General features: G+C 53.1%; 6 protein-coding genes, 1 long non-coding RNA gene and 2 pseudogenes across 16 annotated transcripts; 3 read left to right on the top strand and 6 right to left on the bottom strand.

The window, feature by feature from the left end:
• Window positions 1–747: 747 nt before the first annotated feature.
• CHRNB4 (cholinergic receptor nicotinic beta 4 subunit) lies at window positions 748–15,865 on the bottom strand. 5 transcript variants are annotated; one of them, XR_005368946.1, is made up of 8 exons: window positions 15,706–15,865; window positions 11,289–11,437; window positions 6,482–6,526; window positions 6,274–6,383; window positions 4,540–5,503; window positions 2,534–2,599; window positions 1,852–2,118; window positions 748–1,205 (listed from the first exon to the last, which is right to left on the bottom strand). XR_005368946.1 is itself a non-coding variant. In XM_038555923.1 (7 exons), the coding sequence occupies exons 1-7, from the start codon at window positions 15,758–15,760 to the stop codon at window positions 1,939–1,941; spliced, it is 1,569 nt and encodes a 522-aa protein (XP_038411851.1). In that variant the 5' UTR covers window positions 15,761–15,865; the 3' UTR covers window positions 1,822–1,938. The 5 variants fall into 5 exon arrangements, 3 of the variants coding, with proteins under 3 accessions (XP_038411851.1, XP_038411852.1, XP_038411853.1); XR_005368948.1 differs by having other exon boundaries at window positions 2,583–2,599; XM_038555923.1 differs by lacking the exon at window positions 748–1,205 and having other exon boundaries at window positions 1,822–2,118.
• Window positions 15,866–54,263: 38,398 nt separating this feature from the next.
• On the bottom strand, window positions 54,264–57,916 carry LOC111098595 (TBC1 domain family member 3B-like). 4 transcript variants are annotated; one of them, XM_038555112.1, is made up of 3 exons: window positions 57,734–57,916; window positions 57,310–57,464; window positions 54,272–57,017 (listed from the first exon to the last, which is right to left on the bottom strand). In XM_038555112.1, exons 1-3 carry the CDS (start codon window positions 57,762–57,764, stop codon window positions 56,751–56,753), a joined length of 453 nt encoding a protein of 150 aa, XP_038411040.1. In that variant the 5' UTR covers window positions 57,765–57,916; the 3' UTR covers window positions 54,272–56,750. The 4 variants fall into 4 exon arrangements, 2 of the variants coding, with proteins under 2 accessions (XP_038411040.1, XP_038411039.1); XM_038555111.1 differs by having other exon boundaries at window positions 54,273–56,069; XR_005368349.1 differs by having other exon boundaries at window positions 54,264–56,069; window positions 56,422–57,916.
• A 43-nt stretch (window positions 57,917–57,959) lies between these two features.
• Window positions 57,960–68,410, bottom strand: LOC111098594 (cuticle collagen 40-like). Of its 3 annotated transcripts, XM_038555921.1 has the most exons (7): window positions 68,269–68,410; window positions 66,985–67,876; window positions 66,581–66,721; window positions 63,596–63,663; window positions 62,201–62,281; window positions 59,117–59,165; window positions 57,960–58,401 (listed from the first exon to the last, which is right to left on the bottom strand). In XM_038555921.1, exons 2-7 carry the CDS (start codon window positions 67,034–67,036, stop codon window positions 58,241–58,243), a joined length of 552 nt encoding a protein of 183 aa, XP_038411849.1. In that variant the 5' UTR covers window positions 67,037–67,876; window positions 68,269–68,410; the 3' UTR covers window positions 57,960–58,240. The 3 variants fall into 3 exon arrangements, with proteins under 3 accessions (XP_038411849.1, XP_038411848.1, XP_038411850.1); XM_038555920.1 differs by lacking the exon at window positions 68,269–68,410 and having other exon boundaries at window positions 66,985–67,956; XM_038555922.1 differs by lacking the exons at window positions 62,201–62,281; window positions 63,596–63,663; window positions 66,581–66,721; window positions 66,985–67,876; window positions 68,269–68,410 and adding an exon at window positions 61,083–61,774.
• A 1,134-nt stretch (window positions 68,411–69,544) lies between these two features.
• Window positions 69,545–78,562, top strand: LOC102154884 (USP6 N-terminal-like protein). Its single transcript, XM_038555919.1, has 11 exons — window positions 69,545–69,613; window positions 69,814–69,860; window positions 70,433–70,513; window positions 70,724–70,896; window positions 72,218–72,285; window positions 73,433–73,472; window positions 73,723–73,803; window positions 74,849–74,958; window positions 76,861–76,909; window positions 77,666–77,786; window positions 78,463–78,562. The coding sequence occupies exons 4-10, from the start codon at window positions 70,771–70,773 to the stop codon at window positions 77,753–77,755; spliced, it is 564 nt and encodes a 187-aa protein (XP_038411847.1). The 5' UTR covers window positions 69,545–69,613; window positions 69,814–69,860; window positions 70,433–70,513; window positions 70,724–70,770; the 3' UTR covers window positions 77,756–77,786; window positions 78,463–78,562.
• Window positions 78,563–83,518: 4,956 nt separating this feature from the next.
• Window positions 83,519–86,752, bottom strand: LOC100686878 (annotated as a pseudogene).
• On the top strand, window positions 100,616–101,104 carry VN2R303P (vomeronasal 2 receptor 303 pseudogene; annotated as a pseudogene).
• Window positions 103,623–105,566, bottom strand: C13H8orf33 (chromosome 13 C8orf33 homolog). The gene is made up of 5 exons (XM_038555074.1): window positions 105,561–105,566; window positions 105,167–105,475; window positions 104,933–105,017; window positions 104,703–104,849; window positions 103,623–104,236 (listed from the first exon to the last, which is right to left on the bottom strand). Exons 1-5 carry the CDS (start codon window positions 105,564–105,566, stop codon window positions 104,097–104,099), a joined length of 687 nt encoding a protein of 228 aa, XP_038411002.1. The 3' UTR covers window positions 103,623–104,096.
• A 7,268-nt stretch (window positions 105,567–112,834) lies between these two features.
• On the bottom strand, window positions 112,835–123,057 carry LOC111098592. Its single transcript, XR_005368945.1, has 4 exons — window positions 122,958–123,057; window positions 113,830–114,011; window positions 113,423–113,555; window positions 112,835–113,299 (listed from the first exon to the last, which is right to left on the bottom strand). It is a non-coding gene; the product is annotated as an uncharacterized LOC111098592 (long non-coding RNA).
• Window positions 123,058–123,157: 100 nt separating this feature from the next.
• On the top strand, window positions 123,158–131,709 carry ZNF252 (zinc finger protein 252). Its single transcript, NM_001002954.1, has 5 exons — window positions 123,158–123,231; window positions 125,230–125,392; window positions 125,768–125,894; window positions 126,576–126,689; window positions 129,082–131,709. The coding sequence occupies exons 2-5, from the start codon at window positions 125,357–125,359 to the stop codon at window positions 131,424–131,426; spliced, it is 2,622 nt and encodes an 873-aa protein (NP_001002954.1). The 5' UTR covers window positions 123,158–123,231; window positions 125,230–125,356; the 3' UTR covers window positions 131,427–131,709.
• Window positions 131,710–136,120: the final 4,411 nt, after the last annotated feature.

Raw genomic sequence — 136,120 nt, 5'->3', positions numbered from 1 at the left:
GCGCGGAGGCTCGGCTGCTGCGCGCGGCGGCGGCGGAGGCGGGGCGTGCGGGGCTGCCCGGCCTCCCTCCCGCGGTGGAGCCCCCCCGCACCCCGAGCGCCGGCGGGGGGAGGGCCGCGGGGCGCAGGAGAGGCAGGGACACGCCCTCCAAGCGGGGCTCGGTCCGGCGCCTTAAGGACGCGCGAGGTCTCGCCGGCGGGTACTGCGATGCCTCGCGCGGTCCTGCTGCGGGGGCGCGGCTGGGGCCGGGGGACGCCCCCCGTGCGCAGCCGCTGGTACCGCTGGGGATGGAGGAGGGGCTGCGGGCCCCGGGCTGTTTGAAGGGCTCCTCGTTAAGGAGTGAAGAGAACGAAAGACCTGAGGCTGCGAGGTGCAGCCCGGGAGGCTCCTGGCTTCCGCGCCCCCCACCCGCGGCGGGGGCACCTGCGACTCAGGCCTCTCTGTTATTCCCAGGATGGGTTGCTTTAAACCCAAACCAAAGGAGACCTTTTGCAGGACTCAGTAAATGCCAGAATTGGGGCCCATCTCTCGGGCCCCTTGTAGCGCGTTCTCATTATCGAGGTAAAAACCCCTAGATTTGAAAAATATTGCAACTCAGGTATGCAACCAAGAACTTGTATCCAGAAGATATAAAGTACCCTGAAAACTCAGAAGTAAGAGTAGATAGATATGAGGGTTTTGTTGGGGGTGAGGCAAGTGTTCTGAAACTGGATTATGGTGATAAATTTACTAAAACTCCTTGAATTATATATTTTAAAAGGGCAGATTTTATACTATATATGTCACACCTTAATAAAGTCGTTTTTAAAATCTCAACAGTAAGAAAACTAAACCCAATTTTAAAAATGAGCAAAAGAGTTAAACACACAGTTTACGAAAGAGGGCATGTATGCACAGGCAAAAAAAGTAAAAAAAAAAAAAAAAAAAAAAAAAGTAGGAAAAAAAAGTCACGTGAAAAGATGTTCAGTAGCATTAGCCACCAGGGAAACGCCTGTTAAAAGCTGGCTGATACTCCACTTCACATCCACTGCGACAGCTCGAATCAGTCGACACCAACTGCAGACAGATGCCGAGGGCCGCTGCCTCTCACGCTGTGCGGGTGGGGATGCAGGATGCTGTGGCCTCCAGGGGCCCGGTGCCACGGTGGCTCAGAAGTTAAAGCACATTCCCCACAGAACCCAGCGATCACACTCCTGGGTGTTCATCTAGACGAATGAAAACTCTTGTTGACACAAAATCTCATACGTGTGGAGATTTTACAGCAGCTCTGTTCATAGTTTCTGAGAACTGGTAAGTACATAACTGTGGATCAGCGTTCACGGGACGTTGGGTTGGTACGTGCATGTGATGACACGGGGGCGTCTCAGAGGCCTGCGCTGAGGGACAAAAGCCACCCCCTCTCCAGCGGGGACACACTGTGTGATTCATTGGAATGCTGTTCTTGTAAAGGCCAAACCCTAGTGCTGGTTGGAGGGACCAGCAGGGATGGAGCCATCTGAGTGACCGCGCTCTCCTGTGTCCTGATGACACACATCAAGTTAATGTGGAGAGAGCACTACGTAAAAGTCAACTTTACTATGTAATTTAAAATATGCAATTCAGTGCTCCTGTATTGCACAAGTATTTTAACGACCCATCATGTGCCAGGTGCTGGGCGCCACGGGTGTATTGACCCATCAGACCATCTGTAGGGACACCGGGAACCCCACCTTGCTCCAAAGCAGCATGTGACCAGGGCTGGGGAGTGCACGGGAGAGGGTCATTCTCACAGGAGGGGCGCAGGACAGGACCTGAGCCTGAAGAAGGAACAGGAGTCGTTCATTCATTCATTCAGTCAGTCATTCAACAAACCTTTATTAAACACCTGCTGGGTGCTGAGCTCGGGCCTATGCCCTGGGGTGCCGCCAGCACGAAGGACAGTTCCTGCTGTCTCAGAGCTCACACTCTAGTGGGTGCAACGTGGAACGACACAGCAGCACTGAGAACTTGAGGTGCCCAGGAGGGCCGAGGAAGGCCTCTTGGGGAGGGGACGTGGGAGCAGACAATGGACCACAGCCAGGGCGCAGCTCCCGGGCAGACGGTCGGGGCAGCAGGTACAGCAAATGCACAGGCTTTGAGCTGGAAGAATCCAGAAGTGTGTTGGGGTCTGAGAGGAGTCCTGTGGGCTGGTGGGCGGGGGAGTGGAGATCGATGGGGTGACAGCTGGGCCGGGCTAGGGGCAGGATTCCTGGCACACAGGGGTGCGGCTGTGATGCCCGGCGTACTCCCTGCTGCAGGGAGGGGTTCTGCTGGGTTCCCCGGGGCTTTCAGAGACGACAGCTGGGGCTTCCATCCTGTCCCCTGACTGGTGGTTCGCGCGCGGTGATGTACTTAGGGCCTCCTCAGCCATCGCTCAGAAGGAAGCAGCAAACTGCCCAGTTGGCTGCTCACGCCACCTCCCCCCCGCCCCCCTGGGGGCCTAGGGCCCGTCCGAGGGGGTGTGGGTCTGGAAGAGGGGCGGCAGGAAGAGCCCCACAGTGCCCAGCACACATACGACCACAAACACCCAGAGGAACAGGCGGTCCACCACCATGGCCACGTACTTCCAGTCCTCCACGACCTGCGGGCAGACAGAGGGCCCATTACGGGTGCCGGGACCTCCCCGCTCCCCTTCCTTCCCGGAGGGGGACCCTCACTGTTGGGGCTGGGACCCCCCGGCCCTCACCTGGCCAGCACCCCAAGCCCTACAGCCCTGCAGGCCCCGGGGTGCTGGGCCGTCCAGGAAGGGTTATTAAGGCCGTGCTGTGACCTAGAGCCACTCGCTGGCCTGGGAATGCGAGGCCCCTTCCCTTATTTATTTTTTTACGATTGATTTATTTATGATAGACACAGAGAGAGAAAGACAGAGAGAGACCCAGGCAGAGGGAGAAGCAGGCTCCATGCAGGAGCCCGACACGGGACTCGATCCCAGAACCCCAGGGTCACGCCCTGGGCCAAGGGCAGGCGCCAAACCGCTGAGCCCCCGGGGATCCCCGGCCCCTTCCCTTATTTTCAGGCCCAGCCCCCTCCCTGGGCCGGCTCTACCCAAAGGAGGATCTGGGGCGCACCCCGCGCCTGGGGACAGGACGCCTGGAAGCCGCTGCTGAAACCGCTGCCCCGGTGCCTGGTCCCCAACCGGCTCCGCTCCTCCGGCCGCGGGGCAGCCTCCCGGTGCCGCGCCCCTCACCGGCCTGACCCCATCCCCGGGCCGCTGTGGGCTGTGCGCTGGGGACGGGCTGAGCCGGGGTCCCCGCGCCCATGGCCCCGCGGGAGTGGCCCGAGCAGGACTCACAGGACGCGGCGGCGGCGGCGGCGGCGGCTGGCCCGGGACTCTGGGCGGACCCGGTGACGTCAGCGGCCCCGTTGGTCTGGGCTCCCCGGAACCGCCCCGCCCCCGCCCCGCCCCCGCCGCGCCCCTCCCCGGCCCCTCCCCGGCCCTTCGCCCCCCGCCCCTCCCCCGTCCCTCCCCGCTCGCCCCGCCCTGCGCCCCCCGCCCCGCCCCGCCCCTTCTCCCTCCCTCCCCTCCTCCCCCCTTCCCCAGACCTCCCCCCTCCCCTCCCCCATGCCCCTCTCCCTCCATCCCCTCCCCCCCCCCCCCCCGCCCCCTTGCGGCCTCTCCCTGCTCCTGGGGTTTCGCTCCCACAGCCCTGATTTCCGACCACTGTTTGGGGCTGTGCGTGGGGCGCCCCGTATGCGGCTGCTGGCAGCGGGCGTGGAAGCGGGTCCCGGACCCTGCGGGGGTCGCCAGAGGGAGGCCAGCATCCCCTGCCCGGGCCGCAGATGTCCTTTGTCCTGGGGAGGTAAACTCGACCTGTCTTCAAGACTCTGGGGCAGCCCGGGGGGGGGGGGGGGGGGGGGGGGGGGGGGCGGGGGGGGCCCAAGGGCGTGACCCCAGGGTCACAGGATCGAGCCCCGCCTCTGGCTCCCTGCATGGAGCCTGCTTCTCTCTCTGCCCAGTCAGTGTCTCTCTCTCTGTCTCTCTGTGTCTCTCATGAATAAATAAACAAAAAATCTTCCAAAAAAATGTAATCGTCTTCCGTTCGGCATTATGACCCTGGACGCAGCGTCGTTGGGCCCGGTGGCTCTGACCCCCGTCGCCGGGGCCACCTGTGTGGCTGCCCCACGGGCAGGTGAGGGCGGGAGCAGATGCCCACCCTGGTCCCCCAGGCTGGGGCACCTTCCAGTCCCACGGCCCTGCTCTGCCCTCCTCTGCCCCCTGCTCCTCATGGGGTCTCCCAAGGACCCAGCCCCCAGAGCCCAGTACTCGGGGGCTGCCTGCCCTTCCCAGTCTCCCCCTGCCTCCTCCCTGGACTTCCTGAGGTCACCCACACTGAACCACCTTGGCCCAGGCCCTCACCTCAGGGGCTGCTTTTGGGGGACCCCAAAACAAACAGGGATCCTCGCTCCTTCCTTCCCCTTCCCCGACGCAGGAAGCCACACGCTCGGTCCAGCAGTGGGTCCCCTGCTGCAGCTGGGGTCCCCGGGCAGGGGCTGTGGGAAGTGGGGCTGGGCCGGACTTACGCTCTGGTCTCGGTCGTCACTCTGCATGTGCCGGGCGATGAAGCTGACGCCCTCTAAGGCCTCCTGCACGTCCCACCGGAACCTCCCGGAAGCCCTCAGCCGGAGGTCACAGGCCGTGGACCCCACGCCAGAGCCCGAGCCCGCTGGGGACTTGGGGGCCACAGGCGTGGGGTTCACAGGGTACACGGGGCTCCCATAGGGCTGGGGGGCGGCGGCCTCGGTCCTGCTGGGCTGCGGCTGGCCAGGCGGGGGGGCCCTCGAGGGGCTGCTGTCTGGGCGCTTCATGAAGAGGAAGGTGGGCAGCTTATGCAGGAAGCAGCGCCGGACCCAGGGCGCCATGGTGTGGGTGCTGGGCGAGCGGTGGTGCACGTTGAGCACACAGACGCTCGTGACGATGGAGAAGGTGACCAGCACCATGGTGAACATGAGGTACTTGCCGATGAGCGGCACGTCCAGGGACGTGGGCGGCACGATCTTGGAGATGAGCAGCAGGAAGACGGTGAGCGCCAGCAGCACGGAGATGCACAGCGTCATCTTCTCACCGCAGTCAGACGGCAGGTAGAAGACCAGGATGGCCAGCGAGGTGATGAGCAGGCAGGGGATGATGAGGTTGATGGTGTAGAAGAGCGGCTTGCGCCGCAGGATGAAGTCGTACGTCACGTCCACGTAGCTGGGGTCCTGCGGGTTCACCGTCCTGCGCCCAGGCAGCGCCACAATGTCCCACTCGCCGCTGGGGGTGAAGTCGTCCATGCTGGCCGTGGGTGACTTGAGCACCATGTCGATCTCCGTGTGGTCGTAGGTCCAGGAACGGAACTTGAGGGTGCAGTTCTGCTGGTCGAAGGGGAAGTGCTTGACCTCGATCTTGCAGGCGCTCTTGTAGATGGCGGGCGGCAGCCACAGGATGCTGCCGTTGGAGCGCACCACCACGTTGGTGTAGAGAGACACCTCGTAGGTCCCGTCAGCGCTGGGGTGCGAGAGGAGCGTGGTGAGCACGCCGGCCAGCCCGTAGGCCTGCCCCGCGGTCGCCGTTCCGGCCCCGCTGCCCTCACGGGACAGCAGAGGTCACGGCCCTGGGGTTTAGTAGCATCCCTGTCCGACAGGTGGGGATACTGAGAAGGTAAGTGACGTCTTCAGGGTCAGAAAATGAGGAAGAAGCACACCTAGAACCCGAACCCAGGCCTGGTGTGCACAGACCTCACGCTTGTTTCACATGCTGCTGGTGACACTGAGCCCACAAGGCTCTCCAGGCCCCTCGGCCGACCCGAGAGACTGTGCTGCCAATGCCCAGCATCGACACGGTGAGGGCCAGCCAGCCAGGAGGCGGGACGGAACGAGCCCTGAACGTAGCCAACATGCTGGCCCTGGTCCCAGCTGTGCCTGAGGAGCCAGGGCGACCCCCGCCCCCCGGCCTCCACTTCCCCACCCATGTGGCGGTTGCTGGCGCTGCCTTCTTCTAATTCCTCCTGCAGCCTCACCGCCCAGCGCGGCTCGGTGAGTGAGGCGCAGGTGAGGCCCAGGGCTGGTGTAGGGACCGAGGACCCCCCCGAGGCTGGGCCTACTGCCCCGGCACCCCCCACCTCTATCTGCTGCCCCAGCACCCCCTCACCTCCTCCACCTGCTGCCCTCCACCTCCTCCTGCTGCCCCGGCCCCCCCCACCTCCTCCGCCTGCTGCCCCGGCCCCCCACCTCCTCTACCTGCTGCCCCCCACCTTCTCCGCCAGCCCCGCCCCTCACTTGTTGTAAAGCACGATGTCAGGCAGCCAGATGCGCTTGGCGGGGATCCTCAGGATGTTGACGCCCTCGTAGCGGGAGCTGTTCCAGGCCAGGCGGTAGTCGGTCCACTCCTGCGCACACGGGCCGAGGCCCTGTCATTCCGAGGTCACCGCCACCAAGGGGCGGGCCAGAGGACATGCCCCCCGCTGCGGATCCTGCGTGCACTTACCTGTTTCAGCCAGACGTTGGTGGTCATGATCTGTTCGCGCTCATTCTGGGGAGGGAAACAGGGAGGTGAGGGGGGAGGAAGGAGAGGGCGCCGAGCTCCGCCAGGTGGCCAGCCGCTGCCCACCGATGCTGGGACGGCTCGGTCGGATCCCACCCCCAGCGTGTGGGCCACAGCTCGTGACCCCGCCGGACCAATGCTGCGCTGGCTCGGGCCCCGTGATGACTCCACAAGCCAGACGCCGGGGCCTCTGACCCGGAGTCCTGAAGACGCTGCCCGCCGCGCCGCAGCTTTGTCTGCTTCAGCCCGGCTGCCTGGGCGGCCAGCAGCATCTGCCCCGGCCCCCAGCACCCCCAAACCCAGACCATCTGCCTCCTCCCCCGCCCCACCCAGTCTTCCTCCTTGCTCCCCATCTTCCTTTTCCCACCCTGTCTTCCTCCTTGCCCCTCCATCTTCCTCCTTGTCCCGCAGTCTTCCTCCTCCCCCAGGCTGTCTCAGCAGCCAGGGTGAACTTCCCCAAAGGCTGTTCTCATCTTCTCAGACTATGCAGCTCTGCTGAAACCCCCTCCTTCCCCGTCCACCCAAAGTAAAAGCCAAAGTCCTGCTCACCACGGACATGGCCCTACACCGGCTGCCCCCTCCGCCCTCCCCATGGGCTCCAGACGGCACACACTCCAGCGCCCTCCCACGTGCGCTCCTTTCTTTGCTCCTCCCTTTCCACATGCTATTCCCTCCTTCTGGAAATCCAGGCAGCTGACATCCTCACATTGTCTTGTACTAATTATTTAGGCCATTTACATTTAATTTAGTTACTGGTTTTATTTGAGTTTAAACCTACAGTCTGTTTTCTACACCATCCCTTTCCTCTCCTTTCTTGCTATGTTTTAGTTATTTTGTCATTCCATTTTCTGTGCATAGCAACAGGACTCTTCTTTAGTTGCTACCCTGGTGACTATAATACGCATGTATCTGATGTGTTAGAGTCTAATATAAATGAGTAGCTGTATTGCTTCCAGAACAGGGCAAGGATGTCAAACATTTTAGCACCCTCTGTCCCCTCCTGAAGCAGGCTAGTGCTGTCATTATTTAATTCTACATGTGATTAAAACCTCATGAGTTACTATTGTTTTATACAGTCGATTTAACTTAAATTCACCCATACATTGACCCTTTCTGCTGTGCTTCACTCTTTCCTACGTTTCAATGTTTCCATCTGGGATTGTTTTCCTTATGATTAAAGAAGATCCTTTAGTATTTGCTCGTCTTGTGTTAAATTCTTTTTGGCCTAAAAACATCTTTATTTGACCTTTATTTTTGAAATATATTTTCACTGGTTGTCTACCTTCTAGGCTTGCAGTTTTGTCCTTGTGGGACTTTATTTTTTTTAATATTTTATTTATTTATTCATGAAGACACACAGAGAGAGAGAGGCAGAGACATAGGCAGAGGGAGAAGCAGGCTCCACGCAAGGGGCCTGATGGGGGACTCGATCCCGGGACGCCAAGATCACGCCCTGAGCCAGAGGCAGGCGCCAAACTGCTGAGCCACCCAGATCCCCTCTTGTGGGACTTTAAAGTGTCATTCAGCTCCTTGGCTTCCATGTTCAGCTGTCAGTATTATGGTCGCCCCTACCTCGCCCCCACCCTCCCACCATCACCACGGTTAAGATTGTCTCTTTGCCTTTCGTTGTAAGGAGTTGCCAAGGTGAGCCTGAGTATGATTTTGTGTTTATCCCTCAGAGGGTTCATAGAGACTCTTGAATCTGTATTTTCATGTCTTTGGTCAGGTTTGGAAAGTTCTGCCAGTATCACTCACACACTGCTTCTGTTTGATTGTTTCTCCTTCCCTGGAACTCCCAGGACCCAGGATAGAGATGACCTTTTCTTCATGTACTATATTATAGTCTTTTCTGCATCCTTTACCTGGTTATTTGTCTAGATATTTTCTATTGACCTCTCTTCCAGTGCATTAACCTTCTCTTCTGCTATGACCCATCTGCTATTAACCCCATCCAGTAAATTTTAAATTCTCCATCATTATAAATTCCTTGAATGTACAGATGGCTGTTATTTTCCTTTTAGGAAAATTTATTCAGAAAAATTTATTATTAATTGTCTTCATTATTTATTTTTAATAGTGGTAAAATGCACGTAACATAAAATTTGCCCCTATTATTGGGAATTGCTTTAAAATCTTTGTCGGGGGATCCCTGGGTGGTGCAGCGGTTTGGCACCTGCCTTTGGCCCAGGGCGCAATCCTGGAGACCCGGGATCGAATCCCACGTCGGGCTCCCGGTGCATGGAGCCTGCTTCTCCCTCTGCCTGTGTCTCTGCCTCTCTCTCTCTCTCTCTCTCTGTGTGTGTGTGTGTGACTATCATAAATAAATAAAAATTAAAAAAAAAATAAAATCTTTGTCGGATCAATCCAATATCTGAATCATCTGTGCATCTGTTTCCATTGTCTTCTTTTTTCTCTCGGTCTTTTCTCATTTCATCTTGCCTTATTGTGTGCCTAGTAAGCTTCATATGCCTCCAGGGAGTACTGACTTTGGCTTAATGGCAGACAGTTAGAGGAGAAGCAGATCCCCTTCATCTAGTCTGTATCTGAGCTGGTTCAAAGCATGCTTAGTTGTTTTGAGAGCTGGTCTATTTTTGATCCATTTTTACTTTTATAGGTGGTCTTTTCAGTGTCTCCGCATCTCGTGGGGCTGAAATGCTGGTATGTGCCCCCAGCCTTGGAGGAGCACCAGATATTCAGCTGGGCTTCCAGCCTCGTGGCCACCACGCTGTACTCAGCTTCTTAGCCCCTTGGGCTTTTACTGTGTACCTGTCATCACATGTGGGGAAAAGCACCACAGACCAAAGGGTCACATCCCGGAACCTGGTACCCTCAAGACCTGGCTGCATTCTCCAAGACTGTCAAACAGATTTGTGCAGGGAGAGGCATTTTTATACAGCTTTTCTAGTTGTTCTTATGGAAAAGTTAGTCTGCAGCAACCTACTCTGCCTTTACCAAATGCTGAATGCCTTTATCTTTCTTTAAAAACATTTCTTTAAGTTGCAGTAAAGTTTACATACAGTAAAATGCATAGGTCTTAAGTGAGCAATTGGGTCAGTTTGAGCAAACATATTACATGGCCACCTGCGTTCCAGATACATCACTTGTGATGTTCTCACCCACAGTGCCTGCTGAACGCACTGAGGACACCAGCTCAAAACCTGGCCGCCCCAGGGAGCACCGTGAGGGCCTGCTGCCACGCCCAGCACGCACTCCTTGCTTTCTCCCTAGAAGCTTCCATCTTTAAACTAGTCTTGCCCATAACCCTCCCTCCTTGAAAACCAGACCCTGGAATACAGAAGAAGCAGCTCCTAGAACTGAAGAACTGAACACCTAGTCTCCACTCTGCTTTCAGGGTGATCACAGCTCACAGTGCAGGGCTGGAGGTTGGGTGCCCTCCTCCTTCTGGTAACTTCTGTTGCCTCACAGGGCCCACAGAGGAGGCCTGGCAGGGGCAGCCTCCGCCTGCAAGTGTGCCCGGGGCCACCTGCCTATTTCCCCTCACCCGGGCGGCAGCTGCAGAGAGGCAGCTGGCTCACCCCATTAAGCACAAAGCCTCTGGCTGGACCGTAACATCCGCCATCAGCCTGGGCCTGGCTTGGCCTGAATTCCCTATTCTTTCCAGTGGGGCTCAGAGGGCATTCCTCCCTCCCCCATCCTCTGGCTGTGCTTCCTCTCAGGGGCCTTCCCCCCAGCCCTCTGCAGGGCAGTGGTTTGGGGGGGCGGGAGAGAAGCCAGCCACCTGCCCCAGGAGGCTCAGCCCCACTGTTTGCCTCCCTCCCCGTGACCCACACGATGCCTGCAACATGCCCCTCAGAGCCACTCCTGGGGCAGGTTCCAGCCCTGTAGATGGGATGGAAAGGGCCATGGCTCCTCTGGACATGTCGGCTCAGAGACAAGGAGGGGAGAAGGGGAGCTCCCGGGATCTCCGCACCCCTGTCCCCACCCCACGCCCCTGCTTGTGAACTCTGCAACCTGGGCCCCCTTTCCACACCCTCGCTCACTGGTCCCGTCCCCACATGGCTCGGGGAGGAGGCCTGTGGGCTGCCCCCCCCAGGGGTCATTCCCTTCACATCCTCTCTGTTAACAAAGCCACGACCCCCACGGACTTCTCGTCCCATCTCCAGCCTCCTTGCTGTGTCTCCCTACGTCACAGCTGCTGTGGCTAAGGTGGGGCCAGGACCCCAGGGCTCCCTACAGGGCAGCCCTCTGGGACGCTTGTCCTCCTAGTCGACATGGGACCCCGGGAAGGATTTGCCAGCTCCTGCCACAGACATTGTCGTGCGAGGATGTCACATTTGGAGCTGTGGCCACCATCCTACGACCGTGGTGGGAACCAGAATCACGTGCAGCCCCGTAGCACCCCAACACCACCGACCATCACGGACCCTGCTGGCCTGCTCTCGTGGCCTCGTTCTTACTGTTTTAGCCACTGGTGCTCAGATGTTCTCAGACTTGAAGTCAAAGCATTTTAATTGATACCGAGATCCCAGATTAGCAGGTGGCTCCAAACTGGGACCAGTGTGCCGGGGGCGGGCAGATGTGCAGTGCAAGGGGAGAGCCCGAGCGGAGCCTGTGCTCCCGGGAGGAAAGAGGCACCGCACAGGGGCCTCGGGCCTCACGACTTCGGCAGACTCCTTAGTTCCTGCACAAGGAAGAGGAGCGGCCGAGGATCTGGCCTCGCCTGAAGCATGGGCAAAGCCGCGGGCCCCAGCCGTGCACCACGACGCCGTGGGGGCCGGCCTGCACCTACCACGCTGATGAGCTGCGCCAGCGAGAGCTGCAGCTGGATGGAGATGAGCTGGGCCGAGCTGGTGGCCGGCCGGATCAGGTTGTTGTAGCGGGTTCTGTTTAGAAGGTCGTCGACCAGCTTCTCCTCTGCGTTGGCCACGCGGCAGTCCCCTGGGAAAACGGGCGCAGTCAGGCGGCGGGGCCCCATCGCGCCAGCACGGGCCGGGAAGAGACTGCAGGCCGCCGCGGGCGCCGAGGCAGAGCTTGGCTCTCTTCCCTGGTGCCGCCTCCTCTTCCCCCCTGCCCTCTGCGGGAGGGCAGCCCACACCCCGACGGTTGGTCCAGGACGGGGGCCGCAGGTGTGCTCCGTATCCCAAGTCCATCCATCCGGCCTCCCTCTCCCGCTCTTCCTGTAGCCCCCCTGCCACGTCCCAGCCCGACTCTGACGCTGCCACCACGTGCCACTCAGGGGGACAGGGGTCATGGAGCAGTCCCCCAGCCAGGGCTTTCCCGGCCTGCAGCCCCGATGCGCCAGCTCGGCATCCAAAGACCCTTGCCTCTGGCACCAGCCAGCCCTCACTGTCCCCCAACCCCTGCCCTAGCCTTGCCCTGCCACGGTTCGCTCTTACTTCCAAGTGAGGCCACTCTTTCCTCGGCCAGCACTGCCCCCAGGCCACCGACCGTCACGTGTCCGTCCTGTGCCAGGCACCATGGTATGTGCCAGAGACGAGAGCAGGCAAAGCACCAGAATGATCCTGCTGGGGGTTTGCGGTGCGTGTCAGCGAGCGGGGTGCATGCTGGTGCTTCCACATGAGAATGGGACTGACCATGGCAAAGGTTTTGGAGTTAAGACTTCCAGAGTGAAGGTGCCTTTGAGACCTGGGTGCCAGGGTCCCGCCGGCCATTGACTCTGGTCTGGGCGGACAGGAGAGGTGTGGCTCCTGCCTGAAGCCTGGTCTGCGCCCTCGGTGCCCACGGCCCTGGATCTCTTGCCCAGTGGTACGTGGCTCTTTGCCCCATGTGTCCTTCACTAGTCTGGGACTGAAGGTGAGCTCGGGCCTTGGTCCTGTTTACCCTGGTGCCAGCTAAGGGCAGAGCTGGGGGCGGTGCCTCAGAGGGAGACTCTGAGGAAGGTCAAGGGCACTAGAGCCCGGAGCCCAGCAACAGGGAAAAGGAGATGCGCAGAGGAAGTAGCCAGGGGCAGGAGAGCAGCTGCGGCCAGAGTGGGGACCAGGAGGGGGCAGGGTGCCCAGGGGACTGGGTCTCATCCCGTGGGAAGCTCACCACCAGCCGCCTTCCCTGAAGTGCCAGGGCCCTGCTTTTTGCCCAACCCTTTCCCTGGGTGGGGCCAGAGGGCCGGGCCGAGATTGCCAGCTCAGCCAGGCCGAGGTGGGCTCCTGGGTGGGTGCAGGGCTGGACATGCGGCTGCAGAGCCGCCACTCAGCCTCCGCCTGCACTTTCCAACTCGCTGCCTATCTGGAGCAGATGCAATATTTAGTGCCTTGTGAAAGATGCTCCCGGGTGCACCTGCTGCCCACTGTCCCTCCCCCAGGCTGCCTGGGGCTGTCCAGAGGGGTCTTCTGGATGCTTGGCCTAGATTCTGAGCTCTGCCTCTGCTCCACTGGACCCTCCCAGAGGCCAGCTGTTTGAATACCCCGAAGCCCGTCTGCAGCCCCAGGCTAAAGCTGGTCCCTCCCACAGCCTGTTCTGTGTGTGTATGTGGGCTGACCTGTCATTTCAGAAAGCATGTCCCTATCACTTGCCAGGCCCCTCTGGCCTTTCTGAGGTGTGTCTGGGTCAGAATCTGCAGCTCCTGGTCCTGTAGGACAGGGAGAGGCTGGGACCCACGTCTCTGTAGCCCCAGGAGGCTGGTCCACTGGGTTCCTGACAGGCCAGGGCTGCTCTGCAGGCTCCGCATGCTGATCTTTGGGGCTGCCCTGCTTCTTGGGCACTTGGCCGGCCTGAGGGTCCATTCCCCATCCTGGGGACGGGCTGTGAGCTCCAGAGTTGGCGGTTCTGAAAACCTCAGATTTTCTTGCCTGTTCCCCGTTTCTCATCCAGGGAAACTAAGACAAAGACCTGAGGAACCCCAGCCAGTGAGAGCCAAAGTGGTCTCAGAGCCACCCGCAGGGAGGGGCCCCCCAGACCCCGGTGCCTCTGTCCTTGTCCTGCCCTCAAAGGGAGACCATGTTGGTGACCCAGCCCAGCGTGTGTTCCTGCCTTCGCAGGTTTCACTTGTACGTGTGCCTGTGTAGGCGGGGGTGGAAGGGTGGACGACCAGCAGGCTGACCCACAGGAGCTGGGATGCACTCCCATCTCCACCAAAAAGGCAGCCGGAGCCCAGAACAACACTTATGTGTTGCTTTCTGCCTGCTGGGTTCAAAAGACAAGAGACGGGCCTCTCACCCCTGCACAAGTGTGGTGCAGAATGAGTGGAAGCCTCCTTCCTGGGTGCCTCTGGGGGTCACACCTCAGCACATGGGTCCACACGGCAACAGAGAGGCCACCACTAGGGGTCAGTCATGACTCAGTGGCTCTGGGGAGTTGTGTCTGTCCTTCCTAGGCCTTTTCTGAACAAACAGCCCCGCCCCCTGCCCCTGCAGAAAGGGATTAACAATCTGGGAGGAAGCCATAACCTGAATCCTCAACTGTGTTAAGTGTGTGTCAAAAAAGCATAATCTTAAAACCTAATATTAGAAAAATGAAAAAGCATCTATTGTTTTGGAATACAAACTACAGAAGCTAAAGATCAACAGAATCTCCTGGCAAGGCGGCATCCAGGAAGCAGAGTGATTTTCAGCTTGGGTGTGTCCTTAACTGAGAAAAGGATCGGGAGATTTGTATTTATTAAAAGGCAGCTCTGGATTTTAAAAAAAAACAAGGTTGGAGTTTTTACTTTTTACAAAAAGCTCACGACATATTATGAGTAGCATCTCCAGTCACGTGTAAGAATCACCTGGATGCAGGTTCCCAGGCTCTATTTCCAGAGCTCCCGATCCCGTGAGGCCAGAGTGGGGCCCAGGAACCTGTGCTGGGCCATCCTGGCCCGAGCTTAAGAAACACTGCACCAGACTCACATCTGAGTCCCAAGGATGTAGGCAGGGCATGTCCCTTCTACAGAACAGATGGGGATTCTGAGGCCCGGAGAGGCGACAAGAGTGGCACAGGGTCGCCCAGCAAGTGGTGACAGGCCCAGACACATTCATTGGGTGCAGACGCCACGTTGGTGACAGCTTCACTGCCCCGGAGGAACTTGTATGTCCTCTCACTCCGGCCTCCTGCACCCCTAGTGGGGTGTCCCGTCCAGGGAAGCTGTGTCCTGGTCTTCCTGGCCAGCCAGGGCTCAGAGGGCAAGCTCGGGGCAGACCGCAGGGGCTGAAAGAGTCCTTGGACTCTGGGGGATCCTGAAACCCAGTGAAGGCGACCTCGCCACGCCGGGACTCAGCCTGGGAAGGGCCATGGGGTCTCCCGTCCAGGTGTCAGAGGCCCGGCTCCACTGCGCCGGCCGGCCCTCGCCCGTCTGTCCAAGCCAGCGCAGCCCCAAGAGTGGGGGGCCCGAAGCAGCGGTGTCCGGAGAGTGTGTTTCTTGGGAGACCCGCCCCCAACTGCAAGCATTCTGGGTCGGCGATCTGGGCAAGCCCCTCCCGTCCCGGCTGGGTTTCTGGATTCCCCGGCAGCCTGGGGGCCCCTCTCCAAGGCGGGGCAGCGGGGTGAGCTCCCTGGCGTCTACACCGGGCCGCCGCGGAGCCTGTGGGCGCCTGGAGTCCGCGTCCCGCACCCCGATGCATCGCAGCCCGGGCTGAACTCACAGGTCCTCGCGGGGAGGCGGTGGGGCAGGTGCGCGGGGAGGCGGTCGGGGACAGGTGCGCGGGGAGGTGGTCGGGGCAGGTGCACGGGGAGGCGGTCCGGGCAGGTGCGCGGGGAGGCTGTCCGGGCAGGTGCGCCGGGAGGCGGTAGGGCAGGTGCGCGGGGAGGCGGTGGGGCAGGTGCGCGGGGAGGCGGTCGGGGACAGGTGCGTGGGGAGGTGGTCGGGGCAGGTGCACGGGGAGGCGGTCCGGGCAGGTGCGCGGGGAGGCTGTCCGGGCAGGTGCGCCGGGAGGCGGTAGGGCAGGTGCGCGGGGAGGCGGTGGGGCAGGTGCGCGGGGAGGCGGTCGGGCAGGTGCGCCGGGAGGTGGTCCGGCAAGTGCGCGGGGAGGCGGTGGGGCAGGTGCGCGGCGAGGCGGTCGGGCAAGTGCGCGGGGAGCACGGCCAGCCCCCACCCCACACCTCGGACCCCCCAGGCCCCGGCCGGGCTCGCCTCGCCCAAGACCCCGTCCGGCCGGGACAGACTCGGGCCCCTCCCCGGGCGGGCACCCGCCCCGCCCTCCCGCCTCCCACCTGTGGCGGCAGCTGCTGCGCGGGGGATCGGGCGCGCCCCTCGGCTCCCGAAGAGAACTCACCGCGCCGGCAAAAAGCCACCAGGGACAGAAGGACCAGGGGTTGCGCGCTCCTCATGGCGGGCGGGGCGGAGGGGCAGCTGCGGCTAGGCCGGCCGCCGGGTCACCCCGCGGGCCGCGACCGGCGAGAGGCAGCGCAGGTGCCCGCCCCGGAGTCCGGACCCGGCGCTAGGACCCGGCGGGCGGCGGCGGGCCCGGGAGGGCGGCAGCGGGGAGCCCCGCCCACTCGGAAGGGGCGCGGCGGGGCGGGGCGGGCTCCGGCACCCGTGGCCGCGGGCGGTGGCTCCAACCTGCTTCCCCCTGCTGCTCCCGCTACCCTCGTCGCCCCGGCTCCCCCGCCCGCCCCCCTGCTCCCCCTTACCCCGCTCCGGGCCCGCCCCGCTGCCTCGCTGCCTCATGGGAGCCCCGGGGACGCAGGCAGGGTCCCTGCCCTGTTCGGCACGCGCTTGTGCCCCACGGAGGGTCCTGCCCTGGGGTCCGCCCAGGAAATGGGGGTCGCCGGTGCAGGAGCGAGGGGCTTGGCTGCGGACAGGGGGCGAGGGGGTGCTTAGGGAAAGTGTGGGGCCTTGGGGAGGGCGAAGTAGCTCAGGGTCCGCGACCCGGCCTGGGGAACGGGAAACCCTCCTCTCCCCTTCCCGCCTTGGCCTCCCCACCTGGGCTGACCTGAGGCAGCTCAGGTGACTTAGGGAGCTCGCAGCCCCTCCTCCAGCCAGGTGGTCCTCGCCCGGTGTTGGGATCAGTGCCTTTTCCCTGAGGGTTGGGGACTTGCCCTGTGAGGCAGCAGCACCAGGGCAGCCCTACTGGGGACTTGGCCAGAGCTGGTGCCTCAGTCCAGGATCAAAGGGCCTCCTCCCACATGTCCTCCCCGGGGTGGCCCTCCCCCTGCTGGCCCAAACAGTAAATAGGTGAAATATATAGAGTAAATTAAAAAGTCAATGCCAGGCTGAAAAATAAGGTCTCTGTGAATCAAAATCAGAAAAGAAATAGTGAGTAATGGGAGTGCTGAAGCCTGGAGCCCACTGGGCTCGGGAAGTCAAAGGCAGCAGCAGGTTCTTTGGGATGGAGGAGGACTAAGACCAAGACTCTGGACAGGACGCTGGGCGTGTGCATGCTCCTCAGTCCCTGGAAGGAAGCTGGGAGGGGAAGCCTGCTGCTGATCTGTTGTCTGAAGTCCTGGTTTTATAGAATGTTTATAGGATGTGTGTTTTCCCTGATATACTACAGGATGGGAGCTTAAAACCTAGAAGCAGCTGCAAAGCTATAAATTGTGAGCAAAGATGAGAAGCCACAGGATGGCTCCAGTGTCCCTTGGAATGTCCCCATCACCTTCTGAGCATGTCCCTCACTTTCTGGCACAGGCATAGGCTATTCTGAAGGGATATCATAATCTCTTATGGCCAGGCTGGAGGCGAGGGGCAGCTCCGGGGAGGCACAGCTGCCTGGGAGTTTAGCCCTTCAGTGCTGCCCGCCTCAGTGGTCCCACTTGGATAGCTTCTGGGACGGGGCTCTGGGCCGAGGCCCTGCCGCGGAGCGCACCATCCACTCCCTGCACTGAATCCCTGCGCCTGTAGCTCGTGCCGGTCTGCTCTTCCCCAGCTGCCCCCGGACACTTGCTCCAGTCGGGCTGAGTGGGAGCACGGGGCCAGCCATTCCCTGCCCCTCTCTGCCCTTGACAGCTCCAAGCCTGGCTACGTCGGCCCTCTTAGTGGGACTGTCTGTTAGAAGGGAAGCCTGCCCCTTCCCGTCCGGAAGGGCCCCCAGGACCGGATAGTGTCGGCGACCCTCCTTTCTTAGGGCAGGTGCGGGGAAGCCACGATGTGCCAGACCTGTGGTCGGTTCTCCCCTTTTGTCCTCACAAGGATTGTTGCCCCATCCTACAGCCAGCTAAGGGGGGAGCTTGGGGAGGCTGGTGTTTGACCCCAGGATGACCAGGCCCGAGGCCCGGGCCCCTCCCCGCACTTGCCCACAGCTGGGCTGAGAGGTGGAGCCACGATCTCCAGCCCCGTCTGGCTTCTGTCGTCCCTGGGCCGGACTCTGGCCCTGCAGTGTCTGCGTCCTTCTTCCCGCACCTGCTCCTCTCCGGCGGGCACAGCTCAGCTCCCCGTGCTCATCAGCGTGTGGGCTCTGCAGCTGGGGCCGCGGGACACAGGCCAGGCCTGGGGACGCACGCTCAGACTCGACACCTTACATGTGCAGCCACCCGACCTGAGGGCTGTGAGACAGAGGACTGCCCCCCCCCCCCAACCCCACCCGGGCATTCCCAGGGCTCTCTCTCCACGTGGCCTGGTGCTCCAGCAGGGCCTGCTGCTCACATGACACCTGGCGCCCTGTCACGGTGCGGGTGGGGATGAGCTTTCTGTGTCATCCCTCCGGGCCCAAGACTGTGGGGTCCCCCTCCCGCCTGGCCACTCACTCCCTTTGCCCGCGTGGAGGGCTGTCCTGAGCACTGCGTGAGGGTGCGGGTGAAGCACAGCGACTGGCACTCCGTGGGTGCCGGGAAGATGCCCCGGGAGCAGCGAGGCGCCGGAAAGGTGCGGAACTTTTGGTCGGACTGGTTTGGTTGAGGTCCCGTATGGCCGCCTGGTCACTGTGGGGGGCCTCGCGGGGCTGGCCGGGGGCTCAGTGCCTTCTCCCTCGTCGTGTCTCCCGTAGGGTCTGCAGGCACGTGGTTGGTGATGGGTAGTGGGCCCTCCTTCCACGGGGCAGGGCGGTGCTGCCTTCTGCTTCTCCAGCCCCCGGGGGGGTCTCAGGAAGTTGGATTCTCCCAACCAGCCCACGATGTGGGCCGCGTTGTCCTGAAGGCCGGCTCCATCCTTCCAGTTCATCACAGGCGTCCAGGCAGGGAAAGATATCTTACTCTACACGTGCTTCGGGGAAGCCACCGCCTTTGGGCTGGCTTGGGGGGTCCCATCCCGTGCCCTGAAGGACGTGAGCGGCTTGGCTATCTGCGTGCCACCGTGGCCCCCCGCCCTGTGCCCCTCGGGGGCCTCGTGGAGACCGCAGCTGCAGCAGGGACGGGCCAGGGCAGGTCTGCTGCTGAGGACGCAGATGTCGTCATTCCCTGCAGTGGCTGCTGCCCTTCCAGTCCCGTGTCACCCGTGTGAGGTCCTGGAATGCAGAAGATGCGACACACGTGTGAGCGAACCCTGCATGGCCAGCAGCGACCCAGCTCCTCAGTCTACGTCCTGTTACCCTGTGTGTGTGGAGGGGGAGAAGCAGGCCTGGGGGCGTGATGGAGCCGCAGGTTACCCCACCGGACGCCCCCACCAGGCCAGGAAAGATGGGTGTGCTGAGTACAGATTCCATTTCCTTTTCTTCCCAACTAATGGTCCTTAAGTGCTTCCTGCCTGCCGAGCACTGGTCACTGGACGGACGAGGCGGGATGAAGCTCTTAATGTCCCCCTAAGAGCGGGCATGGTTGGCGTGGACGGGACTTCTCCAGGCGCTGGCCCCGGCCAGGTCTCAGTCATTTAGGGCAGCCGTCCAGGCACGCAGGTGCTCGGGGCCCTGCATCCAACTGGAGCCGGTGTCCGGGAAGCTGCGTTCAGGCCAGCGCGCTGGGCAGACGCGGAGAGCAGCCGGCAGGACTCCGGGGCCCAGCCTGCCCGGCGCTCCCTGACGGCAAGCACTCACCGAGCACTTGCGGCGTCTCCATTGCTGCTCTGAGGCTTCGGGGCCTAGTGAGCAACAGAATGACAGACATTCCTGTTCCTGTCTGTGCCGGGCTGCGGGTCGGGGAGCGCGGGAAGAAACGAGGACGGTCCCTGACTGTGGCCGGAGGTCTGAGGCTCGAGGAGTGACAAGAGGGGCCTCCTGCTACGGCGACACTCGACACTCGGATGACCCGGAGGAGATGCACCCCCTCTGTGGAGCTCTAGGGGACAGGCCTGCAGGCCACGGGGCTAGGATGCGCCCCCCTCCACGTACAGAGGTGTGGACAGGTCACCTGCGTCTGATGTGAACCGGGGGAGCAGGACGCGGGTCACTGAGGGCCTCGCCGTCCAGCAGGAGGGTTCACAGGGGGCAGGGACGTGGGGGTTCAGCGGCCTGCTTGGCTGCGGGGCCACCACGCACACAGAGGGCCGAGTGGCAGGGGGGCAGCCGGTAGGAGGCTCGTGGTAGCGGCCGCTGGGGTGGCAGCAGCTTGGGCCTGAGGGCAGACAAACGTCCAGCCGCTGCCAGAGGCATTGCTGGGGGTGGAGGCTGGACGTTTGGGGGGGCAGTGAGGGGCGGGGGGCCGGTGAGGCAGGGAGGGCCAGGGATGGCTACTGGGCGAGAGCTTGGGCCCCGGGGGACGGTGTCCCCCCACTGTCACACTCACCGACGGACTCGTCCTTTCACGGGGCCTCCTCTCTGGCCTGTGAAGGCTGCAGGTCACCATCAGGACCAGGGATCTCGCCCCCGCCACCCCACCCGGAGCGACCCGAAAACTCGCCGGCAGGTTCCAGCAGCACGAGGCCACCGTGGAGAGCCGGCCACAGAGTCCCTGGTGTCCCCCCAGAACCTCTGCCTCCCCGGGCGGTCACTGTAGGAAGCTCCCAGTTACAAATCCCCCCTCTCCCCCTGCGGACACGTGGACGGTCCACGCCCCAGAACCCCTTCCCCGCCCTGCATGCTGTGCTCCGGGAACGCAGACGTTCCAGAAACTACCTCCTTCCCCTCCGGGCCCCGTGGGCACCTCCAAGGGCACCATGATGTCCCTTCGCACAGGGAGGCACCGGTGAGCAAACCTGGTCTCTGCTGGAACCCTGTCTTGTCCCCCGGCCCCTGCGAAGGCCTAGCCGCCTCAGCAGGGGGCATCGGACTGGGCCCCCTCCCCCTTGCGTGGTCGGCACTGAAGAGTCTCTTCTTACCACCCTCACTGCCGCCCGCCTCGTGCTGGAACCACCTGGCACCTGCTCGGAGAGCGTGCTGACCCCGTGTGACCCAAGGCGTCCAGCGTGCTGCGTTCTGTCACGTTCCTGGGTGATGCGGATGCTGCTGACCAGCGGCCCCCGGGCAGCGGGGGCGGACGGGTGGGCAGAAAGGAGTGGCGGGGCCGAGGGCCACCGGCTGCCACTCTGTCTGGGAGTCACTGTCCCCGTGCAGGTTCTGCTGTCTCCTCTACTCGCGATGTTAGAGACCTTTCTCAGTCTGTCTCAGCCCCGCTCCAGCCATCGGTGTTCCTGTCCCGTCCAGGGAGCGCAGCCCCCAGTCAGGACCCCAGGGTCCTGGCAGGTAGGCTCCCACCCTCTCCCCGCAGCCTCACGGGCCAGGATGGGGCCAGGTGTGTCCAGCCTGCAGCTGCTCGTCGCTTGGGGCTGAGCAGATGGCATGTAGGGAGAGCTGAGGACAGGCCCTGCCCACGTTCTAGAACTCTGGCCTGGCCCCCAGGGCACCGGGGTTAGTGAAGACAGAGGGGCGGCCTCCTCCTAACGGGCCTTTCAAGGCCTGGGGCGCGGACCCCCTTTGACCTTTTAGCCAGGCTCTCACGTGAGGCCTCAGAGTCAGAGAGAGAGTGATGGCCGTGAGTGGGACGTTATCTTCGCGTTAATTTGTGAGTTCCAGTCAGCAGGCGCTCCACCACTGAGCCACCCAGAAGTCCCTAATCCTTTTGTTTTTAATTAAATTCCAATATAGTTGACATGCAGTATAATATTAGCTTCGGTGTAGAACTTAGTGATTCGGCACTTCCCTACATCACCCAGTGCTCGGCACAAGTGCCCTCCTTCACCCCTGTCACCTGTTCCCTCCCCCTCCCACCCTCTTTCCCTCTGATAACCCTCAGTTTCTTCTCTGTAGTTGAGTCTGTTTCTTGATTTTCCTCTCTACCCCACCCCCGTGTTCGTTTATTTCTTAAATTTCACATACGAATGAAATTATACGGTATTTGTCCTTTTTGGACTAATTTCAATTAGCATAATTCTCTCTAGCTCCATCCTTCTTGTTGCAAATGGCAAGATTTCATTATTTTTGATGGCTCAGTAATATTCCTTTGGCTATATATAGACCACTTCTTCTTTACCACTCGCCAGGTGTTGGGCACCTGGGCTGTTTCCATACATTGGCTGTTGCTGCTGCTGCTGCTGCTGTAAACACCAGAGTGCACGTGCCCCTTAGAATCGGTACTTTTGGACTCTCTGGGTGAATACCCAGTAGTGCAATTGCTGGCTCATAGGGTAGCTCTATTTTTAACTTTTAAAATATTTTTTAGGGACACCTAGGTGGCTCAGCAGTTGGGCGTCTGCCTTCGGCCCAGGGCGCGATCCTGGAGTCACGGGATCGAGTCCCGCATCGGGCTCCCTGTGTGGACCCTGCTTCTCCCTCTGCCTGTGTCTCTGCCTCTCTCTCTTTCTCTGTGTCTCTCATGAATAAATAAATAAAATATTTTAAAAATAAAATATTTATTATTATTATATATATTTTTATATTTTTAACTTTTTGAGGAACCTCCACACTGTTCCGGCTTCACCAGATTTATTCTCAACAGTGCGAGAGTGTTGTCCTTTCTCCCCATCTTCACCAACATCTGTTTAATGTTTTGTTAATTTTAACCATTCTGACAGGTGTGAGGTGATATCTTGTTGTGGTTTTGATTTGTATTTCCCTGATGATGGGTCATGTTGAGTATTTGTTCATGTGTCTGTTGGCCATCTGGATGTCTTCTTTGGAAAAATATCTCTTTGTGTCTTCTGCCCATTTCTTAACTGGATTATTTGGTTTTTGGGTGTTGAGTTTGATAAATCCTTTACATATTTTAGAGACTAACCCTTCATCAGATATGTCTTTTGCAAATATCTTCTCCTATTTCATAGGCTGTCTTTTAGTTTTATTGAATGTTTCTTTTGCTGTGCAGAAGATTTTTATTTTGATGAGGTCCCAATAGTTTATTTTGCTTTTGTTGCCCTTGCCTTGGGAGACATAACTAGGAGGAAGTTACTATGGTCAATGTCAAAGAGGTTGCTGCCTGTGTTCTCTTCTAGGATTTTAATGGTTTATTGTCTCACATTTAAGTCTTTCATCCATTTTGAGTTGATCTTTGTGCCTGATGTAAGAAAGCGCTCCAGTTTCGTTCTCCCACGTGCGGCTGTCCAGTTTTCCCAACACCATTTATCAAAGGGAGTTTTTTCCATTGGGTAGTCTTCCTGCTGTGTTGGAGATTAGTTGGCTGTAGAGTTGAGGCCCCATTTCTGGGCTCTCTGTTCTGTTCCATTGATCTGGGCTGTTTATGTGCCAGGACCACACTGTCTTGGTGATCAGATACCTAATGCAGCCAGCAGTCTGGAATCATGATGCCTCTAGCTTTGCTTTTGTTTTTCAGAATTTTTTTTGGTTATTCGGGGTCTTTTCTGGTTTCATACAAATTTTAGGTTGGTTTGTTCCAGCTCTGTGAAAAAGGCTAGTAGTATTTTTAGGGATTGCACTGACTGGATTGCTTTGGGTAGTATAGACATTTTAAAAGTATTTGTTCTTCCAATCCATGAGCATGGCATGTTTTCCCATTTCTTTGTGTCTTCTTCAGTTTCTTTCATCAGTGTTTTATAGTTTTCAGATTGCATAAAACTGTTTTGGTTATGTTGATTTCTAGGTATCTTATGGTTTTTGGTGCAATGGTAAATGGGATTCATTCTTTGATTTCTTTTTTTGCTGCTTCATTATGGGTACATAAAAATGCAACAGATTTCTGTACATTGATTTTGTATCCCAAGACCTTACTGAATTCCTGTATCAGTTATAACAGTTTTTTTGGTGGAGTCTTTCAGGTTTTCTATATAGAGTATCATGGGATCTGCAAAGAGTGAGAGTTCGACTTCTTCCTTGCTAATTTGGATTCCTTTTATTTCATTGTGTGTGTGGTCTGATTGCTGAGGCTAGGACTTCCAATACTATGTTGAATGACAATGGTGGGAGTGGACATCCTTGTCCCTGATCTTAGGGGAAAGCTCTCAGTTTTTCTCCTATTGAGGATGATACTTGCTGTGGGCTTTTCAGAAATGGCCTTTATGATGTTGAGGTATGTTCCTTTATCCCTACTTTGTTGAGGGTTTATATCATGAATGGATGCTGTATTTTGTCAAAAATTTTTTGCACCTATTGACAGGATCATATGGTTCTTATCCTTTCTTTTATTAATATGGTGTATCATGTTGATTGATTTGTGAATATTGAACCACCCCTGCGACACAGGAATAAATCCCATTTGATCATGGTGAGTATTTCTTTTAATGTACTGTTGGATTCGATTTGCTGGTATCCTGTTGAAAATTTTTGCTTTCATGTTCATCAGAGATACTGGCCTGCAATTATCTTTTTAGTGGAGTCTTTGGTTTTGGCCTCAGGGTAATGGTGGTCTCATAAAATGAATTTGGAAGTTTCCCTGCCATTTCTAGTCTTTGAAATAGTTTGAAAAAATTAGGTATTATCTCTTCTTTAAATGTGTGGAATTCCCTGGGAAGCCATCTGGCTTGGACTTTTGTTTGTTGGGAGATTTTCAATTGCTGATTCAATTGCTTTGCTGGTTATAGGTCAGTTCAAATGTTCTGTTTCTTCCTGTTTGGGGACTTTGTTTCTAAGAATTTGTCTGTTTCTTCCATGTTGCCTAGTTTGTTGACATGTAATTTTTCATAATATTCTTTTCTTTCTTTCTTTCTTTCTTTCTTTCTTTCTTTCTTTCTTTCTTTCTTTCTTTCTTTTCTTTTCTTTTCTTTTTTTTTTTTTTTTTGCATTTATATGGTGTTGGTTGTGATTTCTCCTCTTTCCTTTGTGATTTTTATCGATTTGGGGCTTTCTTTTCTTTTTGGTAAGTCTGGCTAGCGGTTTAGAGATTTTATTAATTCCTTTGAAGAAATAGCTTTTAGTTTTATTAGTCCATTCTATTGGGTTTTTTGTTTGTTTCTACATCACTTTTTTTCCTGCTCTAATCTTTATTATTCCCCTTCTTCTGATGGCTTTAGGTTATTTGCTGACCCTTTTCTAGCTCCTTTAGGTGGAAGGATAGGTTGTGTATTTGAGACTTTCCTTGCTTCTTGAGGAAGGCCTGTATTGCTATGTACTTACCTCTTAGGACCACCTTTGCAACAGCCCAAAGGTTTTGGACTTTTGTCTTTCATTTCTTTTCATTCATTTTCATGTATCTAAAATTTTTTTTCTATAATTTCCTGGTTGACCCATTCATTCTTTAGTAGGATGATTTTTAACCTCCATATATTTGTGGTCCATCTAAATTTTTTCTTCTGTTTGACTTCCAGTTTCATAACATTTTGGTCTGAGAATATGCATGATATGATCTCAATCTTTTTGTACCTGTTGAGGGCTATTTGTGGCCCATTATGTGATCTGTTCTGGAGAATGTTCCATGTACACTTGAAAGGAATGTATATTCTCCTGCTTTAGGATGAAGTGTTCTGTGTATATCTTTAAAGTCCATCTGGTTCATGTGTCATTCACTGTTTCCTTGTTGATCTTCTGCTTAGATGAACTGTCCATTGCTGTGAGTAGGGTGTTAAAGTCTCCTACTATTACTGTATTATTATCAACGAGTTTTCTTGAAGTTTGTTATTAACTTATTTATATATTTTGGTGCTCTCAAGTTAGGGGCATAAATGTTTACAATTGTTAGGTCTTCTTTATGGATAGACCCCTGAATTATGATATAGTGTCCTTCTTCTTCATCTCTTATTATAGTGTTTGGTTTAAAATCTAGTTCATCTAGTATAAGTATGGCCACTCTGGCTTTCTTTTCACTTCCAGTGTTTCTCCATCCTCCTCACTTTCAATCTGCATGTGTTTTTAGGTCTACAATGAGTCTCTTGTAGGCAGCATATGGATGGGTCTTGTTTTTTTTTACCCATTCTGATACCCTATGTCTTTTGATCGGAGCATTTAATCCATTCACTTTCAGAGTGATTATTGAAATACATGGATTTAGTGCCATTTTATTATTTGTTTTGTCATGGTTTCTGGAGATTTTCTCTGTTCCTTTCTAGTTATTGTCAGTTTTGGTCTTTCCTCTTTAATATTTTATGCAGGGCTGGTTTAGTGGTCACAAACTCCTTTATTTTTTTGTTTGTCCGGAAAAGTCTTTATCTCTCCTTCTATTCTGAATCACAGCCTTATAGGATAGTCCTCTTGGCTGTGGATTTTCCCCCTTCAGCATGGGGAATGCATCATGCCACTGTCTTCTGGCCTACCAAGTTTCTGTGGGAAGATCTGCAGGTAGCCTTATGGGTTTCCCTTTGTAAGTTAGGGACTTCTATAGTCTTGCTGCCTTTAGGATATTTTATTGATATATTTTGCAAATGTAACTGTAATATGTCTTTGTGTGGGCCTGTTTTTGTTGGTTTTGATGGGACTTCTCTGTCCCTGCTGGATTTGGATATGTGCTTCCTTCCCCAGGTTAGGAACCTTTTCAGCTATTATTTCCTCAAATAAATTTCCTGCCCCCTTTTCTCGTCTTCTAACTCCTATGATACAAATGTTATTATGGTTTTTTTTAAAGATTTTATTTATTCATGAGAGACATAGAGAGAGAGACAGAGACACAGGCAGAGACACAGGCAGAGGGAAAAGCAGGCTCCATGCAGGAAGCCCTGATGTGGAACTCGATCCCGGGTCTCCAGGGTCAGGCCCTGGGCTGAAGGCGGCGCTAAACCGCTGAGCCACCCGGGCTGCCCTGTTATTATGTTTGATGGAGTCACAGTGTTCCCTAAGTCTTCTCTTGTGATCCATAATTATTTTTTTCTCTCCTCCATTCAATTTCCTTATTTTCCACTATTGTATCTTCTATAACACTGATGCACTCCTCTGATTCTTCTATCCAGTCTATTGCAAATATTAGTTATTGCATTTTTTCATTACTGAGTGGTTGTTTTTTAACTCTTTCATCTCTGCAGTAAGGTTCTCACCAATGTCTTCTTTTCTCAAACCCAGCAAGTGTCCTTATGATCGTTGCTTTAAATTCTTCATCAGGCACATTACTTATATCTGTTAGCTCTCTGGCCATGATTTGGTCTTGTTCTTTCATTTGAGATGAATTCCTCCATCTTGGGATTTTGTCTAAATCTCTGTCTTCTCTGTGTTAGAAAAGCCAGTTACGTCTCCTATTCCTGAGAGTGATAGTTTTATGAAGAAGAGGTCATGTAGTGTCCAGGCCCTGAATGTGTCCTCCTTTTAGAGCCTCAGGCTCCTCATACTCTCTCTAGCTTTTCTGCTGACAACGCTCCATCCCTCCTGCCTGCTTACTTCTGAGCTCAGATGCCCCTGTCTCAGAAGCCTTGCCTGGCCTCATTTTCCATGGCCTCCTTTGTGCTGTGCATTCCAGAAGTTGCAATTGTACATTAATTTATGCAACTGCTTTCTCTCTCTCTCTCTCTCTCCACCGCCTCAGGTCTCTAAGGGCCATGAGGCAGGACTGCGTCAGTTTTCATGCCATTGTCTACATGGAACATGACATACATAGGGCCTCAACGTGGCCAACCATGGCTCTGGGAAGTTCTTCGATAAGTCCTTCACCCTCAATTTTCTCTTCTCTCTTTCCAGAATGCCAAATGATTAGATATTGAACTTCTTGAATTATTCCTCTAAGTATTATCTCTCTTCTCATATATTTTTCTTTTGGACATTTTGTTCCACATTCTGGAGATTTCACCAGCTTCATTTTCCAAATCATCTATTAAAAATTTAATGGTGGCAAGTATATTTTTTAATTTAAAAAATATTCCTCTTGCATGTATACCCGTGTTCGTAACAGCATTATTCATGTTAGCAAAAAGGTAGAAATCACCCTGGTGTCCATCAATGGATAATGGCGCATGCATACAATGGAATATTTTTCAGCCTTAAAAAGGAAAGACATTCTGACACCTGCTACAACATGGAGGAGTCTTGAAGAAATATGATAGAGAAATAAGCCAGTAACAAAAGGACAAATGCTATATGACTTGTATGAGATCCCTGGAGTCAATAAGTTCATGCAGCTGGTGGTGCCAGGGGAGGGGGAGCCTAGTGTTTGATGTGTGCAGAGTTGTGTTTTGCAAGCTGAAATTAGTTCTAGTGATGGATGGTGGTGATGATTATACAACAATATGAAAGTATTTAGTGCCACTGGACTGTGTACTTAGAAATGGTTAAAATGGTTAATTTTGTGTTATGTATTATGTATGTTTTACCACAATTTTTAAGTTATTTTTTTCTCTAATTATTCCCTTATTTCTCAACCCTCCCGTTTTTCCTAAGATGCAGTATTTTCTTGAACTTTCCTGAGGATACTAATTTCCTTTTTTTTTTTTTTTTTTTATTGTTCTTGTGATATTTGCTTCATTGCAGTGGTCTGGAACTAAGCCTACAATATCTCCAAGATATACCTGTATTCCTTTCCTTCTTTTTAAAGTTATTATCTTTCATTCTCTGCATTTTCTCTGAGGACTTCTTTGACTTTCTCCTTCATGTTGGAAGCTTTTGTCAAATGTGTGCGACTACCAGCCATCTTTTCGTATCTGAACAGGCCGACCTGGGGTTTAGTGTGTGTGGGCAGGGGGTAGAGTGAACAGACAGGAGCTGGTCGTTACACCAGGGAGCCCCAAAATGCTGGAATACAGGGCGCTTAGTCAGTGCTGATACCCTCTCTCTCCAGGCGGTTTTTTTCAATTATCTTTAGAGAGAAAGATCTGAATTTCTTCCTTAGCATAAGTGCCTGGCTGCCCTCACAAACTGGGGGGAAGTGGCATTAGCTCCACACTTGGAGCTTCATGGGCTCTGCGTGATGCAGCCTGGCTTCTCACTCTGCCCCCTGTGATGCTCATCTCCGAGGTTCTGCTTCTGGACTCCTGCTCCCAGTAATCTTCCCAAAGGCCCCCACTTCCCTTCATCTTCCAGAAGCATGCTGAGATCACTCGTCTCAGTCTGGCGCCTCTCGTCTTCTTTGCTGCTGCGGGTTTTAACCTCTTGGTCACTGATCCATCACCTGAATGAGGGAGCATGTGTAAAGTGACTTCTCAGTACCTGTCTTGAACTGGACCCTGCTCATCCAGTGGCCACAGGGTCGGGGTCCACACTAGTCTCAGCTTCGAACCCCTGAGTACCCCATCACCAGGCCACCCTGCGAGGACACTCTGCATACCACCTAGAATCCTCCTGTGGGCCTCTCCAGCCCCCCGCCTCCCACCCTCCATCTGCAGCTGCTGCCCCACCCGCCAGCCCCTGCTTCCCCAGGACACACTGCCGCAGCCAGAGTGACCTTCCAGAAAGTCCCAAGTGTGGTGCTTCCCTGTGTGAGCTCCTCGGTTGACCTTTAGAGGCAGCAGGATCAAATCTGTGCTTCTCAGCATGACATTCAAGGCCTTTGGTGAGCTGGACTCTGCCTGTGTCTCCAGGCTCCTCTCTTTGTAGCTTCTCGGTGAGCCTTCCCGGCCCCTCGGCCTTTTGTGCCTTCTGTTCCCAGATGGCTTAAATCCCTGTGCTGGGCAGAGCTACTTCTGCCCCTCTTGGCGCTTCCTTCCCTGTGGAGGACCTCCCATCCACTCATGACCCACCTCCCTTTGAGTGCCCAGGGTCACCTCTCCTGGGGAGCCGTGGTGCCTGCCAGGCAGGGCTAGGCCCTGTCTCCCTTGGTTGCCTGTACACTTAGCGCGGCGCACACGGGCTTCTCTTCTTTTCCTCATGACTTTATAAACGACTCTGGAGGGAGGTTCCTGAGCCGTGGTTCTGGAAGTCCCCTAGTACATGGCATAGAATATCTGTGGACAGCGTCACCGTTTCCTAGGCCACCCCAGCACCCGCCCCCCAGACAGGGCCTACAGGGGCACAGGGCAGAGTGAGCTCAGGCTGCATGTGCTCCTTTCCACATAGCCCACAGTCCACCTCTTCGGGGCAGGCCAGGCATCTAAGCTCCGTCCCGGCTAGACCCGCAGCCCGTGCCATCCAGCACACAGCAGCCGTGCCTGTCCCTGGGCAGCCGGCAAGTCCCACACCCCCTCGGCTCCCCCTTCCCTTGTCCCTTCCCACACCCCCTTGTCTCCCTTGGAGACAGCCAAATGGACTGTCTCCCACAAGGACGTCTTTGTGACTTCCTCTGTGATCTGCAGAAGTACACACATACCTCGCAGAGCGGCATCGAGAACTCATTTCTGTGGACGGGTTACAAAGAAAACACCCTAAAGCCACACCAGGGTGCGTGTGGAGCAGCATGTCCCTGCGTGGGGTTTGCTGCTGGCTGAGCGAGGCACCATGAGGCGTAACAAGCAAACCAAACCCCACTATTTTCAAGGAAAAAATGGACAGTCCTTGTTGGCAGTGATAGAATCTGAGCTTTCAGGTGAAAATGAGAATTTTGGAAAACTCGTATCCACCTCTACAAGCTAAAATCTTTTCAAAACTTAAAGACTTTCTGTGATAATAAAGTGATTTTTGGAATATTGTATAATAAAATGTGTCAACATTTGAAAGATCTGTATAACTCAGGAAACCAATACTTAGCAAAGGACCAGTGTGTGATGTCACAAATCCATGAATGAACTAAAGATTCATTCAAAGCTGAGATAGACCGATGGATTTTAATGTAGGAGTTCCAGATTTTCATTAATGTGGTTTCAGATTCCATGTTGCAACTAACTTTTAAAAAGCTACAACTCGTTGATTTTTAGTACAGTATTTCAGAAGAATTCCCACAGTTATCTGACAAGATTATGAAAACATCCCTCCCTTTTCTTACTACAAATCCCTGAGGTCATCTTCTTTCCATCCACTCCAGCCCAAACACCACATTGCAGCAGATTAAATGTAGGACCAGAGAGGAGACTCCATGCGTCTTTAGTTCCAGCCAGACGTTAGGAGAGGTTTGCAAAGTGTAAACAATGCCATTCTTCTCATTACGCTTTTCTTACTTTGGAAAATGTTTGCATAAAAATATGTTATGTATTAACATACAGTGGTTTACCATTATCTTAAAATAAATTAATATTTGGGGGATCCCTGGATGGCTCAGCAGTTTAGCGCCACCTTCAGCCCAGGGCGTGACCCCGGAGACCAGGGATCCAGGCCAGTGTCAAGCTCCCCGCAGGGAGCCTGCTTCTCTCTCTGCCTGTGTCTCTGCCTCTCTCTCTCTCTCTCTCTGTTTCTCATGAATAAATAAATAAAATCTTTTAAAAAATTAATATTTTAAAATACTGGTTTTAGTATCTAAGATGGTAAATATCAATAGGTATATATTAGAAAGAAAATCTCTGGAATAGATCATTTTGCCCCAGCTTTATTGAGATTTAACTCATGTATAATATTGTGTAATTTTAAAGTGTACAGTGTGCTGATTTGATACATTTATTTATTACAAAATGATAATCACTATAGCATCGGCCAATAGATATCTCCATCCTGTCCCAGGTCTGTCCCCTGTTACCGGGTCTGTCTGTGGGGAGAACACTGAGAATCTACTGTCTTAGCAACACTGAGTACATGATGCAGTCATGGGATTCCTGAATCTTGTGCCAGGAGGTCTGTACCCTTTGCCCAACATCTGCCCTCGTCCCCCACCCCCGCCACTCCACCTGTTTCTCTGAGTTCTGCTTCTTTAGGTTCCATGGGTGAGATGCTTGCTAATTTTTAGCCTTGCTGCAGCCTGCCTGCCTTCCTGTGGAGGGACGGCTGCCCTGGGGTCTGTCCGAGTGGCATCTGGAGACGAGCTGTGGTTGGGGCGGTGGCTCCACCAGGCCCACCGTGGTGGGAGATCCAAGGCTCCCAGGCCCATCATCAGAGCAGGGGCAGCCCTATTCAGCTGGGGCCTGGGCCAGTCCTGGCAGGTTCAGACTCAGGACACATTTCATTACCTCCCACAGCCTTCCGCCAGTGCCCACACGGGAACGAGTCAGAGGGCATCTCTGGCAAAGTACCTGCCATCTCCTCCTCCTGTCCCAATGTTTTTCTCAGTCCACTTCCTTTTCCCGGCCTCGGACCAGATGCTGACAGAGCCTGTTTCCCTAAGGCAGTGTCCCCGTCCCCAAGGCATAGGGCCCTGGGTGGCCAGGTCCAGGGCCTGGGAAATGTGAGGAGCTCTGGGGACCCAGCTCCAGGGGACGTGGGCCTCGTGCTGCAGCGCTCTGGTGGCTCCCTCTCACCCTTGGCTTGGGCTCAGGCCGCACTTTTGGAATCCTTCCAGACACCTGATTGAGGCCAACACCTGTGTGGATGCTGAGGCATTTTCTGTTAGGTCTCGAGCTCAGGAATCCAGCCCTGTGCCAGGATACCTGGCCCTGGCCTGACACAGAGCTTGGCCCTCCTTGGACCCCACCCCTCCTAGAGATCGGTGGGTGAACATGCTCAGCAGGTGGGGAGCCCACCCAGGCAGGTGGAGAGTAGCACGGGAATCTCAGACTTGCTGTGTGGCCTTGGACAAGTGGCCCGCAGTCTCTGGGCCTCAGTGTTGGAGCTGGTCATCCCTAAGGACTGATGGCTGCTCTGGACACAGTCTGGACCTGGCCAAGTCCAGGCACAGGAAGGGTGACCGCCTCTTGCTAAGCTAGTCCCTCTCCAAGAGACCACAGCTCTCAGGCCACCGCCTGCAGAGGGGCTGCTCTAGCTGAGCTCCTGGGGGTGGGGGTGGAGTAGGGAGAAATGGTGTGATCCTCACCGAAGTCATAGAATCTTATCGAAGCCCCGTCTTTGATTTGGCCAGAAGCCCACAGAGGCCTGGGACCGCGGGAGCCCCGGGTCCAGGGCGGTCTGGGTGCCTGGCATCCCCGAACTCGCTTCTCTGGGCTCAGGGAAGCTGGGTGAGGTGTGGAAGGCCACCTTCTGGGGGGCACAGTCTCCCTCCCCCCAGAGTGAGCGGGTAAGACCAGGTGTCGGGGCAGCGCCGGGGCTCCCAGGACTTAATACCGATCAGTGTCCACAGCAGCTGACGCAGAGATGCACTTAGCGAGGCGTGGGTGCTGCTCCTCGGAGAAATTGAGGCTAATTGAGATTAACTGGGCTCCTGCTGCTTCTTCCTTCCTTCTAATCACCGGGAAATCTGCTGCTGGCTGGGCGGGGGGGCCGGAGGGCCAGTGCCCCCGGGAGTCCGGGGCTCAATTAAGCTGTGGCAAATTGGATTTCTGGCCGTGAGGCCACAGGGCTGGGGTTGGCGTTGAGGCATGAGCTGCCAGATGGTATTAGGCCAAGAGTTGGCCAGATGGGCCCAGCCACTAATTCAATCTGGCTTCCCAGAAACAAGACTTGGGAGGGCCGGGCTGTGGGCCTGGAAGCTGTGACGCTGGCTGGGAGGGGGCGGCACGCCGTGGGGTTTCGAGACCCTGACAGCCGCTGATGGGTGGCAGTGTGGTGCTAGACAGTCAGATGGAATCAGAGAGGGACACAAACACGGAGACACTTAGGGGAAGCAGGACGACAGGACAGCGACCCAGCCACCCGGAAGCTGCAACTTCACTGCCAAGTGACGTCTGCAAAATGAGCGTTTTAGGGGTTGGCAGGAGAAGAGGTTGAGCGGAGAGAGCCCAGGAGAGGCAGACAGGCCCCGAGAGAGGCCGCGTGGAGGGCCAGGGTCGCCTGGTGCCTGGGGAGTGGGGCGAGAGCCGGGCCACGCCGCTGGGCAGTGGGAGCTCAAGCCAGTGCCGAGGGGCAGCCCTTCGTGTCAGTATTTTATTACCTTTTAGTGGCTGGCAACATCAGAGCCTTTATTTTAAGGAAGAAGAGTCCCTAACCTGGGCTTAAGCGGGCTCCCAGAGCATCAGAGAGGCCCGTGGAAGAGACTGGAATGCTGGCTTTCTCCACCCCCAGCACAGAATGTGGCCCTGGCTGGTGCGCAGGGGGGCCGCTCCCCAGTCCCAGCACCGAGGCCGGTGTCAGCCCTTTCTGGGCCCCAGCCGCCGCAGGCGGAGCTTCAATCCGATGGGCCTGGATCCAGCAGTTTCCTGCCGACCCTTCGCCCCAGAGACCACGTGCCGGGAGGCCTGTGTCCTGCCCACCCTCTGATACCCAGTCGTGTCATGTGTGAGCCCTCATGCCTTCCCTCCTTGGGACAAGCCCGAGAGGCCTGTAGAAATTGAGCTCACGCCAGGGCTGTAGCAGGCGTCCATCCTCGCCCTGCGGGCCCCATTTCACGTTCTCCCTCTGCTCCCCAACCCAGATTGTTGCTCCCCGGTGCCCCTCACCTGTACCCAGTCAGCTGCCCAGGACCTCCTGGGACACAGGGAGCCTTGGTTTTGCTGGTGGACATGGTGAACGAGGGAGGGCATGGACAGACTGGTTGTCCCCCCAGCTGCCTGGAGGAGTCACCGGGGGAGCTCTGAAAGCCACCTGTGCCTGGATCCCACCCCCGAGATTCTGTAGTCCTTGACTGGGGTGTGGTCTGGACCTCAGGATTTATACAAGGTCCCAGGGGATCCTAATATGTATCCAGTATCCTTGAACTGAGGCTGGCTGAGCCAGGAGGTGTGCACCCCCGAGGTCACTGGACAGAGGCTCCAAGTCCACCAGGACTGCCTGGAACAGTTGTGTATTGAAGGGAGAAAGCTCAGGAGATAGAGTTGGAGAAGCTAAGTGAGGCCCAAGAGACCCATTTGTGGAAAGATGGCGAAGGTCCTGCAGGGAGGAGGTGGCTCTGGGAATCAGGGAGCTCCCGGGTGTGTGGGAAGGGGAGGGCAGGGTGCAGGTAGACAGGGTCCGGCTTCAGGCTGTGGGTGAGGGGAGAAAAAACAGGAGCAGAGATTGGGGCAAGGACGGAGGGGATGCGGTGGGAGGACCAGTGTTCCCAGGGGGCTTGGGGACATTTGTCCGTGATGTGCTGCTGCATGAGCCCTGCCTCCACGGCCTGGAGAAACCGCCTCTGACCATTTATGGCCCATTTGGGGGCTTTTGCAGTGAGATTTGCATCTTTTTTTTTTTTTTTTTTAGGTTAGTATGCCGGCCTGGCTCCATTTGATGTCCCAGGGACAGAGTCTTCAGCAGGTGTTGTCCCTGCTGCATTAGCAGAACACGGGATGTGGGATGTCCTGTTCTGTGGGTTGCCCTGACCTGCAGCAGGAGGCTCTCCGATCCTTCCTTGGCCTGCAGCCTGCTCCCCCCCTCCCCTGGGTCTCCTGAACGGGTGGCTCTGGCAGGGGCTGGTGTTAGAACTTGGTTCCTGACCTGCCACCGAAGCAGCCAGCCGCTGACAGAGGCTCTCCTCGCAGCCCCCGTTGGGCCCCCTGAGGCTGGGCTCCGGCGTCTTCTCCCAGTCTGCCTTGCATCCACTGGAGAGCGGGCCTGACCACTCTGGCCAGCATGACACTGGCGGGATCCCAGCCAGGGAGAGCGCGGTCAGGCACAGCAGGGTAGAAGCACCTGGTACAAAAGTCCCTCCATGGGAAGTTTCCAGCAATGCTGCAGCACCGAGGCGATGTCAGGGACTCTGCGTCCACTCGGCCAGCAGTGGCTGCTGGGAAGCTGGTTGGTGCAGCCCTCGGAGGAGGGAGGGAGGTCCTCAGTGGGCCTCGGCCTCAACCTGCAGATGCTTCCTCTTCTCCCCATCGCCTCACCGTGGCCTCTGACCTGTCGTGAAGCGGGCGCTGCGGGGAAGATCTAAGAGAATGGATGCAGAGTGCGCAACACAGGACCCCGTCCCGGGATGCACCCCACAGCAGGGCCTTACCTCCCAGCGCTGTCAGGAGCACGAGAGGTGTCCCTGGCCTTCACCTTCTCAGAGGCCACCTCTGAGCTCTACAGCTCAGCTGTGCCTTCCCTGGGTGGTCAGCGGTCCTTGCCGCATGCTCTTACACGAAGTCGGGGGGCGTGGGCGTGGGGGACACTGTGTCCTCAGTTGCCCTTCCTCCTGGGTCACAGTGAGACTCCCCTTTTCTCTGCCCAGCTTGGCACTGTACACACCTTGGGGCTGTCTCCTCTGCTGGTGGTGGTGGTGCGGCGAGAGGTGACACAGAAGGGGGCTCCAGTCTGCCAGATACCCCCCACCGTTTCCCCACTGGGCGGCAGGCCCAGAGTGGGCGACCAGCCTGGAGGGGAGACAAACACAAGTTAACATCTCAGAACTTGCTCCCAGCACAGTCATCTGTGCGTCTGCGTGCAGCTGTTTCCAAAGCTGTCCTTCTGCTCAAGGCAGCTGAGGCCGCGGGAGGCGGGGCGGCATTTAGACAGAGTCGAGCTCCCAGGGAGAGATGAGGACATCTGCCGCGCGCGCTGCCCGTTTCCCTGTGGGGACGTGGGCCGGCCCCTCCCTAGGGACTTGGTTGCTTTGAAGCCAATCGGCTGACGGGGTGAGGGATTTCACAGCGGGGTCCCTGGCAGGATGGCTCAGCCTCCCGGTGCCCCCTGTTCAGGAAGCCACTAGCTGGCGCCTGGGCCTGGGGCCCTGACGCCCGGTGGGCGGTTCGTGGGCAGGCTGCGAGGGTGGACAGATGTGGGGGGTGGCAGAGGCATGTGCTCTGCCCGTCGTCCTTGCCCCCGAGGGCTCTTTACACACAGACAGGACAGATGTGTTTCCAGAGGGCTCACCACTGGGGCTGCCTTGCCAGGGAGCCGGGGGACAATATTGGGGTCGGGAGACGCAGAACAGAAAGTGCTCTCGCGTGTGGGCGGATGGCTGTCCCTTCTGAGCCACAGCTTCCCGACCGTGAGGGGGACAGAGAAGCCCAAGTCCTTGCCGCTCAGCCTGAGATCCTGTGGGGGAGGGGGGTGCCCGGCCAGTGCTAGTGCAAGCCACTCACTGCCAAGGGCACAGAGAGCCGCTCTGATGTGGAGACACCTGCCAGGGGCAACAGCAGAAGCGGGAGCCACCTGCCCCTGACCTCTGACCCCTCAGCACCCGGGACCCGGGTCAGGAGCAGGAGAGCGGGGGAAGGCAGGCGTGGGGCTCTGCGCAGTCCTGTGGAGGTCCAGGGGATGGGCCTCTTGTACGTCATGGGTACAGACTTTCTTCTGTAGGCCGCAGGGAGCAGCAGGTGTTTGAGGAGGTGAAAGCAGGAAGTGACCAGTGTGTGGGAAGGAGGGTCAGGAAGGCCACTCGGGTGGGAGAGACGGGGGACAGGACCGGGGTCATGAGATGCGTGGTGCCGGGATCAGGGTTGAGAGTCTGGCCACGGGGACGCGGAGGAGGGGCCGGGGGGTCCGATGTCCAGGCAGCTGGCTAGGAAGGTGGCGGGCTGGGTTTGGGAGCTGCTACAGGCTGCAGGTGGGCCCTGGGGAGCAGCCGGGGTGAGCAAGGTGAGGGGTTCGTCTTTGCACTTGGTGAGCTGGTGGGCCAGCCAGGCAATTAGCAGCAGCATCTTGGGGTCCGACCCCAGGGGCCTGTGTTAGATCACCCGTGAGACCCCACCTCCCTCCGCCCGGTTGCTGCTGGACTGGCATCCCACATCTCGTCTGGTGGTGCAGGAGCTGCGGCAGCCGCGTCCGAAGGCTGAGCGCCCTGGCTGGCTCCTTCTCTGCGACGTGGGCCCCACCGTGCCACCTGCTCTGTGACCCTCGGGGCCCGGCACTGTGGCTCCGACCCCCGAGACTCCATTCCCTCCCCCGCCAGGGTCTCTGCCAGTGGCAGCGGACAGCCCCCAGTGGCAGGGCCCACAGGCTCTAATAAAAGAAAAAAAAAAAGGAGCCCTGGCCTTTCAAATCTCAATTTCCTCCCCATTTCCATTAAACAAAAGCCGCGTAAGGGTAAATTTAATATTCTTTATTAAAGCCAGTGGTTAAAAATGGAATTGGGACTTTTGATTTCCATGCTCCCTGCTGAGGTGAGCTGTGCAGGGGGAGTGTGGGCAGCCTTCCGCTGCTCAGGACGACCCGGTCGGGGCTCCGGGGCCTTCCCTGGTGCTCCTGCAAGAAGCGAGCCGCCCTCTGCCAAAGGTGTACGCCAGTGTTTGTGACTTGGGGTTTCACTGCAGGGAGTATCTGGGAAATGACCACTTGCTGGACAATGGATTCACACAACAATTACCCATTTCAACCACCGGCACTGCCTCCTTGGACTCTATACTCTCACTCGCTGTCCTCGTTCACGCGACAGGCCCTGACCGAGCACTCCCTGTGGCAAACATTGTTCCAGGCGTTGGGGACATGGGTGTGAAGAAGGCAGGATCCCAGGACCCTCCGGCACCTTGGCCTAAGCTGGTCAGGACGTAACTGCCCAGAGGCAGGGATTGACTTGGAAGTGGATACTTGGCTGGAAGCTTTCTTGTCTGGATGCTGCAGAGGGTAGCTGTGAGATCCCAAACAACTTTAGTCATTTTATAACGATGAGGGAAGCCGGGCGGGGGAGGAAATTACTCAGGTGCGAGCAGAGCCCAGGCTACGCCAAGAGCCAGCACCAGGGCCCTGATCAAACTCTGCCTGAAGCCCGACCGGTTGCGAGATGGTGCAGTTTTGCCAGCCAATGCATTCCTTCTATCTAAACCTATTTATAGACAAAAGAGGCGTAACTGAAATGGGCAGGTGGTTTGTGCCTGCCACTTCCCTGACTCAGTATTGTGGGACGGTGGCCTCATTTGACAGATGAAGATAATGAAGCCAGAGCTTGAGTGATTTCTGGGGTCACCACCCGAGTAAGTGAGGGAGGTTAGGTTCCAGCTCAAGAAATTTAACACCAAAATCTGTTTTCAAAAGCTTGATTGCTGTGCTGACAGGCAAACTGTCCTTCTTCGGGGGCTGTTTTGCTGGCTTTTCTTCTGGAAGTAGAGGAGTCGAGCTGGCGAAATCCAGAGAGAAAGCAGGCCTCAGGAGGTGAGGCCGTGGGATGCAACCCTCAGACCTGTGCACACGGCTTGGGTGGGGGGGGTGCGGGGCTGGAAGCCCACCAGGTGGCCGGGGGACCCGGGGCGCCAGCTGGGCTCCGAGCTTTGGATGAAATGTGGGTGAAATGTCTGCCTGTCTCCTCCAGGACAGGCCTGCAGCGATGATCCTCCCACCCGGGCTCACAGAGCAGCCTCGGCATTTGCACAGATTACTTCTACTTGACATTTGACCAGGGGACTATTAGCCCCCCTTCCGCACTGCAGGGGAGAGCACCGACTACGACCATAGGCGTCCCAGCCCCACATCTGCGGGCATGGGCATGGCTGGCTGTTCTCAGACTCCCAGACCTCGGGCCGCGGGGGGCACGGGGGCTGTGTCCTGGGCCTGTTCTTCACGCTGCCAGTTTTGCTGGAGATGCAATCAGAATTGAATCCCGACCTGTGGGCAGCTGGTGGCAGGCCCACACCTGGGTTGGAACACAAACCCACTCACCACGGGAGCCACATTCAAGATGTGAAAGGGAAGAGCGCAATTTGGTTGGCAGTTGCTGCGTGATTCACTTGATGCAATGCTTTCCCTTTGCACCTGGCCGTCTCTGCAGGCACGGGCACCTGTCGTCACGCTCCCTTCACGTGGAGGGCACCCACCCACAGAGCTCTGGGTGTGCAGCGGGTCGGTGGTCAGTGCTTTCACTGACAACCAGACACTCTTTCCACTATCCATCACTTCTTACAGGCAGATTTGGCGGGACAGTTAATGCACCCAACTGAAAACTGACCAGGGCACATCACCCGTCCCTCCCACCCCTGGGGGATCTGAACCCACACCCCGGCCCCTGCATCTGGGGGAGTCCGGGAAGAGCCGCCTGCAGCAACCCCCCCCCCCCCCCCAGGGACCTGGATCCTCTCCTAGGGGCTGTGAACTTGAACTAGGCGCTCACGTTTATCCTTGTCTCTCTGTGTCTGTGAGGTTCAATCCTTGGGTTAAACCAAAGTTCTTCCCAGGCCTTCCAGCCGGAGCTTTGTCATGTAAATTGGGCGCCTACAATTCAATCTTGGGATGACTCATTTAGTCCTGGTATTGCTCCCGGCTCAGGTCCTCTGGGCGCTGGGATGGGTGCCAGCAGGGCCCCATATGCCCCTGCCTGTCCCTCTGCCCTGTGCCCTCCCTGCCTGCTGTCTGGGGCAGGACTGGCCCCAAGCCTTCTGGTGAGGGACCAGGAGATGCTCCCCTAGGCCATTGGCAGGGGCATCCTTAGTGCTCACTTTACGCATGAAGACATCCGGGCCCAGCGGGTGAGCAGCCTTGCTGTCCTGAGCCTGAGGGTCGACAGGCAGGCAAGCGGCTTCCCTGGCAGAGCCACGCCATGGGGCCAGCTGCTAAGACCCACGCCCAGAGCAGAGGAAGCTAGGTGACGTGAACACCAAGGGCTTCCTGGAAGGGCCGGGTGACTCGAGGCCAGGAAGGACCTGGAGGGGAGGCCGCGGGCTGCATGTCTGTGTACTGGTCAGATCCTCGGCATCAGCATGGCAGGAGGCTCTGTAGTGCCCCTGATGGGGTCTGTGCCAGGAACCTGGTTCCTGCCCCCACTGCCACAAGGCTCTCGGGCTTTAGCAGCCCACACCCCCCTGGGCCAGGAAGCCCATTTGATGCGTCCTGAGCTCCAGGGCTTGCCCTCCACAGAGCGCAGCTGGGGAGGGGCTGGGGGGGCTGCGCTCAGCTGGTGGCCAGGCTGGGGAGCCCCTCTGGGAGGACGAGCCCTCCCACCCTCTGCGCAGGAATCCGAGATGCTCCAGGAGGAGTGCCGGACACTCGCACAGGCTTCCCCACCCTGGCACATGCAGGGGGTCCTGGGGGGCTTGGGGCCCGAAGGTCCGCAGGGCTGTGTGACCCGGGAAGTGGGAGAACCGAGGCCGGCTCACCGAGACCGCAAAACCAGCATCCCTGCCAAGAAGGACGACAGGGTTCAGCTGTCAGGTTTCATTCAGACTTTGGCGATTGGGAAATTTAGAAGGAAGACAGTTTTTGTCTGGCGAGTGTATAAATGTTGTGTTCCGTGGTGTACAGTTTTGTTTTTTATTTTGTTTCCCCCTGGGGAGAGGCACCCAGTACCTTCAGCGCGTAGACCACCGAAGGCCGGACCTCAGCGTGAGGATCCGGGCAGGACTGCAGGGCGCCCTCAGCCCAGAGCTCCGCAGTGTGGACGGTCCGGGCCAACGCTGCCGCGGGACTCTGGAAGGACCATCTCGAAGCCGGACTGAGCCTGAAGGCGGTGGGAGAGGGGATGGCCAGGCCCTCCGGGCACTGATCCAGGAGGGCCTGGTTCTTGCCTCATGGAAGAGAAGAATGAATCTCTGGGCTGGGGGGGGACGAGCACAGCCTGGAAGCAAGAGCTCTCAAAAGGGAGGGGGGGGGCCACAGGGTTGCCACTGGGGCTTTTATGGTCTTTTTAAGGAACCTAATCAGGGAACTTGGTAAATCTCCTGTTAATATCAGGGGGGGGATTTGTAAATATTATGTCTATGTTTACAACAACACAAGTTTCTTTGTGAATATCCTGAGCACAAACAAGGTGTTCCCTGCTCTCTGGTTAGTCTCTGCTCCCTAATACTCCTCTACATCTGGGGTTGCTTAGTAGCCATTAGAGAGGCAACTCCCTGACATCTTGATGCTAGGGAGCTAGGCTTATTGCTGTTTTCACTGTCTTATCTCTGTTTTATTGGGATGGGTAGGAGCCTGACTCTGGGGGTTCCCCTTACCTTTCCCTGCCTAGCCCCGTCTGCCCCTAACTCTAACTGGTGCCTGCATGGGCACCATGCCGCCTCCTCCGGGCCTGGCTGTCCTCCCTTGCCCACTCTCTGTTGGCTGTGCAGACCCCGGGGCCATGCGTCCCCACCTCCCCCCCACCTGCTCCTCCTCCCCCGGAGCCTCCCCACCGGGGCCTGCAGCCCAAAGCCCAGCAGCCCTGGCCAACTCGCTCTCCCAGCTCTCCTCACACCCTCTGGAATAAGCCTGTTCCCTCTGCCTGTGGGAACGGGCCTCAGTCCTGGCAGGTCTAGAGAGAGATTGGGAGTAGGTGCTCTGGGGTACAGGCCGCGCACTGCGCTTTCTGGAAGCCCTCCAGGCCCCTCGGATACAGAGCTCGGCCGCCAGGGGCACTGGAACCGCACCTTCCAAAGAAAGGACTGGCCTCCACTAGCTCCGGGCAGGCGTCATGTTAAGAGTGTCTGTAGGCCTGCCAGGCCGGGCTGGGCCTTGCGGGATCCCTTTATCTGTCTAGGGGCTTGGGATCCTGAGCCCCAGGCCCTAGCTGCTCCCTGGCAGGTGAGGAGCTAAGAGGCTGTAGGCAGTGACAAGGAGCTGAGCTTGGACATGACCCTCCTCCAAGCCCAGAGAGGATGGTGGCCATCTCCCCAATTTACAGATGAGGAAAGCGGTTCAGAGAGGGTGAGTGACTCGCCCAGTCACACAGCAGCTTGGTGGTAGGGCTACCACGGGAGCACAGGCCTCCGTTCCCAAGTCTTGGTACTGTCTTCTCAGCCAGACACCAGGATCCTCAGGGGCCCCAGGGAGGACCCTGGTCTTCGGCCGGTCAGTGCTGCACTCACTCTGCCGGCCTTTCCTTCCTCAAGGGCTGCTGTTCCCTGCTGGCTCCTCGCCTGCAGGGAACGTGGTTTTAGCGTGTGCAAGGGCAGAGACAAGCTCAGGGCCAGGAGAAGGCCTGAGGGGAGGTGGCCTCTCCAGCCCACCCGGATGTGGGGGGTGCCCTCGCCCCCAGCCCCTCACCCCCGGCCACAGGCCAGCCCCCTGGAGCCTCTCCAGCCCCCACTTTCCTTGTCCCCAAACACCCTTCCGCTACCTCTGGGCAGGCGTTCAAGGCTCTTCCCTGATGCCACTGTGAGTGTCACACACACTCGAGATCCATAGAATGTGGCTGAAACCCACACAGCACCTCAAGGCTTTGCCAGGACGGGAGGCTTTGCTTGCCCCCTGCTACGTGGAAACAGCTGATCCACGGAAGACAGATGGCCCCGGCCGCCCCCAGGAAGAGCAGCTAGCGGGGCGGTGCAGCTGGCACCCAGCTCAGCCCTGAGCTCCGGTCCTGCTCCCGGCACCGTCTACTTGCGTTCGCTTGGCCTGGCCTCAGCTCCTCCTTCTGCCAAACAAGAGGGCTCGACGAGGTCACTTCTTATTTTATTGCTTTATGTTAATTCTAGTATAGCTGATGTGCAGTGTTGTGTTAGTGTCAGGTGTACGATACAGTGACATTTACACGCTCTACCTCGTGCTCATCACACGTGCCCTCCTTCATCCCCTCACCTGTTCCTCCACCCCCACCCTCCCCTCATCTCCATCACCTGTTCCCCCACCCCCATCCTCCCCTCATCCCCTCACCTGTTCCCCCACCCCCCACCCTCCCCTCATCCCCTCACCTGTTCCCCCCCCCCTCATCCCCTGACCCTTTTCCATTATCCCCCACCCTCCCTATAGCTCCCGTGACTGGGAGCTTCTGAATCTAGGGGAAACCATCTTTCTTAAACTCCGATGCTACCAGTATGGGGCCTCCAGTCTCCACCAGTTAGGCTCCACAAGCTTGCCTCCAGCTTCCCAGATGAGCGGGGAAAGCAGGATGAGCTTTTATGATAAATTGTGCCCATCACTGACCCCATCTCCTCTCACTGAAGACCCGGACAGTGGGGCTTACAGTCCTGTGTTCGAAAGTCCCAAGAGCAGCAAGTTGTTACAGTTTAGAACCAGAGTCCTGTAATTTATTCATGAAAGCAACATATTTCATACTAGATCTCCCACTTGAGAGACTTAGTTGTGTTCTTTGAAACAAACTGATAAGATCTGAATTACTCAGAAAAATGCTACCAGACTCATTAGAAGGAAAGTCTCCAACCACAGGAAGTATTACGCTACATGCGGTGGAGTGTGCTTGTTGCGGGGATGGGGGGCGCCTGGGGGCGCAGTGGGCCGAGCATCTGACTCTTGGTTTTGGCTCAGGTCATGAACTCAGGGTCCTGGGATTCACCCCCGTTGGGCTCTGTGCTCAGCGTAGACTCTGCTTGTCCCCCCTCCCTCCTCCTCCCCCAAATAAATAAATAAAATCTTAAAAAAAAAAAAAGGATTCAGTAATATACGTAAAGCCCTTTGAGGAATAGCAAGTGCTATGTGTTGGCTGTATGTAGTCACTTTGACACTTCAGATTGTGCATGTTCCCTCGTGTTGCCACGTGACGAGTGTCTCTGAGCTGATGACACAACGCAGTTTTAAGGTCCCTAAAACAATCATGAGGAGGAAACTTGCTTTAAGACTGCTGATTTAGGATTCCTACGTGTTTTGTCTTCTAAAGACTGCCTAAATTCTATTAATGTCAAGATTTTAAATATCAATCTAGCCAAAAAGAACCAAGAGACTCCACAAGGCATTACAGTAGACCTAAGTGGGAAAACAATGAACAAAATATTTCAAGCTGCAGCAATAATAACATGGATAACCCTTATACGCCTGTTGTGTGAAAGCAGCCAGCCAGAAAAGGGCACGTACATAGAATTCCAAATATGCCAAATCACATATATTTCTTTTTTAAAAAAATTTTTTAAAGATTTATTTATTTATTTATGATAGACATAGAAAGAGAGAGAGAGAGAGAGAGGCAGAGACACAGGAGGAGGGAGAAGCAGGCTCCATGCCGGGAGCCCAACGTGGGACTTGATCCTGGGTCTCCAGGATCGCGCCCTAGGCCAAAGGCAGGCGCTAACCCGCTGAGCCACCCAGGGATCCCCTACATATATTTCAAAAACAGGTAAAACAGGGGCGCCTGGGTGGCTCAGTAGGTGAAGTGTCTGCCTTTGGCACTTGGGCTCAGGTCCTGATCTCAGGGCCCCCAGGATCAAGTCCTGCATCAGGCTCCCTGCTCAGCGGGGAGCTTGCTGCTTCTCCATCTCCCCACCACTGGTGCTCTTTCTTTTCTTTTCTCTTTCTTCTTTTCTTTTCTTTTCTTTTTGTGTTATTTTTTTGTCTTTTTTTTTCTTTATTTGATGGGGGAGTGAGGGTGGATGTTCGTTTTGGGGGGAGTCGGTTAGTGGATTTCTTTCTTTCTGTTCTTTTCTGCTTTTCTATTGCTTTTCTTCTTTCTTTCTTTCCTTTTCCTTCCTTCCTTCCTTCCTTTCTCTCTTTCTTTCTTTCCTTTCTTATTTTATTTATTCATGAGAGACAGAGAGAGAGAGAGAGAGAAGCAGAGACACAGGCAGAGGGAGAAACCAGGCTCCATGCAGGGAGCCCGATGTGGGACTCGATCCTGACTCCAGGATCACGCCCTGGGCCGAAGGCAGGCACCAAATGCTGAGCCACTCAGGGATCCTGGTGTTCTCTTTCAAAAAAAAAAAAAAAAAAAAAAAGGAAAAGGAACAGGTAAGACTAATCTGTGGTGATAGAGGTCAGGTTATTAGTTATGGAATAATCCTGGAAGGAGGCATGAGGGAGCCTCATTTCTGGGGTGATGGAAACTTTCTGTATTTTGACCTGGGTGGTGTTTGCATGGGTTCACACATACGTAAAAACTCATCAAGTTGTACACCTAAGCTAGGAGTGCTTTACTCTACGTCAGATGTGCTTCACTAGTAAAGAAGAAAATAAACGGACAACCTTGTCACTAAAAATGAGCTTAAGGGGATCCCTGGGTGGCACAGCGGTTTGGCGCCTGCCTTTGGCCCAGGGCGCGATCCTGGAGACCCGGGATTGAATCCCACATCAGGCTCCCGGTGCATGGAGCCTGCTTCTCCCTCTGCCTATGTCTCTGCCTCTCTCTCTCTCTCTGTGACTATCATAAATAAATAAAAAAATTAAAAAAAAATGAGCTTAAGATTTTATATATTTAAAGCATAATTTTCCTCTTGCTAACACACATATTTGTGACCATGAGATTCCTAGCTGAGAAAAGTTCCAGTTAAAACAATTTTATTTCTCACTTATCTCCTTCATTCAGATAAATCTAAATTTGTAACTTAGATTTTAAATTAGAACTGAAATTCATAGCCTTTTGCGGCCAGTGTGAATGATATAGAGATTTCTATTATTTACTAGGAGAACCGAACTATAGAAATAAATTTAAGGGGACGATTCTTTACTAATGAGTTCCCCAGACAAATCCTATTACTTGGATGCCAATGAATCAACTAAAAATGGAAGTGAGAGGTTTGAGCCCTTTTTGCAATCGATGGATGCCCATGAGGATGAAATAGGGGAGAGAGGTAGCTAATTTGGAGCTGAACAGAGTAATGGGATGACGCTGGACAGCTAAGTACTGCTTAACGGGACCTGTCTATTAGTAATTCAGTAAAGCGATATCCTTAAATCTGAAAAGTAAAAGGACCTGTGCACTCGGAACGCGATTGTAGGAATCTGTTTAGGAAAGGAGCCTGTAGGAGGCCCCGAGGTGGAGGGGAGGGCCGCTGCCCCAGTCCCGGGGGACGGTGCCCCCCCCACAGCACCTGCCTGGAGGCCGGCCTTGCAGGGGGTCCCAGAGGCCAAAGCAGGGGCTGCAGGGTCTGAAGGGTCGTCCTCTGGAAGGTGTCCTCAGGGCGGCACTCGGGCCGAACCAGATGCGGATTCCCGGGCGGCTCAGCGGTCAGCGCCGCCTTCCGCCTGGGCGTGACCCCAGGTCCCGGTTCGAGTTCCGCGTCGGGCTCCCCACAGGGAGCCTGCTTCCCCCTCTCCCCGGGTCTCTGCCTCTCTCTCTCTCATGAACAAATAAATAAAATTTAAAAAAAAGAACCAAAAACGTCGTTGGGGAGGGAGGTGGCGGAAAACCGGGATGGGTGAGAGCTGGAGCCCACCGCTCGGTCCCCGGCTCACAGGATCCCCCGCCACGGGGAGGGAGGATCTGTCCCAGGACCGTGCGCCGGCGCCCAAGGCTGTGTCCCCCGGCCCGCCCAGACCCCTCCGCTCAGCGGAGCTCCTGCCCGCCCCCAGAGACCCCCTGTCCCCCAGAGGCCGAGGCCCCTGCGCCCCACCCCCGCCGCTGTGCGCACACCTCTCCCCTCCTTAAGGAGAATCCACCCTCCACCCCTCCCGGAGCTGCAAGCCCAGCGCAGCCCCGCCCGCCAGCCCCGCCCCTGCCCTCCCCAGCTCTCCCCACCCCGCCCCTGCCCTCCCCTCCCCTCCTCTCCCTGCCTCACCCCGCCAGCCCCGCTCCTGCCCTCCCCTCCCCTGCCCCTCCCGCCGCGCCCTGCCCCTCCCCAGCTCTCCACACCCATCCCTTGCCCTCCCCGCCAGCCCCTCCCCTCCCCTCCCCCCTCCCCTCCCCTCTCCTTCCCCCCTCCCCTCCCCTCCCCTCCCCTCCTCTCCGGGCGCTCCGCTGCCGCGCGGCTCTGCTGCCACCTGCAGGCCGCCTGGCACACGGGCCTCCCCCGCCGCCACCCGCCCCTCCCTGGGTGGGACTCGGCTGCGAAGCGGGGTCGGGCTGGAAGCATCGGAGGCACGCTCCCCCTCTTCTACCCGCCTCCGCCTGACTAATTTTACAAACGGGAGAGGGAGATCTAATTGAGAGACACGATTGGATGGGGCCGTGAGGTTTGCAGGGGGGCCGCCAGCCCCATCCTCGGCAGGTACAGTAGGGCGGCGCGGGAGGACGGGCGCCGGGCCCCCCAGGTGCGGGAGGACGGGCGCCGGGGCCACCAGGTGAGGGAGGACGGGAGCCGGGGCCCCCAGGTGCGGGAGGACGGGCGCCGGGGCCCCCAGGTGAGAGAGGACGGGAGCCGGGGCCCCCAGGTGCGGGAGGACCGGCGCCGGGGCTACCAGGCTGCTCCTGTGCGCTGGGCAGGCAGTCGGCACCCCCTGCGTCCTCTCCAGCCTCGCTAGCCCTGGAGCTAGGTGATGACTCGCCAGGGGAGTAGGGTCACAGGCGCCCGGCCACCTGCCCCTGGGCCGCCAGCTCAGTCTGAAGCAAGGACCTGGTTTAGGCGACCCGTGGGAACCTGCTCCCCGGCCGGGCTGCACCGCAGACACGGAGCGTCTCCTTAGGGTGGGATTCTCTCGAGAAAATGTCACTCTGTGAAACACGGGATATGTGCTAGAAAGTGGAGGAACCAGGACTTTGGTTGTTTCCTCCACTGTGCGGAACCTTTTCATCTTGATTTAGTCCCAGTAGTTTATTTTTGCTTTTGTTTCCCTCGCCTCAGAGGCGTATCTAGAAAGATCCAATGGCCAATGTCAAAGACATTGCTGTCTATCTTTTCTTCTTTTTATGGTTTCAGGTCTCACATTTAGGTCTTTAATACGTTTTGAATTTATTTTTTTATATATATGGTGTAAGAAAGTGGTCCTGTTTCATTCTTTTGCCCGCACCATACTCCTTGGATCGCTAGAGATCTGTGATAGAACTTGAAGTCTGAAACCCCAGCTTTGGTTTTCTTTTTCAACACTGCTTTGGCTATTTTCTATATTTCATGGTTCCATACAAATTTTAGGATCATTTGTCCCAGCTCTGTGAAAAATGCTACTGCTATGTTGATAGAGATCACATTAAATGTGTAGATCACTTTGAGTAGTAAGGCCTTCTTAACAAATATTTGTTTTAATCCACAAGCATGAAGTGCCTTTCTATTTTGTTTGTGTCATCTTCGAGTCATCTTGTTTGTGTCATCTTCTTTCATCAGTGTTTTATAGGATTTACAGTATAGGGCATTCACCTCTTTGGTTAGGCTGAATCCTTTTTTTTTTTAAGGATTTTATTTATTTATTCATAGAGACAGAGAAAGAGAGAGGCAGAGACACAGGCAGAGGGAGAAGCAGGCTCCATGCAGAGAGCCCGACATGGGACTCGATCCAGGGTCTCCAGGATCATGCCCTCGGCTGCAGGCAGCGCCAAACCGCTGCACCACCGGGGCTGCCCTTAGGCTGAATCCTACCTATCTTATTGTTTTTGGTGCTCGTATAAATGGGATTGAGTCCTCAATTTCTCTTTCTGCTGCCTCATTATTGTTGCATAGAAATGCAACAGATTTCTGCACATTGATTTTATATCCTGCAACTTTTCCAAATTAACGTTTGACTTCTAGCAATTTTTCTTTTGGGTTTTCTACATGGAGTATCATGTTCTCTGCAAATAGTGAAAGTTTGACTTTTTCCTTGCCAATTTGGATCCATTTTATTTCTTTTTGTTGTCTGATTACTGAGGCCAAGACTTCCAGGACTATGTTAAATAGGAATGGTTAAGAGTGGACATCTTTGTCTCTTTTTTTTTTTTTTTTTTTTTTTTTTATGATAGTCACAGAGAGAGAGAGAGAGAGGCAGAGACACAGACAGAGGGAGAAGCAGGCTCCATGCACCGGGAGCCCGATGTGGGATTCGATCCCGGGTCTCCAGGATCACGCCCTGGGCCAAAGGCAGGCGCCAAACCGCTGCGCCACCCAGGGATCCTGTGTCTCTTTTCTGAGTATAGGGGAAAGACTCTCAGTTTTTCCCCACTGAACATGATATTGGCTGTGGATTTTTGGCATATGGCTTTTATGATGCTGAGGTATGTTCCTTCTATCCCTACCTTGCTGAGAGGTTTTTTCCATGAAAGAATGCTGTCGAATGCTTTTTCTGCATCTATTGACAGATTCTATGGTTCTTATTCTTTCTTTTATTTATTTATTTTTTTAATTTTTTTTAAATTTTTATTTATTTATGATAGTCACACAGAGAGAGAGAGAGGCAGAGACACAGGCAGAGGGAGAAGCAGGCTCCATGCACCGGGAGCCCGATGTGGGATTCGATCCCGGGTCTCCAGGATCGCGTCCTGGGCCAAAGGCAGGCGCCAAACAGCTGCGCCACCCAGGGATCCCCTATTCTTTCTTTTATTAATGTGCTGTATGACATTGATTGATTTGTGCGTATTGAAACACCCTTGCAACCCAGGAACAAATCCCACTAGATCGTGGTGAATAATTCTTTTAATGTACTGCTGAATTTGATTTGCTAGTATTTTACCTGAATTTTTGCATCCATGTTCATTAGGGATATTGGTCTGTAATTCTTTTTTGTGGGGACTTTGACTGGTAATGGGATCAAAGTAATGCTGGCCTCATAGAATGAGTTTGGAAGTTTTCCTTCCGATTCTATTTTCTGGAAAAGTTTGAGAATAGGTATTCTTTAAATGTCTGGTGGAATTGCCCTGGGAAGCCATCCAGTCCTGAACCTCCTTCCATTTGTTGGGAAAGGTATTTTTTTGGGGAGGGATTTTAGTTATTTATTCATGAGAGACACATATACTGAGGCAGAGACAGAGGAAGAAGCAGGCTCCCAGGACCCTGGTTTCATGCCCTGAGCCGAAGGTAGTCCCTCAACCACTGAGCCATCCAGGTGCCCTGTTGGGAGGGTTTTGATTGCTGATTCAATTTCATTGCTAGTTATGGGTCTGTTCACATTTTCTATTTCTTCCTATTTCAGTTTCACTAGTTTGTACATTTCTAGGGATTTGTCCATTTCTTCCAGGTCTCCTAGATTGTTGGCATATCATTTTTCATAGTATTCTCTTATAGTTGTTCATTTTTTGTGGTACTGGTAGTGATCTCTCTTCTTCTGTTTGTGATTTTAAGTATTTGGGTCCTTTCTCTTATTGATAAGACTGGCTAGGGATTTATCAATTTTATTCATTATTTTGAAGAACCAGCTCTTAGTTTCATTATTCCATTCTACTGTTTTGTTGTTTCTGTATTGTTTATTTCTGCTCTCATCTTTATTTTTTCTCTTCTGCTGCAGGCTTTAGGCTTTGTTTGCTGTTCCTTTTCCAGCTCCTTTAGGTGTAGGGTTAGGTTGTGTATTGGAGACTTCTTGTTTCTTGAGATAGGCCTGTATCGCTATGTACTTCCCTCTTAGGACTGCCTTTGCTGCATCCCAGAGGTTTGGAGAAACATGTTTTCATTTTTATTTGTTTCTATATATTTTTAAAATTTCCTCTTTAATTTCCTGGTTGCTCCATTCATTCTCTAGTAGGATGTTCGTAATCTCCACGTATTTTTGGTCTGTCCAAATTTTTTCTTGCTGTTGACTTCGAGTTTCATAGTGTTGTGGTCTGAAAATGTACATCGTATGATCTCAATCTTCTTGTACCTGTTGAGGGCTGATTTGTGGCCCATGATGTGATCAGTTCTGAAGAGTGTCCCATGTGCACTTGAAAGGAATGTGTATTCTGCTGCTTTAAGAGGAAATGTTCTGACTCTATCTGTTGAGTCCCTCTGGTCCAGTGTGTCAAGGCCATTGTTCCCCTGTTGATTTTCTGCATAGATGATCTGTCCATTGCCGTAAGTGGGTGTTAAAATCCCCTGTCATTGTATTATTATCAGTGAGTTTCTGTATGTTTGTTGTTAATTGGTTTCTACATTAGGTACTCCCATGTTGGCGGCATAAATATTTACAGTTGTTTGATGTGATAATCAGATAGAGATTGATAGAGAGTTGGGCAGCCCTGGTGGCGCAGCGGTTTAGCACCGCCTGCAGCCCAGGGCATGATCCTGGAGACCCTGGATCGAGTCCCATGTCAGGCTCTCTGTATGATGCCTGCTTCTCCCTCTGCCTCCCTGTGTCTCTGCTTCTCTCTCTCTCTCCCTGAATAAATAAATAAAATCTTTTTAAAAAATTTTAAAAAAGAGATTGATAGTCTTCTTAATTATGAAATAATGCCCTTCTTCATCTCTTCTTACAGTATTTGTTCTTTCTTTTTTTTAACTTAACGATTTTATTTATTTATTCATGAGAGATACACAGAGAGAAGCAGAGGCAGAAACATAGGCAGAGGGAGAAGCAGGCTCCCCAAGGGGAGGCCAATGTGGGACCCGATCCTGGGACCCCAGAGTCACACCCTGAGCTGAAGCAGATGCTCAACCACTGAGCCACCAGGTGTCCCCAGTGTTTGGTTTCAAATCTCGTTTGTCTGATATAAGTATGGGTCCTCAGCTTTCTTTTGATGTCCATTAGCGTGACAGATGATTTTCCATCCCCTGACTTTCAATCTGCTGGTGTCTATAGGTCTAAGGTGAGCGTCTGTAGGCAGCATATACATGGATCTTGGTTTGTTTTTTTTAAAGATTGTATTTATTCATGAAGAGAGAGAGAGAGAGAGAGGCAGAAACCTAGGCAGAGAGAGAAGCAGGCTCCCCACCAGGAGCCTGATGTGGGACTCGATCCCAGACTCCAGGATCACACCCTGAGCCGCAGGCAGAGGCTCAACCCCTGAGTCACCCAGGCATCCCAGATCTTGTTTTTTTAATCCACTCTGATATCCTATATATTTTGATTGGCACATTCATTCCATCTGCATTCAGAGTGATTATCGAAACAGATGATTTTAATGCCTTTGTGTTACCGGTAGAGTTGGTGTTTCTGGCGATGTTCTCTGGTCCTTTCTAGTCTTTGTTGGTTTTGGTCTCTTTTTTCCCCCACTACAAGAGTCCCCCTTAAAATTCCTTGCCGGACTGGTTTAGGGGTCATGAACTCCTTTATTTTTTGCCTGTCTGGGAAACTCCTTATCTCTCCTTCCATCCTGAATGACAGCCTTGCTGAAGAAAGAATTCTTGGCTGCATACTATTCCCATTCAGTATATTGAATATTTCCTTCTACGCCTTTCTGGGCTGCCAAGTCTGTGGACGGATCTGCTGCAAACTCGATTCATCCTCCCTTGTAGGTTAAGGACTCCCTCCCCCCACAAACCCCGCCTCATCTGCCGCTTTCAGGATTCTTTCCTTGTCTGTGTATTTTGTGAATTTGACTACGATGTGCCTTGGCGATGGTCGGCTTCTGTTGAATTTAGTGGGAGTTCTCTGTGCTCTCGTTTTCAGTGTCTGTGTCCTTCCTCAGGTTAGAGAACTTTACATAATTTGTTCAAATAAAACTTCTGCCCCTTTTTCTCTCTCTTCATCTTCTGAGTCTCCTATGATATGGATGTTATTGTTTTAATAAGTGGCTGAGTTCCCTACGTCTGCCTCTGTGGTCCATAACCTTTCTTGTTTTTAAGGCTTCCACTTGGGACTGCATCTCAGTTATAGCATTTTTAACGTTGGCCTGACTAGATTTTAGTTCTTTTATTTCTACAGTAAGGGATTCTCGAGTTTTCTTCTGTGCTCTTTCCCCAGCCCAGCTGCTATCTTTATAATAATTGTTTTAAACTCTAATCAGACATCATATATATGTCTTTTTTTTTTTTCATATATATGTCTTGATGAACTTCCTAGCTGTGAGTACCAGGAGGTTATTTTGGAGATGGAATTTCTCCATCTCATTATTTTATCCAAAAAGAAGGAAGAAAAAGAAAAAAACAAGAAAAACAACAATAACAACAACAGAAACCGCCACCCCCCCAAAAAAAACCCCACTAGATCCTGTGTGTGTTTTGGCCTGCTTGTTAAAAGAATCTAAATTCCAAAATAAGAAAGAAAATCAGAGTACAATGAAAGTAAACAAAAATAAGTCATATATAAGGTATATACATAAAAATTAAAATCAAGCAATTAATAAAAAAGAATCGAAGAAAAGAAATGAAAATAAAGCAAGCACAAAGTACAGAGGAAGCTCGACCCTGCTCTCCCCGCGGAGCTGGAGCTCTGCAGCCTCTGCGATCCGTCCACCTGGCGGCAGCGAGGGGGCGGGGCGGGGCCTGGGGGCGGGGCCGCGGCGCTGACGTCAGGTGCGCACCTGCCTCTGGGGAGATGCACCTGCGATGCACCTGCCTCGGGAGCGATGCACCTGCCTCGTGGGAGATGCACCTGCGGGTCAGAGGCAGGGTCTGGCCTCCCGCGGGCGGCGCTGTGCTGCCCCCGAGCCTCGGCGCTGACGTCAGGTGCGCACCTGCCTCGGGGGGAGATGCACCTTCCTCGAGGTGCTTCGGGAGCGATGCACCTGCCTCGAGGGCGATGCACCTATGGGTCAGAGGCAGGGTCTGGCCTCCCGCGGGCGGCGCTGTGCTGCCCCCGAGCCTCGGCGCTGAGGGCGGGATGCGGGCGGGGGCGCCGGGTCCCCTGGGCCTGGGGCTGAGCATCCCCCCACCCCCCTGTCTGCAGGGGCCTCCGCAGAGGAGCCCCCAGGCCCCGGGCCTCCGACGCTTCTGCAGACCCTGCGTTCACCCTGCCTGCGGCCCAGCTTCTGTTTGTTTTTTGATCTCGGACAAGTGACTGAGTTTCAAACCTCCAAGTTTTAGGGGCTGCCCTGGGGGAGACCCATGCTCCTCCCGCCCGGGAGGGTCTCCTCCCACTTCTGGCCTTTGCTGGCCCAGCCCAGGGACACAGCCCCGTGACTGCACAGGGGTTTGCAGTTTGTGGCCACACAGGGCAGACAGCTGGCCCTAGTCACGCGGCTCTCAGCCAGGGTCCCTGCTCCTGGGCCTGGGAGCCGTTGGCGCCACCGTCCTTGGGACCCCGGGGATCCTGAGCCCACCCTGTCGCTCCAGGGGCCGCCCCCCACTTCTCCTCCTGAGCACCGTCAAGGCCGGCGTGTCCCCCACTCTAGCAGACTTCTGAAAGTTCTGACTTTGTGCTCTGCTGCTTCTAATACTGTTCGTAGACCCGTCAGCTGGCTCCCTGCCCCTGTGGGATCCGGGGCTGTGTCTCCCCCAGACCGACTGATTTTCTTTTTAAGATTTTATTTTTCTGTCATCTCTACACCCACATGGGGCTTGAACTCTCCACCCCAAGAACAACAGTCGCGTGTTCTTACGAACTACACCGAGCAGCCAGGCTCCCTTTGATTGATTGATAGGTATTAATTGAAACCGATGTGCTGCCTGTGTCAGGGCAGAAACTGAGCCCCCGCGTCGAGGTGCGGTGGAGTCATTGGGACCTTGATCGATGTTAAAGAAAGCAGAGCCTCCCCGGGAGCCCAGGGAGCAGGGCCCACACATGTGACAAGTTGGCCATTTCCTTTACCAGGAGTCATTTGACTGCCGTTTTATTTAAATTGCTATTCAATGGCGAAGGTCGTTCTAGGATGGGGATACAGAGAGAACGTTCTAGGTTCGCAGGTAGCTTAAGCTCCTCTGTCATGGACTCGATGTCCCAGTTGGGTGCAGAGAAAGGCGAGCCAAGAAAGAGATGAGAAACATGGCCCTGGGGTGCCTGGCCGGCCTGGTCGGGGGACCTTGATCTCAGGACTGTGAGTTTGAACTCCCATGTTGGGTGTAGAGAGGACATAAAAATAAAATCTTAACAAATAATAAATGGATGAACTAATAAAGCATGACATCGAAGGTGAGTGCTCGCTTCAGGACAAACCTCAAAGCAGACTATGTCTAACCTGGGACCTGTTCTTGATCGCCCCGCTTGCACTCCTTGGCCCAGATGACGTCCTCCACGAGGGACGGTTCCGCCCGAGTGGGAGTGGGCTTCCTTCTCAGTAAGGCCCGTGCCTCCCCTGGTTCTGCAGGAGAGAAGAGCCGGGAAGGCACGAGCTCGGGGGATCAGCATAAACCTCGGCGATGATCCTTCCCGATCCCGGGAGCCAGAGCTCGGCCTCCTTTTGGGACCCGACATCGTAAAGAAGCCTGTGTGGTCAGTGGCTCGGATGCAGGGTGGAGGCCGAAGGAGAATCAGGAAGAACAAAATAGGGAGAAAACCAGAAGCTGAAGGAGAGGAGGACAGATATCAGCATCCGGAGCCTTTGCGGGGACCCGGCGTCCTTTCCCAGGAGGGGCCCCCCTCTGTAGGGTGCTTCCCTGCCGCCCTGCGCTCCCCGTCGGCACCCGCAGGCACATCCCTGGGCCTCCAGCGCCTCTGCAGCCGTGGTCTGGAGCATCCTCCGTGTGTCCTACCGGGGACCCCAGCGTCGTGTCTGTAACCGTCTGGCTGCTGTCTGACAACAATTGGGGGATTCCGACGTTGGTTGGGTTAGGGGTGTGTGTGTGTGTGTCGCTGTGCCGCGATCTGATCCTCGGGCCGCGTCGTCCTGACGCCGAAATGGTTGAAACACCATCATTTCTGGTGCTGGTGCTGGGTGGCTAGCTGGGTTCTCCTGGCCGACCCGGGCTCCCTCGTGCCGGAGGGTCAGCTGAGCTGGAAGGTCCGGCTCAGCCACATTCCCGCGGGTGGCAGTAGGTCCCCGCTGAGCGCCGGCTGATTCTCTTCTCCCCGATGCCTCTCTAGGGGGAGCCAGACCTCGGGGCCGCCCTGGGGGAAGCTCCTGAGGAGCCGGCTGCCCATGGGGGGAGCCCTGGGGCTGCCTGTGTGTGGGAGTCGGGGTGGAGCCGGGGCTGGGGTCCCTCGGTCCCCTACAGTGCCTGCCCCCCAGGCCGAGCCCCACGCTCACCCAGCCCCTACCCTCTAGGGCATGCAGGGTGCCCTCCACACTCTGGTGCGAGAGATCCAGCAGCACCAGGTGTGCACGCTGAGCCCGCCTGGTGAGGGTGGCCCAGGTGTGTGAGCTGCAAGGGCCTGCTGTCCTGACGTCCCCTCTGGGGCCACGCTGACCGCCCCGCGGGCCCTCTGTGCCCCAGGTGTACAGGCCTGGGGCGGGGAGGGGATGAAGGGCCCCGGAGCCCGGGCAGCCCAGGCCCCCTGGACAGTGGGAGCACAGACCTCTCAGGGCGCTTAGCACAGACCCTGGTAACCTGAGGCTCCCCAGCTGTCACTCTGTCCCAGGCCCGTCCTGGCCGCGGGCAGAGGCTGAGTCGCAGTAGAGTCTGTGGGGTCCTGACCCTGGCGTCTGGCCGCCCCTGGAAGGCACGTGGGGACGTCAGCTGTGTGTGCCTGGCGGCGCCCCTGCAGGGATCTGTGAGGCACACCCAGGGCCCAGGAGGCCACATCCGGCGGCTGAGGGCTAGCTCAGCCCGGGGCCAGAACGCAGGCCTGGCCAGGGCCCCGGGGCGCTGGATCCCATTAGTCCTGGGACTGGGGGTGGCTCGAGTTGCCCCTGCCCCCACAGAGCCCAGGGCCAGGCCAGCCCAGGTCCCTCTGGGTCAGGGGCTGGTGTCCTGTGCGGGGGGGGGTGCCTCCCTCTGGGAGGGACAGCGAGACAAGGCAGGACACGGTGACGGCGGGCCAGAGCCTCCGGGCCCCCGCACTCACCGCCACGCTCTGCCCCAGAGGCCCGCGAGCATCGAGCTGCATTGTGGACGCGGAGGGCAGAGTGTCCCGGGCCTGTGCGGGGCCTCGGGACAGTGGGCTCAGCGCCACCCTGGCTCTGCCCTGGCTGTGCCTGTCACTGCCCAGCGAGGAGCACGAGCTGCAATGGCTGCGGGGCAGGAAGGGTGTCCTGGGTCCGACAGCATCGTCCCTTGGGGGCTGGGGGGACCCCGTCATGGGAGTCCCGGGAGTGCTCCAGGGCCTGGTCCATCACGGGGCCTCTCGGGTGGCCCAGGCAGGTGCCGAAGGGAAGGGGACCCCATTTTTTGTCTTCAAGCCCACCATGTCTGGGGGCCACCTGCCTGCACCGTCTTGTTGCACTGGGAGGATGGGGAGGGAGTTCCATCGCTGGGGGGAAGTTGGACGATGGCCTGGCCGGGAGGGGGTCTGGGCAGCTCAGGCTGGGTGGCTGGGCCCAGGGAGGCCGGCTCCTCCACCCTGGGCGGTGGCTCAGAGGCCTGGAGAAGGGAGGAGAGGCCTGGGCGCCGGGGACACTCGCTCCATGCCCAGGGGCCTCGTGGGGAACTCCTCAGGTCCCGCTGGAAAGAGGCCGACGGGGTCAGCGTCTCCAGCAGGCTGTGTGTCCCCCACTGGGGGCCCCGGGGGTCCTCACGGCTCCCGCGTGGTCCCCGGCCTGACCCTGTGCTCAGCCCCCCACACTGGTGCCTGGGCCCTGCAGTGGGTGCCTGCACGCCCAGCCCTGGCCTGGGGTCCCTGAGGCTGGAGCAGAAGAGGAGAGCCCCAGAGATGAGGATGGGGGCCCCGGGAGCTCTGTCCCCTGTGGGTGGCCCCAGCAGGCCGAGTCGGGAGGGGCCAGGGCCCTGAGCCCACCTGGGTGGGGGGCAGGTCGCACCGCATCCTCCGGAGCTGGGTCATGGAGGCCCGAAGGTGTCTGAGCACCGCCTTGTCCTCCAGGGCCCAGGGCTGCGCCAGAGTGTCAGGGAGGAACTCCCGGAGCACTTCCAGGGGCAGCTTCAGGAGGCGCTCTGGGTGGTGGGCGAGAGTCAGACCCAGAGGGCCCCGCCCTGTGGCCCCCGGTGCCCCCAGGCCAGCGGCTGGGGTCCCGCTGTGCCCAGGAGCGCCGTGGGCAGTGCGCTGGCCGGGGTGGCCCCTGACCACTGCTCCTCTCAGGGAGCCCCGCTGCACCCGCCTGCCCCACAGTCCCCCTGCCCCAGGTCTGGGTGCTGCTCAGAGCACAGGGTCACCGCCCCTGCTACCCCCCCACACATCCCTGGGCTCCCAGGGGCTCACTTACTCCTGTGCACCTTGAGGTTGGTGTAGGCCATGGCCGTGAGCACCCTCTCCCCATCGAGTATATCCCACAGCTTCAGGGTGAGCGGGAAGGGGGTCTAGGGGACAGCGGGGTGGGAGGAGCGGCCAGAGCAGGGCCCCTGGGGGTCTCGGCTGGGGCTAGGCTAGGCCTCCCATCTGCCCCCCGGCTGCCCCCGATGAGGCCCCCCCCCGCCCCCCCCCTCCCCTGTGCGTGCCCTCCTCCCAGGGAGATCAGGGCTCCTGGCCACTCTGGGTTCCAACCCGGCCAGCACCCCCCACACCCCTGGGGGCACAGACTCTGCCCCCACTTGACGACACCACGCCTCGAGAGGACCCCGGGCTGGCCGCCCAATGGGCCGAGGGCCCGTCCACACCCCGGGCTGACCTGGCCTCCCGCGGGGGAGCTGAGACAGAGATGGCTCGCCCCCCGGAACCTCCTCCAGGGACCCTCTGGACTTCTCCAGGACGGGCTGGGCTGCGAGCCTCAGCCTCAGGGCCCCAGGGTCGGGCCTGGCTCGTCGGAGGGTGGGGCTGAGCTGGGCCCTCCCCGGGGGCAGGGGGCAGGTCCGGGATCAGGGGTCCCGGGGGGCCGAGGAAGCACTGCAGGAACCACTTTGGGGTATAGATGCCGGTGGACATCTGCTCCTTGTCCTGGCGGAGGGCAGGAGGTGCTCAGGCTCCCCCGTCTCCCTCACAGCCCGGGCTCCCAGAGGGGGCTCCCAGAGGGCGGGGGGGGGGGGAGGTGAGGGCCACCCGGACCAGCTCGGGTGCCAGCACCCCGGGCCCCGCTACCGAGCCCTGTGGCCGCCGTGCCAGGGCCCCCGTCCTCAGACCAACAGGAGGGGCCTCCGTGAGCTGTGCCAGGCTGCAGGGGATCCGCCAGGTCTGGAGACCCCCCGGAGGGCAGGTCGGAGGCCTGACTTTGGCCCCTGGGAGGTCCCACGAGGGGAGCTGGGCCAGGACACCCTGCGGGGCTGGGGAGCGTGTGAGCTGGGGTCCTCGGGGACCCTTCTGGAATGCGCCGTGGAAGGGGAAGGCCTCCTGGGCGCCTCGGCCTTGTGCCCTTCAGGGGAGTGGGAGCCTTCCCCGCCCGGGTTCTCATCAGTAGTGCCGTCTTTCAGGGTCCAGACCCGAGCTCTAGGACGGCCGCGGTGCATGCGGGGGCCCCGGGCAGCCCCGGCCCTCGGGCACGCAGGCCCTGCCTCCCCTGGGAGGTCTGCACCGCCCCCCTGCCCGTCCCAGAGGAGAGAGACCCTCCCCAGCATCTCGGGGCCATGGAGCTGGGGCCCCTCTGTGAGTCCCGCTGGTCACCAGCACTCAGGACAAGGCCATCCGCGGGGCAGGAGGCAGGGGCAGGGACACTCACCGTGTCGTTCACCGAGTAGGCCGCCAGCATGTGGAACAGGGCTCCCTGCCTAGGAGGGGGGACAGCGGGGTGCTCTGCTCAGTCAGCCCCCGCCCAGCGAGGCCGCCGAGGTGCCGACACCCGCCCCGCAGGCCGCACGGCCCGCAGGGCCCCTCCGCAGAGGCCGATCTCTGGGGTCAGGTCTGTGCACGGGGACAGGCATCGACCTCACACGTGCAGTGCGCCGGGGGTTATGTGCACCCTGGGGTGTCCGACGCCTCCATGCGGATCCCACCGTGGGGTGTGCAGCTCTGGGCTCCCCCAGAGCCGCCAGCGCCCCCTCCAGCCCTGGAGCGGCCCCCCATGCACACCCGCTAGGAGCCAGCACTCCCCCTGCCCCAGTCCCCACAGCCCCTGACACCTCTCCTCCTCTGCCCTGGCCTGGCCCCGTATCCCGGGAACACCACCAGCCCCACGTGGCCCCTGCCCCGAGCCCACGCAGCCGGGGTGTCCGTGGCCCTGTGCGCACCCCCAGGCCTTCCCAGGTGTCCCTGGACTGGACTCTGTGGGGGGCACCCCGGGCCCGCCCATCCCAGAGCATCTCAGGGCTCCAGGTCTGAGCCACTGTGAGGAGTGCAGGGAACGTCGTGCAGGTGTGACCCGGATACAGGCTGCGAACCCCTGGGGTCACTATCTGAGCCCGCGGGGGGGGGTACGGAGTGCGGCCCCCTCAGCGCTGCAGGAGCCGCCCGATGCCCCCCGCACGGCGGCCTGAGTCTGCACCCTGGCTCCGCGGCCCCCGGGCCCGGGATGCAGGAGGCCGGCTCCCCCTGGGCCGGGGGTCACCGGTCAGCCTGACCCGGCCGCGCTCTGAGGGCCGCGGGGTCCCCGGGGGGCAGCAGGTTCCCTGCAGGGAGGAGCACCGAGCTCTCGTGGGGAGACGGTCTGAGCGGCTCCCCGGGAAGCCCAGCCACCCTTGCCTGGCGGCTCACCAGCCCCGCCCCTGGCGCCCCTGCGGGTCACCCCTGAGGTCCCGGGCTCCCACACACCCCGCCCACTGCACACAAAGGTAGCTGCACCCTCTGCTCCACCCACCTGCACCCCTCTGTCGGGGGCTCCCTGCCTTCCCCCCTCCCCACGGCCCCTGGGGACTCTACGGGACACCGGAGCTTCTGACGGGAGCAGGCCATCCAGAGAATCCCAAGGTGGCCGGAGAGGCTAAGCATGTCCCCCAGGTGGCAGCTGCATCGGGTCCTTGTGGGGTGGCAGCGGGACCGATAGTGTAGGGGTGGGGGGTCTAGGGGTGTGGGGGATGGTGTGGGGGGTGATGTAGGGGGATGGCGTGGGGGCGGTGGTTGAGGAGGATGGGGTGGGGGGCTGCGGACACAGGGCACCCCCTTCGCTAAGGTGCACATGGAGTCGTTGACAGATAAAGGCGACCCCAGTCTGGGGTTTGCTGTGACCCCTGCCCCTGGGGCCCCGTGTGCTCAGCGCAGGGCCTGCCTGGACCGTGGGCGGCAAATGGGGGTCGTCATACTATGTGTGCTCACCAACTGCAAATTGTCTAAAATAAAATGCCCTGAATTCAGAAGTACATAAAGCACCAAGGGTGGGTGTCACCCTGACCTGTCCGACCCTCGTCGGGTCCATGTGTCCCAGTCCAGCCGTGGTCATGCACCCGGGCCCCCAGGTCCCCTTACTGCCCCCCATGCCCCCACCCTGGCCCCCTGCTCTTCACGGAGCCGTCCCTCACCCCCTTGGGGTTCAGCTCAGACTGTGACCCCTGGAGGCCCCGTCCTGGGGCCTCCCCATCCCCGAGACCCCGGGGATGTGGGCATGGGGGTCATCCCCAGCACCCTACCATGTGGCGGTGTGTTGTTTGCTGCTGTTGTTCCCCCCCGGCCTCAGAGACCCCGTGTCCCCTGCACAGAAGCCCCTGGGCCTCTCCTGGACCTCTCCTGGGCCCCCGCTGGCCCAGCAGCCTCACCCGACCCTGTAGCGGTCCCAGAACATGGTGTGACTGCGGAACGTCCGGTTGACGTCCAGGTCAATCTGCATGATGTCCGGGAGGAGACCAGGGCCGCCTCCTTCATATCCTGCGGGGAGACCCTGGGAGGAGCCGGCGTCAGGGACACAGACCTCGACCTGTAGCAGGTGCCGTCCTGGACAGGGAGCCCTGGGGCCACCATGGGAGTGTGTCCTGCAGGAACCTCCTTCCTTCCCCTGGGAGGCCGGGGACAGCGGGAGTGCCCACCGTGCTCACGGGGCCTGCATGAGGGCCTGTGCCCAGCTGTCGTGGGCGAGGAGGGGACTGAGGGTAAGCCCAGGTGGGGAGGGACTGAGGGTCAGCCCTGGACAGGGAGGGGACATGGAGGATCAACCCAGGTGGGGAGGGGACATGGGGGGTCAGCCCTGGTGGGGAGGGGACAGGGGGGTTCAGCCCTGAGCAGGGAGGGGACTGAGGGTTAGCCTTGGGCAGCGAGCGGACATGGAGGATCAGCCCAGGTGGGGAGGGGACACGGGGGGTCAGCCTGGAGGGGAGGGGACAGGGGGTCAGCCCTGAAAAAGGGGGGCACATGGAGGATCAGCCTGGGTGGGGAGGAGACATGGGGGGTCAGCCCTGGTGGGGAGGGGACTGAGGGTCCACGGGGAGTGGAAGGGCCCCACCTGGTATTTCCTGGCATTCCTGGCCTTAACCTGGTCAACGTTCAGCAATCGCAGCCACACCTCTCCCCGCACTTGGGGTGGGACCCCCTTGTAGACCCACCGCAGCTGCGGGGAGGAAGGCAGTGCTGGTGAGAGGGGCCCAGGGCGGCCCCTTGGAGCCCAGGGAGCGCGAGGCATCTAGAAGATTCCGGCTTCGGCTCCAGGGTGTCTGCAGAGAGGCTGGGTCTCCCTGGAGCTGGGCCCCGTCCCCAACTAGGAGCAGGGACCGTGGCCCCGACCTGACGCTCCCCCACCGCCGTCCCGGGGCCTGAGGAGGATCGGGCTCCCAGCAGACTCTCCCCAGGCATGGGGCTCCCCCGAGGACGGGGCAGGAGGACACTGAGGGCGGACCCCAGCTCTGTCAGGACAGAGAGCCCTCGGGGGCACCCAGCGCCCCACCTTCTCGCTGGGGAGGTAGTGGTCCCATCGCTTGAGCATTTTTATCCATTTGTCCACGCGCCGGGTCTCCTGGCGGAGTTTCTGGAAGAGGACAAGCGGGGGCCGCAGGTGAGGCTCCAGCCCGGGAGGTGGGCACTCGGGCCGCGTCCAGTCCCCCGCGGGACCCGGAGGAGCCAGGAAGACACAGGGCCCCCCGCGGACCGTGGCTCTGGGTCTGGGGTGCGTTCCCGGCAGCTGGGGAGATATCCGGGGATGTCCTGGGGGACGGGGTGCAGATAGCTGGCCCCAGCCCCCCACCACGTCCTGCCCGGGGCCCGGCAGCCCGTGCAGCGCTGGGACAGGGGACTGGGGAGACGCACGGGGATGTCCTGGGGGATGGGGTGCAGACAGCTGGTTCTGGGGGATCTGAGAAGGGTGTTTGCCGGGGGTGGGCTGGGCGGGGACCCCTCGGCGCCCCCAGGGGGTGACCTGCCCCCCTCCTCGATGGATCAGCCAAGAGCTGTCCGCGTGGCCCGGGTGCCCGGTGACCGTCCCGCTGAGGTCCCCCCGCCTCCCAGGGCCTGACTGCCCAGCGTCCAGCTGGCCTCGCCCTGCCCCCTGGCCATCCCCCTGCTGTCCCCTGACTCCCCTCTCTGCTGTCCCCTCTGCCTCTGGCCCATTTCACCTCCTGTCCTGTCGGAGCCCCAGAGCACGACCACCCCTGAGCCATCCCAGCAGCCACTGGGCCATGAGCAGGGCTGAGGGGGCCCCACCTGGGGTCTCCAGCCTCTGTCAGGTTCTCGTGGGGCTGTTGACCCATCAGCCTCGTCCCCTGCGACCTAGGCCACTGGGCTGTCCCCTCCCTCGTTCCCGCCCAGGGCAGCCCCCTCCTCCTCTTCCCTCCTCCTGCCTGGCCGGGCCCTCCCTCTGCGGACTCCCCCCTCCCTGCCCTGGCCTGGTCCCAGGCATCTACCTACAGCCCCGCAGAAGCCTTCGGGACTGTGGGGGCCCTGGCTGGGGGTGTGGGTGAGAGCACCCCTGTGGACTCGCCCCAGACCAGGCCGTCCCCCAACAGACAGCACGCCCCGGCCCCAGAGCCCCTCACCCGCAGGAGCCCCTGCTGAAGGGACTGGACAGCCCCCCCGGATGCAGGAGGCAGACACTTGGGCCTGCCCGAAGCAGGCATGGGGGCCCCTCCTCGGAGTGTCCGGGGGCCTCCCCCGGGCCCAGCTCCCTTCCTGCCCACGCCCCGGGTCGGCCTCCGGGGTGTCTCAGCTGCAGCCCAGCACAGACATGGCCCTCAGAGGGTTCCAGGGGACGAGGTCCCGACCTGGGGGGGGGGGGTCAGCCTCCAGAGAGGTGTTCCTGCAAACGCCAGCCCCCCTGAGATGGATGAGGGGTGTCCAGGGGACTCACTGCAGAAAGCCCTGGTGGTCGGTGACCTTGCACAGTGACAGGTCCTGTGGAGACCCTGCTTGGTGCGCCTGCAACAGAGGGGGCTCCGTGGTGGGGACCGATTAGAGCAGGGAAATGGGGACAGGAGGGAGCAGAAGGGATCCTCCCTCCCCTGAATCCTGAGGGAGCGCCGACCCTCTGAGATTGGCCGGGCACCAGAGGAAGAAGGGCCTGTCTGCCCAGTGGGCGCAGCCTGACAGCCTCACCTGCTTCTATCTATCAGTGATCTACCCCACCTGGGCCTCACCTGACCTGGTGACTGTGGTCCCCACCTGGGCCTCACCTGGAACCGGTGATGCTGGTCCCCACCTGGGTCTCACCTGACCTGGTGACTGGTCCTCACCTGGGCCTCACCCAGACCTGGTGACTGTGGTCCCCACCTGGGCCTCACCCAGCTCTGGTGACTGATCCCTACCTGGGCTCCCCTGACCTGATGACTCTGATGCCTACTTGGCCCTCAGCCAGACCCGGTGATGCTGGTCCCCACATGGGCCTCACCTGGAACCGGTGACGCTGGTCCCCACTTGGGCCTCACCCAGACCTGGTGACTGTAGTCCTCACCTGGACCTCCCCTGGACCTGGTGACTCTGGTCTCCACCTGGCTTTCACCTGGACCTGGTGTCTGTGGTGCCCCGCCTGGGCCTCACCTGACCTGGTGACTGGGCCTCACCTGGGCCTCACCTGGACCTGGTGACTGTGGTCCCCACCTGTGCCTCACCTGGACCTGGTGACTGATGAACCCGGGGGCACCACAGTTCTGCCCAGAGTGGGGTCCTGCATCATCACTGTGAGCAGGCAGGGTCCAATCAGCACTTAGCCCTTCACCCTGAAGGCCGAGGGTCCCGGGGGAGGGTCCTGTCCCCACGCCGGGCAGGAAGGGGATGCAGGCACCCTCCCACATCCTCAGTTCCCATCCTCAGGCCCTGCAGGCCTCCCGCCCTTCAAAGCAGACTGAGGGTCACAGATGCCCCCCTGCCCCCAGGGTTCACAGCATGGGGTTGCAGTTAGGAACATTTAAGGGGCTCCTGGGTGGTTCCGTCGGTTCCACGTCGACTCTTGAGTTTGGCTCAAGTCAGGATCTCTAGGTTGTGGCGTGGAGCCTCGCGTGGGGCTTGGGCTCCGGTGGGTGAGGAGTCCACTCCAGGTTCCCCCTCTCCCTCCGCCCCCCCCCCAACTGCACCCTCTCTCAATTAAATCTTCTAAAAATTAACATGAAGACACGTGAGCATCTTGATTCCCTCTGCAGAGGTGCCTTCGTGTGTGTAACAACCATGTAAATGCCTTTCACGGACCCACCGGGAGTCCTACCAGAAACCCCTTTGGTATTTATTGAAGTACAGTCGACACACAATGTGACAGTAGTTTCAGGGCTACAACTAGTGACTTGACAATTCTGTGCCTCACTCAGCTCTCCCCACGAGAAGCGGCGTCACCGTCTGTCCCCGTACAAAGTTGTCCCAACAGTACTGACTCTATTGCCAGGCTGTACTTTCTAAATTTCTGGGATTTCTTTATTTAGAACCAGACGCTTGTAGCTTTTCCTATCGCTCATCCATGTTGCCCACCTGCCCCCTGAGGCCCCTCTGTCCATCAGTCAGCAGGATCCATCCCATTAACCAGAGAAAGGACATGGGGCGGCCCGGGTGGCTCAGCGCTTCAGCGTGAGCCTTCAGCCCAGGGCGTGATCCTGGAGTCCCGGGATTGAGTCCCACATCGGGTTCCCTACATGGAGCCTTCTTCTCCCTCTGCCTGTGTCTCTGCCTCTCTGTCTGTCTGTCTGTGTCTCTCAAGGATATATAAATAACATCTTTAAAAACAAAACACAAAAAACAAGAGAAAGGACAAAACGCATATGATCCCCTCAAGAGTTGCAGAAAAAGCATTTGACAGAATACAACATAAAAAGCACAGTGGGTTTTGAGGAAATGTCTATCAACAGAGGAAAGGCCGTGTAGGAAGGCCTGCAGCTGATGTCATCCTCAAGGGTGACAACCTGAAAGCGTCTACCGTAGTCAACAGACAGGAAACAGCCATGTGGGGGTCGCATCCACTCTGACAGGGGCCCGGCTCCGCAGGACACGCGGGGAGGCTTCAGGACCATGTGGGGTCGTGTCCACACTGACAATGGCCCGGCCTCCTCACGACCCGCGGGGAGTCTTCCAGAGGACGTGGTTAGGGTTAGGGTTAGGGTTAACCTGTATCCTAACACAAACCCTAACCCGTACCCTAACCAATACCCTAAACCGTACCTAACCCTAACCCGTACCCTCACGCTAACCCTAACCCGTACCCTAACCCTAACCCCTAAACCCTAACCCTAACCCGTACCCTCATGCTAACCCTAACCCGTACCCTAACCCTAACCCCTAAACCCTAACCCGTACCGTAACCCTAACCCGTATCCTAACACAAACCCTAACCCTAACCCGTACCCTCACCCTCACCCTAACCCTAACCCGTACCCTAACCCCTAACCCTAACCTGTACCCTAACCCTAACCCGTACCCTAACCCCTAGCCCTAACCCTAACCCGTACCCTGACCCAACCCTAAACCTAACCCATACCCTAATCCCTAACCCGTACCCTAAATCTAGCCCAAACCCCTAGCCCAAACCCTAACCCATATCCCTAACCCTGCCTTAACCCCTAACCCTAAACTCTAACCCCATCCCCCACTCTAACTCTTACCCTATTCCCTCCCCCTATCCTCTAACCCTAATCCCTATAACCTATCTGTAACATCACCCTAATCCAGTCCCTAACTCAGTTTCCTAATCCCTAATACCGTACCTTAACTCCTAACTCGACCCTTACCCCATCCCTCACCCTAACTAGTAACTCGTACGCATAACCATGATCACTAATCCATATCATCTAACCTAACTCTAACCACCTATTGCTCACCCTAAACCCTAATCCTATCTCAATTCTCCCCATTCACTTACCTTGTTGTTCTGAGTAGCCCCTGCTGAGGTGGATGTGACTCTGAACAGCGCCTCCAGGATCCTCCAGCGGGTCCTGAGGAAGCCGGACTCCTGTCATGGTGGACCTGGCCCCATGTCTTCCTGAGTCATATACAGCGGGTCCTGAGGACGAGGGGGGTCCTGTCACTGTGGACTATGCCTCACATCCTCCGGAAGCCTCCCCGCGGGTTCTGAGGAGGCCAGGCTCCTGTCACCGTGGACGCGGCTCCACATGGGACTGAAGCCTACCCGCGGGTCCTGAGGAGGCCGGGGCTCCTGTCAGCGTGGACGCGGCCCCACGTCATCCCGAAAACTCCCCGCGGGTCCTGAGGAGGCCGGGGGTCCTGTCCCCGCGGACGCGGCCCCACGTCATCCCGAAAACTCACCGCGGGTCCTGAGGAGGCCGGGGCTCCTGTCAGCGAGGATGCGGCCCCACATCTTCCTGAAGTCTCACCGCAGGTCCTGAGGAGGCCGGGGCTCCTGTCAGCGTGGACGCGGCCCCACATCCTCCTCAGGCCTCCAGAGCGCAGACGGGCTCCTGTTAGTGCAGGCGGACGAGGCCTACTGCGCACGCGCGCCCCCTGACCCGGGCCTGGGCTCGGGCACCCCCTGCGGGATGCTCAGGCGCTGAAGGAGGCCCTGCAGGAGGCGGCGTCCCCGCGCCCAAGGCCGGACCTGCCTCCTTCCGGGCTCCAGCTGAGACCTATGAGCTTCGGAAACGTCGCGCTGAAATGGAGCACAACACCCGGCTTCCCCAGAAATACTTAAGGACAATGAATTGGAACCCACAGGATGCGAAATGAAATGTGGACCAAGCTTTTACCACGTCCGCCAAGACTCACTCAACCCTCTTCCACTGTGGGCGGGACCGCGGGCTGTTGCAGCCGCCATGGAAACAGTGCGGAGGCTCCTCAGGAAGTTACCCATAGAGCTGCCCTGCGACCGGCAGGTGCACGGCCTGGAGCTCACTCCGAAGATACAGATGCAGTGAGACGCCGGGACACCTGTGCCCCCAATGTCCACAGCAGCCGGGTCCACAGTAGCCACACTGTGGGAGGAGCCTCGGTGCCCTCGGGCAGATGATGGATAAAGAGGATGGGAGATAGATGATGGTCATAGAGAGAAGAATGTTACTCAGCTATCAAGGAAATCTTGCCATTTGCAATGACGTGGATAGAACAAGAGGGATCATGTTAAGTGAACTAAGTCAGTCGGGAAAGACAATGACCGTATGGTGTCATTCATAGGTGGAATTAAAGAAGCAAAGCAGATGAACATCTGTGAAGGGAAGGAAAAACAAATAAGATGAAAACAGATGCAGGAAATACAGACTCTTGATCATAGGAAACAAACTGAGGGTCGCGGGAGGGGAGGGGAGGGAGAGGGGGGAGGGGATAACAGGGGACCGGCATGAAGGAGGGCAGGTGATGTCACAAGCACTGCTGTTCTCTCCAACTGGTGAATCCCTGAATTCTACCTCTGAAAGTATAATACACTATACGTTAATTAATTGGGTTTAAATTAAATTAAGTTAAAAAAATCAGTTGTATCAGAGCACATTTCCTTCTGGACTCTCTGTTCTGCTCCTTCAGCTTATGCTGGAACCACCCCCTGTGGGTCTAAGTAGGCGCCATGCCTCTTCCATGGCCCAGCCGAGGGCTAGAACTCACGACTCTGAGATCAGGACTGGAGGTGAGGTCAGGAGTCAGATGCTTAACCGACGGAGCCAGCCGGGGGCCCGAGAACCACACTGCTTTATCCTGTGTCTCTGTGACATCGTTTGAAATAGGAAAGTGCTGCGTCCCGCTCTGTCCTGCTTTTCCAATACTGATTTGCTGTCCGGGGTCATTTGTGGGGGCTGACGGATGTTAGGGTTTTTTTTTTTTTTTTTTTCCTATTTCTAGGATCTACCACCATGATTTTGATAGCAATGACATTGAAACTGAGGGTGGCTTCAGGAACTGCGGACATTTTCACAAGATGAGGCTCCCACCCCAGGAGCCCAGGACGGCCTCCCAGAGCCTGGTATGGCTCAGTGCACAAGTCTTGTGCTCCTTTGGTTCAGTCTCATTATTTATTCTCTGTGATGCTCCTGAGAAGGGAGTCACGTCCTTCATTTCCTTCCTGAGTGCTCATTGTCGGGACACAGCAAGGCTACTGAGCTCTGTAGGTTCAGTTGGTGTCTCGTGAATTTACTGAATTCAATCATTAGTTCTAACAGGTTTTGGTGAGGGCTCTTGGGTTTCCTGTTTCTAGTACCTCATCTTCAGCAAATAGGGACAGCGTGACATTCCCCTTCCAGGTGTGGAACCTTTGCTGTTTCCTGTCTGTTGACTACATTAGGACTTCCAGCACTGAGAGGGGACCTCCTTGGCTTGTTCCTGCTCTTAGGGGAGATGATCTCAGGTTTTCACCCTTGAAGATGATGTCAGCTGTGGGCCTTCCTAGCAGCCTTTATTATGTTGATAGACATTTCCTCAAAACCCACTATGCTTTTGATGTTGTATTTTGTCAAATGCTTTTTCTGCAACTCTTGAGAGGATCGTATGCTTTTTGTCCTTTCTCTTGTTTTTCTTTTTTAAAAATATTTGGGATCCCTGGGTGGCGCAGTGGTTTGGCACCTGCCTTTGGCTCAGGGCTCGATCCTGGAGACTCGGGATCGAATCCCACGTCGGGCTCCGGGTGCATGGGGCCTGCTTCTCCCTCTACCTGTGTCTCTGCCTCTCTCTCTCTCTCTCTGTGACTATCATAAATAAATAAAAAATAAATAAATAAATAAAAATATTTTATTTACATATCCTTGAAAGACAGAGGCCTTCAGGGTGAAGGGCTAAGTGCTGATTGGACCCTGCCTGCCCACAGTCATGATGGGGGACCCCACTCTGGGCGGAATTGTGGTGCCCCCGTGTTCCACCGCTGCCTGGTGCCCACTCTGCGTCCGCAGACCTTCGGAGACACTTGTGCTCCGGATCTGGCTTGCCGTGACCCGACTCTCCTGCTCTCCCCAGTAGCCCAGTACTCCTATCTCCTCAGTACCCCAACACTCCCACTCTCCCCAGTACCCCGGTTCTCCCACTCTCCCCAGTACTCCAGTACTCCCACTCTCCCCAGTACCCCAACCCTCCCACTCTCCCCAGTACCCCCACTCTCCCACTCTCCCCAGTACCCCCAATCTCCCACTCTCCCCAGTACCCCAACCCTCCCACTCTCCCCAGTACCCCAGTGCATAAAGAGGAGGCGCTCACAAAGCGACAGGTCACAGGTGAGTGGCAGCTGATACCTGCTCCCCGCGGGCCACAGTGGGGCCTGTGGGTCCGGGTGGGGGCACAGGCCTCCAGGGCTGGGGTCCACAACACCCCGACCCCCCATGCGATGACCGTGAGCAGCTCCTACAGCCCTTCCACAGCCCCACGGGGTGAGAGGCCCGTCCAGGGAAGGAGGCTGCAGTTGGACCTCAGGCAGCTCCCCCGGGACCCCCGCTCCCCTGTAAGCCCTGTGCTGTGCAGGCACCCAAGCCATGACCTTTCCAGCCTGTCCTAGACACATGGACCCTGACAGGGGTGACTGACACCCCCCAATCCCGCCCTGTGCCTGCTGGGTCCCCCTGGCACGTGAGCAGGCTTGCTCTTCACGCACTGGAATGCAGGCGGAGTCCCTCGTGCTCCCCCAGGCCCCCCTCAGGCTATTCACACATCGCTGCCCTCAGGGTGGGGAGTTTGGTCCCACTCTTGCTGGCATCAGGTTTTAATGAAGTCCAGTCCGTCGCTTTCTCCCCTTGGTCATGTGCTTGTGGAATCTAAGAGAAACCTTCGATCCCCGCCCCCCTCCCCCAAGCCTGCAGGGACACTCGCTGGCCAGCCCACCCACCATCATCTCTGCACCGGCCCACTGGGAGACGTCACCCCCGAGCGTCAGGTGGGCAGTTCCCCGGAGTCCCTGGGTCACCCGCCCGTGTGCTCCTGATACTGGGGTGGGAGCGCTCTGTGACCCCAGCGGGACGGCGTGTCCTGGGACAGTGGCTGGGAAGGTGGACTGTAGGTGGGCAAGGGACAGACAGGCAGCGAGGGCCCGTGTGTGATGCTCCAGCCCAGCCTGTGCCTCTCGGGGCTATGGGGTTGTCTCCAGCTCCAGTCAGACAGAGAGGCACCTGCCCACGGGGAGCACCTGGACGCATGTGTCCTCGGAACGTTCTCACGCGCCGTCATTCTTGGATGTGTTTGGATTGCAGCACGATGCAGGAGGACCCGGAGACCCTGCTGGCCTTGCAAAGGGCCAATATTGTGGCCCAGTACCATCAGGTGAGGCCCAGAAGGGACCATAGACACTACACACCCACGAAGGGGGGACTATACCTGCAAGAGCAGGTGAGGCTCAAGAGGGGATCAGAGCCAAGGATGAGCCAGGTCAGCCCAGACAACGACCATAGTCACCAGGAACAAGTGAGACCCTGGGGATGGTCCCGGTGTCAGTAGCAACTAAGGGTCCATCCTGGATCCTAGTCATTGGTATCTGAGGAGCCCAGTCACCAGGTACAGGTGAGGCCCGGGTGGGGACCAGAGTCACCAGGTCCAGATGAAGACCACAGCTACCAGGTCCAGCTGAGCCCAGGTGGGGAGCAGAGTCACCAGGTTCAGGTGAGGCCAAGGTGGGGACCACAGTCGCAGATCCACATGAGGCTCAGGTGGAGACCAGAGTCACCTAGGTGAAGCCCAGTTGGTGGGACTAGAGTAACCAGGTCTGGGTGAGGCCGAGTTGGGGACCAGAGTCACCAGGTCCGGGTGAGGGCCAGGTAGGGATCAGAGTCACCAGGTCAAGTGAGGCCCAGGTGGGGACCACAGTCACCAGGTCAGGTGAGGCCCAGGTAGGAACCACAGTCACCAGATCCAGGTGAAGCCCAGTGGGGGACTAGTCACCGGGTCAAGGTGAGGCCACGGTGGGGATCACAGTCACCAGTTCCAGGTGAGGTCCAGGTGGGGACCATATTCACCAGGTCCCGGTGAGGCCAAGGTGGGGACCAGAGTCACCAGGTTCAGGTGAGGCCCAGGTGAGGACCAGAGTCACTAGGCCCGGGTGAGGCCCAGGTGGGGACCAGCATCACCGGTTCCAGGTGAGGCCCATGTGGGGACCACCGTCACCGGGTCCGGTTGAGGGCCAGGTAGGGATCAGAGTCACCAGGTCAGGTGAGACCCAGGTAGGGATCAGAGACACCAGGTCCAGCTGAGGCCCAGGAGGGGACCACAGTCACCAGGTCTGGGTGAGGCCCAGGTGGGGACCACAGTCACCAGGTCCGGGTGAGGCCCAGGTGGGGATCAGTGTCACCAGGTCCGGGTGAAGCCCAGTGGGGGACCACAGTCACCGGATCCAGGTGAGGCCCAGGTGGGGACCACAGTCACCAGGTCAGGTGAGGCCCAGGTGGGGATGATCACTGATAGATAGAAGCAGGTGAGGCTGTCAGGCTGCGCCCACCGGGCAGACAGGCCCTTCTTCCTCTGGTGCCCGGCCAATCTCAGAGGGTCGGCGCTCCCTCAGGATTCAGGGGAGGGAGGATCCCTTCTGCTCCCTCCTGTCCCCATTTCCCTGCTCTGATCGGTCCCCACCACGGAGCCCCCTCTGTTGCAGGCGCACCAAGCAGGGTCTCCACAGGACCTGTCACTGTGCAAGGTCACCGACCACCAGGGCTTTCTGCAGTGAGTCCCCTGGACACCCCTCATCCATCTCAGGGGGGCTGGCGTTTGCAGGAACACCTCTCTGGAGGCCGACCCCCCCCCCCCAGGTCAGGACCTCGTCCCCTGGAACCCTCTGAGGGCCATGTCTGCACTAGGCTGCAGCTGAGACACCCCGGAGGCCGACCCGGGGCGTGGGCAGGAAGGGAGCTGGGCCCGGGGGAGGCCCCCGGACACTCAGAGGAGGGGCCCCCATGCCTGCTTCGGGCAGGCCCAGGTGTCTGCCTCCTGCATCCGGGGGGGCTGTCCAGTCCCTTCAGCAGGGGCTCCCACGGGTGAGGGGCTCTGGGGCCGGGGCGTGCTGTCTGTTGGGGGACGGCCTGGTCTGGGGCGAGTCCACAGGTGTGCTCTCACCCACACCCCCCAGCCAGGGCCTCCACAGTCCTGAAGGCTTCTGCGGGGCTGTAGGTAGATGCCTGGGACCAGGCCAGGGCAGGGAGGGGGGAGTCCGCAGAGGGAGGGCCCCGGCCAGGCAGGAGGAGGGTAGAGGAGGAGGGGGCTGCCCTGGGCGGGAACGAGGGAGGGGACAGCCCAGTGGCCTAGGTCGCAGGGGACGAGGCTGATAGGTCAACAGCCCCACGAGAACCTGACAGAGGCTGGAGACCCCAGGTGGGGCCCCCTCAGCCCTGCTTGTGGCCTAGTGGCTGCTGGGATGGCTCAGGGGTGGTCGTGCTCTGGGGCTCCGACAGGACAGGAGGTGAAATGGGCCAGAGGCAGAGGGGACAGCAGAGAGGGGAGTCAGGGGACAGCAGGGGGATGGCCAGGGGGCAGGGCGAGGCCGGCTGGACACTGGGCAGTCAGGCCTGGGAGGCGGGGGGACCTCAGCGGGACGGTCACAGGACACCTGGGCCACGCGGACAGCTCTTGGCTGGTCCATCGAGGAGGGGGGCAGGTCACCCCGTGGGGGCGCCGAGGGGTTCCCGCCCAGCCCACCCCCGGCAAACACCCATCTCAGACCCCCCAGAACGCCACCCCCACCCACCCTCAAGCCGCTGGCAGCCCCTGCCCTCCCTGGAGGAGCCCTGCCCTCCCCAGGCCACTGGGTGCAGACGGGGTGTGGAGGGTGGCTGTGGGGCTGGGGCCTCAGGGCTCTGCGTCTCTTGCCTTCCAGGGACAAGGAGCTGTCCGGCCCCAGCCCCTGCGAGGCCAAGGTGAGAGCCCATCCTGGGCCCCGGGCAGGACGTGGTGGGGGGCTGGGGCCAGCTATCTGCACCCCGTCCCCCAGGACATCCCCGGATATCTCCCCAGCTGCCGGGAACGCACCCCAGACCCAGAGCCACGGTCCGCGGGGGGCCCTGTGTCTTCCTGGCTCCTCCGGGTCCCGCGGGGGACTGGACGCGGCCCGAGTGCCCACCTCCCGGGCTGGAGCCTCACCTGCGGCCCCCGCTTGTCCTCTTCCAGAAACTCCGCCAGGAGACCCGGCGCGTGGACAAATGGATAAAAATGCTCAAGCGATGGGACCACTACCTCCCCAGCGAGAAGGTGGGGCGCTGGGTGCCCCCGAGGGCTCTCTGTCCTGACAGAGCTGGGGTCCGCCCTCAGTGTCCTCCTGCCCCGTCCTCGGGGGAGCCCCCTGCCTGGGGAGAGTCTGCTGGGAGCCCGATCCTCCTCAGGCCCCGGGACGGCGGTGGGGGAGCGTCAGGTCGGGGCCACGGTCCCTGCTCCTAGTTGGGGACGGGGCCCAGCTCCAGGGAGACCCAGCCTCTCTGCAGACACCCTGGAGCCGAAGCCGGAACCTTCTAGATGCCTCGCGCTCCCTGGGCCCCTCTCACCAGCACTGCCTTCCTCCCCGCAGCTGGGGTGGGTCTACAAGGGGGTCCCGCCCCAGGTGCGGGGAGAGGTGTGCCTGCGATTGCTGACCAGATTAAGGCCAGGAATGCCAGGAAATACCAGGTGGGGCCCTTCCACTCCCCGTGGACCCTCAGTCCCCTCCCTGTCCAGGGCTGACCCCCCATGTCCCCTCCCCACCCAGGATGATCCTCAATGTCCCCCTCTGTCCAAGGCTGACCCTTAGTCCCCTCCCCACCAGAGCTGACCCCCCATGTCCCCTCCCCACCCGGGCTGATCCTCCATGTCCCCCCCTGTCCAGGGCTGACCCCTGTCCCCTCCCCTCCAGGCTGACCACCCATGTCCCCGCCCCACCCGAGCTGAACTCCCATGTCCCCTCCCCACCCGGGCTGATCCTCCATGTCCCCTCCCTGTCCAGGCCTGACCCCCCATGTCCCCTCCCCACCCGGGTTGATCCTCCATGTCCCCTCCCTGTCCAGGATTGACCCTCAGTCCCCTCCCCACCCGGGCTGACCCTCAGTCCCCTCCCCACCCATGACAGCTGCCCACAGGCCCTCATGCAGGCCCCACGGGCACGGTGGGCACTCCCGCCGTCCCCAGCCTCCCAGGGAAAGGAAGGAGGTTCCTGCAGGACACACTCCCATGGTGGCCCCAGGGCTCCCTGTCCAGGACGGCACCTGCTGACAGGTCGGGGTCTGTGTCCCTGACGCCGGCTCCTCCTCCTGGGGTCTCCCCGCAGGAAATGAAGGAGGCGGCCCTGGTCTCCTCCCGGGACATCATGCAGATCGACTTGGATGTCAACCGGACGTTCCGCAGTCACACCATGTTCTGGGACCGCTACAGGGTCGGGTGAGGCTGCTGGGCCAGCGGGGTTCGGGGGCCTGGGAGAGGCCACGGGGGCTTCTGTGCAGGGGACACGGGGGTCTCTGAGGCCGGGGGGAGTGACAGCAGCAAACAACACACTGCCACATGGTAGGGTGCTGTGGATGACCCCTGTGCCCCCACCCCCAGGGTTTTGGGGATGGGGAGGCCCCAGGACGGGGCCTCCAGGGGTCACCGTCTGAGCTGAACCCCAAGGGGGTGAGGGACGGCTCCGTGAAGAGCAGGGGGCCGGGGTGGGGGCACGGGGGCAGTAAGGGGACCTGGGGGCCAGGGTGCATGGCCGCAGCTGGACCGGGACACATGGACCCGACGAGGGTCGGACAGGTCAGGGTGACACCCACCCTCGGTGCTTTATGTACTTCTGAATTCTGGGCATTTTATTTTAGACAATTTGCAGTTGGTGAGCACACATAGTATGACGACCCCCAGATGCCGCCCCCGGTCCAGGCAGGCCCTGCGCTGAGCACACGGGGCCCCAGGGGCAGGGGTCACAGCAAACCCCAGACTGGGGTCGCCTTTATCTGTCGACAACTCCATGTGCACCTTAGCGAAGAGGGTGCCCTGTGTCCACAGCCCCCCACCCCATCCCCCTCAACCACCGCCCCCACGCCATCCCCCTACATCACCCCCCATAGCATCCCCCACACCCCCACACCCCCACCCCTACACTATCGGTCCCGACACCCCCTCACAAGGACCCAGTGCAGCTGCCCCCTGGGGGACATGCTTAGCCTCCCCTTGGGGTTCTCTGGACGGCCTGCTCCCGTCAGAAGCTCCGGTGTCCCGTAGAGTCCCCAGGGGCCGTGGGGAGGGGGGAAGGCAGGGAGCCCCGACAGGGGGGTGCAGGTGGGTGGAGCAGAGGGTGCAGCTACCTCTGTGTGCAGTGGGCGGGGTGTGTGGGAGCCCGGGACCCCAGGAGTGACCTGCAGGGGTGCCAGGGGCGGGGCTGGTGAGCCGCCAGGCAAGGGTGGCTGGGCTTCCCGGGGAGCCGCTCAGACCGTCTCCCCACGAGAGCTCGGTGCTCCTCCCTGCAGGGAACCTGCTGCCCCCCGGGGCCCCCGCGGCCCTCAGAGCGCCGCAGGGTCAAGCTGATCTGTGACCCCCGGCCCAGGGGGAGCCGGCCTCCAGCAGCATGGGCCCAGGGGCTGCGGAGCCGGGGTGCAGACTCAGGCTGCTGTGCGGGGGGCATCGGGCGGCTCCTGGCAGCACTGAGGGGGCTGCACCCTATACCCCCCAGCGGGTTCTGATAGTGACCCCAGGGGTTTGCAGCCTGTATCCGGGTCACACCTACACGACATTCCCTGCTCTCCTCATGGCAGCTCAGACCTGGAGCCCCGAGATGCTCTGGGATGGGGGGGCCCGGAGTGCCCCCCACAGAGTCCAGTCCAGGGACACCTGGGAAGGCCTGGGGGTGCGCTCAGGGCCACGGACGCCCCGGCTGCATGGGCTTGGGGCAGGGGCCACGTGGGGCTGGTGGTATTCCCGGGACATGGGCCAGGCCAGGGCGGAGGAGGAGAGGTGTCAGGGGCTGTGGGGACCAGGGCAGGGGGAGTGCTGGCTCCCATCGGGCATGCAGGGGGCGCCGCTCCAGGGCTGGAGGAGACACTGGCGGCGCTGGGGGAGCCCAGAGCTGCACACCCCACGGCGGAAGCTGCTTGGAGGCGTTGGACACCCCAAGGTGCACTTAACCCCCGGCACGCTGCACGTGTGAGGTCGCCGCCTGTCCCTGTGCACAGACCTGACCCCAAAGATCGGCCCCTGCGGAGGGGCCCTGCGGGCCGTGCGGCCTGCGGGGTGGGTGTCGGCACCTCGGCGGCCTCGCTGGGCGGGGGCTGACTGAGCAGAGCCCCCTGCTGTCTCCCCTCCTAGGCAGGGAGCCCTGTTCCACATGCTGGCGGCCTACTCGGTGAACGACACGGTGAGTGTCCCTGCCCCTGCCTCCTGCCCCGCGGATGGCCTTGTCCTGAGTGCTGGTGACCAGCGAGACTCACAGAGGGGCCCCAGCTCCATGGCCCCGAGATGCTGGGGAGGGTCTCTCTCCTCTGGGACGGGCAGGGGGGCGGTGCAGACCTCCCAGGGGAGGCAGGGCCTGCGTGCCCGAGGGCCGGGGCTGCCCGGGGCCCCCGCATGCACCGCGGCCATCCTAGAGCTCGGGTCTGGACCCTGACAGACGGCACTACTGATGAGAACCCGGGCGGGGAAGGCTCCCACTCCCCTGAAGGGCACGAGGCTGAGGCTCCCAGGAGGCCTTCCCCTTCCACGGCGCATTCCAGAAGGGTCCCCGAGGACCCCAGCTCACATGCTCCCCGGCCCCGCAGGGTGTCCTGGCCCAGCTCCCCTCGTGGGACCTCCCAGGGGCCAAAGTCAGGCCTCCGACCTGCCCTCCGGGGGGTCTCCAGACCTGGCGGGTCCCCTGCAGCCTGGCACAGCTCACGGAGGCCCCTCCTGCTGGTCTGAGGACGGGGGCCCTGGCACAGCGACCGCAGGGCTCGGTAGCGGGGCCCGGGGTGCTGGCGCCCGAGCTGGTCCGGGTGGCCCTCACCTGCCCCCCCGCCCTCTGGGAGCCCCCTCCGGGAGCCCAGGCTGTGAGGGAGCCGGGGGAGCCTGACACCCGCAGGGAGCCTCAGAGGGGGCCTCGGGGTGCACGCCCTCCATGGGGCTCTGGCTCTTGCAGGAGGTGGGCTATTGCCAGGGCATGAGCGAGATTGCGGCCATCCTCCTCATGTTCCTGCCCGAGGAGGACGCCTTCTGGGCGCTGGCCTAGCTGATGACCAACGACAGGCATGCCATGCACGGTAGGGGCCCGCCGGGCCGCCGGGCAGGAGGGGAGCTCAGGAGGACCTCCCTGCAGGCTGCTGCACCGGGAGTTAGGTGGGGACCCCCCAGCCCGCCCCCCCACGTGCAAGGGCCCTCCTTCCCCAGAAGCCTCGGGGTCCCGGAGCCACGGTCACCTGCCCCACCATCTGCAGGCCGGGCTCGCACTCCCGCTGCTCCCCCAGCCTCCCGCCCGGCTGCCGGCTTGCCCCTCAGGTCCCCCTGCCAGCCCACGGCCACACGGGGCCCAGGGGGCAGCGTCTCCCCCTCCCGGGGACCCCCAGCCTCATTCCTAAGCCCCACAGAGGGCCATGCACGCCCATCACCCTCCCTGTGGCCTGCACCCGCTGCCCCTCGGGGCTGGGGACCTGCCTGTCCCCGCGGCGGCCCCTGCAGGAAAGAGAGTGCTGGGTCAGCCAGGACTGGTCCTCAGCCCCCAGCCCCCGCCCCGCGGGGTCTCTTGAGGACGAGGGACCCCGGCCCCGCACCCCCGGCCTGGGAGGCAGCCCTGCACTCTGGAAGAGCGGGTCCAGTCAGGGCTCCGAGGGCGGTGGGCACACGGGGGTCAGGGCGTGGGAGGAGGCCCCTGCCCCGACACCCCCCACCCCGCCTGGTGCAGGAGGAGGCCCTGATCGTGGGGGCCTGGGGCCTTCTCAGGCTTTTTCGTCCCAGGCTTCCAGAAGCTCCTCAGGTTCCAGGCTCATCATGAGCGCGTCCTCCAAAGAGCTCTCCCCAACCTGAGGAAGCACATGGCGAGTGGGAGCTCCTGAGGCTCCGTCCCCAGGGCCCGGGGCAGGGGGTGGGGGGCACGGCCCTCTGAGCTGCCCAGAGTTGGGGTCACGTTCCTCGCCCTGGGGCCCGGGGGCGCCCTCGGGGCTGGGCGGGGCCGTGAGGAGTGTGTCCACCCGGCTCCAGGGGCCGCGGCATGGGGCCTGAGCACCTCCTGCCCTCCTGCCAGGACGAGGAGCAGATGTCCACCGGCATCTATACCCCAAAGTGGTTCTTGCAGTTCTTCCTCGACCGGGTGAGGCCCCCCCGGAACCCCCTCTCCCGGACCTGCCCCCTGCCCCCAGGGGAGGGCCCAGCTCAGCCCCACCTCCAGACGAGCCAGGCCCAACCCCGGGGCCCTGAGGCTGAGGCTCGCAGCCCAGCCAGTCCTGGAGAAGCCCAGAGGGTCCCTGGAGGAGGTTCCGGGGGGCGTGCCGTCTCTGCCTCAGCTCCCCCATGGGAGGCCGGGTCAGCCCGGGGTGTGGACGGGCCCTAGGCCCATCGGGCGGCCAGCCTGGGGTCCTCTAGAGGCGTGGTGTCATCAAGTGGGGGCAGAGTCTGTGCCCCCAGGGCTGTGGGGGGTGCTGGCCGGGTTGGAACCCAGAGTGGCCAGGAGCCCTGATCTCCCTGGGAGGAGGGCACGCACGGGGGAGGGGGGGGGCGGGGGGGGCCTCATCGGGGGCAGCCGGGGGGCAGATGGGAGGCCTAGCCTAGCCCCAGCCGAGACCCCCAGGGGCCCTGCTCTGGCCGCTCCTCCCACCCCGCTGTCCCCTAGACCCCCTTCCCGCTCACCCTGAAGCTGTGGGATATACTCGATGGGGAGAGGGTGCTCACGGCCATGGCCTACACCAACCTCAAGGTGCACAGGAGTAAGTGAGCCCCTGGGAGCCCAGGGGTGTGGGGGGGGTAGCAGGGGCGGTGACCCTGTGCTCTGAGCAGCACCCAGACCTGGGGCGGGGGGACTGTGGGGCAGGCGGGTGCAGCGGGGCTCCCTGAGAGGAGCAGTGGGCAGGGGCCATCCCGGCCAGCGCACTGCCCACGGTGCTCCTGGGCACAGCGGGACCCCAGCCGCTGGCCTGGGGGCACCAGGGGCCACAGGGCGGGGCCCTCTGGGTCTGACTCTCGCCCACCACCCAGAGCGCCTCCTGAAGCTGCCCCTGGAAGGGCTCCGGGAGTTCCTCCAGGACTCTCTGGCCCAGCCCTGTGGTGCTCAGACACCTTCGGGCCTCCATGACCCAGCTCCGGAGGATGTGGTGCGACCTGCCCCCCGCCCCCAGGTGGGCTCAGGGCCCTGGCCCCTCCTGACTCGGCCTGCTGGGGCCACCCACAGGGGACAGAGCCCCCGGGGCCCCCATCCTCATCTCTGGGGCTCTCCTCTTCTGCTCTAGCCTCAGGGACCCCAGGCCAGGGCTGGGTGTGTGGGCACCCACAGCAGGGCCCAGGCACCAGTGTGGGGGGCTGAGCACAGGGTCAGGCCGGGGACCACGCGGGAGCCGTGAGGACCCCCGGGGCCCCCAGTGGGGGACACACAGCCTGCTGGAGACGCTGACCCCGTCGGCCTCTTTCCAGCGGGACCTGAGGAGTTCCCCACGAGGCCCCTGGGCATGGAGCGAGTGTCCCCGGCGCCCAGGCCTCTCCTCCCTTCTCCGGCCTCTGAGCCACCGCCCAGGGTGGAGGAGCCGGCCTCCCTGGGCCCAGCCACCCAGCCTGAGCCGCCCGGACCCCCTCCCGGCCAGGCCATCATCCAACTTCCCCCCCAGCGATGGAACTCCCTCCCCATCCTCCCAGTGCAACAAGACGGTGCAGGCAGGTGGCCCCCAGACATGGTGGGCTTGAAGACAAAAAATGGGGTCCCCTTCCCTTCGGCACCTGCCTGGGCCACCCCAGAGGCCCCGTGACGGACCAGGCCCTGGAGCACCCCCTGGACTCCCATGACGGGGTCCCCCCAGCCCCCGAGGGACGATGCTGTCGAACCCAGGACACCCTTCCTGCCCCGCAGCCATTGCAGCTCGTGCTCCTCGCTGGGCAGTGACAGGCACAGCCAGGGCAGAGCCAGGGAGGCGCTGAGCCCGCTGCCCCGAGGCCCCGCACAGGCCCAGGACCCTCTGTCCTCCACGGAGCAGCTCGATGCTCGCGGGCCTCGGGGTCAGAGCGTGGCGGTGAGTGCGGGGGCCCGGAGGCTCTGGCCCGCCGTCACCGTGTCCTGCCTTGTCTCGCTGTCCCTCCCAGAGGGAGGCACCCCCCGCACAGGACACCAGCCCCTGACCCAGAGGGACCTGGGCTGGCCTGGCCCCAGGCTCTGTGAGGGCAGGGGCGACTCGAGCCACCCCCAGGCCCAGCGCTAATGGGATCCAGCGCCCCAGGGCCCTGGCCAGGCCTGCGTTCTGGCCCCGGGCTGAGCTAGCCCTCACCGCCGGATGTGGCCTCCTGGGCCCTGGGCATGCCCCACAGATCCAGGTCGCTGACCTAGGGCAGCCCTGGGGATCCCAGGACACCCCAGGGCAGGGCAGCAGGGGCAGGCCCGTGGGCCCCACCCGCACCCACACCAGGAGGCAGGCTCCTCCACATGCTGGGGCTCTAGCAGTCAGTCACCAGGCCCCAGGGGGCCCGAGGCTGGGGTTCAGCTGCCTTGCGGGGACCCAGTGCAGGAGCCCATGGGCCGCAGGTCTACATCAGCCCTGCTGTCCCCAGAACCGCCTCTCAACGCCCCAACCTCAGGACATGCGCCCCCACCCGGAGTCCACACAGGCTCCCAGGTGGGGGACTCCAGCACCCGTACCCCTGTGGGATTCCCACTTTCCTCTAAGGACAGGAAGGTCTCCCAGGGGAAGGCGCACACCCTCGGCTCTGAGCCCGTTTGCTGCTGCAAGTTCAATAAAGTGTTGTTGTGTGAAAATGCATGGCCGGCTTGTTTCTGTGTCTCCCGGAGCTCTGTGAACGGGGTGCGGAGACACCCAGAGAGGAGGAGGGGGACCGCCCAGGCCCCGACCAGCCCCTGCAGGGGCGCCGCCAGGCACACACAGCTGACGTCCCCACGTGCCTTCCAGGGGTGGCCAGACGCCAGGGTCAGGACCCCACAGACTCTACTGTGACTTAGCCTGTGCCCGTGGCCTGGACGGGCCTGGGACAGAGTGACAGCCGGGGAGCCTCAGGTCACCAGGGTCTGTGTTAAGCGCCCTGGGAGGTCTGTGCTATATATTTCTCTTAGGACACTTTTGCTGCATCCCAAGGGTTTTGGACCACTGTGTTTTCATTTTGGTCTGTTTCCATGTTTTTTTTTTTTTCAAAGATTTTATTCATTTATTCATGAGAGACACAGAGAGAGAGAGGCAGAGACACGGGCAGAAGGAGAAGCAGAGGAGAAGCAGAGCAGCTCCATGCAAGGAGCCTGATGTGGGACTCGATCTCGAGACTCCAGGATCACGCCCTGGGCCAAAGGCAGGCGCCCAACTGCTAAGCCACCCAGGGATCCCCATCCATGTATGGTTTTTATTTCTTCTTTGATTTCCTGATTGACCATTCATTGTTTAGCAGCATGTTGTTTAACTTCTATGTACTTGTGGTCTTTCCAAATCTTGTGGCTGACCTCAAGTTTCACTGCATTGTGGTCAGAAAATATACATGGTGTGATCTCAGTTTTTTTTGTAGTTGTGAAGGTCTGATCTGTGACCCAGTACGTGATCTGTTCTAGAGAAAGTCCCATGTGCACTGGAAAAGGCTTTATATTCTGCTTTAGGATGAAATGTTCTGAATATATCTGTTGTCTATCTGGTCCAGCATGTCATTCAAAACCATTGTTTCCTTATTGAGTTTCTGCTTATATTATCCATCCATTGCTGTAAGTGGGGTGTTAAAGTCCCCTACTATTATTGTATTATTATCTTTTTTTATTTTTTAATTTGTAGGAGTTGAAAATTTTTTAAGGGTGTTTTCTGTTTTTCCCCCTAAACATGAATCATTCAAGTAAAACCAACTTAACTATAGAAATGTAGCAAAGTAAGGGGAAAGAAGCACAACAACCCAAGGGGCAAAGGTTGGGGGAGGGGCAGTCCACATATAACATAGGCATTAATGCTATATGATTCACCTGCTCGGGACAGTCTCCCCAGAAGGCAAGCACAAGGACCCATTTTAAAAGGATATTTTCCCCCCAAACATCCAAGAATGTTTCAACTTAAAGCTTAAGGTTAAAAAAAAGGAAAGAGAAAACAACCCACCCAACCATAACCACCTTCCTTAATTGATCATACGAGTTTTCATTTTATAAAAAGACTAATAAAAATATTGAAAAAAATGTTTTCTCATCTTATATTTGTAAAGATAATAGAATTCAGAAGTTTAAAAAAAAAAAAAGAATTCAGAAGTTTCTTAGAAAACAGACCAGAAACTGCTTTCCAGTTTCCACCCCTGTTGCTGAGAGGATCAGCAGGACTATAAAGTTTGGGATACTGGAGCTGGGGGTGGAGAATGGGATGCCCAGCCCAGAAGAACTCAGAAAATATTGGGGTGGGGGGCACGTGGGGTGTGGTTAGCAGCACGCCATGGGATACATGGCTGTGCAGAAAAGGGGAACACAAGGTGGTCAGAAAGGCCTTGAACTCCTTGACATACAAAACCGGTTTTTACAAAGATCCAAGCAGTTTGGTCCCAAACTGAGGTGAACACTTCAATGTTTATTCACATGCTTTGTTTTCTCTTTAAAGAATCAAAGTTGCCCAAATTAAATCTTTCTGCTATTATTACTACACATGCCTTAAAAAAAAAAAAAAAAAAGGAAGAAGAAGGGCTTTTAAAATCCGGATAAGGGAGAAGAGATCAAAAATCAAATTAGTCCTCTTAGCTCCAAATCAAAGTAAGAACAAAACTGTTGGGGTCTAATAGGGAACAAACAAAAATCCAAGTATCGCTCTCCCCTCCCTACCCCAGCCCCCACCCCACACACCAACAACAAATGAGAAACACAGCTAAAGCCCAATGTGTTCTGCTCAAGAGCTGGGCCTGACCCCAGTCTCCTCAGCCGGCTGCCTCTGTCCAGTGGGACACAGCGCCAGGGAAGCTTTCGGCTGGAGTGGGATTCTGCGCGGCTGGCTGCTGGGGGTAGGGGTGGGACGTTTGCAGTCTTGAGGCTCCTCCGTCTTGCTGTTCACCAGCCATCTTCCCAGTGCCCTCTGTGCCCTGGGCAGGGGCTCCCACCAGTGTGGCCCCTACTCAGTTGTGGGCTGTAAGTTGTCCTTCTCTTTTCGGTTCTCTGTCCCACTCTCGTCGTCTTCAATCTCCCCTTCCTCCCCACTAAACTTGTCATGGACCCATTTGGGGCTGGGGCTGGATTTCCAGAACATGAACCGGCCTCAACCGCGGCGGAAGGCTCCTCGGCTCCGACCGCCACTCACCCACTTCTCACTGCCTTCACCTTCAGGGTCATCATGCAGATAATACTTCTTGCTCTTGGGCGTTTACTCAGGGTCCCACTCCTCCTCCAGGTTTCTCTTTTGAAAATCGTTGTTGCTGTTGTAGTTGTTGTTGTTACCAGAGTAGGTGCCTCTGCCCCAGCCTCTCCCTCTGGGCTCGAAATTGAAAGGTCCCGTTAGCCCTGCCGCCTCTTTCATTTGGACCCACGAAGTCCTTGGTCCCTAGTCTTGACTTGTCAAAGCCCGTGCTGCTCTCTTCCCTCTCCTCTGTTTCTTCAGTGTACCCTTCTGCTTTGTAGGAGTGGGATGACCGGGAGGAAGAGGAGGACCTGGACTGGCCTCGTGCCCTCTGATGCTTCTTCTGCTTCTTTGATCCTTTATGAGTTTTCCCTGTTTTCTCAGCTAATCTTTCCCTTGAGTGGCTTGAGTCTCGGGAATCCACTGACTCTCTTGATTTACCTCGTTTAAGATCTCTCTCCTTATATTTTTTATGACGTTCAATATCAAGGCAGAGGTCAAGAGGATCATCTTGGTATTTTCCCTCAGCCTTGTAGCCAGGTTTCCATGGACTTTTCATTTCATCATGAGCCAAACCATGTTTGCTGCACGTACTGGGAGAAATGTCTATCCTCCTGTGTACTTCTGGGCTTTTCTTGTTTTTAGCTGCCTGCTGCTCAGTTCCTCTCTTCGGGTATTTAGTAAAACGCTCATGCAATGTCATTCCTGAGGACCCAAAGTGATGCTCTTTTATGTGGTGAACAATGGTCACTATATGCTGGTCAAACAGTTCAGAGGGGCTCCGCTGAGACTGAGCTGACTGTATGTGCTGGAAAATGGAACACAATTCCTGTTCCTTTTTGTTGCTATGGACTAGATCCCAACAAAGCTTGTGTTCCTGAGCCAATAAGCCACTTGGTCTTGCAAGGTCCTCATCAAAAGAGTCCATCCGGACATTGACCTGGGCCTCTCGAGTAATGGAAAATGAAGACTTCCCCATGCAAAAGTCTCCCTTGGCTCCTAACTTCTCTCGGCTCTCAGAGGTCTTTCTTGGGGGAGGTGACGAGCTTTTCTCCTGGACTGCTTTGTAAGTGGTCACTCAGAAATTCTTTTCAGGCATGAATCCTCTGTACCCACTTTCAGTTCTCTTGGGCCCTCCCTGATCCTCCTTTTTTGATCTTTCAGAGAAAGATTCCTCCTCCAGCTGCTCTGTTTTCCTCTGCTTTTCCTTCCCTAGAGGTGCATGCATACACCAGGCCTTCCCATTTGCCTGACTTCTCTTCCTGGTTTTTGTTTGCACCTGCTATGACTTTCGACATAAATTTGGGTTCATCATCAAACTCCAATTCCTTCCTTCCCTTAGCTTTGTCCTTATCTTGATCATCCATGTCATCCTTATGAAGTCGGCCATCTTCTCAAAGTCATCTCGAAGCTTATACCTTCTGAGAGACTGGCTACCCCGAAAAGACTTCTCTGTATCAGTTTTGGGAGCAAATGGATCAGATTTCATTTTTGAACCACCCAAGCCTGTGTCAGAGAAGCTCCCTTTCTCTTTCATTTTTCTCTTTATCAGTATTGATTTGTTTCTTCACCTTATCTTTTCCATTCTCTGTGTTCTATTCTTCTAGGTACCTCTTTGTAGCCTCCTTCTTCTGAGACAAGCCATACGTGGAGCCAGTGGCCAGTGGACTCTCACCCAAGGACCCAGAGCTATGATCAAATGGACTTTGGTGTGTTCCAGCCTGGTACCCAGCACCACTCTGCAGAGTTGAGCCCATCTGGGATGTGTTGGAAAGTGGAGGGCTAGGTTTTGGCACAGGGCTAGGTCAGGGTGAGCACCGCCTCACCACCACAGACTGGAGTGGGCTTTTGAGAGCAGGGCTTTGCTCCAGGGGACTCAACTCAGAAACTGCAGAGGCCCGTGATGCAGAACCAGCACTGTAAGTGGTGGCATCTGGCCATGGTTTCGATCTGTCAGATGCTTTTGTATCTTGAGAGGTGCCTCCAGAGAACATCTGCTCCTTGGCCTCATCACCTTGGTTATCCCTGGCAGCCTGAGATGGCCAGCTACCCTTGGAAGAGGACTTTTTCTTCTTTGCAGACTTGCGCTTAGAAGATTCCACTCGGCTGTAGTTGGAGGAAGAATGAGAGGATGAGGAGCACCTTGACCTGTCAGAGGAAGACTTATCAGAGTTTCTAGAATGGCTCCTGGACCTTGGTGAAGGGGACCTTCTCTTTGGGGATGGGGATCCGGGAACGGCCCCACAAGGACTGTATGCTTGCCGGTAGTTCTGCCATTTGAGCGGTAGTTTCCATAGCCTCCTCGGTTATACCATGGATAAAAGCCTTTGTTGCACCCACGGAAATAATAGGGCCTTCTGTAGCCTCTGTTGTGACCTCGGAAATCCCGATTCTGATATACTCTTGGGTGATTTCTCTCCCTGTTATGAGCTGGAGAATATGATCTGGAACGAGACCTAGATCTCAGCCTGCGCTTCCTTGAACAAGAGACAGATCGACTTCGGGACCGAGACTTCAAAAATGAACAAGAACAAGACCTTGATGCAAATCTTGAGCAAGAAGTTAGAGATCCAGACTTGGATTTGTTTGTATTTGACATCTCTGAAGAGAGCGTCACTTTTCAATTATACCTTATTTGAACAATGATTCAACTTGCACCGGATCCCAGATACCACCACAAAAGAACACTGGCATGGTCACTGGCTTCTCCAATTTACAAAGTCAGGATACAATTCTGGGCCCACCGCAGCGATCACAGCTGCAGCCTCGCAACGGCACAACCGGCCCCTATTATTGTATTATTATCAATGAGTTCCTTTATGTTTGTTATTATTTTATATATCTGGGTGTCCCCATTTTGGGTGCATAAATATTTACAATTGTTAAATCTTCTTCTTGGATAGACCTCTTAATTATGATATACTTCCCTTTTTCGTCTTTAGTTTAAAATCTAGTTTGTCTGAGATAACTGTTGCTGTTCTGACTTTCTTTCGATGTCCATTTGCATAAATGTTTTCTCATTCCCTCACTTTCAATCTGCAGGTGTCTTTAGGTCTAAAATGAGTCTCCTGGAGGCAGCATATAGGTGTGTTTTATTTTTTCATTCTGACACCCTGTCTTTTAATTGGAATGTTTAGTTCATTTGCATTCTGAGTACTTATTGATAGATAATTTATTGCCTTTTTATTACATGTTTTATCATTGTTTCTAGAGATTTTCTGTTTCTTTCTTGTCTTTGTCACTTTTGGTCTTTTCTTTCCGCTCAAAGAGTCCCCTTTAATATTCTTTTGCAGGGCTGGTTTAGTAGTCACAAACTCCTTAATTTTTGTTGACTGGAAAACTCTTTATCTCTCCTATTCTGAATGAGTCTACTGGATAGAGTATCCTTGGCTGCAGATTTTTCCCACTTAGCACTTTGAATATATCATGCCACTTTCTTCTGGCATGCAAAGTTTCTATGAAGAGATCTGCAGCTAGCCTAAATGGGCCTTGCCTTATAAGTTAGGGACTTCTTTTGTCTTCATGCTTTTAGAATTTGTTTTCCTTATCACTATATTTTGCAAATTTAAGTGAAACATGTCTTGGTGTTGGCCTGTTTTTGTTGATTTTGATGTGAGTTCTCTGTGCCTCCTGGATCTGGATATCTGTTTCCTTCCCCAGATTAGGGAAGTTTTCAGCTATTATTTCCTCAAATAAGTTTTCTGCCCCCTTTTCTCTCTTCTTCTTCTTCCGGAACTCCTAAAATATGAATGTTGTTACATTTTATGGAGCCACTGAGTTTCCTAAGTCTATTCTCATGTTGCTGTAATTCTTTCTCTCTTTTGTTCAGCTTTATTATTTTCCATTATTTTATCTTCTATATCATTATTCATTCCTCTGCTTCTTCCAACCTTGTGGTCATTGCATCCAGTCTGTTTCTAATTTCAGTTATTGCATTTTTCATTTCTGATTGATCCTTTTTTAACTCTTCTATTCGCTGCAGTAAGGGCCTCCCTGAAGCCTTCCAGTCTTTTCTCAAGCCTAGTAAGCATCCTTAGATTGTTGCTTTAAATTCTCCATCAGGCATGTTACTTCTGTTTCATTTAGATCTCTGGCCATGATTTTATCTTGTTCTCTCATTTGGGATAAATTCCTCCATCTCAATATTTTGCCTAAGTCTCTGTCTTCTCTGTGTTGGAAAACCCTGTTATGTTTCCTTCTCCTGAGAGTACTGGCTTTATGAAGAAGAGGTCATATAGTGTCCATGGTGCTTCAGGGAGTGTCTCTGCTGTGTGATGCATATACTCTGCTGCCCTATCCTTTAGGCCAGTCGTCTGCAGAGGTTCCCCTTACCTGCAGTGCAAAACATTTGGTCCCTGGCCAGAATGTGGAGAATTTTAACTGGGCGTGCTCTGGTCTGCTTGTTAAATGAGACCTGATACTACTTCCACTAGAAATGAAGCCCTGCAGAACTCTCTAGTGGGGAAACATGGTGTGGGGTTTCCATAGATCTTCCAGGGAAGGTGCCCACTGTGCTGAGACTGAGGCAAGCTTGACTGGGAAGGGCAGTATGCCCAGAGTGCAGGTGGGTGGGACTTAATGTAAGCAGGTTAGGCAGCCAGAGTTGGTGCTGAGCTGCTTTCCTCAGGTGACTCTGTTTATGCTGAGGGACATGGCAAGGGGAAGGGAACTGGCACTGGCTGACTCCTTTGTCCCTGGAAAAGTGTCTCCCTGAACTCTGCCTCTCAGGACCGGCTTTGAGAAGAGTAAATAATCTCCCCTTGTGTACCCCAAGAATTCTTTAGATCACTGTTTCCACGCCATCTACTCCTGGGTTATTTGCCTATCTTTTCTCCAGGAGTAGGGCAGCACCCAGGGCTCTATCCCAGCCAAGTCCCAGGTGATGAGTTTTAATAGACAATACTAAAAGCCAATCCACAAAATGGAAAAAAATGATAATGTGAACTTCCTAAACTTAAAGCGTCTACTCTGTAAAAGTAGAAGGTCTGTGAGAGACCTTGCTCAGAAAACTAAAAGGCAACCCATAAACTGGGAAAATATTTGCAAAATATATATCTGATAAAGAATTTGTATGCAAAATATACCCAAAAAACTCTCAGAACTCAACAATAAGGAAACAACCTAATTGATAATCAGTAAATATCTGGACAGATGCCTGGACAAAGAAGATAAACAGATACCAAGTACACATACAAAAATATGTCTGACATCATCATTAGGAAATTACAAATTAAAACAACAGTGAGATAGTACTGCACATCTAAATGCTAAAATCCAAAAAACGAGGATACCAATTATTGGAAGATGAAGAACGACAGGAACACTCCTTCACACTGAGGGAAATGCATGAACAGCCACTATGGAAAGTAGTTAGGCAGTTTTTTCCAAAGCTAAATAAGTCCCATCTTAGGATCCAACCATTGTAATTCTAGTATTTAGACAATTGCTTTGAAAATTATTTCCAGGGATCCCTGGGTGGCGCAGCGGTTTAGCGCCTGCCTTTGGCCCAGGGCGCGATCCTGGAGACCCGGGATCGAATCCCACGTCAGGCTCCCGGTGTATGGAGCCTGCTTCTCCCTCTGCCTATGTCTCTGCCTCTCTCTCTCTCTCTCTCTGTGTGACTATCATAAATAAATAAAAAAAAAATTTAAAAAAAAAAAAGAAAATTATTTCCAAACAAAAACTAGCATGCAGCTATGCACAGAAGCTCTATTCATAATGGTTAAAAACACAAAGAAATCAAAATTTCCTTCAATAGATGAATTCATAACCAACCTGGGGTGCATTCATGTGAAGGAAGCAGAATACACTACCTCCAAATATGCCTATATTGGGGCTGATTAATTTTAAGAAACAGCAGACAGAGGAGAATCTCTGAAAAACCAGGTAGAGGTTGCTGTTTGATGAGAGACACTTATAAATGAAAGCTCCATTTGTAAGTGTGTCTCCCTCTCTCTCTCTCCATACCAGAAACAGAGGAATAACAATCTCAAGAAACTTTTATCAAAAGAAGGCACAGGGGCAGCCTAGATGGCTCAGCGGTTTAGTGCCATCTTTGGCTCAGGGTATGATCCTGGAGACCCGGGATTGAGTCCCACATCAGGCTCCCTGCATGGAGCCTGCTTCTCCTTCTGCCTCTGCCTCTCTCTCTGTGTCTCTCGTGAATAAATAAATAAAATGTTTTTTTTAAAAAAAGAGAAGACACAGGCTTAAATCTGTATAACAAACATACCCTCATTTCCTGTGTTCACCTGATAACATCCCTTACTGGCCTTCCCACCACCCAAAATCATTTCGTCTTTTTTTTTTTTTTTAAGATTTATTTATTTATTTGGGGGGGGTGCATGTGTGGAGGGAAGGGGAGAGTCAGAGGAAGAGAGAGTGTGAATCAGGCTCTCCACTTGGCATCTCATGCAGAGCTCAATCCCATGACCCTGAGACCCATGAACCTGAGCCAAAACCAAGATTCAGAGGCCCAATCAACTGCACCACCCAGGAGCCCCCATTTTGTCTTTAGATGAAGATGGCATTTAGGGTGATGACTCAGCCACTTTGAAGAGTTACTCCATTTTTCTGGGTATCTCCCATGTATATTAAACTTCTGTTTGTTTTTCTTCTATTAATCTATTTACCAATAAAAAGAAATAAACCATCATCCAACAAAGACATAGATGAATCTTACATGTATTTTGCTAAGTCAAAGAATCCAGACTGAAAAGTCTGAAAAAGCTAAACAGTTTGTAGGACATTCTGGAAAAGGCAAAACTACAGAGATAATAAGGATCATGGAGTGGGGGATTGAGGTATGCCATGATACTTTAATGATAGATACTGGTCAGTATTTGTTTATCAAAATCCTAACATTTTTGCATCATAAAGGATAGTCATAATCTACTCAAGTTATTTAGGATGTGGGAATGTCACAGGATGGTGTATGGGCCAAGGGCAGGCCACCCTGAATGTGCCACTTTGGCGTATTGATTATTTTATTTTATTTTTTATTTGTGTATTTATTTTTAACCCTGTATTGATTATTTTAAATAAAACTTACTTAAGAAAAAAAAAAAAGAGGTGGGGCGCCTGTGTAGCTCAGTCAGTTAAGTGACTGACTCTTGATTTCAGCTCAGGTCATGATCTCAGGGTTGTGAGATCAAGCCCCATATCAGGCTCTGCCCTGGGCATAGAACCTGCTTAAGATTTTCTCCCTCCCTCAGCTCTTCCCTCCCTCTCTCCTTGGCTGTAAAAGAATTAAATTAAATCAAATCAAATCAAATTAAAGAGAGTCTATGTAAGAGAGACTCTGTCCCTCTGGAAGCAGGAAATAAATCCCCATATGAAGATCTCCCTGTGTCAGGAGGTAGAGACTTCCTTATCACCAGAGATGGGAAATTTAAAGCTTAGAAGGCTGTATAAACAATCGTTATTACTTTTTACTAATTTACTACCTCAGCCCAGAATCTGTTTAGAATTCCTTACTTTCCATAGTTCCACTATTGTATACATTGCTGCTATAAACATTGGGGTCCAGGTGCCCCTTTGGATCACTACATTTATATTTTTGGGGTAAATAAGTCATAATGCAATTGCTGCATCATAGGGTAACTCTATTTTTAACTCTTTGAGGAACCTCCATACTGTTTTTCCAGAGTGGTGGTGCCAGCTTACATTCCCACCAGCACCGTAAGACGGTTCCCCTTTCTCTGCATCATCACCATTTGTTGTTTCCCGACTTGTTAATTTTAGCCATTCTGACTGGTGTGAGGTGGTATCTCATTATGCTTTTGATTTTTATTTCCCGGATGCTGAGTGACGCGGAGCATTTTTCATGTGTCTGTTGGCCATTTGTATGAAGCTAAACTATGGAAAGGGCCCAGATGTCCATCAATAGATGAATAGATAAAGAAGATGTGGTATATATACAGTGGAATATTACTTAACCATGAAAAAAGGAAAAGAAATCTTGCCATTAGCAATGATGTGAGTGTACTATGCTAAGTGAAATAAGTCAATCAGAGAAAGCAATTATCATATGATTTCACTCATATGTGGGATTTAAGAAACAGAATAGAGAAACATAGAAGAAGGGAGAGAAAAATAAAACAAGACAAAATCAGAGAGGGAGATAAACCATAAAAGAGATTCTAACTACAGGAGACAAACTGAGGGCTGCTGGAGGAGTGGAGTTGGGAGAATGGCGTAGCTGGGTGATGGGCATTAAGGAGGGCAAGTGATGTGCAGCCCAATGTGGCTCAGCAGCTGAGCACCACTTTCGGCCCAGGGCATGATCCTGGAGACCCGGGATCGAGTCCCACATGGGGCTCCCTGCATGGAGCCTGCTTCTCCCTCTGCCTGTGTCTCTTTCTCTCTCTGTGTGTCTCTCATGAATAAATAAATAAAATCTTAAAAAAAAAAAAAACTTGGGCAAGTGATGTACTGAGCACTGGGTGTTACATACAATTGATGAATCACTGATCTCTACCCCTGAAGCTAATAATACACTATATGTTAATTAACTGAATTTAAATAAAATTTAAAAAATTTTAAATGAACTCCTTACCAGTTGAAGCTCCCAAGGTTAAGTTTTCTTGTCCTATGAATTTGTCACAGGTTTATTTTCTCTTTGTCCAAAAAGTTTAGAAACTGGGTGCTTTGGTATTTCTTTAGGTGTCAATTTCATTATTGGACCTCTAAGTGTACACAATTAAACTTTGTTTTTGTTTTCCTCCTGTTAATCTGTCTCATGTCAATGTAATTCCTAGTCCTACTGGAAGAACCTTAGAATGAGGAAAATTTCTTTCTCCCCTTCAGTGGAATACAGACTGTGACAAATAACCTAACTGTATTAGAAACACAAGGATGGGGAAAAAAAGCCCTCATTGTAGATTGTTTAACAAAAGGCAATGACCTAAGTAACTTTGGAAATGCATGGAATCTATGCACTAAAGAAAAAAAGTACTGTATGTATACAGTGGGCCCTGTTTCTTGCAATTCTTTCCCAAGGGTGGTAGCTAATAGTTCTGAAAATGCCACATCTGTAATCTGTAAAAAATGAATTAAATAATTGCCAGGTGGTGGGAGCCAGGCTTCTCACTGTTGTAGTAGGAAGTTACAGATCTGCAAAGGGAGAAAAATCACAATATCTGTGTGATGATGGACCAGGTAGGAGATATCATTATAAACTCATCTTTCACTTAATATAGATATGGACAGTTCCACATAGAAATCTTTATAAGTAGGTATGTTTACACAGGTTGGAATATGTGCACATATTTCCTTGCATTGTCTGCTGAGCACATTTAGTCCTCATGTAAGACTTTAATACCATTCTCTAATAAAGAACCAGGGAGCAGCCCGGGTGGCTCAGCGGTTTAGCGCTGCCTTCAGCCTAGGGTCCTAGAGACCTGGGATCGAGTCCCATATCGGGCTCCCTGCATGGCGCCTGCTTCTCCCTCTGCATGTGTCTCTGCCTTTCTCTCTATCTCTCTGTGTCTCTCATGAATAAATAAATAAAATCTTAAAAAAAAAAAAAAAAGGAACCAGGGCTCTTTGAAAAATTGCCGACACTCAGACTAAGACAGTAAATGTAGGAGCCAGGATTATCTTGAAGTATCAGAAAGTAAGGAAGAACCAAGAAAAAAAATCCACAAAGATGGAATTATGTCAAAGGAAAACAGGAATCAATGGAAAGCATTCTCAGTAGCCAAAGCAGGAATGAACCAGCAGCCAAACACAGCAGTGCAGGAGTACGATCAACAGCCTAAAATGACTACCCAAGTGTCCATGCTAGTAAACATAAATGATTATTTATAAAGGAAACCACAATGGGACGCCTGGGTGGCTCAGCAGCTGAGTGTCTGCCTTTGGCTCAGGGTGTGATCCTGGAGTCCCAGGATCCAGCCCCACATCGGGGTCCCTGCAGGGAGCCTGCTTCTCCCTCTGCCTGTGTCTCTGTCTGTGTGTCTCTCATGAATAAATAAGTAAAATATTAAAAAAAAAAAAGATAAAAAGAAAACCACAAGCACAAAAATGGAGTCACCTGTGTTAAGAGCCCCAGGTCAGCATATGGTTTCACTCATATGTGGAATATAAGAAATAGTGAAAGAGATTATAAGGGAAAGGAGGGGAACTGAGTGGGAAAAATTAGAGAGACAACCCATGAAAGACTCCTAACTCTGGGAAACAAAGTGTTGCAGAAGGGGAGGTGGGTGGGAGGATGGGGTAGCTGGGTGACGGGCACTGAGGGGAGGATACTTGATGGGATGAGCACTGGGTGTTATATGTTGGCAAATTGAATTTAAATTAAAATTTAAAAATAAAATAAAAAATAAAAATAAAGAGACTCAGGTCAGTGAATCAAAATTTAATACCTAATCTAAATGCAGTTTCACACACATACCCCATGTAACCTTTAACCAGTCAACCTGGAAAATGTATTGAATGGCCTCTTTGTTCCCCTTAGGATGATGACCTTGCCTAAAACAATGCATCCTTTGCTAATAATTTCCTTTTTTCAATACCCTCTCTACTTTTAAAAATATTTCCTTCCCTACAATTCAAAGAAGCTCCTTTCTATTTGCTAGATGGGATGATGCCCATTTCATGAATTGTTTCATGAAGTCATTGTGATCTTTTAAATTACTTGGTTGCATTTTCATCAACATATTACAAGGGTTTTTTTTTTATTTACAATTTTTTGAAGATTTTATTTGTTCATGAGAGACAGAGAGAGAGAGAGAGGCAGAAATACAGGCAGAGGGAGAAGCAGACTCCATGCAGGGAGCCCAATGTAGGACTTGATCCTGGGTCTCCAGGATCAGGCCCTGGGCTGAAGGCGGTGCTAAACCTCTGAGCCACCAGGGCTGCGCTATTACAAGGTTTTTTTACAAATGGGTTGAATAGACCTCTCCTACTAAATAGTCCAAATAATAGATATGTGCACTTAGCCATCATCCATCAAGGGGGTGGAGCTAACTCCCCTCTCCTAAAAGTGTGCGCTCCACATAGTATTTTCCTGCTCAAGAAGACACACCATACACACATGGGAAAGAGTAACCTCATGGTAGGGAAGCCTGACCAACACTGCTTCAGCCAGGTGACCGTTAACAGAGACAGTGACAAGTGGCCTCCAGAGCATGTTCCTTTGATACAAAATGATGACAGAGCACTTTACCTCTGTGATCTGCTTCCTCAGAACCATAATCCTAGTTTAATTATGAGGAAAACACCAAGTAAATCCCAATGCAGGACTTTTTACAAAATACCTGAGCAGTTCTCCTCAATACTGCCGAGGTCATTGAAACGAGGTGAGTCATATACTGTCACAGCCAAGAAGAGCCTAAAAAGACATTATGACCATAGGTCACGTGGTACCCTGCATGGGATCCTGGAGCAGGAAAACATAGAACAGAGAGACCTGAATAAAATATTGCCTTAGTAAATAATAACCTATCAATATTTGTTCATCAATTGAGACAATTCTTTGAAAAATTAGAGAGTAGAAATTAAAGGTCAAATAAGAGAAACTTATTGCATCGGACTGGAAGCCTAGAGGAAATGAGTGATTTCTTAGTAAACTTACACATTAATAAGATGGATCCTAAAATGAGGGAAAACAAACAAACAAAAAAGATCAGTTGGCCATTCAGGGACCTCTCCCTCCTGCTGGTTCTCCTCCCATTGTTCTGGGGTTTTCCTCCCAGGAATAGAGAAGAAACAGGGAGAGAGCTGTTCTAGAGCTCCCCTGAGGTGACCTCACTCACTGTCTTGTCACCCCCAGCCAAGTGAGGACACACTGTGCACACGGAATCTCAGGGACTATTGATCCTGATGTGTTGGCTGGCACTTTTTGGATGGCAAGGGACTGGACACACTTACTGAAGTAAAAGAAATTAATATTTTTAAATGGTAGAAATAAATTATTACTTGCAAGAGGTAAGTTAAGAATGGGTTTGGAGGGGCAGCCCTGGTGGCTCAGCGGTTTAGTGCTGCCTTCAGCCCAGGGCCTGATCCTGGAGACCAAGGATCAAGTCCTATGTCGGGCTCCCTGCATGGAGCCTGCTTCTCCCTCTGCCTGTGTCTCTGCCTCTCTCTCTCTCTCTCTGTGTCTCCCATGAATAAATAAATAAAATCTTTTTTTTTTTTTAAAAAGAGTGGAAAAAAAAAGTAAAAAAAAATAAAAAAAATAAAAAAAGGGTGGGTTTGGACCTGACAGTACCAGGGGCTCACACTCTCACAATGTGACCTGGACTCTCTCCAATCCTCCATCCTAAGTGCTCTGGGGGTGACCCCATTCACAGACATGGTCTCTCTCACTGCATCTGGAGCCTCCAGCAACTCCAGGCTGGCATCCCCTCATTGTCTAGTCTACTGGGAAGCGTTTCTCCTTCCCTTGAGTTCCAAGAAGTCACAGATTTAAACATCTTTGGGCTTGGGGCACATTCTCATCCTTGAAACCATCTGAGCACCCAGAGGATGGAGCATGGGATTGCCTAGATTTGGATCATACACCTATCTTCAAGATGGGTGGAACACAGGGTCTATACTCTGGAACTCTTTGGTTGGGAGACAGATGATTTTATTGCTCAGTAAATCAGTGAGAGGTTTGAGGATTATTCCACAGCCCAGAATCCACATTTGGCATGCTTTCTTGAGGCCACAGTTCCTGGGTTGTACACGTGGCTCTCCAAGACCATGCAGCCTCAGGAAGAAACTACCCGCTGGGAGACATGGTTGGTCCTATATTCTTGATTCCTTATGAATATGCATGTCAAAAGTTACACTATAACTGGGAGGCCAAAGGATTGCAGGGCCAGTGTGTGGTATGGTTATTCACAATAGGAATATATTCACAATGTTTGGAGGGTAAGAGGTTGTAAGGAAGGAGGTATTTGTCTCAACCACACAGGTGTTGGGAATAGAAACATCCCAAAGGGCTGTCTACACAGCTCATGGACCTGTTAAATCCCCTAGTAACTGGCCATAAGGGTTGTCAAGACCCAGGCTGGCCTGAGCTGGAGGACCACAGATGCCTGCCTGGATGGTTGGAGGCCAAGGACTGTCCTTTCTGAGACCTGACTGTCTAGTGCTGATCACTCAACTAGGACGGAGGATCCAGCTGTCGCTAGGAGAGCAGCACCAGCCCACAAGAATAGACTGCCCATGGTAGGTTTTCTGGTAACCCGTAGGCCACTGCACCCAGTCCTTTATAAAGTCACACACATCTACTGCATGCCCCCATGGGTCAGGTCTTTGCTGGAAACTTGGGCTGCCTAGGCAGAGAGGAGCTGGCAGATGGGAGGGTAGAAGGACTGCGCATGATCTTGAGGCCTTCCAAAACCCTCATCTGGGGTTAAGTTGAATTTCAAATAGTGACCAGGAAGATACTGCACTCTTCTTCTATTACAGCCCTACATTGAGAGCGAAAACCCAATGTTCCAACTTAATCGCTAATACAAATGTGATCAATGGTGAGTCCTGTCCATCCTAGGCCCAGTTAGAGGTGAGATAGAGGATAGGGAATAGGGCCGCTTACGCTAAAACCAAACTCTGACCTAGACACTGACCCTGACCCTGACCCAGGGGGTGAACAAGACCCTGACCCAAACCCTGACCTGAAACAGAACCTGACCCAGGCTCTGACAATGACACTGACTCTGAGCCAGACCCTGATCCTGATCTCAAGCCTGCCACTAGTATTTCCATTCCTTATCACAAATATATGGATGTGGGGTGGCTCAGCAGTTGAGCACCTGCCTTCTGCCCAGGGCGCGATCCTGGAGTCCTGCTTCCAGCTTCTCTTTGGAAGAAGAAGAGCCTGCTTCTCTCTCTGCCTACGTCTCTGCCAATCTCTGTGTGTGTGTGTGTGTGTGTGTGTGTGTGTGTGTGTGTGTGTGTCTCATGGATAACTAAATAAAATCTTTTTTAAAAAACCCAAATATATGGATGTGAACATAGTTTAAATACATAGTTTATTTTTCCAACTGTTGCATATCATGAATGATCCTTATAGAATTTTGTGTGCACAATATAATTATTCCTGTCTTTTTACAATTGAGGATTAGGGATTGAAGTGTTCTTGCATGTAGTTTGCATCAAAAACACTTCAGCTTTGTTTCTCGTTGTAATTGTTTTATTTTTCAATTTGACTTTACCTTCCATTACACAATGATACCTTTCTTCAGCATCACCTGCACTTGGGGAACACCCAGATTAAAAGTAGTGCTGGAAAAAAAAAAAAAAAGTAGTGCTGGAGAGGAGGCTTTCTTGAAGAATAACAGAAAATATCTAGCATAATATGTCATTCTGAACTATGGAAACACTCAAAGAAGCTGTCTCAAAGAAGCTATTTTCAAATACATATATTACAGATCATGTCATAATTAGATGAGGACTTTTTATCAATTACTTAAATATAAGCGTTGAAACCTGAAACATTCTTCAATGGTAGCATGAGCCTTGGGAATTTAGCAAGGTAATACAGGGTTCATTAATTAAATATGAAATTTCAAGTGTTAATTGTGACATTTGCCTTTTGCTCAGCACTGAGATTTTATTTTACTCTTTTAAAGATTTTTAAATTTTATTTATTGGAGAGAGTGTGTGTGTGTACAACTGGGAGGAGGGGCAGAGGGAGAAGCAGACTCCCTGCTGAGCATGAAGCCTGGCACAAGGCTCAATCCCAAGACTCTGACATCAATGACTTGAGCTTAAGTCAGACACTTAACTGACTGAGCCACTGAGGTGCCCCAAGATTTTATTTTTCTTGACTAATTTTCCCAAACATGGGTTCTGATTTCATTTAACTACTCTCAATATATAAACTGAGGGTTCTTCTTGCAGGTACTTTAAAAAGCTACAGATTTCTAGTCTGGAGGAAAACCTTAACTCTTGTCCAACTATCAGATGTTATAACTACTGTGATATCCCTCAGAGCTATGACAAAATACCTCACCTGTTATTGTTCAGACTCCCTATGGGTCTGTATGCAGGAAAAACTAGGTCCCAGGAAAATCTCCCTGAATCTCTGCTTTAATGATAGCCCTTCTAGTCCATGTGGGGAAATGCCCAACCAGACAGCCAAACACCTGCAGCAACATCCCTCCCCATCTCCCAGGGGAGAGCCATGTAATTACAGGTAAGGTTTCGTTATTCAGTCATCATTTATTCATACATTTAATTAATTCACCTAATAATTCCTAAAACTTAATAATTCCACTATGTAATCAGTAAATTATCCATTTGCCTTGGAATGCCCTCACGATCCACCTTGCCTGGTTAATTCCTACTCAGTCACTTTCCATCTTGAAAACATCGCACTTGAACAAAATTTTCCTTGTTGATTTAACAAATCAAATGAGGCTACCAAAAATGTTCTGCAAGGTTTTGATGTCTCATAAATGGCAAGATTCAACAGGCTGAAGAGACCTAGGAGCTGTCCAGCTACTGAAAAATATGCTACATGACACCTAAGAGCAGCCATGGATCCTTTAAATTACAGTCAAATGTCTCTTTTGTATAAGAAGTGATAGGAAAAAAAAAAAAGAAGTGATAGGAAGCCCAGAGTAACATCAAGAGGGTTAGATAAACAAGCTTGAGGCTTAGTAAGCCTCCCAGACATCATCCAGATCACACAACAGAACTGGCCTCCAAACTGTACAGGAAATTAGTGCCACCCCAAAACCCTATCAATAGCATCGTTCAGAGACGACAACGGGACAAGGACACTACCACACTGCTGTCGGTAATAAATGAGGGGAAACTGCCATCTTATGGCAACTAAAGTTGACAAAACAGTTTTGTTTTTTATTAGGACTTTATATTGTTTAAACTTACAGTAGACATTCACTTGGGGGAATAATAAGTTAATGTATATTGTCCCAGTGAAAGTAAAGGTAAATATATTTTAAACTTAGGAAGATTTGCAACTGGTGATTTTGCTTTTATTCTTTTTTGATGTAATAGGAAATTTTTCAAATATAGTGAAGAGAATGGTGTGATGAATGCCATGTACATATCATTTAGACTCAATAATTAGCCATATTTGCTTCACATTTTTGTATTGTAAAATATTGTAAATTACAGACATAACAACACTGCACATGTAAATATTTCAGTATGCACTTCTAAAAATACCAACCAGTACAATTTTCCACAGAACTACAATACCATTTCTGAACCCAATAAAATCAACAATTCTCACACATCATCAGTATTCGGTCAGGAGGGGTTTTCCAAAGAACAATTAACATGAGAGGGCATACTGAAGACATAACCAGGAGAAATGAAATTTGCAAGTCTTAGAATCTATTATAGTATCCCTATGAAAGACAACAAAATAAATACCTCCCTGTACACTGAAGAGAAATAGAAGAAATATTTTTGTCCATAAAATTATCAGGGAATGGGCAATGTAAACTTAAAACTATGCATGAAGGACCTTCCCCATAGCTATGTGTAGAAATATGTCCAAATGTTCTGTGACTGTTTTGTTGGTGGGAATGTGTTAAGAATTACTGAACCTGAGACATTACACCTCTGTTTTCTCATAGATGCAGACAGACCACTGTGTGAAGTGTCCAATCACTATGCAAACAGTAAGAGAGGTTGCCACCCCCCAAAGGTGTGATCAGATAGGTTTTGGAGGAAAGCTCTGGCCAGCACAACTCTCTCCTTTCTTCTCACAGCTGTGATATTTGAGGGCTTTGTGCAGCTCTGAGTCGAGGTCAACAACAATCCCTCAGCTACATCCTCCTCATCTCCCTCACCCTGTGCTCCCTCTGCTCCTTACTCTTCATTGGCCACCTGCATCCACTGGCAATCACATTTAGTGTGTGTACTATAGGTCTTTCCACTGTTTTGCCCAAAACTATCACTGTGGTCACGGCTTTCAGGTTCACGTCACCTGGGAGGAAAATGAAGTGTGGATCAGTGTCATGGGGCATCTAATTCTGGCATTTCCATCTGCTCTCTGATTCAAGCGACCCTAATCTGGCTAGGAAGGTCTCCTGGCTCCACTAACACATACACTCTGAGTCGAGATATTCAATCCGTTCCAAAATTCTACCAATCTTTCCCTACCAGGTGTGCAGTGGATCTCCTTTTACATTCCATTTCTCAAACCACTTCTCTGTCACCAAGCTTTATTTTATTTTATTTTTTTTAATTTTTATTTATTTATGATAGTCACAGAGAGAGAGAGAGAGAGAGAGAGAGAGAGAGAGGCAGAGACACAGGCAGAGGGAGAAGCAGGCTCCATGCACTGGGAGCCCGATGTGGGATTCGATCCCGGGTCTCCAGGATCGCGTCCTGGGCCAAAGGCAGGCGCTAAACCGCTGCGCCACCCAGGGATCCCTCTGTCACCAAGCTTTAATTCATTTTCTCTATTTTCCTGTTACAAAAGTCTTTCCCACACTCCAGTCTTGAACAAGTCTTTCTACTTTTCCCTCAGCATTCCTAAAGGTTGGTTTACAGCTTTATGTCTTCTACTCCTCTGGAATTCACTATCAAGAATTGCAAGAAACTAACATTCCTTTCTAAGGAAAACAACAGGGAGAGGGCTGAGTGTCACCTGTTTCTGAAGCTCCCCCTGAGGGCATCCACATGACCAGAGGCGGAGGGACAACTGAGCCCAGGACTCCAAGGGCAGAACTGGAGCGATTTTTCAGGCCCAGGAGCCGGGCTTTTGGTGAGTCCCACAGGAGTGGTACAGCAAGCAGGCAAATTAGGCTGGGGACTTCTGGATAGCCACAGGATACCTGGGGCATGTGCAGTGGCATGTGGGCATTAAAGGGGCTTCCAAAACCTCAGGGGATGCCAGCGTACCCAGTACAGGCACTCAGGTGAGTGATACACTTCCATTTTTCAGGAGACAACACGACTCAAATAAGGGGAAGGTTTCAGTTTTTATTAGGACTTTATATTGTTTAAACTTACAGTAGACATTCACTTGGGGGATGATAAGTTAATGAATATTGTCCCAGTGAAAGTAAAGGTACACATATTTTAAACTTAGGAGGATTTGCCATTGGATTTTGCTTCTATTCTTTTTTGATGCAATAGGAAATTTTTCAAATATAGTGAAAAGAATGGTGCTACCAGAAAGAATATAGTCCACCAAGAACTGAGCAGGTGCTGATCTTTCTTTCTCTTCTTTCTCTTTTCTTTCTTTCTTTTCTTTTCTTTTCCTTTTCTTTTCTTTTCTCTTTTCTTTTCTTTTTTGTAGAATAAATGATCATTGTCCAGTGGTATTTGTGTCAGACATGTGGGTGTAGCTCAAAGAACCAAACTAGGAAGAACCAAACATGAGCTGTGGAGCCATGGAGCTGGTGTTGAGACCATCACACAACAGGGCCTATTGCATAGACCAGACCACTGAGGCCTGAGAGCAGTGCAGGGAAGTCAAGGTCTCCAGTTAACCTCATCTAGCACCACCCACACCCACCCCATTTATAGATGGGTGAACTGAGGCCAGGGTAAGGGGTCTGACTTAGCTGTGCTTTCCCAACATGCAAGCCATGTATGAAATAGCACCAAGAACAAGCTAGGTATAGGCTGAAGGAGCATCCTGAATAGAAAAATAACCTGAGAGGAAAGCAGGGTTGATGGTACAGAGACTCTTGTCTTCAGATGATTCCTGTTTCCCAGTCTCCATGTACCATGTTCTCCAGAGTCCAAGATCTCCTACAAGTGGACTTTTAGTGATATCAGGATTGAAGCCCTTGAGGAAGGATTGATTTGATTATCTCAGGAACAGACAAGTCAGCAAGGTAGGAACAAGAAAAGGGGGCCACATCAGAGAAGTGGTCAGGAGCCTAAAAGTGTGCAGGCCCCAAATGGGACCTTTCACATATCTAAAGTACAATAAAGTCACTAGGTCAGAGAAACAGGACTCAATATACGTGCAGAATCACTGGCTGCATTGAACACACAAGAGGCAAGAGTGATGTATGGATACAAACCCCTGGAGGCTCACACAGCAGTCAGGGGAAGAGCCAGGGCCAGGACTAGTATGCCGAGCAGCAAAGAGAAAGCTCCAAATATCATAGATTTAGTTTGCAGACAAACCTCCTATCAGAACACATGTGTGGGAGGAAAGCAAGAAAGGATAACACAGGTCTTTGGCCTAATCAACTAGGTGAGCAGTATAGCTATTAACTCAAAAGCAGAAGACAAAGGAAGATTTAGGGACCAATCAAATGTTTTGGACACGTCAAGTTTGAAATGCTCATGAAACATCAAAGTAGAAATGCTGAGCAGGCAGGCTGGGATGCAAGCTTGGGAGACACGAGCAAAGGACAGCACCACAATTGAAGAGGGGGAAAAGGCCACCTGATTCCAAGCAAAGGAAGTCCTGGGAGTATCTCCTGCAGCAGCCAAGGTCCGGAGAGGTCATCTACTGAGGGTCAACTCAGGTCTTCGGCCAGGATTGTTAGGACAAGAAGCTCTCTGCTCCTAAGAAGAAAGCTTGGCCTTCTGGGAGCTACACTGGCTCCCTAGGGAGGACACATGCTCAGGAATGAAGGTAAAACAAAGGACCAAGCACCCTGGTGAGCCTAGAACCCAGCCAGGACAGACACCTGCCTCTTCTGTATTTATTTAACAGACGTTAGCACATGAATTCATTGATCCATTTTTACAAAAAATAGTTTTATTAGAGCAACATGATATTATGATATAAAGCACTACACCATTTGACACAAAGTTCTTTTATAAGTGAGCACCAGTGTACAGTTCTATAGCTTCCTCCGCGGTCCTTATTACAAACAGCTGCCTAACCTCAGCCTAAAGATGAAGTGCAACATTCTTTCTACAATATGCTGAACACTCACTTCAGTTTATTGTAGAAGTTTCCTAAACAGACATCCTTCTTGTCGCGGGATGGACATTTCATCTGAAAACTTACAAACGGTCTTGTGCTTATCTGACAGTACCCAATAGGCTGGTTCCACATCCGTCCCACAGCCATGGCACCAGATCCACTGGGCAGCCACGAACGGACTAACCTCACGTCTGTCCAGCAGAGCATTCCCGGAGAGGCTCCACACAAGACAAACCCCCACACCACCCAGGCAGGGGAAGTGTTCCAGCATGGAAGTCAGGCTAAAAGAAATTGAACCTGAACTCTTCATCAGGGGTATCCTGGGTGGCCTTGGCTACACCTGCCTGGCGAGGCCTGCAGACCCTTCCGCTCTTCTTTCTGGTGGCCTCACCTACAGGCTGCACCTGAGCCGCGCGGGCCGCTGTGGGGGAGGCGACAGAAAGTGTCGTAACAGAGTAGTAACCGCTAACATTACCCTGGCCATTCACCTCGAATCTCTTGGGGCAAATCAACGGATTCATTCCTCAAAATCTGAGGGTAGGTGTTGGCATCAAACCCCACCCAGAATCACTAAGACCGGCACCCTGAGTGGCTCAGTTAAGCTTCCGACTCCATGTGGGCTCAGTCACGGTCTCAGCGTCAGGAGACCCAACCTCTCTCCCCTGGCGCATAGTCAGTAGGAGGGTGCTCCAGCTTCTCTCACCGCCCCTCCCCCATCCCTCTCACCGCCCCTCCCCATCCCTCGCAGGGCCCCAGCCTTTCCTCTCCCAGCGCCCTCAGGCCTCTGAGCCGACCCACCCCCACCAGCCCTGTCACTCTGGGTTCCTCCGGTCCTGTCACCCCCTAGGCCCTTTCTCCGCACCGCCTGGGACCACCGGCTTCCTCACCTGCCCTGAGCGCCCGCAGGGCGTCGCGCCGCTCGGCCTCCATGCGAGCCCTGTAGTCCCCGAACAAGGAGCGCATCAGCTGCCTCTTCCGCGGCAGGGGGGTGCTGTCGCTGCGCAGGCTCCGGATCGCCCCAGCGGCCTGCTCTCCTGCCCGCAGCAAGAGAGGCCTAGTAACCGCCTCCATCCCGCTGACGGCCCCCGCGGCCCCCCCGCCCCGAAGGACCCCTCACTCTGTTTCGGACTCGGTCTCCGCGTCCTGAGGCCCAGCTCCAGCTGCTCCACGCACCAAGCCAGCTCCCGGGCCAGCTGCTCCTCCTGCGACGCAGCGAGGAGAGCGGCCGTGAGGCGGCGGCAGGGCGCCGGGGCCCGCGGCCCCACCCCACGGGCACCCGCGAGCCCCGCGGCGGCCGCCACGCCCTCGCCCCCCCGCGCGCCCGCCCTTCCCGACCGAGGCCCGCGCGTGCCTGAGCCTCCGCGCTCCGGGGCGCTTCCTCTGGGGCCGGCTCCTCTGGGTCCTTCCCGCCGCCACGCGCCACGGGGGCCCCGTTCCGGTTTTTCTTCTTCTTCTGGTTCTTGGCCGCTCCGTCGCCCCCACGTTGCTCGGGGCGGCCCCCGGGGGCGGCGTCACGGCCGGCGGGGGGCCCGGAGCCGAGGCGGGCTGCGGGGGGCCTCACGGCGGAAGGACTCGCGGCGCCGGGCGGCGACCCAGGGGCCCGGGGGCTGCGGGGCGTGCGGGCGGCGCCTGGGCTTGCGGCCGCTGCTGCGTCTCGGGCCTGGAGGAAAGGGGCAGCGCCAGGGTCAAAGCGGGCCGCGCGCGGCGGGACCCCGGCGCCCCCGCGCTCACTGGGCACCGCTCACCGCCATGCGCCGCCCTCGCCGCGGAAGACCGCGCAGCGCCCGAGCTTCCCGCCGAACAACCTCCTCCGGCAACGCGGCTGCGGCGCCGAGTTCCGCTGGGCACGGACGGGACGGGGCGGGGGGCGGGGCTATGGGGGGCGGCGGCGGGGCTGGGAGATGGGCGGGCGGAGGCGGGGACTGCAGGCTCAGGCCTCGCAGCGGCCGCTGGGACCCAGCGCAGGCTCCGAAGGGGCCCCCGGGGCCGTGTTCTCGCGCCACCTACTGCGTTGCAGGCACCGCTCAGGATGCTAGGACAAGGCCCTGCACAAGGGAACGCTCCGACCGCTCGCCTGGTGGGCGGGGAAAAGCCGTCCCAGAGAAGCGTCGTGAATAGCGGCCGAAACGAGGGCGAGCGCTCGGCGGAGACCTCCGGGCAGCAGCCCGCGCCAGGCTGGCGGGACAGGTTGGGTAGCGGGAAGGAGGCGGGGCAGGGGCCGCGGGGCAGGTCAGGGCGTTGGGCGAGCTCCGGCCGTGCAGGCGCCGGGGACAGGCCCGAGGTCCGCTTGATTGTCAGCGCGAGGGGAAGCCTTTGACACACGCTGGTCCGCAGAGTGCTGGGGTCTCACTCGGATGTGCGTTTGAAAGACCCCTCGGCTCTTGGGACGAAGGCCAGACGGGCGGGCGGCAGGTGAGGCTGGGAACGTGGAGGGATGCCCGAGACGCGGGGGAAGAGCCTGCGCCCTTGCGGGTGGCCTGGAGGTGAGCACTGCCGCAGGAGGACGCAGCAGGAGCCCGTCCCGGTCTGGCTTGCCCCTCCCCGCCTTCTGCCCAGGGCGGCCCCCCACCCTCCGGTACTACAGACCGGGTGCCTCCTCCCAGCCTGGGGCTCCAGGCGTCAGTAGACGTCCTCGGGAGGAAAGAGCCTGCAGCAGGGCAGGAGCCGGAGTGCTGTCCGAGGATTCCGGTCGGGGAAATCGGGGTACCAAGTGTCGTTTCCTGAGGCAACAGATGGGACGTGTTGCCTGCCTGGGCTGGGAGGTCTCGAGGGTGTCAGTTTGGTCATCACAAATAGTTGATCTATTATTTATTGCAGGGTAACAAGTTGTCACACAACTGAGCTGATCGAAAACAGTAAACATCTGGTACCGTTCCCGAGGAAATCTAGCAACAGTGTAGCCGTGTGATTCTAAGTCAGGGTCTCTTGTGACCCCTCTTGAAGGGAGGAATATCAAAAACCTTTAGACAGGGCCGCCTGGGTGACTCAGTGCTTAAGCGTCTGCCTTTGGCTCAGGTCCTGACCCCGGGGTCCCAGGGTCCACACCCTGGGCTGAAGGTGGCGCTAAACCGCTGAACCACCCGGGCCGCCCATTGAGGGCCATTTTAAATGGAAAAATCACCAAAAAGCACAAGAATGTAAAAAGTGTAGCATTGAATATACTATGAAAAGGACACTGGCTTACAGTATGAGAGCAGTGTCGCCTGCTCAACCTCAGCTGGGAACAGGTAAGTGTAGTGACCCAGAATTGTCATTATTCTGTGCATGTCCATGAGTGACTGTGAAAGGATCAGTATAGGTTTCGAGGGTTACAAGTAAATTTTAGCAACCAGATGAATTTGCAAATATGGAGTGCTCAATAATGAAATTGTATGGATCCCTGGGTGGCTCAGCAGTTTAATGCCTGCCCTTGGCCCAGGGCATGATCCTGGGTTCCCGGTATCAAGTCCCACATCGGGCTCCCTGCATGGAGCCTGCTTCTCCCTCTGCCTGTGTCTCTGCCTCTCTCTCTCTGTATCTGTGTCTCTCATAAATAAATAAATAAATAAATAAATAAATAAATATCTTTTAAAAAATGAAGATTGTATATATAAACATATTTGAAGGTTAAAGTCATAAAAATGCACATAACTATCATCCAGTTGAAGAAACAGAACATTATCAATGTCTTTCAGGACTTCTGCATGTGTATACAACATAAGTACGGATTTCTAAACAATACTGCCTAGTTTTGCATGTTTTGAACTTTACATACATTAAATCATTCTATATGTGTTCTTAAGTTTGTTTTTCTCAATGAATTTATGAGGATTATCCCTGTTGCAGCATACCATTGTACTTCACTGTCTTCAGTGACGACGTGATGATAATAAATATTCCACTGTATAAGGAAACCCAAGAATAAACACCTGAGTTTCTTATACTTTTTCTATTATAAACAATGCACTAGGAATATTCTTGTCTGTCTCCTCTGTTCAGGTATTTCTCCATATCTTGAGCAGAAAAGCTGCGTTATAGGGTTTTTTCACTTTCATTATAGTACACTTTGATGAAAAGAAATTCTTTTTTAACATCTGTTTTTGTTTTTTATTTATTTGACAGAGTGAGAGAGAGCGCAAGACTGAAGGGGGAGCAGAGGAAGAAGGAGACTCCCTGTTGAGCAGGGAGCCCAACACTGGGCTGTACCCCAGGACTCAGGGATCATGACCTGAGCCGAAAGCAGACAGGCAGGCGCTTAACAGACTGAGCCATTCAGGCGCCCTGATGAAAAGAAATTCTTATTTTTATTTTTTAAATATTTTATTTATTTATTCATGAGAGACACAGGCAGAGAAAGAGAAAGAGACACAGGCAGAGGGAGAAGCAGGCTCCCTCTAGGGAGCCCAATGTAGGACTCGATCCCAGGACCCTGGGGTCACGACCTGAGCCAAAGGCAGATGCAGATGCTCAACCACTGAGCCAGCCAGGTGCCCTAGAAATTCTTATTTTTAACAGTATTAAATGTATCAATATTTTACTTTCCCTCTTTACGTCTTACAAGCCTTTTGTTAACCTGGGATCCTAGAGATAACCTCCTCTGTTATAAATTTTATGTCTTTCCCTTTCATATTCAAACTTTTAGTCTGGAAGTGATTTTTGTGTCTTTCGTAATATAAATTCAGTTTTGTTTTTTAAAATATGCATAATCAACTTTTCTAACCTCATTTGTGGAATTGAGATCTGCAGGAATTGAGATCTGTTTAAAGTTCATTTCCACATTTGCATGGATGTAGGCATTTTAACAATATTTGTTCTTCTAATCCATGAGCATGAAATATTTTTCCATTCCTTTGTGTCTTCCTCAGTTTCTTCCATGAGTATTCTATAGTTTTCAGAGTACAGATCCTTTACCTCTTCGGTTAGGTTTATTCCTAGGTATTTTATCGGTTTGGGTACAATTGTAAATGGGATCAATTCTTGGATTTCTCTTTCTTCTGCCTCATTGTTAGTGTATAGACATGTGACTGACTGGGATGCCTGGGTGGCTCAGTGGTTGAGCGTCTGCCTTTGGCTCAAGGTGTAGTCCTCGAGTCCCAGGATTGAGTCCCACATCCGGCTTCCTGCATGGAGCCTGCTTCTCCTTCTGCCTGTGTCTCTGTCTGCCTCTCTCTCTCTCTCAGGAATAAATAAAATCTTTAAAAAAAAAAAAAAAGAAATGTGACTGACTTCTGTGCATTGATTTTATATTCTGCGACTTTGCTGAATTCTTATATCAGTTCTTGTAATTTTTTGGTGGAGTCTTTTGGGTTTTCTACATAGAAAGTCATGTCACCTGCAGAGTGAGACTTTGACTTCTTCTCTGCCAAGTTGGATGCCCTTTCTTTTTTGTTGTCTGATTGCTGAGGCTAGGACTTCCAGCACTATGTTAAACAACAGTAGTGAGAGTGGGCATCCCTTTATATTATCAGACTTATTGTAAAGATTGGCAGTTAAGCAGAGTGGCATTAGAGATATACAAAAAGTAATTTTAAAAAAGAGATATACAAAAAGCCTTTTTTAAAAATTATTTATTTATTTATGATAGTCACACACACACAGAGAGAGAGGCAGAGACACAGGCAGAGGGAGACGCAGGCTCCATGCACCGGGAGCCCGACGTGGGATTCGATCCCGGGTCTACAGGATCACGCCCTGGGCCAAAAGCAGGCGCCAAACCGCTGTGCCACCCAGGGATCCCAGATATACAAAAGCCTAGTGGAACACACTGCAGAGCTCTGAAATACATCCATGCAAATTCATTTCTCACCTAACTTCGAATTGATGAGGGTTTCTTTCTCTTTGTGTTTCTCTCTCTCTCTCTCTCTCTTTTTTTAAAGATTTTATTATTCACAAGGACACAGAGAGAGAGAGAGAGAGAGAGAGAGGCAGAGACACAGGCAGAAGGAGAAGCAGGGTCCCTGCAGGGAGCCCAACGTGGAACTCGATCCCAGGTCTCCAGGATCACACCCTGGGCCGAAGGCAGGCTCTAAACCGCCGAGTCACCCAGAGATTCCCCCTCAGTGTTTCTCTTCAAGCTTGGAGATGACATACTGTATTTCTATTCTTTTACGGTTAATCTTGAAATTTTAACATGCCTTCTTAATGAATAAATGTCTTAGGTTTGTCAATATTTTTACTTTCCTCATGAATGACCTCTGATTAATCCAGTTCTATTCACCCTTTCCTGACTCATCTGCTATTCCTCTGCTGACTTTATTTCTAATTGGTTTTTTTTTTTAATTTTTATTTATTTATGATAGTCACACAGAGAGAGAGAGAGAGAGGCAGAGACACAGGCAGAGGGAGAAGCAGGCTCCATGCACCGGGAGCCCGACGTGGGACTCGATCCCGGGTCTCCAGGATCGCGCCCTGGGCCAAAGGCAGGCGATAAACCGCTGCACCACCCAGGGATCCCTCTAATTGGTTTTTAAACCTCCCAAATTAGACATGATTTTTATTTGCAGTCAGTGTTTTTGCTAGCAAGCTGAAATGATCAGGTCAGAACACAGGATTCCTGCTCATGGGAAAGTATATGATGTGTCTTGGGCACACAGATCATATCTGCACCAGTGCCAGTCACTAGGTTTACAAAGACATGTTAGAGACAGCGGCTTCTAGAGAAGCCATAATTTTAAAAGTCCAGAGGACAAGTTCACACCATAGGTTAAGGCTAATATTTGGGTATAGAGAAATAACAAATTTGTGTATCCTTTCCTCAATGGGAGAGCAGAAAAGGAGTATAGTGTAGTGGTCAAAAGCACTACTGCAACAGCAGGAATGTCTGCATTCAAATCTCAGCTCTAACACTTAATGTGTAAACTTTAAAGAAGGTACTTAATCTCTCTGATCCTCAAGTTCTTCACCTGTAAAGTAGGGGGGAATAGATGCACCTGCCTTCATTGGTTTGTTGCCAGAATTAATTGAAACAACGTAAAGAGCTTGGCACAGTGCTTGGATAAAGGATCGTCTTGTGGTTGGCACACATGGGTATTTTGGCTCTCCACCACCTGCCCCCTTCTTAATAGCACCCAGTTTCTTTTTGGGGAACTGCCTCTGCCCGCTGTGTGTAATCTTAGAGGGATGATAAATCAAGATGTCTTCTTAGGAAGCTGAGTCATAAGCTTCCTCTCCCTGCCACAGTCCAGTCAGGGAGAACATGTGACCTATGTACATGAATCAGAGAAAAGCAGAGGGAACACTGGTAGAAATTTCACTTAGCGGAGCGGACAGTTCTGGCTATGTGGAGCCTGCTGCCCCCTGTTCCTCCAAAGCATCCTTGCTTCCTACACCACCTCCCTTGATTCTGCAAGTTTCCCAACTTCAGTATTTCCTCACAACCAAGAATCCAGATAAAACAATGGGGATGCTGACAAATCAAGTGTCACTGAGTGTGGGCTTCATGCTGGATCTTTGCAGGAGTCCTGAAATTGGAGTGTTTAAGCTTGTTATCAAAGGAGCTCAAAGAGGAAGAAAGTATAAAATCAGGGACCCCAAAAAAAAGACAGCCTATTTCAAATTCTCCCTAACAAGGGAAAAGAAGAAACTGAATTTTTTTTAATTCATTACTACACACTGGGTATTCAATTAGGAACTCAATATACTTTTCTCATTTGTTTAAACAACTCTGTAAGAAAGGAATTATTCTCTTCTTAATAGAAACCAAGGCTCAGAGTATTTGAATATCTTGAACAAGATTCTAAGTACAGAACTGACTCCAGGTCTGACTTCAAACCCATGGTCTTCCCAGTGTACTAAACTGTCTGAGAGATAAGGCATCCTCTTGTCTTAAGCCTTGATGGATCCTGAGCCCAAATATCACTCAGCTTCAGAACCCACAGTTATGCTTAGAGAGGATCAAGCTAAGATGCAGTTAAGATTTGCAGGGCGGTTTTTACCCTGCAAGAGTAGGTTCCTGCAGGTCTCCTACGTCATGTGCCTGTAGAAGCCCCACTGAACAGGATTTAGAAGGCACCACTCCATCAAGGAGAGAGACACAGCCCTTGAAGGTCATCCCAGCCTGGAGCACAGAGCAAGAGGAAACAGGTCTGCTTGTTTGGAGGGTAAATCAGAACTGGTGGATGAGGCAGCACCAGGAGAGAGCACCTGCACTTCCCTCATTCCACCTCCCTTTGCTACCCCACAGCCTCCTGGTCCCTCTCATCTCTCCTGTCCTCACATGGTCCTGGGCAATAATATTCACCAACACCAACCTCCTTCCAAACTAATCTGAACACTCCCTTAAAATTCACTAACTTGGGTGATCCCTGGGTGGCGCAGTGGTTTGGCGCCTGCCTTTGGCCCAGGACGAATCCTGGAGACCCGGGATCGAGTCCCACGTCGGGCTCCCGGTGCATGGAGCCTGCTTCTCCCTCTGCCTGTGTCTCTGCCTCTCTCTCTGTGACTATCATAAATAAATAAATAAAAATTAATTTAAAAAAAAATTCACTAACTTGCCAGTTGATAGGTTCATCTAAGGGTCACCAGTGAATAGCCTGGTCCACATGCCAGAAGCCAAAGCTCTGAGGCTCTGGGCTTTTCCCAGAGCCTCAGGGACATTCTGGTGTGTCCTTCCTATCCGGTTAGCATATTCATCACATAACTGGCATAGTTGCCCAAAGGTAAGAAGATCGAGTAATCCATTTACTTTTACACTTTGGTCACACAACACGATAGTAACTGTGCACATTGCTAAATGTTTCAGGTTATCCTTGGTAGCTCCTGATCATGACACTAAAAATGCAGTTAGCACAGAGGGGCAATATAGTGACCCTAGAACTTGCAAGTAAGGCTGCCCTTAAGACTAAAAGCAGTTAGGGATCCCTGGGTGGCGCAGCAGTTTGGCGCCTGCCTTTGGCCCAGGGCGCAATTCTGGAGACCCAGGATCAAATCCCACGTCAGGCTCCCGGTGTATGGAGCCTGCTTCTCCCTCTGCCTGTGTCTCTGCCTCTCTCTCTCTCTCTCTCTCTCTGTGTGACTATCATAAATAAATAAAAATTTAAAATATATATATAAAAAAAAGACTAAAAGCAGTTGGAATCAACATTGTGGAGTTTCGTCGCCTGTAGATGTAATTTGGAGATCACAATGCGCATCTGAGGAGGCTGGAACAGTCTATCTGATCACAGTGACTTGGTTAAAACCTGTGATGATCTTTATTAGTGTTAGTTCAACTTTTTTGGCTCTCACCAAAACCACAAACTTGAAAGCTGACCCAGCAACTGTTGCGCCAGACTTCCGGCAGAAGGTACCTTGGGCCATGTTTTTTGGGGCATAGGATAGACAGGGACACCTCCGCCCCCCCCCACACACACACACAACCTACCATGTTTGTTGGGGGCAGAGGACAGGCAGGATCTGTGGCTGCTACCTTTGAAGAATGGTGGAGAATAAAGATCTATGGCCGCTTTATTTCGTGGAGGCAATGAAAGAACCAGAGACACAGGAACATAGGAGACTCAGAGGAAACCTGGAAGTGGACAGCAGACCCAGAACAGAGTCAGCAGCCAAGTTCCCATCGCTGGCAGAGTAGGTTGCCAGCTGCCTGGGGTTGTTGCAGGAATTGGGGTCACAACCACGTCCCCAGACCCACCGATGCAAGTAGGGCCGGCCCAGGTCTGTGTTGGGGCTCCCTCACTGCGGCCAGGATGGGATGGGCTTCCAGGGTGAGATGCAGACCACAAGGTCACCTCCATCCAACAGGTATTGTGTGTGCACTGGAGAGGCTGTGGAGAAAAAGTGTGGGGCCAGGGAACCTACCTAAGCCTGACCTTGGGGTCTGCCCAGCAGGCCTCCCACTACCCAGCATATGGGCTAAGGACTGAAATGAGAAAGGGAAGTAGGAAACAACTGCGTGTTTTCAGATTTCCATGAATGTTTCCTCCACAAGTAAAAGTCAACAAACCAAAAAGAAAGGTCAATTGTTTCCAAGGATTGAATCTGACATTACCCGAATGACCATTTTGGTCAGTCATGTAAGCCCTATGGCAATCATCTTACCTAACCACTCACTCCATTAGACAACTCCCTCCATCTCCTCTCTAGAATCCTCCTGGTAATTGTAGGAACAGGTGGATTGAATGGGGCAGATATAGATTTCAGCGCCCCAGCAAGGGATGCATCTCAGGCAGGGAGGCAGTCAGGGCTGCAGCCCAGGAGGTAGCCTGTGATGCTTCCTGCATCTGTTGAGAAATAATAATCAGAGTAATCCTGGCTGAGTGAAGAGAATCTTGAAAGGAGCAGAAGAGAAGTGGCTCATTGAATACAAGAGATCCTCAGTAAGAATACCAGCAGATTTCTCATCAGAAACTTTGGAGACCAGAAGGCAGTGGGCCAATATATTCAAGGTGCTAAAAGAAAAAAAAAATGTCATCGAAGAACCCTATATCTGGCAAACAGTCCAAAAGTGAAGTAAAATTAAGACATTCTCAGATACACAAAAGCTTGAGGGGGTTTGTTACCATTAGACCTAATCTGCAAGAAAGGCTGAAGGAAGTCCTGTAGGGCGAAGTGAGGGGACACTAGACAATAACCTGAAGTCATATGAAGAAATAAGTATTTCAATAAAGGTAAACACATGGGCAATTATAAAAGCTAGTATTGTAACAATGGTTTGTAACTCTACTTTTTTGTTTTCCACATTAAAAAAACTAATTTTTTAACAAAATATTATTAGTCTGAAAGCTACTATTATTGTAACTTTGCTTTTCAACTCCAAATTTTGTTCTCTTTGTAATTTAAGAATTCAATGTATTTAAAATAGTTACTCATGTTTTGAGGCACACAGTGTATAAAGATGTAACTGTGATATTGACAACCAAAAGGGTGGGGATAGGACTGTAAAGAGCAGAGCTTTTCTTTTATTGAGGTTTAACTGGTATAAATTCAAATTAGAGTATTATAACTCAAAGATATTATAATTTTTTAAGATTATTTATTTATTTATTCATGACAGAGAAAGAGAGAGGCAGAGGCACAGGCAGAGGGAGAAGCAGGCTCCATGCCGGGAGCCCGACACGGGACTCAATCCCGGGACTCCAAGACCATGCCCTGGGCCAAAGGCAGGCGCTAAACTGCTGAGCCACCCAGGGATCCCCTAACTTAAAGATATTAAATGTAATTCCTATGGTAACAACAAAGAGTTATAAAATATATGTAGTAAGAAGTTAAAAAGGGATTTTACTACAAAAGATAAACACATAAGACAGTAATACAGAAAATGATGGACAAAAAAGCTATAAGGCATATAAAATAAATAGCAAAATGACAAAAGTCCCTCTTTATCAATAGTTACTGAAATCTGAATGGATTACATTGTCCAATGAAAAGACAAAGATTGCCAGAATGGATAAAAACACATGATAGAACTATGTGCTGCCTACAAGAGTTCACTTTAGACCCAAAGATACAAAAAGAGTGAAGTGAAAGGATGGAAAAAGATACTCCATGCAAATAGGAATCAAAAGATACCAGGTGATTGTACTAATATCAGACAAAATGGACAGTAAGTCAAAAGTTTACAAGAGTCGGGATGCCGGGGTGGCTCAGCGGTTTAGCACCTGCCTTGGGCCCGGGGCATGATCCCAAGGTCCTGGGCTCCCCGCATGTCCTTCTGCCTGTGTCTCTGCCTCTCTCTCTGTGTCTCTCATGAATAAATAGATAAAATCTTTTAAAAAAAATTTACAAGAGTCAAAGGACATTATTAATATATTAACATATTAATAAAAAGTTAAATACAGAAAGAAGTTATAACAGTTATAAACATTTATGCAACTAACAACAGACTCATCAAATATATGAGGCAAAAGCTGATAGAATTAAAGAGAGAAATAGACAATTCTACAATAATAGTTGGGAGACTTCAATACCTTTCTCTTTTTTTAAGATTTTATTTATTTACTCATGAGAGACAGAGAGGCCGACACACAGGCAGAGGGAGAAGCAGGCTCCCTGCAGGGAGCTCAATGCGGGACTCCGTCCCCGTCCCCGGGATCATGCCCTGAGCCAAAGGCAGACGCTCAGCCACTGAGCCCCCCAGGGGTCCCTAATACCCTACTTTCAATAATGGATAGAACATGCAGCAGATAAATGAGGAAGTAAAGGATTCAACAATAAAAAAAAAATGCCAGCTAGATCTAACAAACATGTATAGAATGCTTTGCCCAACCAAACTACATGTTCTTCACAAGTGTACATGTGACATTTTTCCAGGATAAACTCTGTTAGATCACAAAGTAAGTCTCAATAGATTTTAAGAGATATTCAAAGTATCTTCTCTGACCTCAATAGGATGAAGTTAGAAATCAGTAACAGAAGTAAAACTGGAAAATTAACGAATTTGTGGAAATTACACAACAAACTGTTAAACAACCAGTGGATAAAAAAAGAAATCACAAGAGACACTGGCAAATACATAGAAATGAATGAAAGTAAAAGAATACCAACACTTACGGGACACAGTGAAGACAGTGTTAAGGGAGAGATTTATGGGTATAAATGCTTACATTTGGAACCAAGAAAGTCTCCAAGAACAAAACAAAGAAGAATAAACTAAACTCAAAACTCTCTGGAGGAAAGAAATAATAAAATTAGAGCAGATAAATGAAATAGGGAGTAGAGGGATCCCTGGGTGGCGCAGCGGTTTGGCACCTGCCTTTGGCCCAGGGTGCGATCCTGGAGACCCGGGATCGAATCCCATGTCAGGCTCCCGGTACATGGAGCCTGCTTCTCCCTCTGCCTGTGTCTCTGCCTCTCTCTCTCTCTCTCTCTCTCTCTCTGTGACTATCATAAATTAAAAAAAAAAAAAGAAAAAGAAATAGGGAGTAGAAAAACAATAGAGAAAAATAATGAAATTAAATGTATTTCTTGGGCAGCCCCAGTGGTTCAGCGGTTTAGCGCCGCCTGCAGCTCAGGGCGTGATCCTGGGGACCTGGGATCAAGTCCCACGTCGGGCTCCCTGCATGGAGCCTGCTTCTCCCTCTGCCTGTGTCTCTGCCTCTCTCTCTCTCCTCTCTGTGTATTCTCATGAATAAATAAATAAAATCTTTAAAAAAATAAATAAAATAAATAAATGTATCTCTTTGGAAGATTAACAGGGTAGACAAACCTTTAGGTAGATGAATAGGTATGTTCCTTTAGGTAAGGAAATAGGAGAGAAAATTCAAATTACTAAAATCAAGAAATGAAAATTGGGACATTACTACCAATTCTACAGAAACAAAAAGTATTATAGGAGAGTACTATGAAAAATTGTATATACCAGGGGCGCCTGGTGGCTCAGCAGTTGAGCGTCTGCCTTCGGCTCAGGGTGTGATGCCGGGTCTGGGATCGAGTCATACATTGGGCTCCCCGCATGGAGCCTGCTTCTCCCTCTGCCTGTGTTTCTGCCTCTCTCCCTCTGTGTCTTTCATGAATATCTTCTTTCATGAATAAATAAATAAAATCTTAAAAAAAAAGAACTACCCCCATAATTGGTAGAACATGTCATGTCTATAAGAGAAAGTTAAATTCTCAACAAATGATACATTTTTATAAATGTTTTACTGAAAAAAATTATTCTCCTGGGCACCTAGGTGGTGCAGTTGGCTAAGCATCTGCCTCTTGGTTTTAGCTTAGGTCACGATCTCAGAGTTGTGAGATCAAACCCTTCATCAGGCTCCACCCTCAGCATGGAATCTGCTTAAGAAGACTCTCCATTCCTTTTCCTCTGACCCTCCTCCTAAAAATAAATAAATAAAATATTTAAAACATAATTTCCCCTTTTAAAGATATAATATCAGATCTCAGTCTTTTTGAAGTGATCTAATTTATGTCTACAAGACTGCTTCCCCCCACCTCCAGCCCCACAAGTCATGCAAGCTTTCCTATTCCCTGTCTTACTGTCAGGAAGCCCACTCCCCTCTTGCTTGAGTGATTCCTTTCTCCATACAAATGTCACAAGACACTACTGACCATAAGGCATTCTTGGAGAAGGTGTTTTGTCTTAGACTGTAACTGTGTGTAGAAGGAACATCATTTTAACAAACTAAGAAACTGAGGTGTGATGGCCTCCCAGTATCCAACTGGTGGGAGCCTATTTACTTTCTACTTGCATATTTTTGGTTAGAAACAGTATAATTCTAAATTCTGAGTCCATGATCTTACTTTCATACAGAAGTAAACAAAAAGTATATGGCACTGGGGGAGAAAAGTAAGTGCTATAAGAACTAAAGAACTATCTTGGGAGAGGAAAAATTTGGGAAGAACTGAAACCCTGGAGTAGTGACCCAGGCCCTGGTGATGGAAGGAAGCTCTTGAACTGTGCCCTTTTCTTCCCCACCTCACTACCTTGAGAAGATTGCTACCTGTGCCCTCACCACTGTGAAGATGTATATTGGCCCCCTGGGGTTGCCATTGCAGAATATCACAACTCATGTGGCTTAAAGCAACAGGAATCTATCTTTCACAACTCTGGGGGGTAAAAGTACAGGTCCAAGATGTTAGTAGGGCTATGCTCCCTCTCAAATCTGTAAGGAAATCCCTTCTTGCATCTTCCTAATTTCTGGTTGTTTCCTGGCAGTCTTGGGCATTCCTTGACTTGCATAACTTGGCTTGTTCTGCCTTGGTCTTCCCATGATCTTCTTGTGTCTGTCTTCAGATGGCCATCTTCTTACAAGGACGCCAAATTGGATTAAGACCCATCCTACTTCAGTATGACCTCATCTTAACTAATTATATCTGCAATGGCCCGATTTCCAAATTAGGTGATATTGTGATGTACTGGGACTAGGACTTCTGGAGTTGAGGGGGAGATACAATTCAGCCCATAACAGGCTTATACACACAAACACAATCCTAGCAGCATGCAGTCCAGTGGAGTTATATCAGGAGTCACCAGAACCTAGTTAACCCCTGAATATTCTACATCACCTTCTTGATGGCCACAGCCCTAAAATCAGGTGATTCCAACTACAGGAGATAAGTTCTTTCAAAAGACGAGTGCCAGGGCATCTGGTGGCTTAGTCAGTTGAGCACCCGACTCTTGATTTTGGTTCAGATCACGATCTCAGGGTCCTGGGGATTGAGACCTGTATCAGGCTCCACACTCAGGGGAGTCTGCTTGAGGACTCTCTCCCTCTCTCTCTCCCTCTCTCTCAAATAAATAAATCTTTAAAAAAATAACTAATGAAAAGAGAAGATATAGGGAGGTTCCCCCAAGAGGCATGAGCATCTGGTGAGGGTCAGTAAGGAGGCAGATTGTGAGCTGTATCTCTACTATGATACATGCTTCTTCCTCTTTTAAGTCACTAGGTGTGACATAATCTAGAGACTGAGCACTGGTCACCCGGAAATGAATTTACAGGCAGAAGTTTCAGACATCTTTGAATCACAATCATGATAAAAGATAGGAGCAAACTGTACAAACTCTACTAGATGAATTAAAATTAATAGAACAGCAGAACTAGAATTTAAAATAAAGTGAATATCTGTAGGGATCCCTGGGTGGCGCAGCGGTTTGGCGCCTGCCTTTGGCCCCAGGGCGTGATCCTGGAGACCCAGGATCGAATCCCACATCGGGCTCCCGGTGCATGGAGCCTGCTTCTCCCTCTGCCTATGTCTCTGCCTCTCTCTCTCTCTCTCTGTGACTATCATAAATAAATAAAAAAAAATTAAAATAAAGTGAATATCTGTAAAGACATAAAATGATATTATTGACACAAAGAAGCACTAATAATAAACCAAGTGGAACTACTGAATATGAAAACTAACATTTGAAATAAAGAACACTATAGCTGGGATAAGTAGTAGAAATAATGTAATTGAAAACACATCAGTGAGACAGAAGATCAAAGTTGAAGAACTCTCTAGAAAACACCAGAAAGAGGGATCCCTGGGTGGCTCAGTGGTTTAGCACCTGCCTTCGGCCTGGGGTGTGATCCTGGAGTCCCAGGATCGAGTCCCACGTCGGGCTCCCTGCATGGAGCCTGCTTCTCCCTCTGCCTGTCTCTCTCTCTCATGAATAAATAAATAAAATATTTTATAAAAAGAAAAGAAAATAAAACACCAGAAAGAATGAAGGCAGGTAAAATTTTTTTTAAAAATTGTGGGGTTCCTGGGTGGCTCAGTCAGTTAAGTCTCCAACTATTGATCTCAGCTCAGGTCTTGACCTCAAGGTCATGAGTTCGAGCCCTGTGTTCAGCTCCATACTGGACATGGAGCCTACCTTAAAAAAGAAAAAAAAACCTGAGTGATAGGAAAGATGAAAATAGAAGTATCAAAATTGATATTTAAAAGAAAAAATAGGGAACTCTGGGTGGCGCAGCGGTTTGGCACCTGCCTTTGGCCCAGGGCGCGATCCTGGAGACCCGGTATCGAATCCCACATCGGGCTCCCGGTGCATGGAGCCTGCTTCTCCCTCTGCCTGTGTCTCTGCCTCTCTCTCTCTCTCTCTGTGACTATCATAAATAAAAAAAAAAAAGAAAAAAGAAATGGAAGATAAATATTTTTAATGTGACTTGGAATAAAGGATCAGCAACCTCAGACAAAATGGCTCTGAGTGTCAAACATGAAAGAAAGAAAAAACACATGCACTAGATACACTGTAGTGAAATTTAAGAATATAAAAAGAAAAATATCTCAAAATCTTTTAGAGAGATTATTACTTACAAAAGAAAAATATTATAATTAATATCAGACCTGTTAATAATAACACTGGAAATAAGAAAACAATAGAATAATATATTCATAGTGCTAAGAGAAAATAATTTTGCACCTAGATTTTTATATACTTGGGGTAAACTATCATTTTAAGTGATGGTACAAGATAAATCGGTGAAGCACAGAAGATTTTTTAGGACAGTGAAACTATTCTGTACAATATTCTAATGGTAAATACATATCATTATACAGTTTTCAAAGCCCACAGAATTACAACAGCAAGAGTGAACCCTACTGTAAACTGTGGACTTTTGAGTGAGAATGATGTGTCAATATATGTTCAAAGATTGTACAAATGTTTGACTGTAGGGGCCCCTGGCTAGCTCCATCAATGAAGCATGGACTCTTGATCCCAGGGTTGACTTCAAGCCCCATGTTAGGGACATAATTAACGATCAATAAATGAAATGTTCAACCCTAGTGTGGGAATTTGATAGTAGGGAAGGCTGTTTATATGTGGGAGCAGGGGTACATAGGAAATCTCCCTACTCTTTGCTTAATTTTGCTGTGAACTTAAAATTCCATAGCAGTTTGTGGGGTTTTTTAAAGATTTTATTTTTTTTTAATTTTTATTTATTTATGATAGTCACACAGAGAGAGAGAGTGAGAGGCAGAGACACAGGCAGAGGGAGAAGCAGGCTCCATGCACCGGGAGCCCCACGTGGGATTCGATCCCGGGTCTCCAGGATCACGCCCTGGGCCAAAGGCAGGCGCCAAACCGCTGCGCCACCCAGGGATCCCTAAAGATTTTATTTATTTATGAGAGACACAGAGAGAAAGAAGCAGAGACACAGGCTGACAGAGAAGCAGGCTCCATGCAGGGAGCCCCACCAGACTCGATCTAGGGACTCCAGGATCAGGCCCTGGGCTGAAAGCGGGGCTTAACCACTAAGCCACCCAGGCATCCCCTGCACAGCAGTTTTTAAATAACTTTAGGGGTGCCTGGGTGACAAAGCATCGGCCTTCAGCTCAGGTCATGATCCTGGGGTCCTGGGATAGAGCCCCACATAAGGTTCCCTGCTCAGGGGGGAGTTGGCTCCTCCCTCTGCCCCTCCCCCTGCTCATGCTCTCTCAAGCATGTGTCCTCCCTCTCTCAAATAAATACATATAATCTAAAAAAAATACATATAATCTTAAAAATAAATAAAGTCACTTAAAAAAAACTATCCTTTCTCCATTAACTGTTCTCTTGTATCAAAAATCAATCGACTCTCTTTGTGGGAGTCTATTTCAGGGCTCTGTATTCGGCTCCATTAATCTATTTGTCTCCTGTTTCATCAACACCACACTGCCTGGATTACTGTAGCTTTATACAGAGTTTTAAAGTTGGGTAGAATCAGTGCTTAGATTTTGTTGTTCTTCAGTATTCTGTTAGCTATTGAGTCTTTTTGCCTTTCCTTTTTTTAAAAAAGATTGATTGATTGATTGATGACACAGAGAGAGAGAGGCAGAGACACGGGCAGAGGGAGAAGCAGGCTCCCTGCAGGGACCTGATGCGGAGTTGATCCCAGGATCCCGGGGTCACGCCGGGGCGGAAGGCAGGCGCTGCACAGCTGAGCCACCCGGGCGTCCCTCTTTTGCCTTTCCTTACAAACTTTGGAATCTGTTTGTTGATATCTACACATTTTGATAACTTGGATTTTAACCTCTATTTAGTTTAAAACATTTAAGAGTTTTTCTTGAGATGTTCTTTTAACCATTTGTCCTTTACATGTATATTGTTTAATCTGCAAATATTTTGGGATTATCTATCTTTCTGTTATTGATGTCTAGCTTAATTTCACTGTGGTTTGAGACCATGTTTTGTATTATTTCTATCCTTTTAAGTTTGCTAAGATGTGTTCTATGGCTCAGAATGTGGTTTATTTTTATGACTGTTCCATGAGAGCTTGAGAAGAGTATAGGTTAATATACAGCATGTTTGCAACCGTTTTTCATTCATTGCATTTGTTCCTTTAAAAAAAAAAAATTTCCCAGGGTGCCTGACTGACTCAGTCTGGAGAGCACGGGACTCTGGATCTCAGGGTGATGAGTTCAAGCCCCACATTGGTCGTGGAGCCTACTTTAAGAAAGAGAAAAAGAAAAGAAAAGAAAAAGTCTTTCCCTGTTTCTGCCTTCTCTAGTTTAACTGGACATCTTATTTAATTCCAATTTCTATTTAGCATATCATTTATACTTCCTTGAAAAATATGTTAGCGGTTGCAATATATATTTACAGTTAGCCTGAGCCCCTTTCAAGTAACTCACTGCTTCATAGGAAGCGCGGGTGCTTACAACCAGCATCCCTCCCTGGTCGTCTCCCCGGCCCCCGACACCGCATGTCGTTCATCCATGTGCTGTAACAACCCGACATACTATTGCTGTTGTTACTTTGAAAAACAATAATCTTTTGGATTAGTTAGAAATAAGAAAAATAACAGATTTTGTTTCACCCTTTCTATTCCTTCTCCGCTCCTTCTCCTTTCTTCAGGAGTTTCCCATGGCAGCGAGCCCACCCCGCGGAGCCGCCTACTTCCGGCCCGAGTCCGACCCGGGACCCGGAGCACAGAGTCCTCTGCGCGGCTAGAGCGGCCGCCGGAGCCGGGCATCCGATTGGTGGCGAGCTGGAGGCCGCGGCGGAAGTTCGGGGCGGCAACTTCCGGCCCGGCCGCTTCGGGCTCCCGGGTCCGGCGTCCGCGAGGCGCACCTGCCCCGAGTCCGAGCCGAGTGAGTGGGAGCCCGGGCGGTGGGCGCAGAGGCGTCGGAGCGGCCCTGGGGGGCGCCGGGTGCGGAGCGCGCGGGGCGAGAGGCAGGCGGGGGGCGGCGGAAAGCCCCGAGCAAAGCCGCCGTGGGGGGCGGGGCGGCCGCTGGTTGGGGAAGGCGTCAGGAGGGGCGAGGTCGGGGCGAAGTCGGGGGATGGAGGCGGCGGGGGGCGCCGGGGAGGGCCGGGCGGCAGGTCACCGCGCAGCGTTCAGCGAGGGCTGGGCGGTGATCGTGTCGGATGTTCGCCAACGCCGTGCAGATACCGTGCAATGCACTGTCTTCGTTTGTCAAGTTGGTCACTTAGATGAGTGGCGGTAATGTCGTCTTAAATCACTTATCTGAGACGTTTGCACCAATCGGTGGTGTGTTGAGGTGTCCGCCCCGTTAGCTTCCAGCAGCAGCGTTCCGCGCTTCCGCGTCGTCTGGGAGCGAAGGCGGAGCAGGTCCGCTCGTGGCACGCCGTGCGATGCCTGGGGCGCGACGCTGTGGACGGGGGAGCTGGCTTTGTATCAGGCTGTTGGGGAAGACTTTCCTGGGAGGGACGGCCCTCAAGTCACCTGTCAGCCTAAGGTAAAACCCAATAGGTGGTTCTTTTTTTTTTTTAAGATTTTATTTATTTATTCAGGAGAGACCCAGAGAGGCAGAGCCACAGGCAGAGGGAGAAGCAGGCTCCCTGCAGGGAGCCCGACATGGGCCTTGATTCCGGGACCCAGGATCACGCTCTGGGCCCAAGGCAGGTGTTAAATCGCTGAGCCACCCGGGGATTCCCCCCAGTAGGTGCTTCTAAATGTCACCTGTATACAGACATTTCCCAGGGTACGTACCAAGCCAGCTTCAGCGTTTCTCTTGAATTTTGGATCAGTATATCCAAAAGCTCTGATTCTCCATTTGTGAATCTGACAGGCATCTTAAATACGACATGTACAAAAAACAACTTTTAATTTTTACCCTTCAGATGTACTCCTGCAGTCATATCCCTCTGAGTGAATGGAAATTTCAATATTTTAATAGCTTAGGCCAGAAATCTTGGTATCTCATTTCAGGTCTCATTCATCAGCAAATCGTATTAACTACACCTTTGAAATGCATCTAGAATCTGACCACTTATCACCTGCTCCCACCATTCTAGTGCAAGATACTGTCATCTCTGTGGATTATTGTTAGAGCCTTCTAAAAGTTCTTCCTATTTACATCCTTACCCCCCCCCCACCTCCACCCCCAGTCTGTTCTCAAAACAGCAGCTGTAGAGGCCACATGGCAGGTCATATCATTGCCTAGATCTTCCAGATGCTTCCAATCTCATTCAGAGAAAAGCCCAAGTCCTACAGCCTATGGGGCACCCTACTCTCCTCTCCCTTGCTCTCCCCTACTGCACTTCAGCCCTTCTGGCCTCCTTGCCCTTACATGAACACACAGAGTGGGCTTCCACCTCACAGCCTTTACACCCATGCATTCCCCTTCCTGGGATGTATCTCCTTTAATGCCACGTGGTACCTGCCCTCACTCCATCTGAATGTTTCCTTTGATGTTGATTTATAAAAGGTGCCTTCCCTGGCCATCTTGTGTAAAGTATCTCCTACCACCAATTATTGCCCTCATGCTGTGTAATTTTTCTATCCTTTATCATCTATCATCACCTGACTCAGGTATCTTGTCTGTCAACCTCCCTAGTTGCTTGTACCCTGCCTTAGAGGAGGAGCCTGGTTGTTCTGAGCTGTTTGCCCACTCTCCAGGACTTCTGAGGTGGGCCTGGGATGAAGCCTATTGTCCACCCCAGCCAGGTTCCCCACAGGAGCCATTATGTGGTGGACTTAGGATGCTGTTTGTACTGGAGGCTGCTGGGGAGGCCTCATGGTGGACAAGGGGATATAGTCTCAGAGATCACTGGGTGCTTTGTCCATCTGCCCTTCCCAGGGCTTTCTGGCATCCCCAAACTTGGTCTCTGCTTCTCTGCTACTATAGACCTCTTGAGACCCAGGCATGGAAGTCTCAGTGTTGCTGTGAAAAGCAGGCTGGTCAAATTCCTTTACAGTCTTCCCTCCACCTGCCATTTCACCCACCTCCTTGGGATGAGCTAAGAGATCCAATGATGGCCGTCAAGCAGCTCCTTCCTGCTGGGTCCCAGGTGAGTGGTCCTCATGGAGATATCTCTTGGTAGCCTTTGCTTTCTTGGCTGGAATGTCTTCAAGGTTCTTTCTGAAAAGCTGGTCCCAGAGGGTAGATGGCTCCCTTTCTTCACCAATGTCCTCAGTCCCTGAGTTCAAGTCCCTGAAATGTGCTTCACCCTCTCTTCCCAATCTCTGGGCAGTAGAGGGCAGCAGTTGGGCAGACAAAGACAAGTCAAAATGGTACTGGTCTCAAAGAGCCCACTCTTGTGAGGACAGTAGCCTGGTACATGTGTTCAAAGGGGTTTTGCCCATGATGAGCCTAGTGGGTCCTCCCCACCCCAGGACCACCCTGGGCCTGACCCTGGAGATGCAACAAAATATTGTCATTCCAGGTTTTGGTTTCCTTTGAAGACGTGGCTGTGCTACTCTCCCGGGAGGAGTGGGGCCGTCTGGGCCCTGCTCAAAGGGGCCTCTACAGTGATGTGATGCTGGAGACCTACAGGAACCTGATCTCACTGGGTAAGGCCCTTTCTGAAGTTCAGCTCTGGGTTCCTTGCTAGTGAATAGGACTGGGGTTAGGCTCAAAGCTCAGGGGCATCTTCCCCTCGGGGCCCAAATATAAAGCATTTCTGACCCTGGACTCAAGTGGGCCTTGTCTGCACAGAGGAGAGGATAGTCAGTGCTATGGACTCCCCCAATTTCCTTGTAGGAAATATGGAAGAGGAATAGCATTCATTGAACCCTAAGTATATTCATATCCCCAGTTAATCATAATGTATCTTCAAGGTTGATGTTGGGTTAAATGGTTTATAACTGAATCCAAAAATGACAAAGATCCTCACTTTCTTAAGTTCACACAGGCGGTCAGGGGCAGATCTGGGATTTGAATCCATTTGGTTTCAGAGCCCTCCCTTACACCAGAATATGCTGCTTCCCTTTAGTCCTTGTGGACATCAACACCAAGACACTCTTATGAAATCTTCTAGCATAATGTGTGCAGGCCCCAACTCTGTCCCTTATCCTTATCCCCCAAAGAGCTGGGTTTAACTTTTCTTCAGCTGGGGCAGAGGCCTGCATCTGTCTCCTCGGTTTACAGATAGGGGCAGGGGAGGTCATGACCAACACACAAGTGCCACCCATGGGGCCATCCTGCCCTGGACTTGGATGAATTGTCAGCCTTGCTTCCTTTCTCTGGAGCAGGACTTCAAGGTTCGAAACCTGATGTCATCTCCAGGCTAGAGAAGGGGGAAGAGCCATGGGCCCCATACTCAGCGAAAATTGAGGAGAGCTGGATCCGGAGTCATGAGAGTGAAAGTGAGTCTCCAGGAATGCATCCATGCTCCCCTGCCCCTACTGGCAGGTGCTGGGGCTTTGCTTTCCCTCTTCTCCATGTCTACCTCTTTTCTCTTTTTTCTGTGTTAATACCCCTATTTTTTACCCATAAGTGAGTTTATGTTTCCTTTACCCTACAAAATGCTCTTTCAATCCCAGAAAGGAGCTCAGGTATATCATCCACTCCTTCTCAGGCCTTGCTGGCCAGCTGTTCCTTAGCTGCTTAGAAAGACCATCCAGAGACATGCCATCGACCCAGACTCACTCCTGCTATTGCTCACTCAGAGTTCCCAGGCTGATTCAGGGCCTTGGGGAAAAACATGAGCTAGGGTTTCTTCCTGTGTAGCAAAGGATATGAGCATGTAAATAATGTAAATAGTACACAGTAAGTGGAGCAGAGTCCACTTTGCTGACACAGTGAACTTACACAGTCCTCCCATATCCTCGCAGAGTCGGTACCCAAGGAACTCTGAGGCATGGAGAGATTTGGTTGCTGGCCTGAGATCACAGCTGGCCAGGAACAGAGCTGGGTTGGATCTCTGGCATACTGGCTCCATACCCCATCTGAATTTCCCCCCTCTTAGAAACAGCTTTATTAAGGTATCTTAAGCACATAATATGCTATACATATTTAAGATGTGCAATTTGGTAACATTTCTGCATTATATGTGTGTGAAACTGTTCACTACAGTCAAGATTGCAGACATTCCATTACCCCCCAAAATTCTCTGCTGTCTCTTTGTAATCCCATCCTCTCACCCCTTCCCGTCTCTGTCATGAACCAGTTACTGATCTGCTTGCTATCAATATGAATTACATTTTCTAGAATTTCATATCATTGGAATCATAGAGCATGTACCCTTTTTTTGTCTGAGATCTTTTGACCCAACATAATTCTTTTGATATTTATCTGTTATATATCAATAACTCCTTTATTTATTTTGATTAATATCCTATTTATATGGATATGCCACAATTTATCAATTCTTTTAACATACATTTGTGTTGTTTCTAGTTTGGGGTTAATACAAATAAAGCTGCTATGAACATTTGTGTACAGATCTTTGTATGACCATACATTCCTTTTCTCTTGGATAAATACCTAGTAATAGAATGGCCGGATTACATGGCAGGTGTATATTTAACTTTTAGGAAACCGCCAGAATGTTTTCCAAACTGGTTGCACCATTTGACATTCCCACCAGTAATGGATGGGAGTTCCATTTTCTCCACATCCTCATCAACACTTGGTGTGTTGAGTCTTTTTCATTTTAGCCACTATGATAGTTGTATAGTGGCATCTCGTTGTGATTTTACTTTTAATTTTAATTTTCCTAATAGTTAAAGATTTTGACTATCTTTCCATGTGCTTCTTTTCCTTCTGTGTATTTACAATGGCGAAGCATCTGTGCATGTCTTCACATGTTTTTTAACTGGGTTTTTGTTTTCTTATTCTTAAGTTTTAAAGAGTTGCCTTCTAAATGTAGGAATGTTCCAGATACAGTCCCTTTATCAGATATATGCTTTGCATAGATTTTCTCTCCCTGTGTGCCTTGTCTTTTTGTTCTTTTACCAGTGTCCTTTGAAGACTAGAAGTTTTATTAAATTTTGATGAAGTTTATCAGTTTGTTCTTTTATGGATTGTACTTTTGGTGTCATATCTAAGAAAACTTTGCTTAACCCAGAAGATTTTCTTCTTATAGAAGAAAATTTTATAACTAAAAATTTTAGGTATTTGGGTCTGTGATTCATATTGAGTTAATTTTTGTGTCTGGTGTGAGTTACGGAACCAAGTAAAATTTTTTACAAGTGGATATCTAGTTCCAGTCCCATTTGTTTAAAAAAAAAAAAAAATCCTTTCTCTAATTGTATTGCCTTTGTCCCCTTGTCAAGAATAGTAAAAAAGTAGTAAAGTCAATACCTTTAAAGTTCTGTGAGTAGTTCACTGAAGTCTGTTAAAATGACTTAGTCCAATTTTAGACCCCATCTAATCAACATTTTCAGCTCACTCTCCTTGTCTGGATAAACAGTCTGAAAATAACAGCCTGTTACAGCTCTAATAATAACCAGTTTACAAAAGAGAGGTTCCAGGGATACCTGGGTGGCTCAGTGGTTGAGCATCTGCCTTTGGCTCGGGTCGTGATCCCAGGATCCTGGGATTGAGTCCTGCATCAGGCTCCCCAGAGGGGCCCTGCTTCTCCCTCTGCCTATGTCTCTGCCTCTCTCTGTGTCTCTCATGAATAAAATCTTTAAAAAGAAAAAAAGTCCAGTATCCTCCTAAGAGATAGTTGTTTCATATAAATGTTCCTATTTATACTCTAATTCTTTCTCCCATAGTAAAATATTAGTAACTCATTTTTCTTCATTCTTTCAGGTTTTCAGTCTCTGATGGAAAAGAAAGGATTGACTCCAAAACAGGAAATTTCCAAAGCAATGGGGTTCCGGAGAGCAAAGTCAGAATATGTAAGGAATGTTTCCAAGGAATCTGAGTTTGAAGAGATGAATAAAACCAAGGGAAAGTTAAAGAATTACAGGAAAAAATCTGCAGAGGAAGAACTTAAGAAATCCTTCTCCCAGAAGAACAGTTCCAGGCCAGTGACGTTGACACATGTGAAATCCCCTGTTTCAGGAAAAGGCCAAAAATCCAGTTCTCTGGAGGTAGACTACACTGTAGATGCAAGCCCTGTCAGATTTCATAGAGCATCTACAGGGGGTAGTCTCCACCAGAATGTGCCATGTGTAAATGACTTTCAACAAAGTCAGGACCTCATTAATCTCCAGTGTTTGCATCTAGGAGAAAGAGCTTGTCAGACAGATCTGTTCATGAAAGCACCCAGGCAGAGTTCAGTTCTCAGTGAGAATCAGAGGGTTAACAATCCAGAAAAATCCTTTGAATGTACTGAGTGTAGAAGACTTTTCAGCCCAAGCAAAGCTCTGTCTCAGCATCAGAGAAGTCACACTGGAGAGATACCCTGTGAGAGTGGTGGATGTGGAAGAACTTCCCACCACTGCTCTGTCCTCAGCCAACATCAGGAAGTTCACCATGGAGGGGAGTCCCATACCTGTGCTGAGTGTGGCAAAGCTTTCAAGGCCCATTCCTACTTCATTCAGCAGCATAACACTCACACAGGAGAAAGGCCTTATGAGTGCAGTGAGTGTGCACATTTATCTTACAGTCAACATCTTCAAATTCATAGTGGGCAGAAACCTCATGAGTGTAGTCAGTGTGGAAAAGCCTTTAGTCATAGTTCTAACCTGTTTCATCATCAGAGAATTCATAGTGGAGAGAAACCATACGAGTGTAAGGAATGTGGGAAGGCGTTCGGTAGGCACTCGCACCTCCTTCAGCATAAGAGAATTCATTCTGGAGAGAAACCTTATGACTGTACTGAGTGCGGCAAAGCCTTCAGTGCACGGTTATCTCTCATTCAGCATCAGAGAACTCATACAGGAGAAAAACCCTATGAATGCAATGAATGTGGGAAATCCTTTAGCCTGAACCGAACCCTTATTGTTCATCAGAGGATTCACACTGGAGAGAAACCCTATAGGTGTAATGAATGTGGGAAATCCTTCAGTCAGCGTGCACAAGTCATTCAGCACAAGAGAATTCACACTGGAGAGAAGCCCTATGTCTGCAATGAGTGTGGAAAGTCATTCAGTGCTCGCTTGTCCCTCATCCAGCATCAGAGAATTCACACTGGAGAAAAACCTTATGGATGCAGTGAGTGTGGGAAAACGTTCAGTCAAAAGGGACATCTGATTCAGCATCAACGAATTCACACTGGAGAGAAACCCTATGAGTGTAATGAGTGTGGAAAAGCCTTCAGCCAGAGTTTTAATCTTATTCATCATCAAAGGACACACAATGGTGAGAAGCCCTATGAATGTAATGAATGTGATAAAGCCTTCAGTGTGCTCTCTTCCCTTGTTCAACATCAGAGGGTCCATAATGGTGAGAAGCCCTATGAGTGTCACAAATGTGGGAAGGCCTTTAGCCAGGGCTCGCACCTCATTCAGCATCAGAGGAGCCACACTGGAGAGAAACCCTATGAGTGTAATGAGTGTGGGAAAACCTTTGGGCAGATATCCACCCTAATTAAGCATGAGAGAACACACAATGGAGAGAAACCCTATGAGTGTGGTGACTGTGGGAAAGCCTTCAGCCAGAGTGCACACCTCGTCCGCCATCGAAGGATTCACACTGGAGAGAATCCCTATGAGTGCAGTGACTGTGGGAAAGCCTTCAATGTCCGTTCCTCTCTTGTTCAGCATCACAGAATTCATACAGGGGAGAAGCCTTATGAATGCGAGAAGTGTGGCAAGGCCTTCAGTCAGCATTCACAATTTATTCAGCATCAGAGGATTCACACTGGAGAGAAGCCCTATATTTGCAATGAATGTGAGAAAGCCTTCAGTGCACGTTTATCCCTTATCCAACACAAGAGAATTCACACAGGGGAGAAACCTTACAAATGCACTGAATGTGGAAAATCCTTCCGACAAAGCTCTCACCTTATTCGACATCAGAGAGTTCACAGTGGAGAGCGACCTTATATGTGTAATGAATGTGGGAAAACTTTTAGCCAGAGAATAACTCTTACTAGTCATGAGAAAACTCACACCAGAGAGCAAGCCTATAAGTGTGTTAAACGTGAGGACCTCTTAACTGCACAGTCAGCTTCCATTCAGCACCATAAAGTTCACAATGGAGAATAACATCTTTATTCAATAAAGTCTTCACTATTTTACATCAGGAGCAGTATACTGATGGGAAGCCATCACTTTTACAGCTTTCATTTTGGAGATTTATCTCTTAAGTGATTTAACAGTCTCCCAGTGCACTGTTAACTAAAAGCAAGATGCCAAAATATGTGGCAAAAATTCCAAGGTCACATGCCATCCCTTAGATTCAGAGGGTGGATCTATGCTTGAGTATTTTAAAGGATCACAATTTAATTACACTTACTCAAGATTGTGTTTTCATAGCACCAGACTTTAAGGTGCACTGAGGTACTTTGTGGGGCCACCTGCTTTTCCTTCCTCATTGTCTATTTCAGGTTCAAGAAAAGTAGTTGGAATCCTTGCTCTTTGATTCATGATAGAGCCAGATTGGGATTTCATTGTTGGTTTGTTTGGGCCTCTTCAAAATGTTTTTGTTTTATTGTGAGGAGATGCTTCAGAAGTGTCATCCCTTTCAGCATCAGATAATCCAAACAGCAGAGAAATCTTGGCAAAATTTGCTAAGGAATGAATTTAGGTTTTTATGTAGATTCAAACTTTGAGATCCTGCTAAGAACTCCAGTGACACATGTAAGATGAGTTTTTCTACAGGGTAATTTGGAAAATCAAAACCCTATGAATTGGGAGGAAAATAAGCATAAGGTAGACACACAGTGGCATGGAATATGACTTAACAGATTTTGTTCTTAAAACCAAGGTTGGTGTATTCCATATCCGTTTTTCAGCAAGCAAAGGTGAGTGGTCATCAGTTGTTCCCTTTTACTGGGCAGCCTGGCACTGAACAGACCCTGAAAACTGGCATGTCCGTCTGCTACACCAGAGGACAGGACTCCAGGAGAGGCAGGGTCATTAAGCGGCTTTGAGCAGGTTGATAATTATGCAGGTTGTTTGTCAACCCATGCACTCTTTTCTACGTGCTTTAAAGGTGCCTTTTGTCCTCTGGAGTGATGTTGGTCAGCAGTGTCTCTGTGTCTTTTGGTTCTTGATGTTCAAACTGTTTTCCCTAGACCCAGTTTTCAGAATTGCTACCCTTGCCTGTAGTGTTTCTGCCTGATTCACTTGTGAGTGGCTCACTTCAGTATCCTTAGAACCTCCTTCTCCAGAAACTTCTTTAGCACTTTCTCCTACTTTTTTTGTGGAGGAAAGATTAGCATCAAAGTGAGCTGAAATGGGTTGTAGATATGAGAAATTCAGCAACAGCAGTCTATGAGAGACAGTTCTAGAAGCTGAAATCTGGCAATGAGAGCTTAGAGTCTGATGAACAAGCTGGATGCCATATGTACCAACATCTCAGAAGGGATTGGCCAGTTAATATTTGTGATAGGCTACAATGGAATGATGCTTTGTATATAAGAATCGGGGTAAGAAAGAAGAAAGGTTAAGAGTAATGAATTACTTAGTAATTAGCTATTTTATTCCTTTATAGAGTCCTTTTCACTAATAAAGTTATTCCAGTTTTCCTGTTTATTAAAGGAGCTTTCTTAGAATTTGATCTTTTCTCCTTCATTGACTTGACCTACATTTCAGGTCTTATTTTCCAGGCTGTTGTCTGTATTGCAGTGGTAGTGGTCTTTGCTTATCTTAGAATGTTGAAAAGCTGATTGGAAAATCTGTCTCTCCATTGTAATCCTCCTAAACACATTTCACCACGAATAGCTTTGACTTAAAATAAAATAAAAACTGGAATGAATTTACTGTGATAATAAGGGCTATATGCTGAACAAAATTTCTGATTAAGTCTATAAAGCCTTTACTTTTATTTTTACTGTAGCATATACCAGGCATTGTGATTAATACTTTGCGTGGGTTTTTTCATTAAACCCCCACATCATTTCAGTGAAATAAGTACTTTTATTTACCCCATTTCATGGTGAGCCTGAGGCTCAGAGAAGCTGCTCGGTAGCAGTGCTGGCTCTGTGTGGCTCCACCACCCAGGCTCTTGATGCCTACTGAGTCCTGCTGTACCCCAGCACCGCAAGAATGAAGGAGTGCTAGCAGGGAGCTTGCAGCCCCAAGGCTGACCCATCTGACTTGATTCCAAATAGGAAATAGTACATTTTACTTAAACATGTTTTGGTAAATGAGGCTTTCAGGTACTTTATCAATGAAGGAAAATGAGAAAACAATCCAAAGTTAGGAGCCTCTGGCTTATAACTTCCCCAATCATTGCCCAACAGCATGTTCTACATAAAACAGCTAAAACTTCCTTCTGACTAATTCCTATGAGTCTTTGTTTTAGTTTTCAGTTAAGTACCTCACCTAAATTGTATTAATTTTTATTTACATAGTTGTTAATGTTCTGGATTCTAGTCATGTTTCTCTGTTACCCAATTTCTTCTTTAGCTTGTTGATGACTAATACTGGCTGGGAACCAGACTGTCCCCTGATGGTGCAGAGTCTCTGCTACACTGTTGGTTAGCACAGAGCAGTCATCCACTTGACACCCCCAGCTTCTAAACCACCTAAGTCAGTTATACTTGAGAAGGACATTTCAGCTTCTTCAGTAGATGGAAGGAAGCTTTCCAGAAGAGAGATTCATTCTGCAGTGACCAGAAGTGCTGACTGATACCCTGCTCACTCGCCCCAGCCTACCTTTCCCTCAGCCCAGAAGGGTCACCCAGGCTTGAGAAATGCATTGGCAAGGGTGCTCCAACTTCTGTGAAAGATGCTACTTCTATAGGCTAAGGATAGCAGTAGGAGAGCTGTCATGAAAATAGGTTCCATAACTCTGGGGATAGTTGAATACCAGACAGTAACTCAATCCTTTCAAAGCCATGGAAGTGTGTCACCTTAACAGGCCCATGGCCAGAGCAGTAATCAGAACAGTTACCCTGCACAATGGTGATGGTGTCCCTGAGACTGAAGTAGATGGCCTACTAAAGTCTCTATCAGTATAAGTGAAAAAACATTAAAGTTGATTAAAAGACCTGAACCTCATGAAGGGATAAAAGGCCAGATTCTCTTCAGGAAAGACCTTGAGGCTCTTCCCCACCCCCATTTTATACTACATCTTATTTCCTTCCCCAAAGGGAATGTGGCTGATTATGGAGTAACCACGTTGAGAGACAGGATATACCCACACTTAACCAGAGGTGAGAAAGTAAAAAAATCACCCGGACTGGGAAAGAAAATCTATTAAACTATTCACTGGTTTGGAATCATAAACAGATAAAACCAGCTTCAAAGTTAATAGGAGACGATACTTTCACAAAAAAGATGTGCAACTGTCATGACATTTTACCTCTGATTTTTTTTTTTTTGGTATATATATTTTTATTGGAGTTCAATTTGCCAACATATAGCATATCACCCAGTGCTCATCCCATCAAGTGTCCCTCTCAGTGCCTGTCACCCGGTCACCCCAACCCCCCACCCACCTCCCCTTCCACTACCCCTTGTTTGTTTCCCAGAGTTTGGGGTCTCTCATGTTCTGCCTCCCTCACTGATATTTCCCACTCATTTTCTCTCCTTTCCCCTTTATTTCCTTTCACTATTTTTTATATTCTCCATATGAATGAGACTATATAAGGTTTGTCCTCCGATTGACTTATTTCACTCAGCATAATACCCTCCAGTTCCATCCACGTTGAAGGAAATGATGGGTATTCATCGTTTCTAATGGCTGAGTAATATCCCATCGTATACATAGACCACATCTTCTTTATCCATCATCTTTCGATGGACACCGAGGCTCCTTCCACAGTGTGGCTGCTGTGGACATTGCTGCTTTAAACCGGGGTGCAGGTGTCCTGCCGTTTCACTGCATCTCTATCTTTGGGGTAAATCCCCAGTAGTGCAATTGCTGGGTCGTAGGGCAGATCTATTTTTAACTCTTTGAGGAACCTCCACACGGTTTTCCAGAGTGGCCACACCAGTTCACATTCCCACCAACAGTGCAAGAGGGCTCCCCTTTCTCCACATCTTCTCCAACATTTGTGGTTTCCTGTCTTGTTAATTTTCACCTTTCTCACTGGTGTGATTACCACCAGTGAGAAACTTTGTTCTTCAATATCACGGACTAACAAATGTGCTACAAATTATCTAGAATGAAATACCGACTCTTTTCTGACAGAAGTCACTGTGACACAGAGAAGAAGCCTTGATTTACAACTGGAACCAAATAAGGAGTTTGGGACACTGCATTTCACATCTAAATTTTTCAGTTTCCAAGGAAGTAGGAACCTGGGTCCGCTTCACAGTCCAGACCTGATGTTGACCTACTACTCACACCCCAGCTTTGCTGCCTACACATCCAAGCACTGCTTCATATAGATTTCACCTAAAATCCACCCTTCCCCGAAGTCCTGTAACAACTCTGTTTTCCTTTGTTTAGTGGGATACCCCCCACAGATCTCATGTTTGTCACTCTCATGGCAATGGGTCCCTGACCCCAACTTGGTAGAGGACAGGCTTGTTCCTGGTAGTCTGAGGCTGATCAGCCTAGGGTGGAGGTTACTAGGTTCTGGCTCTGAATTGGCAACAGTTCAAGATATTGCTGTGTTTACCAGAGTAGGAGCTTATGAAGTCAAATGGATTTTTTTAAGATTGTATTTATTTGTTTATGAGAGACACACAGAGAGAGGCAGAGGGAGAAGCAGGCTCGCTGTGGGGAGCCCAATGCAGGACTCGATCCCAGGACTCTGGGATCACGACCTGAGCCAAAGGCAGAC

Source organism: Canis lupus, chromosome 13 (assembly GCF_011100685.1).
Source record: "Canis lupus familiaris isolate Mischka breed German Shepherd chromosome 13, alternate assembly UU_Cfam_GSD_1.0, whole genome shotgun sequence".
Classification (NCBI taxonomy): Eukaryota; Metazoa; Chordata; class Mammalia; order Carnivora; family Canidae; genus Canis; species Canis lupus.
Note: the sequence above shows the minus strand (reverse complement) of the source record. Positions and strands in the feature narration are given on the sequence as shown.

Coding starts and splice junctions, on each gene's coding strand:
- CHRNB4 (XM_038555923.1), bottom strand. CDS start 15,760: ATGAGGAGCGCGCAACCCCTGGTCCTTCTGTCCCTGGTGGCTTTTTGC. Junction 11,438..15,705: donor GGTGGCTTTTTGCCGGCGCG/GTGAGTTCTCTT, acceptor CCGTTTTCCCAG/GGGACTGCCGCGTGGCCAAC. Junction 2,119..2,533: donor TCCTCTGGGTGTTTGTGGTC/GTATGTGTGCTG, acceptor GGATTCTTCCAG/CTCAAAGCCTGTGCATTTGC.
- LOC111098595 (XM_038555111.1), bottom strand. CDS start 57,764: ATGGCCTACACCAACCTCAAGGTGCACAGGA. Junction 57,465..57,733: donor CAACCTCAAGGTGCACAGGA/GTAAGTGAGCCC, acceptor CCCACCACCCAG/AGCGCCTCCTGAAGCTGCCC. Junction 56,070..57,309: donor GCGACCTGCCCCCCACCCAG/GTGGGCTCAGGG, acceptor CGTGCCTTCCAG/GGGCGGCCAGACGCCAGGGT.
- LOC111098594 (XM_038555921.1), bottom strand. CDS start 67,036: ATGTGGGGCCGCATCCTCGCTGACAGGAGCCCCGGCCTCCTCAGGACC. Junction 66,722..66,984: donor CGGCCTCCTCAGGACCCGCG/GTGAGTTTTCGG, acceptor CCTCGTCCTCAG/GACCCGCTGTATATGACTCA. Junction 62,282..63,595: donor GACCACCAGGGCTTTCTGCA/GTGAGTCCCCTG, acceptor GTCCTCTTCCAG/AAACTCCGCCAGGAGACCCG.
- LOC102154884 (XM_038555919.1), top strand. CDS start 70,771: ATGTGTCCTCGGAACGTTCTCACGCGCCGTCATTCTTGGATGTGTTTG. Junction 73,804..74,848: donor ACTACCTCCCCAGCGAGAAG/GTGGGGCGCTGG, acceptor GTCTCCCCGCAG/GAAATGAAGGAGGCGGCCCT. Junction 76,910..77,665: donor CCTACTCGGTGAACGACACG/GTGAGTGTCCCT, acceptor TGGCTCTTGCAG/GAGGTGGGCTATTGCCAGGG.
- C13H8orf33 (XM_038555074.1), bottom strand. Junction 104,850..104,932: donor GAGACCGAGTCCGAAACAGA/GTGAGGGGTCCT, acceptor TGCTGCGGGCAG/GAGAGCAGGCCGCTGGGGCG. Junction 104,237..104,702: donor CCTGCGGGCGCTCAGGGCAG/GTGAGGAAGCCG, acceptor CCTCCCCCACAG/CGGCCCGCGCGGCTCAGGTG.
- ZNF252 (NM_001002954.1), top strand. CDS start 125,357: ATGGCCGTCAAGCAGCTCCTTCCTGCTGGGTCCCAG. Junction 125,393..125,767: donor TCCTTCCTGCTGGGTCCCAG/GTGAGTGGTCCT, acceptor TTGTCATTCCAG/GTTTTGGTTTCCTTTGAAGA. Junction 126,690..129,081: donor CCGGAGTCATGAGAGTGAAA/GTGAGTCTCCAG, acceptor TCATTCTTTCAG/GTTTTCAGTCTCTGATGGAA.